Genomic DNA, 114,794 nt, shown 5'->3' with positions numbered 1-114,794 from the left:
TGTCCGTACGCCAACCGTACAAATGGACACTTTCTTTAAGATTTACACCTGATTAAAAAAAATTAAAATGGAGGGAATATATAATGCAATATTATATGCAAAAATTATAAGAAGGATTAAGACATGAATGAGTAAAATTATTTTTTTGTTTTTCCTTTGGTGCGTTATTAGATGTTCGTGTGGTATTTTGTTTTGCACCTTAATAATAATGTCAATGTGATTTTTAAACAGCAGTGTTGGCACCAAAATAGAACTTTAACAAAGGTAATAGCCTAACAAAAAAGGAAAAAAAACTGCATATTTAAGCGTTTACACCCACCTAGAACACATTGTCTGATCTCACAGTTTAAGGATAAATATGTTCAGTTGTTTTGAATGTAATTTCTCAATGGAAATAAAATGAACCTCCTGATTTTGGTGGTTGTTTTTTTTTTTTTTTTTAAATGCTGGTATAGTTGTAAATGCCTACCATGCCCTAACACATGAAAAGTGACAATGTTAGTGGCCATAGCACTGCTGAGCATCCATCACCAAATTATGCAACCAACTCAAACACTATTTGCATACATGCAAATGATCTATCCTCAAAATTGAGCTCTCAATGTGGGGTGCGCTGTTCTCATGAGTTGGCCCAAATCTGATACTAATAAGTCCACATTTCATTAAAGTTTAGTCAGGATCTAATAATTCCTTTCAAGCTAACAGCAAACCACTGAATAATCATGTTGAAATAAGGACTTTTACACGTCAATTCTAATCATCTAGACATCAGGAACATCGACACACAAGCACAGCCAGCAATACAAAATATTCATATGGATGTTACACAGTTTTTCTAAATGGGAATTCCACTCAGGAATCCATGTGAACCTCCTGTTGCCTAAAATAAATTGGCATTTTTCCTCCAATTTCTTTTAATTTATTTTTTTGACACAAACATAACATTATGTCCATTTGCAAGTGTGTATTGGATAAAGTGTGTATGTGATGAAGATGTAAATTGCTTATTGTTAGCAAAATTCCATCACATAAGTTCATGCAAACACACTCCTACTTCTTTACAAGCACTCTGTTATTTATATATATATATATATAATTTGTTGTGATTTTGTTACTCATTATAATGTGCTTAAAATAAAGTATATAAAAGTAAAAAAGCAGGTATACGTACCTGTAAAAACATAGTCCAAGGTGCAGCAGGAAAAAAAAAAGCTTCTCTAAGTTTTAGTGTTGGATTGTGTAAGTTTTTGATAAGGGTCAAACTATGAGTTCTATTAAATTAGCTTTAAAGCTGCTGTTTTTGTGAGGAAGAGAAAAAAGGGAAGAGAAGAGAAGGAACTTAAAATGACTTGTACAATAATTTACTCTGACAGAAAAACCATAGCCCTATTTACATATTTAAATCTGTATTCTAATGTACTATTGGATTATCCCTTTTATAAGCACTTATGTATGTATTTTTTTCATCATTGGTGTGTTATAGTTTTTTTTCTCTCTATTTTGTTACTCTGCGTAGATTCAACTTGTAATTTTAATTTATATGCTATCCTTACTATTCTTCTTTTGATCATTGTACAGTATATGACATCCAAGTGCCTTGTTATCTGTATATATTCTGCACTTTTGTTCCAAAAATGAAAAAAGAAAACAAGACCTGTACATAGGAGAGTAAAGATATTGCAGGTCTAATCTAACAGAGGAGCTTCTGCTGCTCAAATGCATATAAAGTTGAAGCTGGTTTTAGTTAAATTTATTATTTTCTTTAACATCATTAAAAAGTGTGTGTGTGTTGCTTACCACGCTTTAGATCAGTGGTTCCCAAACTTTTTCTGTTGTCAAATTTTCAACAAAATGGGTAAAAAATACTTTAAAAAAAAAAAAAAAAACTTTATTGAAAAAGGTAAAAAAATAAAATAAAATAAATAAATAAATAAATAAAATGTGACTATTCTTCTTTAAAACGCATTGAAATCACGTAAATTGTGCAATCACGTTTTAGAACAGTAAGAACAAAATTCTTTGAGTCAATTTTTCTTGCTCATTGCCATTCTGGTTTTATTATTAATAAACAACAGTTGATTACTTGACTATAAATAGTCAGAATTAAAAGTAAAGCTACCCAAGTTAAAGCTGTATATTCCATGCTGTGCAGCATGACGTCTGTACTCCAGCTTTCCCTTTATTCTTTTTTTTTTTAAAGTGAGCATGTATGTTGGGGAGAATATTCAGTGATTCACAACTCTTTAATTATTCAACAAATTCCATTTCTTACATATTAAAAAATATAGTGTGTGTGGAACTTGAAAAATGATAAAAGAGCATAAAATAATAGTTTGAAATCAAAGCACCTATTGCATAGGCTTTCTGCTGGGTTTTGTATTTGTTCAAATGGAATACAATCTGGATCCCCACAGTGTGCAGCAGGAAGCAGCAGCTGTGTTTCCACTGTAGTCTAATCCTCACACATAAGTAACAATCACACTTATCCCACTGAAGATGGAAAAAGGCGTCGCAGGGAATCAACATCGAATTTCAGCAGCTTTTATGCCTGTCAGGGGAACAATGTTGAATATGTTACAAATACGTTGTGCAGTGCTGTGAATGCTTTATTATACACACAGGAACAAGGTCAGACTCCTTAGCAGTGTGTCAAGAGTTTCCCCTATTTAACTTATAGACATGATTTCAAAAGGCTTAACCTGATCTATGTCACTTTAATCCCTCCATAACCTCTGATGTGAGCTCCTACCTTTTAAGGTTTTTTTTAAAAAATTGGACTTACAGTATTTATGTCGCGTTGCACATCTTTTTCTGCAGGTTTAAAAAACTCCTCTTGAACAAATGTCTGAGTTGTGCGTCTGGGCAGCAGCAGTCGTCTCTCCTCAACTGAAAAACACATCTCTGAAGCCAGTTAGTATTTAGTCAAGGATTAATGTGGGAGGCCTTGATTGCATTTAACAGAACAGGATCCAATTAGCATAATAGCCTCTCTTTCATTCTCTTTGAAGTCCAGAGCACAGAATAACAAATGCATACGAACCACCAGCCAAACGTCAATACATGGAAATGCCACAATCCTCAGTGGAGGGTCTAGGGTGATGAATATTATTATTTTCAAAAAGGAGAAACTTTTTTGTTTTGTTTTTTGCTAAATAAGCAGAACTGAGGGTGCGGTTGGCCTTTTTTTTTTTTTTGCCACCAGGGCCTCAGTAGGGCCCTGAACCTGGAGGAGAGATGGAGGCAGAAAAGGATGTAGCAGCTGAGGGACATGTATCCCCTCTCTCTCTCTCAGGTGTTTTTCAAAGCTCACGAGGATGCAGATGAGAGACGGTAATTACCCTCCAATTAAAAGACAGAGATGTCACTTGGGAAGGGGGACGCAACCACAAAGAATCAATGATCAAATCAGGGGTGTAAGATGATCCATGTATCAGGATAACTAGCGTTTGAAACTCCAGTGTCTGCTAACGGAAATATATTCATTCACTGCATGATTTCCCTTTTGGAATTTGAATCTCAATACATGCATTTCTAGGAGGTTTCTTTCACAATTGCTGTGCAGTCAAAGTTCATGATTTAAAGATATAAAGTCTTTACTTGTGAATCTTGAGTTAATAGTTTTCACCTTCTTGGATGAAAATACTTGGAATTAAAAATGCCCTTTTGAGATGGAAAAATGCTTTGAACTGAAGAAACATTTCAAACTGCCTCTTTTTTTTTTGTATGGAAAGTTCACCTCCTTAGATCATGCCATAGTTTGGTTCTCTTCTCAAATAATAGAATGAAGTCTGATAGGTCAAGACAATCAATGCGAAAAGTTCAAAGAGAATCCACAAGCATGGAGAGTGCACATTTTGTACTTCCTCTTTGTACATGATTTGAATAAAGATATAGATAATAAACAGCATCGTTTAAAAATAAATAAATAGGTTTAAACACTCAGTCCTTTTTCTGGGTGAGAAATCAATGATCTAATGATGATAGATCAGAGAGTTATTTGGGCTGAGCTTGGATTAAACTGTCAAAGTTTATTGGACGGAAACAATTTAAAGTATGTAAAATCCTGTTTAAGTTGAGTTAAATGAGTTTAAAAATGGCTTTTTCGTCATGATTTTGTATTTGATAATGATAATAAATGTCTGGTTAAAGGTGCACAATCCTGCCGCATACGCCAACTTTGTACAAATCCAATACTGAAATTATTAAATTAGTCGTGGTAGATGTTGCCGCTTCTTTAGCACACAATGACCTTAGGATAAGTAGGCATAGTGAATAGTTATTTAAGTTCTCAAGGGCCGCTTAAAAGATTCACGGCTGCTGCCCATGTACACAAATATGTTGTGTTCCCCGGTACATTTTTTTTTTATTATCTTCATAGTCAACATATTCAAATTATGTTTAAAGACAGAAACGCAAAACCTGTTAAACTGCACAAATAATTAGACATGTGACAAACCTAATCTTGTGTTAATATCTTTTATATTCACATTCTTAGAAATTTTCATGGCATAACCTTTCAAAGTCACACAGAAAAAAGGCAACGGTTATTCTTCTTCCAGATGTAAGCAAAAGTCAAATTCATTTGGCAAGCCTAAGACAGACTGGCAGTGCTACAGGTAGAGAGGTGAGAGTTCAAGTGTTGGAAGAATATCATCTAGAAAAATACTATCATTGTGATGCATTTAGTTCGTCTTGATCCTAACACATCGTACCTGATGAGAAAGTAAGCTTCCAACTGAAATCACACAGCAAGAAAAAAAAAAAGCCATATGCTCACATCTTGAAAACACTATACAGTGTAAAATTCAAAGTGCAGTTACGTGTAAAAATATGTTTTTTTTTCTTCCTTTATTGAGATAAACACTAGCTAGAGAGACATCCTCCACAGGTAATGATAAGCACAGCAGCTTTCTTAGCATAGACATTTCCTCAGAAAAAAGTATGTAGCTTTCAGAAGCTAAAAGACACTCCAATGAGTCAATGTTGCATGAGCCTCACAGAAAGAGTTAGATTACTGCAGCTTTTCTATTGCTTTTATAAAAACATGTCCCGTGATTAAAACCAAGTCCTCCAGTGGCTTGCGTTCATTGTGAAGCAGCAGCTCAGTGTCCAGAGATAGCTTGAGCTGTGAAATGAAAAGAGATTAAAACAATGTCAATTTAAGAAGACATATTAATGACAAAATAATTGGAAAATGACCAAAAAATAGGGAGGAACTTTGGGTTTTCATCAGCTCTTTTCCTTCTACAGTCTAAAGTCAAATAATTTAGGCATTCGGATACACAAATGCTCTATAGTCACAAGTCAAACAAAATTAAATAGAGAGAAAATCCATATAATGATTAAAAAAAAAATACTGTATAAATATGTCCTGTACAATTTTGTGCAAGTCAAACAGGTAAAGCATTTTATTTAAAGAGTAGAACAAAGTTGTGCCATGCTGCCTCACATGAAAGGTCAAAGGTTAGTGTCCTATGGGATAGGAGAGTTACTGCTATATGATATGAGGAGAAATTATGAAAACATGTATTATCGATTCAAAGAGAAAAAACAGAGAAAAAAATAAATACAATGAAATAAATAAATATTGACGCAGTAAATCATGAAAACTTTCAAATTCTAAATTGGTTCTGAATTAAAGATTGAGCGACTGAACCTGAGATTATTTAGAAGCAGGGCAACAACACTGAAACTTTGAATTATAGTAAAAGTAGTTTAAACCAAAAAGGGGCATTTTATCAGCAAAGGTACTGCAACACATTAAAAAACAACAGTTTGTTAAGTTTCTACAGTGTTTTCAAGGGTAGATGTGGCACTTAGAATGGAAAAAGTTAATATTTATTGCGGCATTTGCTCAACTTGTGCTAGAAAACTCTTCATTGATATCAGCGCAAAGAATGTAGCAGTTTTTATCCACAAATTTTAAATAACATTTGTTAAAATAAGTAACAGAAAAATAAAAAAAAAAAAACAAAAACAAAACTTCCTGATCACTTTGTGAAATACTGTTATAGAACACAAAGACATGAATAATGTGAGATTAGGCGGTCAGTAAATGCACAGAGCAACATTTTCTCCCAGTACGTCCAGTTGCGGTGGGGGGAGGGACAGTGCGAGTATTGATTATTAATTTCATTAATACACAAGGGCATTGATATATACTGTATATATATACACATTTCGTGAAACATTTCATTCAAAAAACTCAAGTCTAATAATTGATTTATTGTTTCATTATGACTTAAGTCAATTGCTTCATACTTTTTTTTTTTTTTTTAAAGCTGACGGGTGTAAAAACACTGTACTGTAACATAAATCAGTGGATCATCAGTGCGTCAGTTGTTCTCTATTTTTAATTTACTGTGTAATACCAACTTTATTGTTTACAACTTTAAAAATGTTTAAACCATGAGAGAATTATTCATTGTGTTTCGTTCTTTATTTACCCTTTCTGCTTGTAATAAATGACATCACGTCCTTTTCGTCTCAGCATTTGTTTCTATTGGCTGTTTACTTTGCGGGGCGTGTAAATCAGTGAATCTGTGATCTACTATATAGATCACAGATTCACTGTATATCTATATTTGTGGGTGCAATTTCCCTGGTTTAATTCTATGGGACATGTGCATGATGAATTGATAAAGTTTGCACCAATGCTGCGGTTTAGGTAAAATCTCATAAAAGACATTAATTCGAACAAATAAAACTATTTATTTAACATTTCTTAGTGAAGGGATGCTTATCATCCATGGTTAGTAATTAAAATACAAACAGATGTAACTTAGCGAGCAGACTGAGAATAACTTCATCTATAAATTATGTGTGTGGCTCACACTTCCAGAGGAAACATGGTGTATGTGTGTGTGTGTGTGTGACTCGCTACTCCTTCGTGGGCTCGCACACACACACGTGCTTCAGCCACGTACATGCAAGCGCTCAGTGACTCACATCAGGTTGAAATGCGTGAGACTTGAGAGCTTTGCTAGTATATCAGGGCGAGCGCGGCTGCTCCTCCCCCCTTTCCGGTCCAACCCTCTGTCCGGTGTAACCCACATTGATTCCGCAGTGATTTCAAAATAAACGTCTGGTGGGTGCTCTAGTAGCTATTCAAGCTCTTCAGCTATTGGCTCTGGCCGCACACATGACTAGCTCACCACTGTGATTGGCTCCGGTAAGGCAAGGCAAGGCAAGGCAAGGCAAATTTATTTATATAGCGCATTTCATACTCAAGGCAACTCAATGTGCTTTACATGATAAAACATTCAATTGTTTAAAATCAATAAGAACATTTAAAATCATCAGTAAAATCAATAAGAACATTTAAAATCATCAGTAAAATCAATTAAAATCATCAGTAAAATCATCATTACATCAACAACATGACAAAAAATCTCTCTCTCAATCATATGCAGTAGAGAAAAAAAGTGCCTTTAACTTTGATTTAAAAATGTTCACATTGGATGCTGACTTCAGCTCCGCTGGCAGTTTGTTCCACTTCTTTGCAGCATAACAACTAAAAGCAGCATCACCATGTTTACTGTGAACTCTGGGCTCCACTATCTGATCTGTGTCCATGGATCTGAGAGACCTGCTGGGTTCATACCTGACTAACATGTCACTGATGTCACTGATGTATTCAATCACTGCACCGAAGCAGAGCTGTGCAGTGATTGGCTCTGGGTGCACACATGACTCTAGTGGCTCTGCTCCGCGCTTACGGTAGACAATTTTATGAAATTATTCATTAACTGTAGCATTGCAGTACAAACTAATGCAACATCGCACAGCTTTGAACCAAGCTGCAGCTATGTAGCAAGTATGAGCTCTGTCTGTCCCTGAACATCAGAGACATTTGAGGCACAGACATACAGACTTTTATAGAGAAATACCTCCCTGGTCTCAGGTGAGTTTTCTTTTCTGTATTTACACATTATTTTGTGTTTCATAAATATTAAATAGCCTTTATACTACACAAATGCACATGCATTTGCAAATCCAGCTATTTTTCGGAGCAAAAAAAATACGCAATAAATACTAAGATTAACCTTTTTTTATGAATATAATAAAGAATTGTTGTCTCAGCAAAAAAAGTTGGTTACATACGTAGTTTAAAACAAAAAGGTCTCAATTTAATCATGTTTAAAACTTCATCCAGCCATTTTCTTTTACAATCTACCTATAGGCAGATGGTCACATTAATAAACACCTGAAGGTAAAACACTTTTTTTTTTTTCATTTAAAGAGTGATGGATGGAAGGGTTTTTTCCATCTTCCTTCTCCAACTGTAGCTACATTGATATGAGTTGTTTCACTTCTTGCTGCCAGCCTACAGATGGAAAGCTAATTGGTGCTGAGGAATGCAGCTGTGCTGACTGCTGAACTGTCAAGGTGCTAAAATCAGAAGGTGTCTCTTTTGTTAATTATACACAATGCTACAAACAGTCGCGTTTGTTTGAGCTCATTCTTTCCTCATCCACCCATAAATATTTTGGCAGGGCTACAAAATGAAACAAACAAATAATGAAAAAAAAACAATTCACACACAATTATCACAGTGGGATGAGCAGACAGCCTGCAGATGTTTGTTTTGATTATGAAGTGTGCAGAGGCGGGGCTTTCCTAACCTCCACAAGGATACGTTTTTTTTTTTTTTCTCCCCTGTAATCACAGCAGAGCGGTGAGCATGCAGTGTGGAGCAAAGTCTCGTTTCAGAGACTTAGGAAACATGCACTCAGGCCTTACTGTAGGTTCAGGATCAGACAAAAGTGTAGTGAATTCCATTGTTTAGAGGAGAAGGAGGTGCCAGAGATGCAGGAGGAAGAGGAGGAAGAGGAGGAAGAGGAGGCGGTGGAGGCGGCGGTGGGGGAGGAGGGGTGAGAGTGTTAACCTGTGGTGGGACTGAGGAAAGCACAAGAAGAAAAAAGAAGACAGCAGTTTGTCAGTCGACTAACAGCTCAGAAGATTCACCTTTTTTTTTTTTTTTTTTTGCTACACGGAAACATCCGCCTTCTGTCATTTAAACATTTCATTTAGAATCCTGTTGCTGATCTGTGTTATTTATTAATTTGGTTGAGTATTTGTAACATACAACAAGAATGATACAAAGTATCATCTTCCATCTTTTCCCCATTAACGTGAAACAAACCCACAAACATTATGGAAGTTCTTAAATTCTTTCAATCACTTTTCACAATAAATCATGTTTGAAAATTACTATAAAGCTTTCAATATTCTTCTTCTTCTTATTATTATTATGTTATATTATATTTAAAAGATAATGTATCAGTATTTATCTTAAAAACATTATAAAACCCCATATTTTAATGCTTTAATTTGTTAATTTTCCACTCTTTCTCTGAGGTACCCTCTGGAGTGCCACTGCGTACCCACACTGCTCTACTCAACCATAAACAATAAAAAAATATTTAGATTTTTTTTTTTCTTCCATTACTTTTGTTACAAATTAACATACAGTAAATTATTAAAATTGTATGTATATGCACTGTATATGTTTGCATAGTATTCTTGCATAATGAAAAACCAAATGTGAAGTTTAAAATGTTATTTTGTGAAGGAGGGGGAGGCACCTATAAGTTCTTTGAACTTCTGCCTACTCCTTTTGAGCACTTTTCTCCTTTAAATACGTGTTATGTATTGTACATAAAATGTGTTTTTTATGCTGCTCAAATAAACAAACAAACAATGTGAGGCTCACTGTGATCCTTTTTTTTGTCATTTCCATCCTTTGAATTCAAACAGGAATGAAGTTTGAAATACGTGCCACACCAGGTTAAACTGTGGCTCATTAACACTTTTTGAAATTACAAAACTATGAACTCGTCTCAGTATTTTCGACAGGTGATTACAAAAGTAATCCATTCTTACAGAATCCACAATTCCAACAATTCCACCCGCCTCTTTGATATCTTCTGTATGTAATTGTGATTGATATGCCTGCTTTCATGCCAGCTTCACTGAACTCTCTCATGCATAAGAAACACTTCTTTTAATTTAGGATTTTGAAAGTGCTGCAGCGTACCTCAGTGGAACACCAAAGGGAGAGAAAGTCATTGATTCAGCCTCCACTGACAAGATGCCACCAGTTATCTTCCCTGGCATTTCTCTATGCTAGAAATAATGTTATAATTGTTGACTTTGCTTCACTGTGCATATTAAGCTTCCACACGCGCTGACAGCTTGAGTGTTACCGTGTGTGACAGATAGAAGTGTGCTCGGTTATGTGTGTGTGTGTGTGAGCGAGGCAGATAGACTGACAATCTGCTGCAGCGGTGGTGAAAATTAACTTGCCTGTCTGCTGTGGAGTATGAAAGAGATCAGATGTGAGCGCAGTGTCTTTTATGCAGGTTCAGAGCTGCGTTCAAAGCGGCAGCAGCAGTCGTATGGAGATGGAGAGCTGTTTGACTGGGTCATTGATCAGCACACAAAATGCTCTCATCAAGAGATTCCTCCCCTGCTTCAAACATCCTACACGGTTTGCAATTAGAAACAATCCAAGCTCCTATTAAAGAATAATGTTAAGTTATTAGGTGATGACACTGCACCTCAAACCCTCCTAATCAATCTGGAATCTTTGAAAGGCTGCTTCCATCTTCTTTTCAATATGTCGATTTAATGCATTTGATAGCAACCGTCAGCCAGGGTTGGGGTCAAATACATTTGTCAATTACAATTAACTTTTCAATTATTCATGTTTAATTACAATTCATGTTTCTTGGTCGGTATGTAACCTCGGGCAATCTCAATTAGGATTATGATAAACAGCATTTTTTCCAATTACATATAAATTACAACGATTATTTTCCCCCTGAAAGTCAATTACAATGATGTTCTCAATTACTAAAGTACAATTAATCACAATTGTTGAGCCTGAAATAAATAACCTAATAAAAGGGAAGGCAAGGCTAATTTGTTTGTATAGTGCATTTCATACACAAGGCAACTCAATGTACTTTACATGATGAAAAATTGCAACGAAAAATATTCAACAACTTAAAAATCAATAAGAACATTAAAGTCAGCATTAACCTTCCTCTTGTGTTAGCATCTGTTATGATAACTGGTCCTAAATCAGCTGTAAAATACGCTAAAAACTAAAATCTATCAACCAATTTCTTTCCTATTTCATGGTTTGCTTGTTAGGCTTCTCCTAATCAATGAAAATATAGGTTTTAATATTTTTGGTGTGGGCGTCTGAGCCTTTTCTGAGTCAGTGTGGGAAAGCTTGATATGAAACCTATTGTAATAATTGTTAACTACATACTGTATGTGTAGAACTGTAATATGATTCCCCAGTTTTGCGTTAAATTATAATTGACAATTGTTATAGAATCTTAATGCCAATTAGCCAATTCTCTGAACCCAATTCCAATTTAATTATGACTATGACAGCAACACATTTTTTTTTAATTACAATTATAATTATGCCATAATTGTTAATTAATAGATAGTTATTATTTCAGTTGGTATTTTTGATTGAAACAACACAATGGCTCCAAAGAACAGGAAGAGATATGATAATTGTCCAACCTGCGACTAGTTTGCTTTTAAGCGAAGCCTCTGAGGCCAGAGCGAAGGACATTGTGATGATCCTCTCCTGCTCCTGCAGTGCAGAGTCCAGTGCTCCCAGTCCCACATCTGGCTGGTCCACAGAAACAGTTGGTGCAATGTTTTGCACGCTGTAGCAGAAGAAAGATAGATAGAAGATATTAGAGTTAATGCCAGGATCGGACTGTGACAGTCAAAACCTGCAGTTTTGGGATGTTTTCCTACAAGACACCAGTGTTGTGCTAGTTACTGAAATAAAGTAACTAGTTACCATTACTAGTTACTTCATTCACAAAGTAACTCAGTTACTATTTTGATTACTTACACCAAAAAGTAATGCGTTACTGGAAAAAGTAACTTTTGAGTTACTTAGAATTAAAGAATGTATTATTTATTTTGGGTCATTTGTGTCCATACAGCTTCATATCAGTGCTATAATAACATAATAATCCACTGTTGATCAACTGCTATAAAACAACCATAAATGATATGCATATAAAGCACAAAACAGCTGCTCCAAAATTAAAACTGTAATTTTTCAGCCTTAGCGCAGTAATGTAAAGTAAGCTGTGCATATTCCAGGTGCACATTCTGCTGTTGAAAATGCTTATAAAAATAAATGTGGAAAAACTAATTCACAGCATTTTTCTCAGCTACACAATGCTAAACATATCAGGCTAATGAGCTGCTGTTAGCGGTGACTCAGCAGTAGCAACATGCTGCATATTTACCATAACATACCGTGCAATAGGATAACAGTCAGTCCGTTAAAATCCAGCCGCAGCGTTAGCTTAGCTTCGCTGATGCATCTTTTGGAGACAAAAATAATGCGCGTATTTCCACTCTGAGAAGCTCGTCCTGTTCTCGCATTGACTCGCCATGATTGGCGCACGTGATGTAAACAGAAACACGCTGACAATGCTTCTTCTTCTACTGTTTTACCGTGTTTGGCACGGCATCCCGCAAAAATATGTAGCGCCACTGTAAACAGGAAGTACACTGCTGCTAGCAAAGTAACGGACAAACGCACCATATTGTAATGGTAACGGCGTTATTTCTTTAGAAAAACATTGCATTACAGTACTAGTTACTGTCAAAAGTGATGTTGCGGCGGTAACGCGTTACAAGTAACGACACACTCGGGTATCAGGCAACAATCCAGTTTAATATTCGTTTAATATTCGTTCTACAGAGCATCTTCATCTTCTTCTTCATCTTCTACGGCAGAGGTTCCCAACATTTTTCAGTTCGTAACCTCATTTTGATATCACCAATTTCTGTCAACCTCCAGAGACATTTTACAATTATTTGTTTTGTACCACGTTTGTTATAGTGTGTTACAAATACAGAGTAGGCCAGGGTTAGTGCACTAAGTGACAAGACTGCATTTTGTTTGAACTACACTGAAAAAGTTGAAATATAGAATACAGTTGCTTAATAGTGTGTGTGTGATTATGTGTTAATTTGAAAACAACTATAAAAATATAATTTCAATCAGTAATTTCATAATTTTGTTTAACCAATTGCTAGGTGACCCTAAATGGGGTCACGACCCCAAGGTTGAAAAACACTGTTCTAGGGTGTTTGGACTTTGCTTAGCCATCGAGGGAGGCGGGGCAAATCTGAAGATACAACTACACACTAGAAAGCACTCAGAGAGCGCAGACCTCCACCATGCCATAACACTGTCACCTAAATGTTACAAAGATATTGAGGAAAATCAATGTATTTTTAACAGTGGTTTTCTTCCAGATCCAGATTAAACTTGATGGGGTAATAGAGGAACCAACCCAACATTTCTCAGTCAAATTTCAGGAACAATGGTCAATTACAAATCGAGATAGGAATTTTTGAAATTTTGCCAATGAGAATCCAAAATCCAGAAGATTTCATCACAATTCATCCCCTACTTTTTGAGTTAAACTGTTCACAAACAGACATGCAGAGCAAACAAATAAACAAATATTGTTGGTTAATACAAAACCTCCTTGGCAGAGGAAATTAAATTCCTTAGCAGGAATCACAGCATTTGAACAAACAAAGAAAAACAAATTTTTGTGGTAGAGCCACGTTACATAATTTCATGCTGCCATTTTGAACTATGACCAATTTGAGCATTAATACAGAGAAAGAACAACAAAATATATAGTCTGCTTTTGTCTTGTATATTTTTTCTCTTATTTTGTGTTTGTTTTGTGCATTATAGCAGTCATTTCGTATTATTTTGTTCGAGTCATTTTTGTGAATTTTTGTATATTTTGATGTGTGTGTTTTTTTTTACTGCATTCAATTTGTGTTGTCCTTTTGAACAATCGTTTGTAATTTTGTGTATTTTTGCTGTTATTTTGTGCGTTTCTCTGTCATTTTTTGTGCTAACTTCGGGGAGCTGCACAAAATTAGACCGAGGGCCACATGTGGCCCCTGTGGCCCATGTCTGGTGTACTGTATGTGCTTAAGTCAGACTCAGAAGTGAAAAAACCAAAAGCATATCATACTATACTTTCTTTAGGAAGTTGCAGAGCCTTGCAGACTAAACATTGCTATTCTTTAGTCCATCTGCATGTGATTTATAATATTTACAGATACTTAAAGTTTGCCAAAGAAGTTATTAAATAAATGAAAAACCATTAAATAAAAACTGTACAACTAGTTGGAGTATAAGACCTGCCTGTGTAATGTTGAGAAAACATTTAATATATTTCAAGTACCTGGACTTAGCCAAGAGGTTTTTGATGCGCTCCACCTTACGATGACGCTCCTCCACCTCCTGAGGACTGAGCGGCTCCTCGGGCTCTGAATCCACGTATCGCTCTGGTATCAACACCTTCTGAGGCTTGGACAGCTAAAACACAATCACAAATTAAACACGTATGAAGAGCAACCTTTCTCAAAGAGTGGTCTGCGGACCACTGGTGGTACTAAAGAGACCCCTAGTGGTCCGTGGTCAGTTTATTGTGTTTTTAAATAAAAAAGTGTTTCTCAAACTGCTCGCTATCGACTCCAATAAATTCTATGAAAAAATGAATTTGTGTCTTTAATTGGTTAAGTTGTCCTTAGTCTGAAAAAGTTTGAGAAACACTGACGTAGAGCAATCCTTCAGTTTAGCAGAAAACACTCAAACCTTCAAACATATTTGTAGTTTTCTGATTAAGGAAGTACTTTTTACTGAAATAATTCATTATCCATTCTGATTCCGGAAATTACATTGTTTACTAATCAAAGGCCCTTTACGAAAACAAAGTAGGTGATTACAATAATTTGCAGGAAAATCAGTCAAAGCTTAAGTGACCAAAGTGAACAAGTTTTTTATAAAAAAAAGTTTGACTCCACTTTATAGCTACTGATACAGGCTCTGAGTTGAAATGGTTAAAGTGGCTGTCAAAACGATGCAGTCACTATCCGTGGTGCTGAACTCATTTGAATTTGTGTTGTTTTATTATTAGTGACCGTGTAGCCTAATGTTTTTGTTGTTCTCTTGTTTTGTTATACTTCATGTCCGTTTAATGGACATCAAAATGACAGTCGCTCTCCAAGGTGCCGAAGCTTTTAAGCCCCGCTGTTGCGGACATGTGTATGTTGTAAAATTATGTTATCATGAGCTTTATTATTTGGGTTTAAAGGGCCCGGTCATTTGCCCCGCCCCGGCTCTGATTTGTTCCGCTAGTGCCTCAAACATTACGTTTTTGTATTACTTTTATTTAACGTGCACTGGCACTATTATACAATTTCATTTTTGTTTGTTTTGTGTTCACATAATCACACAACCTGTAAAAGATCAGAATTTAGGGTTTAAGCTTTAAGCACAGTTTCAACCTTCTGTGTTTTATTTTCCAAGTCTTTTTATGGACATCAATTGGTTTTTCTGAGGCTTCATCTACAAAGCTTTTTCTGGGCTGGCCTTTTTTTTCCTTCTTTTTATAAGTGAGTTCCAACAAAAACACCCACCTCTTTGTTGAGGTCCACATCATAGTCCAGCGGCTCAAGGTCAACCTCGTGTGATAGCGGGGTCGTAGAGCGGAAGGTCAGCCATTCATCGGAGTGTGAGCGGGGTCTCTCTTTGTGTTCAGGAGGTCTCTCCTCCCCCTGGACACTGCGGACCCCCTGAGCCTCCTCACCCTGAACAGCCCTCTCCAGTAACTGCAGGTCAAACTCTTGCTCCCTCTTTAACTGGAGAAAGGACACAGGACAAACACTTACCATGAAGGACAATACACAGAAGTGGATTTACAGTACAATAGATATATATAGAGAAAAATAAGTAAATACCTTATCATAAGCCTTTGTGTGTTTTTGTTGACTTAATGCTACTGCATAGTTTAAAAACCATATTCTATTGGTTATGTGTGTGTGTGTGTGTGTGTGTGAAAAGAAACACCATGCAGCAATAACAGGATGCATGCTTTTATGAAAGTAAAAGCTTTTTATCACAAAAGCAAACTAGACTAGCGATAAAGAGGACAGCACTCACAAGGACACAAGACCGACCTCATCTCTCAAACTAATGACACCCAACCAGAATTTGTATGTAATTAAATAAAAAGAAGAAGAAAACATGGAAAAATAAGTTCTTCATAAAATAATGTTTATTATTTAGCAGACAAGTTTACTTTAAGTGATGTGAGTAATAACAGAGCGAGCGACTATATTCACTTTTTTATATTAAGTGATGTCGTCTACATTTGTCGTATTCAAATCGAGTATTTCATTTAGAAGGAAAGGCAGATTGTCTTAAACTTAATGCTACACATCAGTCTATCTTTGTTTGAGAGTGAAGCGTTTTCAACATGAGTAGCGCTAGGCTAGGTTTAAAACAGTGATACATTCAAAAGATGCCTTAAATTATAAATGGAAGTAGTGTGCATACTTGTGTTTGAGGTATATTGTGTGTTACACATAAGACAAAAAAGATATTTAATTTGTAACAAATTTTAATCTAAAAAAGCTCTTATTTCATGTGTTTAACTTGCTTTTTGGATCACAAACTTAACAATTTGAATTAACATTTTGAAGTGTTCAGTTTTGAAATCATTTGTAATGTTAAAGGAAGGCAACACAGTATTTATCAAGGCTTGACAACACTCGAAAACCTGCTGAATGCAGGTGTTATTCATTATAAGTGGGTAACAGAGTTGAGCTTTTTGCACAATTGCAGTCCCACATGCACTGCGGTGGACACGCTAGTGTTATAATTTGTTTTTGAGTTGAATGTATCATGCCATCGTTCATTCAAATTGTATAAAACAAGATTTCCGTTCAACATTGCTGCGGCTGGTGAAAATGCTGTGTGGTTAGTAACCTTGTAAAATCTCTTGTAAAGTCTCTGAAATTATTCAAAAATATATAACACCAAAAATATACAAATATTTTTTCAAAGATAATTGCTCAAAAGTACCTGCACTAAAAAATAATGCATTAAAAAAGGCCACAATATCAATTAGTGTTGTGCAGAAGTGAAATGAAACACCTTTAGGGTCTCAGCACTAGAGGAAAGCCATGCAGCAGTAGAAGAGATTAGCACACGGTCGTCACCATGCACTGTGCCTCTAAACTAATAACATACTGATCCAAAGTCGGCTGAGAGCGGGCGTGAGGATGAGGATGAGCTGCGCGATGCCGAAGAATAATGGCGGTCTCCGTGACTCAGGGTGCGTTTGCGCTGCCGTACGAGGGCCTTCTGGTGCCTCTTCATCCTTTCAAGCTGCTCGTCCACGCTCATCTTCCCCCTGGGCTGCTGAAGCTGCTCTCCAGAGTAAAGACGCTCCAAGGCACTTTTTGGTCTCTCCTGGAAAAGAAAGTTGACAGTAAGAGCAGAAAGGGTGCAGGAGGAGGCAGAGTGAGGATCCAAATTGTTTATGTCGAAGCAAAGAAATCAATTAAACAGCTGAGAGATTTACAAGCGTTTTGCAGAGGTGTAAAGACAACTGATATATCATACACATGTACTAGTAAGTCATACATAAAATACTCAAGCACAAGTAAAAATTAGCTCAATTATATAGTACTCAAAAGTAAAATTTACTAGTTACTTTCACCCCCCCACATTTTTGTTTCTTTTTGGTAATAAATCTTGCCACGGTTCCCTTGTATACAGTAAATATCTCATTTATAAACTTAAAAGACAACATTTTTTTATAATTGGAACATTATTTATTTTTCCACAAAGGCATCTGTATAAAATAAAAGGTTTACAATTAATTAAATTTAAAATAATCCAAATTATTAAAAGAAATATTGTGTTTTTACTGTCACATAAATGGTTTAATACAAATGGGGTTTCGTTTCATTAATCAGAATAATGTTATTTTCTACAAATAAGCCTAGTTTCACTTATGGGTAAAGAAATGTTGCATTTTGAGCAGTAAAAAAAAAAAAAAGTTTTTACAATTTTGCATATCGTAGCAAACGTATAAACATCCCTTCCCCATTTGAGTGAGTGCCACTTATTATTCCTGATTGTTTCCATTGTTTTAGACATCATCCAAGTCTCACCCTAACGCCAGCAGCTGATGTTGATCTTCTGAGGGTCACATACGAGGTGATGCTTGAGGACTGATTCACCCTCAAAGACGAGCCAGATATTCCTGATGGGGAAAATAATTAAAACAACATAAAATTAACAAATTGTATACAAGCAACTTGTATAAAGAACTGCTTACGTCCCAGAATATGCTGTAAAGGCTCCATTTAACCTGATAATATAAGCACTAAAAATAAAAAACATTTATGCATATAAATGACTATCTGCATACCTCTGCTGGGTAATGTCTGGTATCCTCCACCGTGATCAGGTGTTCCAACACTGATGTGGATGGAGCCGTCGCCACCGCCTATGAGCTCAGGGTCACTGAGGAACGGCCTCAGCTCCACCTTTGACACACAAAGACACATTCACACTCAAACACTTCAGGAGTCAGAAAACAAAACAAGCTGGCTATAAATATACACCTTAGTGTCCCCATTTGTGTAGTGGCCAACCTCTCTGTCCCTTTTACGCTCGTCCGACTGTCGTTTGAGGCCGCGCACAGAGGTGTGTCGGATGACTGTCGTCTCCCGGGGCAACGGAGGCACAGCAGGAGGATTTTCTTCAGTATTGTAGAGCTGAGGTAGAGGAGGTCTAGGAGGCACATCTTCCTCACTCTGCACACAGGTAAAATAAATAAAATAAAATAACCCAACAACAGAGCAAGAGTTTATTTCCTAAGGCTTTGAACAACAAATCATCAAACATGTCACAAACAGTGCTACTTGCTGACGGTGAAGAGCTGTATTTATCAAAACTGTAGTACTGATGATGATGATGATGATGATGATGATGAGTCCTAAGAGGTAAACTGTGGTACACATTTCTGTAATATTGTCCATCTGGGTGCATATAATGTCTCCTTTATCATTAAAGTTTCTATTGATATATTAGAGTTTATATCCAAAAATGTATAAATTTCACAATATTTTGATGCTTGTGTCTACACTGATGGAATAAAAGTTGTAATAACTATAGAGTAGGGCTGGGCAATATGGACCAAAACTCATATCTCAATATTTTTCCTCAAAACCGCAATATACGATATAAATCTCTATAATTTGAATTAAAATGAAGTCCAACCAGAAAGAAAATTCAGGGTTAAATTTGCTGATACAAAATGCCACAGATCTTGATCTGAGATGTCAGGCTTCTATGTCGTAAAATAAAGACAATTTTGGTCGTAAATGTTCAATGTTAAATATTCACAGGTGGTGAAGTATGCCAAATTTCATGCCTGTAGACAATTTTGCACAATTCTTCCCCTAACAGACCAGACTACTATAAGGGACAGCATGTGTGAGTGAGTTCTGTAATGTGGAGGTTCAGGGGAAGGTCTTGGTTAGGACGCACTCAAAAATCCACCTAAATGTGCTTTTTATGCTGTTCTGAGAAGTAGTGAAAGCAGCAACTCCAAAACGAGTATTTCAATACAAAATAAGCTGTAAAAAATTATATTGATCTAGTTGATATTGTAATTTTCTATATCGTCAAAATAGTCAACTTGATACATCTTCAATCTTGATATATCGCCCAGCCCTACCATAGAGGAAACAAACATAGATAAATGTCTACTAAAGGTGGGACAATAAATCGTGCAACAAGCAATATTAAGATGTATGGTCATGGGTACAAGTGGTATTGCGAGAGGGGGGCAATAAAATAATCAATGATTTACTAAAGATTATTATTTGTTTTCATTTTTTTATTGTTCTATTGAGTTAAGTTTTTTCTTTCCAAAACTATTGTATCATTGTCATCGCGAGCATATTATCGTCTATCTTATCGTGAATTCGGGGAATCGTTGTACCCCTATTGGCCACAAAATCATAAACGGTAGAAAACACAGCTAAGGCAGTGAACCCAAACAAGAATTGACCTGATGTGTGTGTGCGTGGCAGAGGCCTCTCACCCATTTCAACCCAGTGGCGTCAGTTGTAGAGTGCTGTAAAGGCTGCTGACTCGGACTGAAGCTGTGGGTGGGGGTGTGGCTGCTGGGATTGTGCGGCGGCTGCTGGGACAACCTCATTTCCATAGCAGACGGGCTCCCAGACGAAGAAGGCACTGACGACACCGACACTGAAGGCACAAATTTCCTCTCTGGGGAATGAGATGTAAAGACGAATACACACATGCTGTGATGATGGTTCTGTCTCCTCCTTTGGGGAATGTTCAAGGCATTAGCAGAGAGTATTTAACTAAGAGCGTTAATAATAATAAGAGAGGAACATGATAACATGGTTTATGATGCATCACCGAGATCTCAAAGAACAATTTGCTTTGTAGACGTGCAGGCCTGGGGAAGTGCTGTCTCACCGGGGTTGGTAACGGAGGAGATAGTGACTTTGTAGTTGGCTTTGCTGGTGCTAAGGCCTGCAATGACATCTTCGATCCTCCACAACTCCTTTCTTATCTGTGCCTTTTCATGCTACACGCGCGCACACACACACGCACACACACAAACAAACAAGAGCAGAGATTGGCAGTTATCTAGATTAGTGATCCTGAAAATGGAACAATGATCATTCACACTTTAAAGGCTTGGAAAAAATGTATATAATCATTAATATTGATACAGTAGGTCCCAATGTATGGGCACACCCATTATTTTGAAAAACCCATTTGGTCTGGATCAGTGTTCATTTTGTTGACTAAAAATTTTGGTCAAAGTTTTCGTCAATTATATTATTTTAAGTGGCAATAATAACTGGACTATGACTAATAAAACAAAAAAATACATGTGAATGAAAACTAATTCATAAAATATATATATATATATATATATATATATATTTTCATTGACTAATAAAAAGGATGAGGAAATTCAATCAGAACAATTTTAGAAGGTATTCAATAAAAAATACGTTTGTTGCATGGAAGGCGGGGCCAGCCTTAACACCATCCCATACCGGGTTGATACTGTAAATGGTGATTGAAAAAAAAAAAAAAAAAAAACAATGCATAAACTCATGCTTTATATTTTAGTTAACTATATCTGTAAAAATGACTAAAATCTTCATGTCATTTAGTTGACTAAAACTAGACTATAACTGAAATAGACTGACTAAAACTAAATCAAAATTTGTTGCCAAAATAAACACAGATATAACTGAGTCAAATTCCATAAAGATTGGTTATTACAAACCAAGATACACATTTTTGAAATTGTGCCAATGATGAGAAAGAAGGATTTTTCAAACTGATCCAGATCCTCTCCAAAATTTTATGAAATCTCAATGTCAGAATCTGTTCATCTGTGAAGTACTTTTGATGTAATCCTCATTACAGACAAACAAATAAATAAACACGGATAAAAAATATTACCGATACCTCCTTTGGCGGAGATAATAAATGTATGGGCACATCCATTAATTTGAAAAACCCATTTGGTCTGGATCACATATTTAAAAAATATAAAAATTATAAAAAATATATATATATATTTTTCCGACTAACAAAAAGGACGAGGAAATCCAATCAAAATTAAGTTTCTTTTTTAGAAGGTATCCAATAGAAACTACTTTAGTTGCATGGAAGGTGGAGCAAGACTTTACATAAATAACATGAAATAATTTTTTTTTCAAAATGCATAAACTCTTCTGCTTTATATTTTATTCAACTATATCTGTAAAAATGACTCAAATCTTCATGTCATGTAGTTGACTAAAACTAGACTATAACTGAAATAGACTGACTAAAACTAAATCAAAATTTGCTGTCAAAATAAACACAGGTCTGGATGAAAGTTAATGAAACCAACCCAATATAACTGAGTCAAATTCCGTAAAGATTGGTTTTACAAAACCAAGATATGCATTTTTAAAAGTTCCCCAATGATGAGAAATACTGTAAACTGATCTAGAATCAGTTTATTGATCCAGATGCCCTCCAAAACGTAATAATGAAATCTTCCATGACGTATGGTTTGTCTTCAGTTAAAATGTAGTCAAATCTGACAATTTGTGAAGTACTTTTGACAAAATCCTCATAACAAACAAACAAGATAAACAATATCTTACAAACATTTGACAGTGCAAAAGATGAAAAATACAAATAAAAAAGAAGAATAACCAGGTGTAATTTTCTAAACTCTCAGTACAGTGTAAATTCATCTCCACTTATCCTTACATACGAGTGGCTGCTTACGTCAATATACTGAAATTACAAACAGACCTGCAAGAGATCATTGCGGTTCATCTGTCCCTCCAGGGCTGACTTCAGCCAGTCCACGTCTCTCTCCAGTCGGCCGTACTCGTTCCAAGCAATTTCCATCTCCTAAAAGAAAAAAGAAGTCAACGTGGACGAATTTACCATGAGTCAAGAAACAACTGCTTGAACTGAGGACGATACGGATGTGGGCATGTGACAATGTCCAGAGCATCAGAATATAACGCCTTAACGTGTGAGTCGATGGAGTGTGCCAAATAAACTGTGTGACTTCAACCTCGTCATTATTGACTCTTACTGTAGCAACTTGAGATATCTTAGCCCTGATGTGAACCACATCCTCTTGTAGTAATTTCTGCTGATAGGCAATTTTCTCAGCGTGAGCCGGCTGCTCTCTGTACTCCTCCATCTGCTGGTGGGAAACATCCAGCACACACTCCAACTTGTCCTACATAATACCACCAAAGATAGGGTTATAGGCATCACACACACAGGAGGCATTTCCTCAACAGGACACGAAAAACTCCTCGGTCAAAGTTTAGCTACAGCTGTAGATAAAAAGCTAAAAATAGCTATAGCATTGTTTAATTAGAATATAATGTCAGAATGTACACATTTTGTCGTATATGGTGTTTTGGAAAAACATTTCAACAAGTTCAAATTGCATGCACCTGTGGGTGTTCCTGGTCTGCAGTGATACACAGGAAGTGACATTATTTAGCTATGAACACGAGAAAACTACAATATAAAGCAGGTGGTCATAAAACCGTGCCTGATTTTCAGACTTTTCTCTGTCAAATAATATAAATATAATAATAATATTAAAAAAAAAAAGAATGTCAAACCTTGTCGTCTTTCAAAGTACGTATGCTGGCCTCGAGCTCCTGTAAAATCTTGTCTTGTTCACAAAGTCGACTTAATTTGACCTAAAAACAAACAAACAAACAAAACAAAAAAACAACATTATTTTCAATCCAAGTAAACAAAAACATTTTCATTCTATTTCTATGAGATTACTAAAGATTGAAAATGTGTAATTATACAAAAGTAAGACGACGTTATTAGAGTTGTTGCAGACTTTTTAGTACAAGTTTCAATAAATTCCTCTATAACAGTATTTCTCAAATGGGGGTACGTGATGGCACTAAATGGGGTACTTGTGAGAGAGAGTGGAAAATCAACAAATGAAAGCTTTAAAAATGGAAAGTGTCTATTTGTACGGTTGCCGTACAGACAACCCCCGGTGCTATTGGTACGGTTACCGAAGTACACGAACGTAGCGTCATTGGGTTAGGTTATAAACCAATATCGCAACAATTTTTAGAGTTAGGTTAAGGTTTAGTCTTAGTCACGCGACCTAAACTGACCAATGACTGACCAATCACGTGACCTAAACTGGACAAATAGGGGCGCTGTGTACAAAAAGAATGTCGGTTTATTGATACGGCAACCGTACACATAAAAATAATGTTTTATAATGCTTTATTTAAATATGATAAGCATAATAATGATGGAAATGATCTTTCTTAGAACACAAACTGAAAATACAAAGATCAGTCTTGGTCCCACACCAGGCAGGAGATGACCAGAAACTATAAAAACCATATAAATACTAAATCTATTCAGGAGGAACTAAATATGGTTTCACTTATTTACAAAATAAGATTAATTAAAATGTGTGTTCTCACTCATTCATTCCATCATTACGCTCTATAGTTGTCGTCAGACAAAAAGGAGTTACCGACACTTGGATGCAGAAATAAGAGAAAGGGGGTACATGAGCCAAAAAAGTTTGAGAACCACTGCTCTATAATGTTCAACACAAACACATGAGATGAATTGATCTATTACTGCAGTCTTCACTATCTGTCCATGAAAGTCATCTGGGTTTAAAAAAACAACCCCCTGAGGAGCTCTCATCAGCCAAGTCAGAAATATCAAAAGACTCGATACTGTCTCGTTTGGAGGCCAGATTTGGTAATATCCATTATGAGCAATCATAATCAAAAATCTATATTTTCAGACACACTTTTGGAGAAAAATGTGTTTACTGAGACTGACAGATTTGTTTTCCCAGAAATGGGTTATGTGTTTATGAAAACAACATAACATCGCCTCGTTCAGTCTCTCTCTCTCTCTCTCACTGTGTTGTTTTTTTTCCTTCTTCTCTCAGATCTATTTATCATTCTGTTCAATTAATAATTAAGATGTTTTTTATTTAGCTGCCATATATTGTTGTTTTTTAATTGCATGAAATATTCATTGTTCAGACAAATTTACTGGCAATTTGTTATAAATTGTTAAAGTGGAACAATGCTAATGATGAAAAGCCAGGACATCCAGCCTATTTACCTCTATTCAGCAGAAAACAAAGCACGAGAGGAGCCGGCTTAGTCAAATCAAACTGAAAAATTTAACAGCTCGACATCTAAAACTCCCATTGCATGTATTTTTCTCTTTAAATTGCAGAGAGGAAAATAAAAGCTGTGGTCGATACTCTTAGGCCCTCACTGTGCAGTGTGCATGTCCCTACAGTGTTGCAGCGCGCACACACACACGCACACGCTGCTTTCCCTTTGCAGCTTCTGTTTACCCCAGCTAAAGAACACACACATGCACACAGACATAACAGTGAAAGAGACTGCAAAGTCAGAATGAAGTCAGCGACGTCTCTGTAGTGGACTGTCACAAGTCGTGAATGGTGATCTTAAAGAAAAGACAGCGACAGATAAACAGGGTGTCAAACTGCAGATGCAGATTCACTTACATCCGCATCACTTTCTGCAATTTTCACAGGCTTTGATGGTCTTCCTTTTTTCAAACTCTCATGTCCAGTAACCTAAAATTCAAGGCAAGAAAACAGATTTAAATTTATTTACGTCACAATATCATTTAAACCTGATTTATGTATTTCTTTTTTTAATAAATAAAACAATAATTATGCAAACAAGTCCTGTGAGATGTTATAACATTGTTTACATAGAAAGGAAGACACTGCATTGTTGTATTTAGACTAAACTATATTTCCAAAGCAACTTTTTACAATGGTAAGCTTTTTTAGGATTTTTAAAACACTGATGGAAACCAGTTTAAAGAATAATAACAAACACAAATTGCATTATTTTATTTAATCCAATCATTTTTTGTCTTTAAATAGTTATTTTCTCATATAGAATGTGTACAATTTATTTATTTATTTTTTTACATATAGCACATTAAAAGACAACATACCATATTTTTTTTGGAAACAGAAACCAAACCATCTAAAAAAAAAAACATTAAGCCCCAGATTTGAACCTATTTCCTTTTTGCAGAGACAATATTTAATATTTGTATGTTTTTTTTATGTTAAATGTTTGCATTTTGGTCTTTAATTAAAAAGCAGTTTAAGAAAAAAGAGCAAAGAAAAAAATGTTAAAAAATCATTAAAGTTCTTTATCAATGTTGCAATACTGTGATATTCTGAACAATCTATTTTATATAGATCTTTTTTTTTTTTTTTTTTTTTTTTTTAAAGCTGTCTATATATATATATATAAAAAAACTCATGATTTAGGTTCCAACTTTTCAAGTTTAAAAGCCTTATTTTATTAGCCAGAGAAGTTAGCACAATATATTATGTAAACTTCAAAATGAGTCTTTCTTTTGTCTCTTTAGGGATATTTGTGATGCAAAAGCCAATTATGATTATTAGACACATAACTGCACCAAATTTGACAAAGAAAACAGTAAAAGTAAGAACAAAGCAGTTAAGGTAATCATACTGTTAGTAGATTTCTACATGCAACGTCTGACCGGTTCATATGGTCTAACAAGCAACACAAACAAACATTTCAAGCCGACATTCAGTATTATAAAATGCCTGATAGCATGCTGACTGTAGAGGATTGAACCATTATCATTATACGTATCCTATATCATAACATAACCTAACATGGGCTCGTCTATAAACGGTCGCATTTACAGACCTTGGAGTCCCTAATAAGTATTGATTAGGCCAGTGGGGCTGACCTGATAATACTGTATCATGTTTTTCTGCAGTCAGTGCCTTCTCCTCGCCCTGCTTTCTCTTCTCTGTTTCAGGTGTCGTGAAGCTGATGATGGCAGTTCTGATGTTCTATCTCTTTCTGTCCACTAACCCCAACCAGTCACAGCAGATGGCTGCCACCTCTGAACCTGGTTCTGCTGGAGATTTCTTCCCGTTAAAAGGGAGTTTTTTCTTCCCACTGTCGCTAAATGCTTGTTCATGTGGATTTTGCTGGGGGGGTTTTTTTTCCCACATTATTATGAATTTTATATTTTGATAGGACTATGAGATGACCTTTGTTGTAATTTGTGCTATATAAATAAATATTGATTGATTTATTGATATCAAGCGTTGTATCCATATGTATTCATATACCTCTTCAAAAATAAAGACAATATTCAAAACACAACCCAGACGTTTCACTGGCTCAGAGAGATACTGAACAAATCAGTGTGGATTTGAGGCTTTGCACTGTGGCCTGTCAGGTACTTCTTTTATAAAACACTGTACACATTGACACAGTTTTGACTAAGTCTTTCTCAAAGTGTTACAATCTAGAAGAAAAAGAAAACCACCTTAAACTGTAGGAAAACATGATGGATTGAAGTCAGATATCACCTTCTGTTTACAAGCATCCCGTTCTGTATCAGATATATCTATATTTCATCAACTCATGATAGAGAAGCTCAATCAGGGTTGAGCTCAATTAAAATTGTAATTGTAGTGATTATGTAGTTGTAATCATCATTATAGTTGTAATCGTAATTGCAAAAATTCTTGTGCAGTTGTAATTTTAATTGAATTCAGATTTGTAATTGTAATTGGCATAAAACTGGGGAACCATGTTACAGTCTGATGGCTAACACACAAGTAGTTAATTGTTAAAATGCGTTTCATATCAAGTTTTCCTACTACCTGAGTCACACTCATATAGATGGTAAGGGTTAAAAGAGTTAGCATATAATAGAATATATTTAAATATTAGACACAAAGAGTAACAATACTGTAGCCTACTTATGGACTTTAGGACAGAGTTTTTGCTATTGCTAAATTCAATCTCTTGACCCTATTTGAACTTTTACATATGCCATTATAATCATCAGTGCACTAAAATGTAAATGTTAAGATGCTAAAACTATAACAATCTTCACAACAGGCCTTGTAAATGATAAGCATACATGGTACACCAAAATAAGTACTACATAAGATCATTAGTAAAGCGCTTTGTCCACCCACTAATAGGGAACGTATAGTAAAATTGTAATTGAGAAAATTATTGTAATTGACTTTCAAGGTGAAAATAATAATTGTAATCGGAAAAAAATGTAATCGTAATTGAATATGGAAAACTGAAAACGTAATTGTAACAAAAAAATGTAATTACATCCCTACAATACAGTGTAGCTCCTCCCAAAAACATGTGTAACATTAACATAACCATGTTATTCACTCCAACAGTCAATGGTTGTAATGCTATGGCTGAACCATGTGTGTTCAAATATGTTTTTACTGCATTTCACATATTATTGATACAAATCTGTACATTCCCACATAATTGGATCAAAAACAAATAGACAGAAATAAAAAGCATGTTAATCATAGACAGATAACAGAGATTAAAATAGAGAAGAGTGGAAAGGCAGGGGAAAGGGAAACAGGGAGGCAGATGTTGGGAGCAGCAGCAGGAGAATGAGATTTAAACCAGAGAGGGGAGATGAAGATGAAGAAGAGGATGAAAAGGATAAAGTGGCATTTACTTTGTTGGGGCCCACCTTCAGATCTAGATACTCCAGGTCCTTCTTCAGTTGTATGTAAGTATCATCAGCCTTTAAATGAGCAGCGGAGAGATGAATCATTGGAAATGTAGCTACAAAAAATATAATGGGAAACTCTTCAGGCCTTTATTTGCTATCCAAGCTTTGCTGGAAGAACTTTAATTAACTCGGCCCTTTTTGAAGCGTGCGCCCTTCTCGGTGTCTGGAGAAGTATTGCTTTCATTTCTGTTATGCTTTTTTGTCCTCAACCATAACCGAGCAACACGAGTCTTGTGCTTTTTATCAGGAGCAGTACGAGACGGCCTCGAGAATAGTCAGATATTTGAAACTGGGTGGAGTTTTCATTCAATTCAAGTTACAGTTAAAGTTATTGGTTGCACACAAAATGGTGTTTTGTCACAGGATTGTCAATAGAAAATATATCAGAATGAAAACACCCAGGACAAAGGATTGATCTGAGCACGCAGACATGATTATTCATCACTTCATTAAACACACTCATCAAGCAGCATGCATTCATCACTGTCTACAATCAGGCAACACTGCAGCATATATTATAGATGACATTAAAAAAGAGGTTGTGATACAAGCAATGAGGAGGGTTGTTGTGCAGTTCAGACTTCATGCCCAGACAACCAAGCAGCGCCAACAGTGTCAGAGTGACAGGAAGGTAATGTATGGATTGACTGGGAGAAGAGGAAGGCCCACTAAAAAGCTGGCAGGACAGGGGGATGCAGTAGTGTGCTGCGTTAGGGAAGTACGAGGATCCCTGACCTGCATGCCTAGAAGGCCGTAGTGATGCTGGTGCTGCTGCTGCAGGTGAGTGAAAGCACTGCTGGGGCTGTGCACACCGGCTATCTTGGCCTGGTGTCTCCGAAGCTGAATGAGGAGCAGAGTCAGCTCCTCGGGCTATAGCCAAGCCCGGGGGTTCAAGGGCCAGGGGCCAGTGAGAGCAAAAAGAAATTACATTTGAACACCTCTTGGTAGGAAAGCACAGTGGCCAGGGCTGTGGTCAATTACATTTTTGAATTACAATTACATCTTCAATTATCCATGTTCAACTACAACTGAATTACGATATACGGTGACTGATTTTTGTTCCAATTACTGTAAAATTACAAATGTTATTTTCCCCTGAAAGTCAATTACAATTGCATTCTCAATTACTAAAGTTTAATTACAATTAATCAACAATTACTGAGCCTGAAATAAATAACCCCATAAAACTTAACTTTCCACTTGTGGTAGCTTTCTGTTAGCATCTCTTATGATTTTTGTTTTTTGACCCATGTCTTAAATCAGCTGTAAAATACACACACGTACCTTGTCAGGCTTTTTAATCAATTCAAATATTGGTATTAATATTGTTAATGTGGATTTTTTTCTGTCAGTATAACCCCTTGATTTATGTTTTTTTCTTTAAATGGTAAAATAATCCTCTGGAAAACTAACAGGTAGTTGGAAAACTTGATTATAAACATATTTTAATAATTGTTAACTATGTATGTGTAAGTCATAGAACTGTTTGCATTTAATTAAATTGTAAATGACAGTTTCTATAGAATTTTAATGCAAATTACAATTACAAAGTCAATTATCTGAACTCAATTACAATTTATTTACGATTACAATAGCAAAATATTTTTTTAAAATCATGACGACATTCATAATTACGTCATATACGCGATTACAATTATAATTGACCCCAACCTTGGCCACCAGGGTTGGGGTCAATTATAATTGCAATTGCATAATTGATAATTAATTACAATTATGGAGTAATTTTGATTGTAATTTAAAAAATCTGTTGCTGTCGTAATCTTAAATTGTAATTGAGTTAAGATAATTGTCTTCGTAATTGTCGTGGAAATTCTATAAAAATTGCCAGTTATAATTTACCACTAAACCGGGGAACCATGTTACAGTTCTATGTACAGTTCTACACGTATGTAGTTAAAAATTATTAAAATAAGTTTCATATCAAGCTTTACAACATCTTACGATTTAAAATAATATAAATCTAAGGCTATACTGATACAAAAAAGGCTCAGACGCCCACACCTTAAATATTAAAACCTATATTTTCATTGATTAGGAAGCAAGGTTTTTAGTGTATTTCACAGCTGATTTAAGACCTGTTATCATTAGAGATGCTAACAGAAAGCTAACTTTTATTAGGTTATTTATTTCAGGCTCAGTAATTGTGATTAATTGGAATTGAACTTCAATAATTGAGAAACGTAATTGTCTTTCTGAAGGAAAAAAAAATTATTGTAATTTATATAAAATTGGAAAAAAAATGCCGGTCACTGTAATCGTAACTGAATTGTAATTGAACATGGGTAATTGAAAATGTAATTGTAACTGAAACATGTAATTGACTCCAACCCTGACTGGCTGAGAGTGCAAAGTGCCACAGAGGCTACGAAAAAGCTCCTTCCCTTAGCGTCATAATCATAATAACTGCAGAACTTGATGGACAAAGCAGCACTGTGAAGCCTGTCATCATAAGGGGATGAAATACTCACATCATGAACTTATATAGTGTAAATAATCAAATTAATTAAGATCTAATAGCCTCAAACAGGCATCCTATGGACTGATGAAGGAGCTCGGTGCATGTATCAGAAGATCATACCGTTTTTCCGTGCAAACTGGGAGCGCTGACAGTGTGTGTGATGTAGCCCATGGCTGGCACTGACCTTCTCTGTATTTGGGACGTCTGTGGAGAAACACACTTCATTAGCGTCTTATTAGATACTTCAGAAACAAATCAAACAGAATATCTAATTCATTAGATAATCTTCAATAGGGTATTGAAAGGGAGCGATAGATGACTCTTTCACACTGATTCCAAGTTAAACACCGCCTCCGAGTCTAAAAACAAATTTGACAACGTGGCAGATTTATTTTTCCATCCGTCCTTTTCTCCCTTTCATCACTTCAGCACCCTTATTTGAACGAAGGTGCGCCCTGAGTTTTACCCGCTACAGGGCTTGGGAGAAACATTTTTGACGTTTCTGCTTAACACAGAGAATTAGTAAAAACCCAGGCCCACTACAAACCCTTAAAAGGACACAAACAACAAGAGATTTAATTAACTACACATAAATTATACCAAACCTGCTTTCTTAAAATAACATTTGTTTGCTACCAGCAAGAGAAGCACTGTAAGCCATTCCCTCCGAGATTCCCATGCCACATTTTTTTTTTGCTGTATAATAGGTTTTTTATTTAAATGCAAGATCAGAAGAAAGAGACCGCTGCTGATGTTTGAGCTACGGTGGAGATGTTTATTGGGTGCAGAGCAGCCCTGGGCAGACTGGATGAGCTGCTAATAAAACATACTCCTTAATGATATTCCACAGAGGCATACAGACCGCTGTTACTTAAACAGCACTCCACCCAGATAGCACCATCAGCTTCAAAAATGCTGGGTGCACCAAAACTAAGTTCAGGAACAACCAAACATTGCTATTCTGGATTATTATATGGATATATCATAGTCACTGTGGTTACTTTCATTTCAACATGTCTGCATATGAATACTTTTCTTCAGATTTGTTACTTACACTGTTTTGTGTCGTGTCTTGACACTTGGATGAATGCTGGTTTACACAGAGCATTAGCGTAGCTATGAGGGTTAATAACATGAAAGGAGAACGTTTCCTTGCTGAACCACCATACACTGATAGCTGCATTCCATCCCTTATGGTACGTTCACACCAAACGCGTTTCGGACGTCAAAATCTACCTCGCGCTTATCCAGAGAATGGCTTGGTTCTATTTGCGCCTCAGCGCCGTTTCTGGATTCACCCAGAGCTGCGCTCGGACAAGAGTCGCTTTCAGCGCTACTTCCGTCTCTCCCGTGCCCAGTTTGACGACCTTCTGACAGGCATCGGTGCGCGCATTTCCTACCAGGACCCCAACTACAGGTGCTCTATTCCAGCAGAAGAGCCTGTCCATCTGTCTCTGCCTCCGGTTAGTGTTCTTCTCATTATTCTGAATACGTCACGGTTGGGGAAAGCTCCTGATTGGTCGACGCGCCATGATAAGCCCCAAAATCAACAATCCCAACTCCAGCGTCGGCCATGTTGGAGGCGCCAGACGCACGTCAAAAGCGTCAGCCGCACAGGTGACCTCCGATGCTCCCTAGAAGCGCGTTCACCATGATTATTTGTTTATTAGGGGATCCCCATTAGCTAGTGCCATGGCAACCAGCTTGTCTTCCTGGGGTCCAAATAGCAAACATGCAACAGAAACCATTTACAAATACAAAATGTGATTAAAATGGCAAAAAAATTTGATTAAAATGGCATTACTCACTCACAAAATCATACATATTACAATACATTACATTTGCAAAGATAAAACATAGCTAATAATTCAAAGCATCTCACAGTATCAAATGGAGTTTTAGATTATTTTTAAAAGTAAATTTACTGTCAATGCAGCAGAGGCTTGGAGGCAGGTTATTCCAAAGTGACAATGACCTGTAAATAAAAGATCTCTTTAAAGCATTGATTTTTGGGCAAGGTAAAGCAAGCTGCCCATTACTGGAACCTCTAGTGTTGTGTTCATGAACAGCATTACTAAAAACTATTTGTGTATGTATAGAAACCGGAGATTTACTGCTCATGACTGACTTGAACAGCATAAGTGTATTAAAAGACAACCTATTGGCAACAGTAAGCCATGAGAGGCAGGCATGCATATGGATCACATTAGCTCTTAGTGGGCAACCCAGTACTAACCGTGCTGCCCTGTTCTGGACAACCTGGAGCTTCCTGAGTTCACCACTGACAGCAGATGACCACACCGTATAGAGCAATAGTCCAGATGACATAAGACTAAGCTTTGACCTATTTGACATAAAAGGGGACGAGCCACAAAAGAGCAACATTTCCTCGCAATACCAATTGCTCTTCCCATTTTCAAAACAATATAATTAATGTGGTTACACCAAGACAGAGAGCAGTCCACCATTACGCCAAGGAGTTTAGTACTTTCAACTTGTTGAACTACCGAATTGCACAAGTTTAACTCAAGCTTTGGGCTTGTGGATAACCTGCGCCTTGTACCAAGCACCATGCATTTAGTCTTGGAAATGTTGAGAGCAAGTCATGCACAATTTTTAGTATGTATTGTGAATGTACACCTGCCGCTTTTAATGCTTTAGACGCCTTTGGAGTGAACGCGCCATTACTAACTGGCTCACTTCCACTGCTTGTTACGCTAAGAAAATATGGATATTAATAAATATGGATGTATCGATACAACTTTTTCATTTCCAATATTGCAGCCTAGCGTATCGGGCGATACCGATATTGATCCAATATCAGCATGAATCGTACATATATTTATTACTTTTTTTTTCCTTTAATAAAAAAAAAAATTAACTTATTTTGTAGTGTGGAATGTTAGAAAAGGTTTGATCAAGTGATGTTACTCAAACAGAGAACAATAGTCAGCAAAAGTAGGTATGAAAAAAACTGACCCATTTATTATTAACCAATTGGTTACATACATTTTAACCTTTAACATAATATCTGCAGTATTCTACAATTGAATAAAATAAATAAAAAAATAAATTGAGAAAAAATAAATAAAAAAAAAATAAATAAAAATTGGAAATTTGAATCCGATATTCGTATTCAGGCTGATATCGGACCGATATCCGATATCGGATCGGGACACCCTTATTAATAAGTACAAAAAGGGGGGAAAGAATCTACTTTTCACAAGCATGTTTGAAGTGTCCATGGTTCTCGACCGGAAAAAGGTGGAGTGCCTTCTCCGGGTTGGAGATGAGGTTCTGCCCCAGGTGGAGGAGTTCAAGTACCTCGGGGTCTTGTTCACGAGTGAGGGAAGGATGGAGCGAGAGATCGACAGGCGGATTGGTGCGGCGTCTGCAGTGATGCAGAGTCTGCACCAGTCCGTCATTGTGAAAAGGGAGCTGAGCCGAAAAGCAAAGCTCTCGATTTACAGGTCGGTCTACGTTCCAACCCTCACCTATGGTCATGAACTTTGGGTCATGACCGAAAGAACAAGATCACGGGTACAAGCGGCCGAAATGAGTTTCCTCCGTAGGGTGGCTGGGCTCTCTCTTAGAGATAGGGTGAGAAGCTCAGTCATTCGGGAGGGGCTCAAAGTAGAGTCGCTGCTCCTCTGCATCGAGAAGAGCCAGATGAGGTGGCTTGGGCACCTAATTAGGATGCCCCCTGAACGCCTCCCTAGTGCGGCGTTCAGGGCACGTCCCTCCGGAAGGAGGCCCCGGGGAAGACCCAGGACACGCTGGAGAGACTATGTCTCTCGGCTGGCCTGGGAACGTCTCGGGGTCCCCCCGGACGAGCTGGAGGAAGTGGCCGGGGAGAGGGAAGTCTGGGCCTCCCTACTGAGGATGCTGCCCCCGCGACCCGGAAACGGCTAAGCGGGAGAAGATGGATGGATGGATGGATGGATGTTTGAAGTGACGTAAAATAAACAAAACACACAAACTACAAGGAATATACATTATCGTTAAATTCTATGCCATTATTTTCTGTTATTTCAAAGCTTTATAACGGTATATGATACAAACATCCAGCAACATTTTTTTCAACTTCTATAATTCGTTTTTTATCATGTTTATTAAAGATGTGTTACAAATGCAGAATAGCCAGGATTGCATTTCATTTGAACTGGATTTATATTTGAGAACGTTTAAGTGTAGGATACAATTATTTGATATTTATTGCACGTGATGTGTATTTGAAAAAAATAATCATGAAAAACATTTTAAAAATACAGTTTCAATCCGTTTTACTTAAGTTTTTTTCTTCTTCTTTTAACCAATTACTATATATTCCGGGTGACCCCATTTTAATTCCAGGCGACCACACATGGGGTCCCGACCCCAAGGTTGAAAAACTTCGCTTTATAAGAATGCCTTACTTACTTAAATGTGAAATAAGAGCTACAGTTCTACATGTGACATTATATATAATAACTACTATCTCTGTATTCAAATATAAAGACATACAAGAAGATAAAATTAAATAATGTGAACTAATATGTGTATGTGTATATAAGTACAGATGCACCTATAAATTAATTGAAGATGTCACACTCAACTAAAGATTTACTTTGTACTTCATTTAAGATATTGATCCTTTAGTTCAATTGTGCAAAAAATTAGTAATTATTTTTCATTTTTTCACTTTTTGTCCTACCTGAGAAAGACGGGCACAGAAATGGCCTGGGGAGTTGGATCTTGTGCTGTCCCCCTTTGCCATCTCATCCAGGGGCAGGACTGTGCGTCGGTCTAAAGGGGTGTGGGGCCGGCGTGGGGAGAGGGGTTTGAAAGTGGAGGTGACTTCACAGGGTGACGGAGGGACGGAAATGGAGCGCGGCATCTCCACCGTGACTCTGAAAGACGAGGAGTCTGTGAAGTTGGGTCCCGTGTACACTGGTGCAGTGGGGCTGCCGTGACGAAACTGCTGCCGCTGCTGCCACTCGTATAGCTGCCACACCATCCCCTCCTTGGTGGCCATTCGCTCATCAGTGGACATGCGGAAGTGGCTCAGCCTGTCATGGGCGTACTTGTAGTCGCTGGGTATGTTGCAGGTTGCCGGAGGGGGGCTGCTCCCTGATGGGAGACGGGGAGACTTTGGCATTGACTGGTAGGGGACGTCGGTTGTGCTGACTTTGGGCTTTAATGGAGGCGTCCGCCGAGGGAGGTTGTATTCAGCAGCAGCAGGAGCACTGTAACACAACAGCTCACAATTCAACACATTCAGCCACAAGAGGGAGCCATTTTTCCACAGTTGTCATCTTTATGCAGAAAAATCCTGAATTAATCTGACTGAACATTTGACACCAACCTCTTTTGCGGGTCTCCTTTTTGAACTTTGACCCACTGCTCCACTTGAGCCAGAGTATTCTTCCTCTGCACGTGTTTTTCTGTTCCTGCCCGATGAACAAAGCCTCTCTGATAGACCACGTTTCCATTTTGTTCTGGCGGTAGAGTCACTTGGATTACGCTAGGGTGTCCATTCCTGTGCGTGGGACCACTGACGGGTTCTGGAGACAGTCTATCTGTTCTTTCCTGTTGGGCGGACTGGACGGGCTTCCCCTGAATCTCTAATCCATACCTCAGCTCTTCCCCAGGAGCCAGTCGGATACCATTATCCTGAGGTTCTTCCCTCCCTGTCCTGTCTGTCTGGATGATGTGGACGTGGTTGGCCTGTGGGACAGCTTGTTGTTCAGCCTTCTCTACTTTCTCAGGTTCTCTGTAAAAAAAAAATTCAAAAAAAAAATTCAAAACGTTTAACTCAGTGGCTTTTGATATTGCGAATATTTAGCGACCCCGTGATGTTTTTTGTAAAATAATTTTTGAGCATGTTTGTGATAAAGCTGAGATATTTTTTTATTTATACTGTATTTCTTTTAACTAGAACTATATTTGAGGAAGTAAAAGTAATGGATACAGTTGTTTGAGATTGTGTGATGGTTTTACTTGAAAATAATAATGTAAAAAAAATTACAAAATAATTATTTCTATTTTTTATTATTATTTAATTACCGGTAACTAATTATTTATTTTTTCTACTGTATTTTTTTAAACTAGATTTTTATGTGAGGAAGTAAAATTATAGAATACAGTTGTTTGAGATTGTGTGACAGTTGTAATTTAAAAAAGAATCATAACATCAATCTTAAAAAGTAAAACCATTTTAATCAATGACTAAATATAAACCTTGGGGTCACAACCCCAAGGTTGAAAAACACAGGTTTAACTGTTGGTCCCTATCCTTGCTTAGAAAATAATAATGCCTGTTATATTAAAGCTAATGTCATTGCTCCTTGTTCAGAGTCGTGGGGCGTTACATAAAGATATATAACATTATTTTACATTTCTCATTGAATACACTGCACCAAAGGCAAATTATCAAACAGAACAAAAAAGGAAAATAGCATTCACCTTTCAATGCAAACATATGTTTTTCTAAATAATACATTGCTCAAATTGTATTTTACATTTCACATACGTATCCATTTACTGCTTTAATTTCATATGATTTTTAACGCATTGTATTTCACATTAGTAATTTTTGTTTAATAGAAAGAATTAGCTAATGGCTAATTAATGGTTTAGTGCAGAGATTCCCAACCTTTTTTTTTAATTTTAATTTCACTACCGTCTGGTGACCCCAGACATATTTATTTTCTAGAATTAGCCAGAACTAGTGCACAAAGTCTACGATGGAATAGCGCCCAGTCCAGGGTGTACCCCCGCCTAGCGCTCATAGGCACCGGCAGACCCTCGCGACCCTGAAATGGGACAAAGCGGGTCTGAAAACGGATGGATAGTGCACAAAGTGACTAGATGCACCACCTCAGATATTTTCATACGACATTTTATTTGAACTAAATACAGAAAACACTAGTTTAGTGCTTTCTAATGCCAAACTATGAAGAGAAGCAGCACTAACTGGTCTGTAGAGGGAGTTATTGTACAGCTCGTCTGTGCTGTTAAAGCACCAAATACTGTATGCATCAAACTGTCAAGCATATGAAATCTGCACTAAACATTAATACTGTGATATCATTTTAAAATACATTATTACAATTTGCCTGAACTGGTTATCATTGAGTGTAATGTAATAAATTCCAAGGGAAAATAAAACTGTGCATGTAAATGGTGTGAAGCGTGAAGTTCTGCAGCTGTGATGCAGTAGAAACAGTGCTGCATTAACAGAACTGATTTTAAAAGATACCAAAACAGCTTCTTATTTGACGATTCAAAAAGGTGATACCAAATTAGCAAGAGCAAAACAGAAGAGTGTGAGTTCAATCAGAGTTCAACTTAAAAATGAAACCTTGAATAAGATTTCAATAAAAAAGCAGCACTGCAACACGCTTGATGTGCAGGGGGAGAGATTAAATAAAATGCTGTGTTGCGAGACCAACCGCTTTATGGTGTGACTCTGCTGCATCAGTGCAGCCTGGTTCATGGCTCGGATCCAGCCATTCATGTCCTCCTGTGTGTCCGCGCTGAAGAAATATGTCCGCATCCCACAGTGTTCAGCCTGTGAGCCAATCACAGAGTTCTTATTGTAAATGTAGGAGCGCATTCCGGTATGGCTCGCCTATCAGAGAGAAGCAAAAACAAAAAGGAAGAGATGAGAGCCTCCAACTGAAGGTGTGCAGCAGCCTGGGAGGCCGAGAGGGGAACAACTTAGCTACGAGCCAAAAGGAGTTTGCTGCAAAAAAGAGGCACAGATTACAGCGCTGCAGAAAAACAACAGGAACATTTCTGTTGTTTCTGAGGGGATATTTGATAATAAGCACACACACACACACACACACACACAATGAATGTTTTTGAGAAAAGTATTCTTTAAGCACACAAATGTTAGATGATACCTAATGTTAAAGAAGAAGCAGGTGCATGCAGTTATGGGTAATTTAATCACGCACTTCTTCACATTTCCAAACGTCCTCTGTATAACAAACTCATACATATTGTGTCGCCACACTGGCACTAAAATACATTTAATTACTGAAAAATGATTCTTAATTTTTAATGTAGATATTAAAGCATTTTTAAAGACTTGATTCTGCTTACAATCATTATATACCAACATCCTACAGGTGCAGATTCATAAACAGATTAACCTTAAATGAACTACAGTACATTACTAATAATAACGTAAAGTGTACTTCTTTCATTTAAAACCAAATTGTATAGAAGGATAGCTTTGTAATGTTAAGTAATTGCTTATAATAGCAAAAATAGATATTTTCATACTATTTAACCTTTACAAAAGTCTGTCTTTTTTAGAGCTTTTCACTTATGGAACAAATTTCTTACAGGCCTGAAAGACATGTCAACGCATATTTAAAAATGCTTTAAAATCTTTTTTTTTTTTAACCAATCTTAATGTATATATCATGTATTTTTTTTTATGTATTTGTTGGTGTAGTGAAAATGTGTCTTTATGTAATGTTTCTGTATATATTTAACTGTCTTTCATTTTTTCTGTTCTTACATGTCCTTGAATCTTGATTTTTTTTTTTTTTAACAGACCCTAGGAAGATTACAACCACCACAATGGAAGATAATGGGGATCCAATGAACAAATAAATAAACCTGTGCACTTGATTGCTGCTGGAAACCAGCTACCAATCTTTGCGACCTTTCGGTATCAAGATATGACAACCATCCAAGGTCAACAATCACTGACATCCGACAGGTACATACACCATAAAAGAAAGGGAGTAGGACCAGCTTTAAAAAAAAATGTAGACGTGGAATCGCAGCAAAAGTTAATACCTACCTAAAGAACAGGTGACACATTAAACATGACAACTCACATTCAATGGAATACAGTAAAATGGGTGAAGAATAAATGGAACGGATGCAGACATCATGTCAAAGGATTTGGTTCAAAAAGGACAAATACCAGAGCGCTGGACACGTCGCCAGGAAGAAAAAGCAACAGAGTAACTGTCGTTAGCCTTTTTCAGAATTAGTCAGGCCGAATTTGTGCGCTGTTTATCTCCCATTCTTATGAAAAACACATTCACTTTCTGTGCCAATTCTGTTCCATATGTACCATTTTTACTCTTACTCTCTTATCTTATGCAATTATATCTTAAAAAGTCACATCAAATACATCTGTTTGCACTTCCAGCTCTGGCATTGTCCCTTTATGACTTGCTTTAGTGATGTTTGTTCATGGCAGATCTCAAATGCACAATTCTTGCAATGTGCCAAATGCGGGACATCAAACAAAATGAGTTGGAGGATGGAGCTCCGCTGATGAGGCTAAACTGAAATCAAATACCTATTCATGCACGACTGGAAGCTTGTGAGATTCAGGACCGCCGCCCCGCAGAGAACAGTACTCACTCCGCCCGTGCAAACACATCAGGTCACAATTGGAGGCAATTGACCAACAGGGAATGAGAGAAACACAGTGAGATGAACAAACAAAAAGAAAAATAAGAAACTGAAAACGACAGGATGTTTAGCTGATCAGTGCTGACCCAAAAAAACAACAAAAAACACAGACTTTAGCTGTGCTTTTTTTGGGTAGATATTACAGAAGCAAAAATGTGAAAAGGCAGCAACAAAGTGAGTGTATTACCAGTAGGCAAAAACACTTTAGTCAAAAGACACGCGTTATCAAGCACAAAGCATGACAGTACAACTTTACTGCTGTGCCTTATTCCCTATTCTCCTGCTATGAATGAATTCTCTCATCCTTTGTACATTCAATGCTGCATAAGTGATGCGGTACATAAGCCTATTAAACACTACATTAGACCACAATGCAGGTGACACATGGAAAGGGTCAGGAGTTCTTTACAAAACATAAAGACACGTCCACACATCCGGTAGTTTATAGTAAAACTTAATTATGAGTTTGAAAAAGTGGTAGTTTATAGTTTAACTAAATTGAAACTGTTCACATTTGTAGGGGTGATCAATCAGCTCAATTTCCCAATTCGATTTGATTCTGATTATTAAAATCTCAACTTTTATATATATAATTATTGATGTTATATTCAAATACAGGGTGGTGATTTTCGAAAACTAGCATGATTTTGAAAGTAGCATCCTCCGAGTGCTCTGCTTTAATCCGCCCCATCCCCTCTGTGCTCCCTCTAAAGCCACGCCCCTCACTCACATGCACAAGCGCAGGTTCTCCAAAAGCGGATTTCAGCTCATCGCTTGTATTGTGTAGAAACTACGTCGTCTCATGTCTCATTAACGGTAAGCAAACACTAAACTTTATCATTATACACTGTATGTTAAAAAGTACTCCCCAAACCAACTTTTTTCTGCTGAATATATGTGTATTTGGGTATTAAGTAGTGATATTGATTGATCCTAGTGCCACTCTTTACATTTTAGTAAAAGTATTTAAATTTTGTGCATTTAGCTGTAAAATGTCCGGTATGCTGAACGGTAAGCTCTTGAATCCCCTGCGTCATCACTTCAACGAGCAGGGAGACGTGACTGGTTAATGAAAAACAAACCGTCTTTTTCATTGGTCAAAGTTTTTACAGGATTTACAGGTGCTACAGGTGACAGATTTTCTTCGTTCTTTTTTCAGATCACATAAGATCTTCATTTATGTCAGGACAAAAAGACAATTTCAACCAAAAACTTAAAAAGTGTATCTGGAAGAAATGACCTACCCTACTCCATCAGTTTGCTGCTGAATTATTTGACTTCTCTTTTAAGTAAAACTTCACAGCACCTCCAATAATGTATAGTGTAATTGAAATATCCAAATTCCGACTAGCCTGGTTTGAAAAATGTAAATAATCAATCTTTGGAAAGGTTAGAATGGTTACAGTAATAATATCATGGTTAATCAATTATTTTATTACACTCTTTATTGGTTAACAACCATCTGAACTCCAATTAAAAAGATACATACAGTATAGCCTACTCAAAGGGTAGACAACATGTAAACAAAGAGGGGGCTGGCTCACATTGGATAAATATATATATATATAACTCAAATATGCAAAATAAAAATCGTTTTTATCTACAAATTCGATTACATTTTTTGCCCAGCACTAGTTTGTGGTAAATTTCACCACAAAAACAGCCTAAAGAAGAAACTGAGAACATTTTCCTATTATTTATTTCAAAACAATTGATAAATGTTTCAGAGTACCCCTTGCAATGTGCAATGTGACCTAGGACATCTCATTGCCAAACCCTTTTCATCTGAGCTGCTGTCATGCTCTGTGAACAGTAAGTAACTTCCAAAGCACCCTAGATACCCATGATGAATTAATGCATGGTGGCCCAGGGAAGGCTAAGGGGGGGGGGGTGATCCCTTAAATGCAGGGTGGTACAGCAGAACCCAGGGTCGTTACATCTAACCATACATCCCCGACAGGCAGAGGGAGGAAGGCGATGAATGTGTCGAATGAATAATTAATGCTCTGAGCTGCAAAATCATCATACAAATTCTATTGTATGGGAGGCAATCTATAAACCATAGGAGATTCATTGAGCACAGCTTGACGCATTCATATTCAATCTGGCTCCCTCAGATTCTTTTACACACACACACACAATCCCAGAAGAAAAAAAATCCTCTGAGTACAAAAAGAGGCAGAGAGGATTGCAGCCAGATGCCCTGAAGCTGCAGTGGTGCATCACACATTTAGGGACTATTGTTCTTTGCCACAGAATCTGTTCCCACAAAAAGACGAGTTCGGTAATGGGAATAGAAACACAGCAAATCCATTTGCTCTCCTCTGGCACAATGCACAAAAAGAGAGGGTAAAAAATCTAAATATTCAGAGAAAGTGTCTATGCTACAAATGTTTAAATTAAACCCAACTTCAAGGAGAGGAAAAAAACCCCTCTGTGGTGCATAGGGAAACATTTGCAAACTTGTAACAGATGAAGAGAATCAGAGCTTGTTTCTCCTGAGCTCATTTGACTTGTGACCAGAATACATAATAAGCTGCAATGAAACCAGGCACTGTAAAATCCCCCATGGTTGGAATGGAAAAGGTCAGATTTAAAGGTCATACAAGTGTTCATATTTTTAATTATGAAGAATTAAAATAGCAAACAGGACTTTATCTAATAAAAAATAAGATATGGGGTCTACATATTTATTTTGAAAGCGCTTCTGTTTAGATTTTCTTTCTGCATTGCATCACTGCATGAAAAAGTGACCAAAAACATTTTTTTTTTTGCTAATAATAAACAATCTCCTTGTTGTCAGAGGATAGTATATTTTTCAAGTGTGGAATGTCTGAAATATTTTTTGTGACCCACATACATTTCACTTTTGGTTTGTGCCCAAGCTCCTGCATATGAAAATCAATATGGAATCCAAAAGCGGTAAGTGCACCACCAGCATTTTTTTAGCAACAGAAACAACAATATAGACAGGGAGCAAGTGTAATGTAGTAATAATTAATAATAGACTTCTAATAAAAAAAACAAACTTATATGACAAATACCCCAAAGCACATATCTAATCATTGTTACTTCAGTCCTACCTTGAATGCATATTTCCGGTTAATATGGTCTTCAGCCTCCACTGGTGCAATAACATAGCTGGGCAGGGGGATGCTGCCAAGTACCGTTTCCTCCCGACTATCTGTGATGTGAGACACACACACACACACACACACACACACACACACACACACAGACACACAGACACATCAAGTCTTGTTACAATATGCGTCGCTGACACCTTTTACTATGGTTTATAAACAGCATGACACGCTTGTGAGGCATAACTCTTGTCTTGAAGAGCTCCAGTAGTAGCATGTGTGGGCTTCTCTATTATTTATACAGTGATTATTGGAGGTACGTACTGTGGCAATATAAGCAGAGAAGGCTCCCAATAATCAAAAACAGAGGGATAATGTGAATAAAATGGTACTGAGAGCTATCATTTATGTAGTTACAGTAGTTATTAGTCAAAATGACAACTGCTCATAGCGAGAAAAACAAAAAAGTCATCAGAAGCCTAATTATTACTAACTAGTGAGTGTTCAATGATTTCAGACTAGACAGGAATAGTTGAGGACATTCACAACATGGAAAAGTTGTGACCTTTCCTCGCTGTCTCTGGCCCAAAAACTGTTGATTTTCCAAAAATTGCGGTTGAAAAACTAACCATGTTTTTATGTTTTATATTTAACTCTGGACTGTGTTACATACTTACTCTGGGTATGACCTTTTCAACTCAATGATACTATTAAAAAAATAATCTAGTGTGTCGTAAATCAGTTTCTCAAATGGGGGTACGTGATGGCACTACAAGGAGTACTTGAGAATGAGAGTGGAAAATGAACAAAGTGTTTGTCTTGGTCCCACCACAGGTGTGAGATTCCATTCAGCAGCCACTAAATCATTGCTTTTCAACCTTGGGGTCGAGACCCCATGTGGTGTCACTTGAAATTTCTTTAAATTGATTTTAGATTTGTTTGTTTTTCTCTCTCTTTTTTTGATATAAAACAACACAAGTTGTATTTCTATACTTTCACTTTGTTAAATAAAATATAAATCTAGTTCAACTAAAATGCAGTTTAAAAAATAAATTAATAAATAAATAACTTTCTTGATATCAAAATGGGGTCACGATCCAAAAAAGGTTGCGCGCCACTGCACTAAATACTGTTTGTTTCCACTTATTTACAAAATGAAATTCTTTAAGCTGTGTGTTATCATGCACACACTCATTCCATTAATATGCTCTATAGTTGTTGTTAATTAGATTTCTAAGCAAAATGTTGTAGTCAGACAAAGGGGGTACATGGATTCAGAAATAAGAGAAGGGGTACTTGAGCCAATACAATTTGAGAATCACTGTAATAGATCGCGTGGATGTGGATGTGTGTGTGTGTGTGTGTGTATATATATATATATACACACACACATACACACATATTTCTTCCTGAGAATTTCACTAATTATCGACCTATATCAATATTACCACAATTATCAAAAATTCTGGAAAAACTGTTCATGAACAGACTCGACAAATTTATAGAAGACAATAATATACTACATGAAGGACAATATGGATTTAGAAAAGGACGTTCAACAGCAATGGCTATAATTGACATCACGGAGAATATAAGAGAAGCATTAGAAAAAAAATTATTTGTATTCGGAATTTTTCTGGACCTAAAAAAAGCCTTTGACACAATTAATCACGATATTCTTGAACAAAAACTTCAAAATTACGGAATAAAGTACAACGCCTTAAAATGGATTAAAGGCTATATGACAAATAGGAAACAATATGTTGACTTTGCATTTTTACACACATACAGATCTCAAGTCAACTCTTCATTGAACGCTACAGCCCGAGGAAATACGGAAGAAAAAGACTGTGAGGAGGAGTAACAACAGGAACAATGACTGCAGACGAGAACACATCACAAAAAAAAAAAAGGGACAAAAAAAAAAAAAAAAAAAAAAAAAAAAAAAGGGAAGAAACGAGGTTGGATGTAAAATTATCTGTGTTCAAATTAGGGGACGGATCTGGATGCTTTTTTCCGTCGCCCTTTCCGGCATGAAAAAGGACAAAAAAAAGGACAAAAAAAAAACAAAAAAACAATGATGTGATTTTGCTCTGAATGTCAAATGAATTTCTGTGAATGCGACCATGTCGGAAATGAACTGAATAAATAAAAAATAAAAAAAAATAAATATATCTGACCAAGCCCGCACTGTTGCAATACCACTCATACCACACATCTCGTAATGTTTTAATATTACAATATTTTGTCACAATATACCACCTTTAACTATGAACAGTGTTAGACATTACAATATGTTCCAGATAAACTTCTCTGATATCCTTTTTATTGTTGTTGTGTCTGTATTATACATTGTTGTCCTTTCTTATACCTTGGAAATCAATGAAGAACAAAGCCTAATTATTTCATGGTGAACTGTTGACCAATGACCACGTACCAGTTTTATTAACTCACCTTTGTAGTAAAACAAGCAGTAGTCTGACAAAACAAACCACTTCCGCTTCCACAGTCGCATTCCTGAGCTGTCCTGAAGGAGAACAAGCAAAAACCAACACCACGGCACTTGTTATGTTTTTACATGGACATGTTTGATTCACACTTTGATTCATCAAAAAGGCTAGTTTTCTGATGGTGACCAGGTCGTGCAAATAGAACCTGATGTGTCCCATACAAGCAATAGATTACAGGTACGTTTGTGTATTATTCCACAGTTCTAGTGAATGATGGAAAGGGATTTTAGAGAAATCCATTTTTATGTTGCTTGTTACTTGAAATGAAACTGCACTGTGTCTCAAAATAACCACAATAAAAACCACTTACAGAAAATAATAATCGTCACACACACACACACACACCCTTTAGTGAAGGACGGTCATCTGTCATAATATGACTGATGTGTTGACTTCTAAACCCCTGCTCCCATCTGATCAATCAGCCTTTCGTGTCCCTTTTCTCACCTGTTTATAGAGCCAGCCTCTCACCACCACTGGGACATTCAGGTTTCTTTTAATAGCGTGATCCCTCTTCCCAAAACTATGAACTTTTCCCGTACCTCTGCAACTCTGCAAGAAGCAAAGAAACACAAAAAATAAAGTGTACGGCTCTGCTGAAGAAATGTAAGACACACAAAGAAAGCAACAAAATATATGGAATGCCAAATCATATCATCGCCATCGTTGTGTTGAAATAAAAGGATGAAAGATCTTTACCAAAGGATTTTTTTTAACTATTTTCCATGAAAAGAAGAGGCAACACCAACTGGTTACTCATTTAAAGGCGTATATTTGATTAGAAATGTGTTTGGACAGTGACGCTCCTTTCTCATGTGCGTGAATAGCTGTCATTTGTGGAGCAAACAACAGCAAGTATAACAAAGACAGAAGTCTGTACAAAAGAAAACATGCTGCATATACAGACCCTTTCCAAAAAACTAGAATATCATGGAAAAGTTGTTTAATTTCCATAACTCCATTCAAAAAGTTCAACTTTCATAGATTATAGATTCAGGGCCCACAATTTAAATGATTTTCAATATTTATTAATATATATTTTGGGCTTCCAGCTCATAAAACCCATGAAAACAGGAATTAAAAAAATAGAATACTGTGAAGAAATCACCATTTAATTCTTTTCTGATGAAAGTAAAGTGTGCCTTTCATTCGGGAATCAAGGTCCAGGGTTTGGAGGAAGACGGGAGAGGAACAGAACGGGACATTGCACCCCAAATCATGACTGCTTGTGGATATTTCACACTGGACCTCGAGCAGCTTGAGTTCTGTTCCTCACCCATCTTCCTCCAAACCCTTGGATCTTGATTCCCGAATGAAAGGCACACTTTACTTTCATCGGAAAACAGGACCTTGGACCACTGGCCAACAGTTCAGTCCAGTATTTTAGTTTTATGAGCTGGAAGCCCAAATTATGGAAAAATAAACAAATAAAAACTTGAAATTGTTTAAAATGTGGGCCCTGAATCTGTAATCTATAAAAATTTAACTTTTTGAATGAAATTATGGAAATTAAACAACTTTTCCATGATATTCTAATTTTTTGGAAAGGGTCTGTACAATATGCACTGACAAAATATTGTCTTAGATATTAAACAACTTTAACAATTTGTTATTTCCAAACTATGCAATTGTAAAACCTTGAGGTCTAACAAAAGTGTGTGCCTTTACTACAGTTACAATGCAATTTGTTCATAATCTGACATGCACAGACAACAAGTGAACTGCTTGGTAACAGTAATGTAAAGTGCTCTACAGCTTATGTTTAGTCATCATTCAGAGATGCTGTGGCCAGTGTTGGCATAAACATCTCATTGGTATTGCATTTTGGTTTGCATTCAATAACTGTGATAAATTTCATATTTGTTGAAAACACATGCCCAAAAAGTATGAGTGGGAACAGTTATTACTAGCTTTAAAGGACAAATGACTGAAAACCGATGAGTTGGGAAGGATGTTTTTGGTTTTTTATGAGGTTGGAGAAGAAAAAAATAACCACAGCATAGAATAATATTTATTTAGAAAAACTAAGTAAAAACACATGAGTTTGATGGTGGGACATTACGAGCCTCCACAGATAGTGAGTTAACCAACCCTGCTTACCTGTTCATTGTAGTGTCAATACAGCTAAAGATGCTGCTCACCTTGGACCCTGAGGTGCCGACCACCGCTGCTGAGGTCACAGCCTTGGTGGACTCTGTGACCATGGACTCTGGACCATGAGATCTCTGATTGGCGGCTGACTTGGACATTCGGGACTCTATCCTGTAGTGACAGAAGATCAGGGTCACATGCAGGGTGAGCAGCAGATGCTGATGTTCCTTCTCCGCTTCTCTGACACAGAGCAGCCTTGCGCTGAGCTGTCACAAATAAAGGATGTGACTATTTCCTGACACCCACACAAGGCCTTTAACAGCAAACAGTGGATGTGTTAACAGTAACAATACTGCACTCACCCTGGGGCACACATCCAACACTCACTAGACCTACTGACACTCCCCCATCGCACACTTTCACTACACACACTGATACAAAATGAATTGAATTGGGTGGGGGCAGAGGTGAACTGGGACAAAAAGTCAGCCCTGGCGTTTTCTATACAGACCAGCCCACTACATTATTAAGTCAGTGATGATCAACATGTGGCTTTTTATGTCTTACTTTTAATAATCATTCCCCCAGAAAACCTTAAATAGGGGGAACTTTTAACCCCTTTTTACCTATTTTTGGACATTTTGCAGCTTCCTTTGTCCCATTTTTGCCCCTTTTCAAGTCTTCTTTTTGCCAATAAATATCCCTTTTTTTCCTATTTTTTGTCCATTTTGCAAGTTTATTTTGACACTTTTACCAAATTGTTGTCCTTTCTTGAATTCATTTGGCCACTTTTCATCTAAATCAGCTAACTTTTGCCGAATAAATCCTACTTTTTTCATTTTTCCCTCTACATTTTACCTGTTTTTGTTCCACATTTTGGCCTTCTTTGGGCATGTTGACCAGCTTGTGTTTTTTCAATAAAATCTAAAAAGAAAGTACCAACTTTCTGCATTTATTTGTTGTTATAGGCATATACCTCAGTTAATTTGCACTAAAGTCATGTTGCACTCAAGTCAAAGTTGGTTTAAAAGCCACAAGCAGATTGTATATTGTTTTTTTATTTTAAGTTGTTGGCACATGGCATGTTAAAGCCTATGTTTTCAGTGTAAAATATGCCAATGAAATATATTTCATACATAATGTTCTCCTGAAGGTGTACACATTTACAGATTAGTTGTTTAAGTCATATATATATATATATATATATATATATATATATAAAAAAATCACAATAATTGCCGTATACGTAAATATCGGGATATATTGTATCGTAATCTATATATTGGGATACGAACCGTATCGCCAGATGCCAAGCAATACACACCCCTAATATATATACAGTACATATTCATATATATTTAGACAAAAGCTAAACAGCCTCTGTTGAACTTACAGGATCTTTCTTTAACATGCAGAATATATACTAGTAACTAATAAAGTGAAGCTCTTGTCTATGAGAGTTAATCTACAATAGGAAACACGGGCCACATATTGTTCCACAGAAAGGTTAAACTCTGCTCTCGAGCTGCTGCTCTATTTTCCTTTTTCCGTGCTGCTCTACATTCCATCTGTTGAAACCTAGATAAGGTATGTCAGTCACGACACTAAAAAATACCAGTGAACCAAAGAAATGGGGGCAACATTGGAAAAAACGTTGCAGGATCTGCAGCCACAAGCTGGACCACAGCCAGCATTTGTAAGAAGAGTTACTGTCATATCAAGGGGACTCTCCTGTTTTATGTGTAGCTTTCAAACTGTTTACCTACAACGTCATTGAAACAGTTGCCCAGGAGATTTGTTGTGGCATGTGAAGCAGCAGGACAATACTTCACATTGAAGAGCAACGGGTTGGAAAGTCACAGAGCTCCATGATGAGCTATGGTGGGAATGACGGCATGTATGATGTCCTTAAAGCCCTTTAAACAGGCGGTGTGCATGAGAAGAGTTAATGAATTGATCATAGTGTGATAATCTATAGCTGAGCCAAAGGCTTTAGGCCAGTGAAGCGCAGGCTAATCAAAGTCTCTGTGAGGAAACGCCTCCTCAAGCTTTTTCATTCCTGCTCAATAACACGCAGATCTCCAGAGGTAAAAAGTTGAGTTTCCTCTTAGTCCAAATATTTAGAGATTTCTATTCAGTGTTAAAATAAAAAGGACTTTGATAAAACATTATTTTAGTGACGTTTTGATCCTCACCACTGGAATAAAATGGATTTATCCAACAGCCACATTAGATCTGTCCAATATTATTAAGATTTATGTTGTAATTAATTAATATTACCAGAAGATATATGGCATACTGTTAAGATATATGTTATGAATGTGTATTGTTTAGGTTGATCTATTCTGTAAGTCAGTGTTTCTCAAATGGAGGTACAGTGGGGTACCTGAGAGAGAGAGAGAAAATTGAAAATTATCAAACAAAAAGATTAAAACTATATCTATTTTTATGTTTAAAATAATAATCTTAATTTATTAAATTATCTTGATTAGGACAAGATAAAATGATAAAAACTATAGAAATAAAATCATTCAGGAGGCACTAAATACTGTTTCATTGTATTTATTTACAATCAAATAATTTTAAATGTGTGTTATCACTCATTCATTCCATCATTATGCTCAATAGGTGGTTTTTCATAGAATTATTAGCAAAATGTTGGATTAAAAAATAAGAGCAATGGGGTACTTGGGCCAAAAAGGTTTAAGAACCACTGCTGTAAGTAATGAGTAGAAAGTGAAGAACAAAAGTGTAAAATAATAATAAATAATATTAATAATAAAATGTTTTGTCGATACGTGTCTTTCAAACACTGTTCATACAATTGTGTCATTTAATTTAAATGTTCTACTGCACTACTTATCAATGCTCTACTGCACTATTTTCCTTTTATTATTATTATATTTTATTATTATCTTTCTTTTCTATTATTTTCCTTCTTTTATCTTATTTTTTTATTTTTATTTTGTATCTATTTAATTATTTTTTATACTATTATTATTATTATTATTATTATTATTATTATTATTATTATTATTATTATCATCATCTTGTTATTTGCACATTCTAGTCTAACTACTGTTTATATTTATACTTATGTTTATACTTATTATCATCTTTTCTAGCTGATTGTTTATTGTTGAAAAATTTTTGTTTTCACTATTGGAGAGAGCACAGTTGACCGAGTCAAATTCCTCGTGTGTACAACATACACTTGGCGAATAAAGATGATTCTGATTCTGATTCTGATTTAATTAATAAAACATCCAGCATATTAAAAAATGTATAATGTCTATTTTCATTAGGGGACATGAAGGGCAGTTAAAGGGTGCCCCAAAGTATTCTGATTATGATGAAAGAGCTGAAGGCTTGGTAAAAGGAAGCACAAATCAGCAGAATATGATTCAAATGTTTCACTCAGTTACAACTTATCATGTAAGATGGATGTAGCCATCATGTTTGGTTTTCTTTACTCAGGTCAAGCAGATACTCTCACTGCACACAACACTCAACCAGGCTTATTAAACTCTATTCATCCATGTTAAGCTAAATTGACTTTTATGTGCTTTAAACTTCATAAAAGTGCTATTAGGGCTTCATAAGCATGCCCAAAGTGTGTTTTTCTTTGATTCCCTCAATAGTTAGTGATTTTCTCCTTTCTTACTGCAGGGTGAGTCCAAACACCTCGCTCCAATTCGATGACTCGTTCCCACTTTGATGACGAATTTGAAGCGGCACTGAGCTGGAGAAGCCACGCCTCCAAGAAGCACTCTGTCGAGATTGACATGTAAACAGACACGCCCACAAAGGTGAGCATTTCAGCGTCCTTCGCGCAGTGCTATGTATGTATTTTCTATAGTCTATGTATGTACCGGTGAACGCCCCGCCCCCACGCTCTGTCTCGTGTTTATAAAGCAGCATGAGCTCGGCTACGGAGTTGGTGGGAGGAGGGTGGGCCGTCCTCTGGCTCTACGTCACCGTGCGGGAAGGAGGAAGTCAGTGTCCCGTCTATAGACACGCCCACTCATGAATATGCATAAGTAGGCCGCAAATCAGCCTGTTTGTGTAGAGTTGCTCAGAAAGTGACTTTTCAGAGGCTAAAATTCAAACAGGTGAGTTTGGGAAAATAAACCTCAAATACTATGTTTTTGGGGTTCTTAGAACAAATGGAGAAAAATAGCATGACATGGGACCTTTAACCAATGGGTTACATACATTTCAACCTTAAACAAAAGGAAAATATTCTACAATTGAATGAAATAAATAAAAAATGAATTGTAAAAATTAAAAAAAAAAAAAATTCGGAAATTTGAATGCGATATCCGATATTCGTTTTCAGGCTGATATCGGACCGACATCAGATATCGGATCGGGACACCCCTACTATTCATTCATCCAGCTGCTCCAACTGTTGAAGCTTGAATCATCCCCACCTTTTTCTGAGTGAAATATCTATGACTAGTCATAGATATTTCTGATATGTGAGAAGAAACCAGAGAACCAAGAGTAAAACCCAGACAGGTGAAGGTTGAACAAACAAACTCCCCACAGAAAGACGGGGGCTTGTGTAAAACTAATGCCATTCTTTCAGTGATGAGCTTAAAGCGATTACAACTCTAATCCTGATACGGTTGAAAATTGGCCAATGAAGCAACCGTACCTTTAAACCCCAATGATGCCGTACAAATCCATGGCTCACCAGCATTTAAACAGGGATTTTGGAGATTTTCTAGAAATGAATGACAGCGAAGGATGCACACAGTCTCAATGCTGAGGTCACATGCTTGCAACTCAAAAATGATTCTGCCATTAGTGGAATCTTAGCTATGCATTCTCATCTTTCAGCGACCAGCTTAAATATGACCAAACATCTGCTGCTTTACATTTTCCTTGAAACATGCTGTATGGCTTTAATGGCTTTTGTAGGATGAGATTTATAAGCCCACATAAATAGACAATAAACTTAGCTAACATGACATGACAGAGCTCTAAATACAAGCTGGCAGCACACGCAAACAAGTCTGAGTGAGGTAGGAATGACATTCCTCAGAAGCCGTAAATAAAAACACATTCTTCAGACAGATGTATTCATCCAGATGTGATATACAGGGTTGGGGTCAATTACAATTACATCTTCACATATCCATGTTCAATTACAATTAAATTATGATTACGGTGACCAGCATTTTTTCTAATTACAATTAAAATTATAATTATTTTTCCACTGAAAGTCAATCACAATTATATTCTCAATTACTAAAGTTCAAATTAAATTTATCTCAATTACTGAGGTTTATTAAATAACCCTATAAAACGTAACCTTGTGTTAGCTTTCTGTTAGCACCTCTTATGATAACCGGTCGGTTTTAAATCAGCTATAAAATACACAAAAACATTTGTTTCTCATCTCTTGGTTACCTTGTTAGGCTTCCTTATCCATGAAAATACTGGTATTAATGTTTTTGGTGTGTGCATCTGAGCCTTTTTACTGTTACTATAACCCTAGATTTGTATTATTTTTCAAATGATAAAATTGTAGTGGGAAAACTTGATATGAAAGATATTTTAATAATTATTAACTACGTAAAGTATGTGTAAGCCATAGGACTGTAACATGGTTCACCAGTTTTGCGTTTCATGAAATTACAATTATAAAAGCTTTGTTCAATTACAATTATAATTACAATAAATTATCAATTACGCGATCACAATTATAATTGACCCCACCCAATCCTGGTGATATACAGTATTTGAACATGGTCAAACATGCATGCGGTGATCATAATTGAGGATTAAACCAAACCAATGAGCTTATTCAAATGTACTTCTATGCATTATCATGGTGCGATAGTAATGAACACATTCAGTTTGATTTAAAAAAAAAAAAAGAAACATGGATACGGCTCATCCTTTCCTGCTCTGACAGCAGCTGATTTTCCTGATGAAGTGTTCATTACAAGTCAATGGTCTTTACTGCTCGTCAGTACACAGGACACACTTCTCTACGCACTGCATGCTCACCTCCAGAGCTGCTTTCAAGGAAACTTTTGTTCACCTCTCAGCAAACTTAAGCACTGTATCCTAAATCTATTTGTGTTACTTGAACATAAAAAAATAAAAAGATTCTCACCTGTCATTAAGTGTGTACTCTATATTATCAGGAGATATCTGCCCAGTCACAGGATGTCGGAAGGATGTCGTCCTCTGATTGTGGCTACAGCACAAAGGGAGAGACAACACAAAGCAGAGAAAATTAAACCAGTGGCATGTTGTGCTTTATCTGATCAACTCTTGCCACATCTCTGTGATGATACACTTATTACAAACCTACATTAAGTCTACTGAACACAGCTACAACTCGTTATTTTGTGCGTGGCTCAGCACTCTGCCGATGCCAGCTCACCAGGCTTTATTGATTTGAATTAAAAGAGGCCATTCATAGGAATAAAAACATAATGGCACAAAACAACGCAAGATACAGTCAAAAAGCTAGTGTTAAAACTAGGGGTGTCCCGATCTGATATTGATATCGGATATTGGTCCGATATCAGCCAGAAAACGAATATCGGATTTTATCGGACTGCATCTAAAATCTTCGATATAATATACAATAGTATATCGCTATATCGCGGTTCACCTTTTTTTTACAGTGCAATTTTGGATGCATTCCTTTTTTACAGCGTATGAACGTGCATTGTGTTCTGCGTCCTGATTGGCTAATGCTGTGTTCACCCACCAGCGACACATCCAACTCGGTGAGTTTCAATACCTGCTGAAGCAAAACATAAACCACCAGTGAAAAAAGCCGGTGTGATTAGCGGCAAATGCTATGCTAGCTCAGTGCTACAGAGAGAACTTTTACCTGCTACTACCACCTCCTCGCTGATTCTCCTCTATGCCTAATCCTTCCTAGTCTGGTCCCGGTTATAAAGGCTCTGTCATACAGCTCCAGGTGGTCACACAGCTTCTACTCCATGGTTGAATGGGTGAACAGACCGGGGTCCGTGTTGACGGCCTGACGTCATCGTCAACAAAGACTGATTGCGTTCGGCATCAATGTCTGATCGCTAGTGTGACTCTGAAGTGCTGTATGTTTGAAAACAGGTTTATGCTTTAAAATCTATGAAGGTTTGAACTTTGAGAGCGTTTAAACAAGAGAGGAATGTTAATTCCTGCCTGAGAAAAGTGTGTGAAGTGTGTGGTGAGGAGTTTTACAACCTTAAAACATGTATAATAATTGCAAAAAATAAATCTGACTACTTCGCAGATTTCGCCTATTGCGCGTTTTTTTTTTTAACGTAACCCCCGCGATAAACAAGGGACTACTGTATATTGTTTTTTTGGATTTCTTTTTTCAATATCTTCTATTTTATTTATTTTTTATTTCTTTTATTCAATCATAGAATAATCTTATTCTAAAAGGTTAATTACAGCATATGTAATCCAACTGCAGTTTGTAATAAATGGGTCTGTTTTAAAAAAAAAAAAAAATCAAGCATTTTCTAACATTCCACTCGACAAAATAAGTAGTAAAAGTATGTATGATTCGTGCTGATATTGTATTGTATCAATATTGGCCATTACGCAAGGCTGCAATATTGGTATTGAATCGGAAGTGAAAAAGTTGTATCGGGATTCGGGACATCCCTAGTTAAAACAACAGAAAACTATAGAGAACTACAGTTTAACCACATTAAAGAGACTCAAACCTATTTAACAATCATTAAAAGGCTTTGCCTCAGTCACTCACTGTATTTAGTCATTATTATTTATTGATCTGTGAGAGTTTTCTGCTATTTAAATTGCAGCGCACCAATTTCACACAGCAGTAGGTGTGTTGCACAGATATTTAATACGTATAAAACCACATCAGACAGCTCTTCCATTATGATAACAACTCCCAACAATTAAACCATTTTAACCATTTTGATTATTATTATTTAGGTTATCAAAATGCATCGACAGTGAAGACGAAGCCTCAGCATATAGAAATGTATCAAGAAAAATGTGGTACCTACATGAGAAATCAGTTATACTGTGCACCGAGGGTGGGAACTAAAGGTTAGGCCTGCAAAAAAAACTGTACATAAAGTAATGCTGCAGAGACAAAATGCTGCACATTCTGCTTTTCTATGAACACACAGGCACAAATATAGAAATGATGACGTAAAACATGTTATAGCTCTATATCAACCAGTAAGGGGTGAATCAGGACAGCTGCTAGTTTTAATTACTATGATACAACAGAAAGACTCAAATACCAAGCAGCGTCCCACTGCGTTATCTTGCAGCAGAAGGGATGGGTGAGGGGGTGGGGGGCACACACACACACACACACACAACTGAGCAGGGAGGAAAGATTTATTGGCTGAAACTTCAGCAAAGTTCAGAGGGAATGACGCAATTCTGTACATACAAAAATATTGGCAATAAGTACATGGAACACTGACAACACACACACGCACACGCACACGCACACACACACACACACACACACACACACACACACACACACACACACACACACACACACACACACACACACACACACTTGATAATTTGCTGAGCTGCGCTTGGTGCATTCAGCACTGCACCAGAGTCCCCAGTTAATAATGAATCTGCATTCTTTGAGGCTTTTGTTTTAGCCGCATTACTTCTGAACTATTTGTCATGGAATCTTGCAGCATCCTCACTTGGCGCAGAAACCCGACTGCGGCACTGAGTTTGCACAGAACCCTCTACAATTAGGCTCGTGACAAAACATTTTGGGGTAAGGGGTTCATTCATTTGCAAGGGTAAATACAGCCGCTACAAAACTGCTATCTCTAGAGGTGGTTCCTGACTTCTTTGTCTTGTGTACCCCCTCATTATTCACATGAGGATCCCATTGTTTTTTGTTTTTGTTGCGTTGTTTTCATTTCCTTCTTAGGCTGCAATGAACCAAGTGCCTCGTGAAACATTAACTTAGGATTTTATGTTATTTGGATTTGTATGCCTTTAAAGATGGGGAAAATGTAGTTTTCGATAAGGTGGAAAAGTGATTGGGTCAATTTTTACCTTTGTATGAGAAAGTCCTTGAAATTACTGTAAATTTGTCTCATATTTTGGGGAAATCTAATTATAAGTATGACTGATTGAGAATGACTGTAGAATTACAGTGAGTAGGATAGAGCAGGGTCTATGGGACAGGGTAGTCTCCATGGTACAGGGCGCCTATTACCACCTAACTAGTAGATTCTATAGAAATTGAGCTGAATGGTAGGCCTTTTGTTTTTTGAAACAACACTCAGTTTATCTTGACAAAAAACCACACTAACTTGAAGTGTGAGGTCATGATTCCATGCTGGCGTGCCACACCAACTTTTAGCAGAAAAAACAAGAGGCTTGTGGTAATCCCTATCCATGAGAGCTAAGCCTTGGCAGTAGGGGAACCAGGGGTAGAACTCAGTGAGCTGAACACCTCTGTCTTTTCTTTCTTTCTCGTGCCAAACACCAACACAAAAGCACAGTTCTACAACTAACGTCTACGCTACTTTAAAGCAGGAAACACACCACCTCCTTACAGGCCTAAATGCTACATATATTAACACAAATTATAGACGAATAAAGGTTTCAAAAAAACTTTCACATGATTTGTTGAGCTGGAGAGCATGGAAATACTTTCTGCATTATCCCAAGAAAGTGAACAATGCATAGATTGTTATTTATGGTCAAGCAGAGAGCTAGTTGGATGTGTGGTGGAACTTTTTCTCTCTCTTGTTTGGGCCCACACCTATTCTGGGACAGATAAATGACCTCTTTCCCATTAGAACAATTCTTCTGCTGCTGCAAATCAGGCCCTCCTACTTCCATGTTTGTAGGAACGCTTAGTCAACGTTTTCTCAAAGCTGAACTAAGACATTAAACTGAACTTTTAGGAAAGAGCTTCATGGTTATTGTAAAAACCTTAAGAATGTATCTTTAGTCCAAAACTTTGGTAACTTTGCTTTGGAACAAAGCATTATAATGGTGGGCTGATATATTTTTTCTTCTTTTAAGTGACCGTTATTGTCATGATTCAAGAAGTTGCTCTTTCAAGTTGAAAGTCACTTGAAAGTAATGTAAGCAAAACAGATCTAAAGGCGGCCTCTGTTTGGTTATTCTTTGATAGTGTTTGAAGTGCAGTAAAGATGGATTGCTATGTTGTACCGTGTGTTATCGTCACACCTAAATGTTTCAAGTCCTCAAACATATAGTTACGCCAACAAAAAGTAATTCAGCGTTGAATAATGTGAAAGGGGAGAAGAAAAATGTATCAACACGCTAACGTTGTCATCAGGTGTCAAACAGCCACATGCAGAGTCTCACAGACTTTTAAAAACAAAACTTTTCACACATGTCCTCTGTTAGTGAAGCCAGAACAAAGTTGAGTGTCAAAAATAAAGAATGGGCTACAAAAACATTTTTAGCGTGAGGAAAAGATAACCTCCTGGACTTTTATGGGCCCCTCCGAGGCAATGTTGGTGTCCTTCTGAGTGAACAGTAAAGCTGACCCGTGACGTATGCGAAGAAGGAATTCAAGATAATCTCTGGGAATGCAGAAGGAGGGAGAAGGTGATGCCAACACACTGTATACATATATATATATATATATATGGTCAACCGTTTTCTGGCTGATATCAAACCGATATCCGATATTAATATCGGATCGGGACACCCCTAGAATAAATTATCCATGATACTTACAAGAACTTACTATACAATTATCTAAATCTAACAGATTCATTACATCACAACAGTTTGACCCATCTCACTATTAAATACAAATTAAAACAATTTAATCTTAAGTCTAAAGAAACACATGGCAAGATCAAAATTGTATGTGTTTCCTTGAATTAAAAAAAAATACAAGATACAATTTTCAATTGTATCTTGAGTCCAGGATTCTGTGTGGTCAGTGTATGTTTTGGTCATTGGATATTAAAAATCAAAAACTGAGCAGGAAGGCGTCCAAGATCACATCCACATCATCTTCTAAAAGCAGTAAAACAATCCTGAGCCCACCAATCTGGACCCCCTCCACGCCCTGGCTGCACCTAGAAATTCTCTCCATAAAAATTCTGAACTAAATAAGGGTCAAGAAAGGATACACAAAACTTAAAAAAGCATTGAAAAATGTTTTTTTTTTTTTTTTGTTTCTGTCTTCAAACATTACATTTCTTGTTTTAAGAAACAGAAAATTCAAATCAACAGTTTTTTTTAAAGTTTTGTTTATACATTCTCAACCATGATAGAGAAAAAGCCTTGAATTTTTTAATTTGAATTATTGAATCTCAAAATGAAAATCCAAAAAACCACTAGTTTTTTGTGTCATTTAATACACTTTTCTGAATGGAAAATTCAAAGACGCAAACAGTCACTGACCCTGTGTGTTTGGGTGTTTCCTTTACGTTACTGTGTCCCGTAACACTGTGTTTTTCCCTTCTACTCTGTCCCAGGTCTTCTAACATTAATTACAGCTCTGTTTATCAGGCAGCGCTACATGAGTGTCCTTGTTGGAATGTTAAGTTCATGTCCCTCATGTGAAAAGTGTTTATAGTTCGACTTTACGACTGAACAATGTGCATTTACTTTATAGATGGTCGTCCCTTCAATTATGTTGTTGTCGAGGTAATCTTACATACATACTTTAAATTGGTAATAAACGTTACCTGAAATGCTTGATGGAAATACAATTGCCAAAAAAAGTTTCATAACATCCTCATAATATTTGCTAACAAGAAAAAAAAAAAAAAAAGTAATGAAATAACATTCCATTTAAAATTGTTTTGTGTCAGGGTTATGACTTTACTCTAAGTATTTCACGATTACACTGATCTTTTCTGCAATACAAAACAAATGCAGGGCCACCATTGTTTCAACAATAAACATAAATAAGCCCTAAAACAGAATTAAAATACTATGACGGAAGCAGTGTCAATTTTGAGAGTCTTTTTTGTGGTCTTTTGACTAAAATGCAACATCAGGACTATTTCAGTCATAGGTTTAGTAAACTAAATTATATTAAGATACTGGTAAACTAGATCTTTTACAGATACAGTTCATAGTTCATAGAAGAATTTTCTAAAGCTTCAAATCCCATGTATCAATAAAATACGTTTTGTTTGGACACTTTCGTAAAAATGAAGCTTAATTCCGATTGGATTTCATCCCATGTGAACATTGTAGTTACTTTTGGTTTTATCACTTGACGAACACAACATATTTTGATAAAGTTTTTGGTCTATATTAAGTCATAATCTGGTTATTGTGACTTTTAAAAATATAGTCGACGAAAAGTATGATGAAAACTTTTTGACAACAAAATGAACACTGGGCAGAAGCTAATTAAAATAAACACTACACGTAGTGCTGACCTTTGACAGCATGTGCAGACAAATTGGAGAAAATAAAACTAAAAATTAAAAAAAAAACAGACAATGTGTTCCAAAGTGGTTTTAAAATGTGTAATGACAGTCACCTCATCATAGGAAAGTCAGCATGTGACAAGTTATAACATCATGGAAGCAGGCACATCAGTGACCTCTAAAAACACTGTGTATCATTCTGGTGCTGAGAGGCAAAGATAATAACTGTAGTTTATTTACAGTAGATAAACAGAAGGAGCCATTAGGGAGTGAAGCATTCAGCAGCAGAATTTCTACGATGTGTTGACTGACCTTTATCCAAATTGACAGACGAGCAAAGCAGCAACCTTGTTGAGCACTATTTCTCTAACATTTGCTGAAGATTATCTGGATGGACTCCTCAGATCATTGTGTGATTAAGAGTGGACATGTGGGAAAACAACTCTACAATGACTGACCAGATTGAACTCGTCAATGCACTGATTCACGGTTTTCATCATCATTTTATCTGTTGACACGAAGAGTGTGACATTATCTCATTTTTTTTATTTAAGATTTATTTTATTATTTTCAAAACCTTTTCTGCTTTTTAATTAAAATTGTAATTTTTCCCTTAGTCTTTGTTTCTTTTCTTGTTATGTCAGATTATCGTAGATTGATTTCTGACAAATATACCAATAATCGCAGAAATAATCGTTATCGTGAGTTTTCTATCGTGTATCGTATCGTGAGGTACCCAGAGGTTCCCACCCCTAATTGACACTTCAGCCTCTGCTAGCTTGTTTGACAAAACTGGAGATTTCTATCACCCTTTACAATCTATGTCTATACGTAATACCAATATTGAGCAAAAATAGGTAAACCCAAGCAAAGAGCGTAGAACAACCAATCCCTGAACTCATTTGGTAAAATGGATGGTCAGAATTGGAAACCAATTGCAATTATTTTTCAGCAAAAGCAGCACTGACGTAGCACATTTTAATACACCCACAAAAGTCAATGCTGTTCAAAAAAACACGAGTAAGGCAAAACTTAATTGTTTCACAGTGGCTGCAAGAAAATGCCTTTGATGATTCAGTAATAAAAAAAAAAAGATGGATACGAGTAAACAGCAGCAGCATTCCAACTAACCTTGCAAAAGAGTCATTGCGTTGAATGAAATGATGTTTATGTCTATGGTCCAAAAATCACAGTGCTTGGCCAAAAATAAATGTTGCTCATCAGTTACATCTCATTTCACAATCACCCCAGTGAAAAGCGTTTCATGAAAAGCCACATCCTCTTTGTAGACATCCTCCAGTCTAAAAGCAGAAAAAAACTGCAGTTTGTTGCATGTCTTCTTGTATTGCAATGATGTTTGTTGCAAAAAATGTGAAATATATTATGTTAAATAAGATGGAGAGTCACAGGATCATTGATTTCTTACCATCTCCTTTTGGTCAATAGAAAATTTTTTATAAGGGATACTGGCAAAAATTCATCAGATAAATTGAAGTTTCATCAACTCAACCATGACATCAACATAGCTATCCAGGGCACTCATCTTAGAAATCAGCAGTGAAGGGGAAATAATGTGTCAAAGTCCAGGTCTCCAGCAGCTTCAGGTCGATATCTAATACCTGAGATGGATAGGAGGACCTTACTCAATTAATAACAAACTAAAGAAATGATCGCACTTCATTTAGGCTAACAAGACCAGAATCTAAGGCCATGTTCACACCTTTCCCCAGAAAGTCTGGTTTGTTTGCACGGATGTCAGAGAAGTGAATTCTACTCTGGTGAGAAAATCAATTCTGGTGCAGTTGCTAAAGAATTCAGAGCTCTGAAGGAGAGCTGAAAGATAGACAGGAGCGCTACAGTAGCAGCAATTGTAAAGTCAGAAAAAACATAAAACAATAAAAACATATCACATGTAGACGCGAAGCAGTGGGCCAGGCATGTGCCGATGTTTAAAGAATCACCGGAATAACCAGGTTTTAGTAGGATGCACTGAAGATAGGGATGTAAGGATTAATCGTAAGGCAGTTAAAAATCGATTCATAGGTATCACGGTTCATATATCGATTTTCTAAAAATTGAATCGCAGTACTTTTTTTAAACAGCAGAGCTATATATTTATCCTTCTCTTGTCCAAATGCTGAGGCGTCGGGCGGAATATGCTACTACTTTCTTTCTGGCCGCCTTCTACTCTTAAACATGTTCATAAATTATTCCTTACCCCTTTAGCGCCGAAAAAATATCTGTAATATTACGTGAATATCTGTAAAAGGCACATTTTTCTATAAGCTCTGTCTGCTAGCATAGCATCTCATCTTCACTGCACAGAATAGCTGCATCCCAACCGACCACTGGGTTACCAGTGCCCTCTGCTGGTTCAAACAATTATCTGACGTAAATACAGTGCAGACTGGTTTTTTTTTTTTTTTTTTTTTAAAGTCCAATTGTTAAGGCACAAAATACATTTTCAGTTGCACTTTTAAAAAGAAAAATAACTATTATGGAGTTTTGCATTGTTTACTATAGAACCAGAATTTAAATTAAAAGGCTTCTTCTTCATTTGTATTATTCCTTTATTTATTTCATTCAAGATTTATTTTGAGTTAAATTGCATTGTTTTGAATAGTTTATCAAGGGATTCTTTTGACAAAGAAAAAATAAAAGGAAAATAGTACAGTATTTCTCTAAAGGAATATTTTTTCAATCATTTATCTACAGTCCTATTTTGTAAAATAAATGGTGAGAGAATCGTATCGTATCGTGAATCGAATTGTATCGGGAGTTGAGTGAATCGTTACATCCCTATCTGAAGACATCATGGCTTTAACAACAGCAGGGAGAGGGAGGTCTTTGCAAATCCAGGGACACGCCCCCCAAAATGGAATGCTCTGAAATAGCTGTTTTATACAAGGTCTTACACCTCCCCTGTTTCTTGATTCATGTTATTTTTTGACCAAACCCCAGCACAGATATGTCATTTAGACCACCAACTATTTTAAAAGGTGACAAATGGGTATAATATGTCCCCTTTAACATCTTAAACTAATTATACAGCCTATGTCAGACTTTCAGCCATGTTTATCTATTCTTTGTCCTTGGCATAAACGCCATAATAAAAGATGCAACGAAAAAAAGAAAATCTTTCAGGAGAGTGATGAAAACTTTTTGAAATCAAGATTACATTTACATAAATCCACTTTAGCAAAGTGATTCAGTCAGCAAAATGCAAAAAACTCTCCCATTAAATCCACAGTAGATCTAACATTCAACAAGAATTAAATTGGATGGAAACTAATCAAATCTTGTTCCTGATCAGTGGAAATGAGCGAAGTCAATATCACAGGTTTTCAGCTACACACACACACACACACACACTACACAGTGTGCAGTTTCAAGCTTTATCAGCAAAGATATATGCACCGTTCTTAGATAAAGCTACAAAACACACTTACGACAAAAAAAAAACATCACAGATATTCTCCAGCAGTCTGAGAGTGACTGTAAATCAGTGAGGAATGAAGATAAGCAACACTTCCAAAAAGGAGGAGTTTGACCAGTGTGTGTTTCAGCTTTCATGGTCAGTGTCAGCATACCCAGGCACAAAGAGAAAACGTGATGTCAGCAGGATATCACCTGTCTATTGATAAATCATTGTACAATGCAGACTCTAGCAAACATTTCCCATGTATTCAATCACAGTGTCAAACCTATAAGAAAAAACTGTTTAGAATTATGAAACTTCTACATTAGTAGTGAAAACATTGTGACTATCAGGAATTAATGACTATCAATTCACAAACAGACACAAAAACCATAAACACGGGGCGCTGCCCTTGTGGCGACCCACAGTTCTCCCGCACCTGCCCTCCCATGTCATACGTCTTTTCATGTTTCTTGGACGGGATGAAACTGGAATGAAATTTTGTTGCTCTGTGACATGTGCAATGTCAAATAAAGATTGATTGATTGTGTGCAATAAATAGACAATGACGAGTCCATCCTTCTTTATTGATAATCTATTACTTCTAACTGCCTCGTTCATGCACGTGGTAATTACATTTTACCCAAGCTTACTCAGATTATAAGACATTGTCGCTATGTACAAGTTAAATTGCAGTCTCCCTTGCTTGCAGTTTCTTAGTCATATTTTCTTTTTTTTTTACATTATGTGTATTATCAATGTTATCAAAGAAGTCTTTCAAAGCAAATACTTTTTGTGGGTTGTGTGATATTTGAGGAATAGATAAATTGCTATTCAAATTAATGCTGGTCAAGTCGGACATGAAAAATGATGTGTCATTTCCATACTGTCATTTGTCAACACCGTTAAAGTAGAAGGTTATGATAAGCAGAATTCAAAGTAATGTCTCAGGGTAGGACACTCAAAGGAATTAGGTAGAGGGGGTCAAAACCAGTAAATTAACTCAATGTAGTGCTTTTATCATCAGTTTTTCCCCAAAGTACTGGTACACTTCAACACATGGACAGGTATAACCTTGGAATCAAACCACAGACTACCCCATAAACCACGGCCACTTCTGCAGTGTAAACTCTGAATGATAAAAAATCTGGATTCAGATCAAACAACAGCACCAATGATGACAAATCACTTCATAAAAAAAAAAAAAAAAAAGCATGGAGGTACAGTAACTACTCTTTCACTTTTAGAAATTCCTTTTCATTGATGTGAGCTTAACCAAATCCTTCTTTAACCCCTTTAGGGATCTTTACCCATCTATTGAAGGCTTACCAAGCAAAATGATCAATGCGCTCTCAGCAGAATAAAAATGACTTAAATCAAAGAGTTTACACCAGATAAAAGTCGGACAGAGGCCACAGTGTTAAGACCTCAACTCTGTGTCCTCACTTTACCTGTATGAAGACATAGTATCATCTGTGTAAACTATTCACTGAAAAAGGCAATACCAATACAACTAGTAGTACAATTGGTGAGAAAATATGCTATGTTAGAAATGTGTGGAGTTTGCATGTTCTCCCTAAGCAAGTGTGGGTTTCCTTTGGATATTTCTGCCTCTCAGGTTTTTTTTTTTTAAAAAGTGTTTTTTGGACTAATATGACATTGGAACAATTGTGTGACTTTGTGTATATTGCTCTGTAATAGCCGGAGATAGACTGGTGTCCTGTCTAGGGTGCATCTTCCACTAAAGGATCAGCTCTAATATCTTTTGAACAGAAGCATGTACAAAAGATGAATAAATGAATGATTTCTTGATTTTTTAAGCCCTTACTGCTTTGCCTTAAAAACATCGGCAGTGATACAAGAGACCATTTGCAATCCTAATATCAATCAAGTGTAGGAAAACATCAATTTTTAGACTAACATGTTTATTATCTTGATTATAAGAGTTTATATGCAATACTGGATCAATAGCAGCACCTTGACATTTTCATTTGTGTACTTTTATGTTTGTATGATGTTGTTTTACGTGCTTTGGTTTATTGAATAATTATTGTGTCATAATATAATATAAGACATAGGTATATAGTTCCCTTCTATATGAGATCCAATGTGTTCTCATAAATGTTTAGCAGAACAAAATGAAACAACTCTTCATGTTTATAACAACCCACAGTGTCTTCCTTTAGTCTTACAAGCAATCTTGTGACATCATCGTGTACATCTGGGAGGTAAACACTTCAATCAAACCATTCTTAATGGACAAGTTTATGATCACATTGAGAATCTAAATAAACATGCAGATGTATCATATATTTGATAAGTTTGTCCATCCTCAAATGAAAAATGAAAAAGGAGATGTTCAGGAACAAAAGACAAGTCGAGAGCGTGCCTGTATATCATTCATAGTCCTTGCCGCATTTGTCATTGATATTCACATCAAGAACACTGTCAGGACAGTCACGATATCTATATCTCCTACGTTAAAATGATTTTGCATAGGTAATAACCATCGTTCCAACCAAGTGTGTGCGCAGTGCACACCCATGAGAAGTACCTACTTGTGTCAACAGTGATGCTAAACAGATGCCATACGTAGGTTTTAATGAATTATGCAGCAGGCAGATGACTGTGTTGTCTAAAAATTGTAATAATTATTCTCACTTTCCATTATAATGCAAAAAATAAAAATGCCAACAGCACGAGAGAAAGTGCAAATTAATGAACAAAGCTTATTTCTGTGGGTAGAAGCAGGTCTTTAATTGTTCTGACCATTGTCTAGCATTAAAAGCAGAATTAAGACGGCACACAATCTTTATTCAGATCAGTCAGTTTTTAAATAGACTTGTTTTAAAAGTATGTAAACACAAATGTGTCTTACCTGCAGATTCTTAGCGGAGGCGACATGCAGCACTCGCAATAATCATGGACCAGGCTCACTCGGAGCATTATTATCTACCTGCACAAGGAAGTTTGCTATGCTAAATGGTGAACCTGCAAGTTCCATTTGGCCAAAATCAGACAACCTATCACACACGCACAGGCTGTGAGCACAGGAAACACAAATTGCATATGTTCATGTTCAGATTATCTGTCTGATCTCTAAACCCCATAATCCCATGCAACATCCAGAAAGAATCAAACTAAAAAAAAAAAAAAAATCTGTAAGAGGAGAGCAAAGCAGGACACACCAATCACAGCCTTTTCCCCTTTTCAGATACACAAATTAAAGTGTGACGAAGAACTCAATGTATGTGAGTCTTTAATAGTTTGAATGACAGTTCTTATATAGCCAATCACAAGCAAGGCTGTAGCAAATTTGGTTGTAAGAGCTACGTCTGCAGAACGTCTTTAGTTTCTCTTTAGTAATCAGGTGTGGAGCGGGCCTTGTGGATATGTCTGTGTGCGGAAATGATAAACCGTAAGTTTATTGGTGAGAAAACAAGAGCACACCCACCTCAAGTTAGGTCTATACTGCTTCAATTTAATCTGTATAATTTGTGTTTTCAGTCTTTTTAAGCAAACATAAAAAAACAATATTGCAGCCACTACACAAAAATCTATATAAAGGTACAAGTCGATAATAATGTGCACCTTGAGTAAAGTTGAAGAAAGAAACAACATGTTATAATATTGTGATATAAGATGTAGGTTATAACAGAGAAGGAGAAAAGGGGTATTTTGTTATAATACGTTTTAGGTGGATTAATGTTACATTATATTCCTACAGTAGCTATAAGTTTGTCAGTGTCAGCATTTCGTGCTTTTCATAGCTCAAATGGCTAAACAGTGCTATTTCCTGGTACGGCTGAGAAGCTGCACAGTCTCACTCCGCTGTAAGGCAGGAGGAGGCCACGCCCTCTCCCAAAAGCACATTGTTGCTCTGCCTCTGTTCTTATAGCGTGTTTTTATGCGTTTGCGCATGCGCAGTCAGTTCCCCAAGATGACAACCATTTACGTAAAAATGCAGCTCTCTACGCTGCCTTTGGACGTAACCATGCTATGCTTGATGCTATACGTACGTTCAGAGTACATTAGTGAATTGATACAGCGTGGCCGCTGCTGCTACGTTCTCTAGCTAGTGGGCGGGATAACACTACAGACAGGATGACAGCTCTAGAGACGATAGAGAAACTCTCTTTTGAGGAAAAACGACAGCTTTTAAAAGATGGGAAACCAACACCTGAGTTACCAGACCTTCAGCAAAGGTAAGGTCAGAACATTGTTGGTACTTTCCACAGTGAATGGTACAAAAGGAAGGATTGTCTTTGTGGATGCGCCTCACTGAGGCTGTTCTGAGGTGACGTTGTTGTCATTTTCTCCGTGTTTCTGTGTTTCCAACACAAACAACGGATGCACTGCCGTGTCATGAGATATATCTTGTTGGGAGAGTATGGAGGCTTTATTAAATAATTGTTTATGTTTCTTTAATGGTTTTTTTACGATGTTGAGATTGTTTAACACTTGCCAGCAGAAACATATGGAATTGTCATTGGTGGTCTCGATTTGCAACGCTCTACCTACCCAACCCTAGTGCTCACGTCACGTCACTGAATGGAACCCATTGCCTTTGTCCATGAGCTGAGGGGCAAATAAGATAAGTAGGGCAGAGATCCTCAAACCATCAGTTTGAGATAACCCTCATGATGTGAAACACGTAGACCTAAATCCCTTACACAATCATTCAAAGACCTTATATATCATCACACTGCTCACCACCACCACCCTCACGCCAATGTCCTGCAGTAAACATGCACAAAGGAAAGCTCAAAGGGGGAACATGCCAAACGTGTACACAAAAAACAACTACTTTTGTCGTTAGCTAATTGGTCTTTGTTTTAGTGTAGTTGCTGTCTTACCAAATAATTTTTTTTTTCTCAACACATTTCTGACTCATGATGACTTTTAAAGAACCATTGCACATCTTCTCCTTTCAGGAGACTCACACAGAGCTGTCTCTCTGAGTCGGGAGCTACCTGCTTGGCTCCAGGCTCAGAGGGACTTCTTTTCCTGCAGTTCTCATAACAAGACAGCGCATAGACAGAGCGCAAAGTCAAAGCAGCAACCCAACACACTCCCACCGGGAATTAGGCTATAAAGTGACGCACAGGGCCACTCCGTGACTGCTCTGTCAGAGCCAATGAAAATTCACAAGCCCAAAAACACTCATGGAGGCTTCATCGGTTCCGAACATAACAGCAACAAGGCAAAGGGATGAATACGTTATTATGTAATTATCATGTTTTCTTATGCTGTGCAATGGATTAGATGTCTCAATGCTGTACACAGAACAGTGAAAACACACAGCACAAAAAGTCATGTTAACCACATTGCATAATGAGATATATATATAAGATTAGACTATTAAAAGAAAACATTTGATCAAATCAAAGCTTCCTTTTGTGTGTCTCCCTTGGCTGGTAACGCAAGCAGACTATAAAATGATCTTTTTGGCAGCAAAATTAAAAAATGATTGATTGAATAAACTTGTTAAGGTTCCACTTTCCTGTCAGAAGGTAAATGAAGTTAAAGGCTATTTTTAGCTCTCTGTATCCTGTCTATGGGGAGCGCTCACACAGTCAGTGCGCTTATTAAGTCAGCCATCAGTAGAAAAAGATAGGACACATCTGGTGCACAAGTAGCCACCAGGATCGAAACCTTACCAGAACAATCCCATCCCTGGAATTTCAATCCCACTCAGAAGCTGACCTAAATCCCGCTGTAGGGAATTTAGGAGGTCGTGGTCTTTAATACTCAAAGAACGCACTCCCTTTTAAAATACTTTAGCCCTCTGTTTGCAATCATTTCTATTCTGTGTAAATGTGCAGCATGTTGATGTCTATGGAGAGGTCACTTTCTTTCTTTGGTACTCTCTCCCTTCCAGCCATGAGTATTCTGAACAATGCACTTATTTAAGGCGTGACACTTTTCAGACTGAAATGATCCGGCCATTCAGAGACATGACCTCTACATCAAGCCAGCATACAAATGAAGTGAAGTGGCTTTGGCCACATTTTGCCCTCTGGCTGAGCAGAGAACAGGGCTGGATGGAAGTGACCTGTGCTCAGCATAACTGGACTGATTAGAAACACTATGCATTCAATCAGATCCTCCACACAGTGAGAAAAACTCAAAACAAGTCAAAGTTAACCATTGCATAAGCTAATAAATCAAATTACTTAAGTAGACTCACAAGGAATGTATTTTGTGTTTTGAATGTTACTGCACATCCTGTAGTGAGGCAGAACAAATGGTTAATTCTGTGATTTGCTGATCTTTGGTAAAACGTTGTGATCTGGCATCCACCACCAACCGCCTCAGGCTGGGAGCACAGCAGGAGGACTGACCGATGAGAAAATATGCAAGAATGATTAATTGACTAAGCTTTTTCTGTGCTGCTGATGTTTACACCTCCACAGAATGATGATGAAGTTCGTTTTGCAAGGATTACATAAATACTTGGTGCATGTGTTTACATGCATGGTTCTTTTTAGGTATAATGCATTTAAACACGTCTGTCTGATAAAGAACCTAATTTAAAATGGATTATGTCACTATTAGACTTCAGTATTTCAAATTTTTAACTACAGAAAAATAAAAGCACATCCAGGATTTTCTAACAATATAAAGCATACACAATTTTGATATTGGAATTTTAATCCCATCATTTCATAACATACCATTTTAGGGAAAGGTTTTACAGAAGCATAAAAAATTACACACGTCGGCAAATATTATCAAAGTATATAAATGTTTAGAAAAAGTACAGTAAAAAAACTACTCATCTGATATGTAATCAATAACTAAAAATATTTGAGCAGCAGGCCTCGGTTGCAAAGAATTTTAACCAATAACATTTTTTTTCAGGCTCACTTGGAAATGCTGGTCTGCATCAAACCTCAAAGAGAATCTAACCTATTAAGACACCCCACATTAACCACAGATATAATAATCAGCATAAGTGATCTCAGTTTTGCTGACATCAACACACAATCAGTGACCTGTGATCATGAGGGACTGCAGTGAGCCTCACTCCCTCCCTCGATTTTTTACATTCCTATATAAACTGCTCCATTAGTGCACACTAGTGCCTGCACAGTCCGATGACAAGCAAATTCATTGTTCAGCAACACAGCCATCTACTTCCTTTTTTAAAAGAAATCAAAACAGCCAGATACACGTTTCTCAATGACGATACATTTTCATGCATATACACTCACAAAACTCTCAATGGCATGCAAATCAAGTGATTTTCCTTTTGCAGCTGAACTGTAAGAGACACGTCGGCTTTTAAATGGTTGGCCGGGATACACACCTGTGATTTATCCTCTTGTAAGGGGCTTGTGAGGTTGATTGTCCCGGCTGGCCCAACATGATATCTGCAGTTCTGTGCTGAGCTATGCTGAGCAGAGCTGTGCTGTCCTGGGCTCCTCTCATTGGTGTCTGAGTGAGTGTGTGTGTGTGTGTGTCTCTCAGCTGGTAGTGCTGCTGTTAATGACGTCCTCTGCTGAGCACAGTGGCGTCAATTGATACAAAACAACCCATTTCCTACCTCTCCTGTGTTGGTCCTGCTTAGATGGATCTTAACATATCAGAATTCCTGAAAACGTCCCGACGATAAAAGCAGAAGACGTGGTTATTTTTGGAGCAAGTCTACTATATAAATCCAGAGGTCCCAAAGCACTGAGTAAAAATCACAGGTACAAAGAATTAGCCATAACAAAAATAGTCATAATCTGCTCTCCTCCCTCTCCTGTTTCCCAGCAGAACTCTGCAGACAGAGCACTTCTCTAAGCTGTGTTTCTGCTGCCAATACACAGCAAAGAAAATGAGAGTAAAGAAGCCTGCAGGAAAACGTAAAAAAGCTTAAAAGTTTTAAAATGGCATATAAAAAAAAAGAAGGAAGAAAGTTTCACAATAAGGACTGCATTCCACAATTATTTTTCAGTTACCATAACTACAAATGTTGTCAAAAATGAAACATTTAAGTAACGTATTCATCCAAATAATTAAATCCATTTAGAGCATTAAAGTTAGTGTTTCAATGTTTCATCATGTAGAACCATTTTCAAATGTAAACAGCTCCTCCTATGTTTTAGCTCCATACTGCACTGTAGCACAAATAGCCAAGAGCCTTACAGGATGCCTGCACTGCTGTAACAACAGCCGGATCAGATGAGGAGGAGTGTGTGTGTGTGTGTGTGTGTGTGTGTGTGTGTGTGTGTGTGTGTGTGTGTGTGTGTGTGTGTGTGTGTGTGTGTGTGTGTGTGTGTGTGTGTGTGTGTGTGTGTGTGTGTGTGTGTGTGTGTGTGTGTGTTTGACATCAGACAACATGAGAAATGGAAATGAACACTGGGCTGTGACCCAACAGCTGAAAAGACAGATGACTCTGCCAGGCAACAAATGTCCGCCTGATCAGCTAATGGGGAGAGGTGGGGTTTAGGGGAGCAATACATTTTCAGTGCCAGCAAAGGTCTCTACAGGTATATGTTACTGTACCTGCAGTACACCTGCATACAGAGTAACAATGTCTTCAGCACTGGAGTTTTTGAACAACTAATCAGGTCCGATCAAAGTAGTTTGATTGCATACAAAATACATGAACAAAAATAAGAGAGATGCATGTTAAAGTTACTTTATTAATTCCAACTGTCAACCAAAAAAACAAATAAGGTCTAAAATCTAATCAATTGAGAAATGTTGCCATTCAACGTGAAAAGGGGAATCTATAACTAAACAATGACACACATTGTGCTCTGATAAAAACTAAAAACAAAATGATCACCAACTTGTGTTAAACAGAAGAAAGAAATAATGCTACCCTAATATGTGATTCTCCTTCAAAATAAAAGCATATTATTTTTGTCACACCATTTCTCCCAACTGACTGAACACCAGTTTAGATCCCATTTACCAGATGTAAAGTGATGTTGTACATTATCCATTGTTGTTGTTTTTATGTCTACACAATTAATTAGGATAGATTTTCTATTAATGTTGTTGCACTCAGGTTAACGACATGACAACTTGATAAATATTACCTTTTAAAAACAACATCATAATAGAAAATCATAAACACTTAAACTATTGGTTATTGTAATAGACCATTGCTCTGGTATAAAAGTGAGTTCTTGACAATTGTAATTTCTCTTCCTGCATCAACTTTTTAATCCATCGACCTGTGCATTGTCTTTGGTAGTTTTTCAAAGGGAGAATGTGCCTGACATATGGGAGTAAATATATGACAAACCCAGTGATGTGCCGTGACCACTAGGGTTAGGTAGGCACGTGGCAAATCGAGACCACCAATGACAATTCCATGTTTCTGCTGGCAAGTGTTAATTCAATTCAAATAAACTTTATTTGTATAAAGCAATTTACAACAAAGTCATCTCAATGCGCTTATCAAAATATAAAATTCATAATAAGAAAAAAAAAACCCAACAAGATGACTTGTGACAAAATGTCCCGAGTTTAGTGGGGAGAAAAAAAGGCAGAACTGTTCTGATCCTGAGGATAACCAGTAAGAAATGTTCCAGCCTGTTTTCTTCATGTATGAAACCCAAGCCTCTTCGTGTGTGTGTGTGTGTGTGTGTGTGTGTGTGTGTGTGTGTGTTAGGAGGGTTTGTGATCAAAAAAGTAGAAATAAAGATAAACAAGTTTCAACGGGAGTAGAAAGATTTAAAACATTTTTATTCCTACGTCTTTCTTCAATTTCACAAATTCTGCAATTCAAATTAACTGATATACATGCAACAGCCAATACAAGCTGAATAAAGGATACAGAACAGTCCATCCCTGGGTAAAACCATGAAATAGGTCACAAGACCAGGCACACTCACATACAAACAAACAATTAAAATGAATAGTGTCATTGGTTCCAACTCTTATCATTTCCTGGTTCAAAGACAGCAACTCTACTTATGTTAACAAATGATATAGAACAAGCAGGAGACAATCTTTAAATCAGCCAGTGTAAACGCTATGACCATGCTAAATGCTTGATCAACTTTTTAATCCGTCGACCTGTGCAGTGTCTTTGGTAATTTTTCAAAGGGAGAATTATGTCTACAGGCCAGACAACTGGGAGTAAATATATGACAAACCACATGATAACCAAATATCTAAACACAAGGGATATAAATCCATATGCATATAATGTAAATAAGATCACACAGCTCCCTTCTTTGACAATTGTCCTAGTACGTCTCTGATCTGACTATAAAATATTAACTCTTTATATGTTGCTATATTGCTACTTACCACATTGGGATCAGATGTGGCAAAATGTCCCGAGTTTAGTGGGGAAAAAAAGGCAGAACTGTTCTGATCCTGAGGATAACCAGTAAGAAATGTTCCGGTCTGTTTTCTTCATGTATGAAATCCAAGCCTGTTAGTGTTTGTGTGTGTTAGGAGGGTGTGTGCTCAAAAAAGAACACACAGAGGAGTGTCGGATGGGAGTATAACTGCTGTTTCAGCCCTCTCTCTCTCTCTCTTCCTCTCCTTTTCTCTTGATCACGCAGTAATTCTGCCAGCACTTACACATTGTAGCCCTCCCTACGCTCTTTGGGGAAACAATAAAGTGATAACGCTTCATTGTTCAGAGCCTACAGAGGGGGAAAAAGGCAGAAAATGGAAAAGGACCCAACCTGTAAAGAAACTTTCCAGACCTGATTCTTTCTTGTAATCATTGATGAATAATCCTCATTACACAGTGTTGTCCGCCAAAGTGCTGACCTAGGACTCCTATGAAACCAGAGCCTTCCTTCCCAACCCCAGTCGTTTTTATCAGATCCCATCCCAGTCAGCTGAAGAAAGACGAGTTGTGGATGAAGAGCAGTGGTGAATGGCTGCAGCAGTGCTCGTTCAATACCCATAGACAGACATATAGATAAGAGCCAGGGGGTAAATGAGGATGGTGTATGTCGATCCATACAGTGGACAGCCAAGTCAACATTTCCACCTCACTTTATACCACAAACTTGTACTGCTGTCATCCTGATTGAAAACTCCTATAAAAGGAAATCTAAACTCTTACCTAAAGTAATATTTTTCTTCTGTTTTTCAGTTTTGTTGACTTATAAATCACAAAACAATGAAACCACAGAAAAGCTTTTGGAAATGCATCACAGATCACGAGTTAACTGATATCAGAAACATTATGTACTAAAATGTACTTACACAAGCTGATAAACTGAGAGGGAGTGAACGCACCATAAAACAGTGAGTAAATGAATGTAGAATAAGAAGAGACCACGTCGCCAGTGATAAAATAGATCATTTTCAGCACTCCATGAACAAGTGCTACTTTAAATTCACTGCAATCTGCATTTCAGAGTAATCGGGTGTGTTACTCGGAACGTTTTTTTTTTCTTATTTTCACATTATTTATCTACCACTATTAATCTCTTTTCATAGCTACAATAATCAATGGGCCTGTACTATGAAGCTGGACTTCCTCTTATTTCACTAACTTCCGAGATTCATAGCGTGTGCCCTGTACAATGACATTGGTTTACGTCTTGCCGAGGTGAATTACCATTGTAATTTAGGCCAAACGGTTAACCTGGTCGGAACCAGAATGAGTGATAACTTAATTGGGAGAAACTTAGGGTTCAATGTTTTGCCCAAGGACACTTTGACACAGACAGTTATAGCCCTGGGATCAAACCACCAACCTCTTGATCAGAAGATGACCCCTCATCTACCTGAGCCACGGTCAAACCATGGTTGAAGTGTTTTTCAGTCGTTGGACAATAGGCTCTCAGGAATTCAGAGGACGTCAAATAGAGAGCAGGATTATTGCTGCAAATCTCACTGTGTGCCATTCATTATGAGCAGATGAATTTGCTGTAATCTCTTCGGCTTCTTTGAAAAAAGTGCTGTGACTGCAGCAAACTGGCCTGCAGTCTCTACATCCCAAGGTTTTCCTTTAGCCAACTTTCAGACAATTTGCTATTAAAACCACAACCTAGCTGTGAAGCAACATAATTACCCGTCACAACCTTTAAAGGGGAGTATCATGTAAAAATCACTGTTTCAAGCTTTATGTCATGTTAGTGTGTCATTCCGTCCTGAAAAACATACCTCCAGTATTGCTCAGATTGATTCACATATTTGAGTAATCTTTAAATCTCCTCCATTTTCCTGCTGTTTTGCCCCCTTTAAACAGGTCATTGTACTATTTTCCTATTATTCAGCCATTCATTTATTTTAACACTGACTCTTTGTAGTAGTGTGTTTTTGGAAGTGTGCTAATAATGAAAGAAGTGGGATTTAGCAGGTGTAAATGTCTGACAACACAAATGCATATTTAAGATATTATAAAGTTGAGTAACTTAATTTTAATATTGTGTGTAGTTACGCATTTACATTACTCACTGAGCAAAAAGTGAGACCATTGGCTCTATTTTTTGGTAAAGACATTACTATTACAAAACAAACTGGAGCAATTGCTTAATGGGTACCTCTTGAAAATTTTAACAGCAAGCTGCAAATTGAATGAATGAATTAATAAATAGTATATTTCAAACAATAAACTTTTTTTTTTTTTTAAAGTAGAAGTAAAGAACAAACATAAGTTTTTTTAAATTACTTTTACGTCTTTCTTCAATTTCGCAAATTGCGCAATTCTAATTAACTGATATACATGCGACAGCCTATACAAGCTGAATAAAGGATAAAGAACAGTCCATCACTGGGTAAAACTATGAAATAGGTCACAAGACCAGGCACACTCACATACAAACAAACAATTAAAATGGCTAGTGTCATTGGTTCCTACTCTTATGATTTCCTGAATCAAATATAGCAAATCTACTTATGTTAACAAATGATACAGAACAAGCAGGAGACAATCTTTAAATCAGCCAGTGTAAACACTATGACCATGCTAAATGCTTGATATATGTGTGTTGCCTAAATCGTAACAAAACAAATTCACATAAGCTATGGTTGATTAGTGCTAATTTTCAGAATCATGGTGGAAATAACTAAAGTAAAAAGTTTTAACAACATTTACCAGATTCTTATCTCTCCGACTTCTCACACACCCTAATTTACACTGCAGTATTATTGAACATCATTTTTCCAATTCCTGCATTCTGCTGGTTGGTGTAAACACGTGCTGTACAGTGAGGGTTTTCTTCTTTTGTACAACATCCATCTTCCACTATTAATCACTTTTCTTTTTGTCTGTGTGGTGAGACAAACACACTGCAGTATCCCCTTCTCTTTGCACTAGTTCTATATCCAGTTCAGCCATTTGACAGAATGCAGCAGAAAAATGGCATCTGTATTCAATAGGAAGGGTGTGCAGACTCTGCCCAGAACAGAGGTATACGGTACTTGACATAACCTTTAAAAACATTATTAATCCATGTTCTACAATTTTAATTTACATCACGTTATACTGTAGAGCCTTACCATGTTGCTACCATAACACGGAAATTGCAACTTTTCCAAAAAGATATACATTTTAGAGCCTAACCGGCTAATTTGTGCGGCCAGTTAATCGGGCTGATTTGAGCCATCACAGATTAATCAGCCTCTAATATGTAACTCATTGATTAACTTTTTTGCTGCATTGAAATTCTGCAGCTCTGTGCTTTCTGCCTTATAAGCTGCCACTTTTGAATCAGCAGTAATCATCACCAAAGTGCAGCACTGGGGAAAGTGTACTAGTTCATTGTTTACTAGAGGTATCCCGATCCGATATTGATCGGATATCGGTCCGATACCAGCCAGAAAACGAATATCGAATTTTATCGGACCACTGCTAAAACCACCGATATAAGCTATCCGATAAAATGTTCTGCTCCGGCACTTCTATCCATAGGTGACTGTGGTTCACACTCACAAAGTAACCGACTGTTGCTGACTATTGTTCTCTGTTTGAGTAACATCACTTGATCAAGCCATTTCTAACAATCCACACTACAAAATAAGTAATAAAAGTATGTATGATTTGTGCTTATATCGAATCGGATCAATATCGGTATCGGCCGATACGCAAAGCTGCAATATTGGTATCATATCGGAAGTGAAAAAGTTGCATCGGGACATCCCTATTGTTTACAGTTACGTTTTGCCTTTTTTTTGATTTATCCATGTTTACTGTTCCATGTTTTTTTTTTTTTTTTTTAATCGTATTGTAAGCCTTTTATCTATCAGTAGCTTTACAGTCCTTATGTTGACAGTGTTACTAATTAAAGTTCCTTATTTAATCCATGTAGCTTCCATACAGCCTGAAGAATGTGCTGGAAAGTGCGACGAACATCAAAGTTTATCGAAAAGAAAAAGAGAGCGATTGAAAGAGTGGGATCATTACACAGTGAGACCAATACATAGGCCGGCCAATATTATCGGCCAATTTTTGCGTTTTTTACGCGTATCGGCATTGGCCGATGTGGGCTGCTGCGTTTGCCGATCCGCATTATTTTACAGAAAGCAGCAATATTTTTTACCTGTTTTTAATATTTGTTAAATATTTTCTATTTGTTGTCATTCTACCTCACCTTTGTTAATTTCAGTAAATGTTCCTTTTTCAAAAATTGAGATTGAAACCATTTGTTCTCATCATTGTGTAATTTTTATTATGTAAATTGAGGGAGCAAAAGTAGTATCGGCTCAAGAAAATCGGCAGTCCATATTGGTCATCGTTTAAGGCTGATGGGAAAAAAAATCAGTATCGGCCCTAAAAAATCCATATCGGCCTACACATTGAACAAAAAGATAGCACTAACATTTCATAGCAGTATGGCTGAATCTAGTTAGAGCTGCAGAGTTATTAATGGGCAACGACAGGTCAGGTTCATTGTGTATTGGGATGATGAAGTATTAAAACTGCAAAACTGTATTTTTCTTATTTGAGTAATCACTTTTAAATAATGGATCGATTATGAAAAGAATTGTGTAATGCAGCCCTACTCTACTGATTTTGCTTGAGCTACCTATTCTGGACTGCATGTGGTTCATGGTAGATAATGTAACCTCTATAACCCCGAGGAACAAAGCTCGGTACTAATTCAAAGATGGTTAACTATTGCAAATCCAAGTTTCCAGTCCCTTCTGCAGCACAAAGATCTATTATACCAGGTGCTTAATCTGCTCTTTGTTTTCACCGTCTTAAATCAGTCCAGTGCTTTTACCCTTTGATTGTGCACAAACTCGGACAGTCCTGTACGGTATGTGTCTTTGTCCTGTCACAAGTTTCGCCATAAATCAATGTCGACTTGATGTTCACATCACATTCTTTGAAAAAAACCTCTTGACGTCAAGCAAAGGGTTCAGACCTCCACACAAGCAAAAGGAGGAAGATAAATGCACCATCATAATGGCCTGCAAGGATGTCAACATAAAACAAGGGAGTAGTAATGGGGCAATGGGTGTCATAAATCACTCACAAAGCACAACGGATCTGCCTCCTCTCAAACAAAACCATTTGCAGCATCTATGTATACACCAACATACGTCCTCGTGTCAATGTCAGAAATTCTTCAGTTTCTGTAACTTAGGTGTTCTACATTCCCATCTTCTCAGGATTAATGAGTCATACCTCAAGGAAAGATTATATATATATATATATATACATATACATACTGTGTTTGAAATAAGTGAAGTGTTATGTATTGCATGTATTCATTATTGTGTAGATGCATTTTAAACAGATAAATCAAGTTCTTCTATTGCTTCAATCTAACAGTGGGTCTTTTCTAGTAAACCGGGGGTTCCAAAGTATCTTGCATACAATTGCGTTGTAAAAAGGATTTAGTCCTGACTTTCTCGTACATTTAAGCCCTTTAAACCCATACGTCAATTTACTTCACACACTAAGCAATTACATGAAAGAGCAAAGCCAGCTGGGAATCCAAAGGAGAGATAAAAAACTAAAGTTTTTTGTTTTTGAGATTTGCTTAGAATGTTGGTCATTGATCCACCCTTAAAAAAGTCTAACTCAAACAGTTTTTTCCTGCACTGTGTCACAGGCTAACATGATGTGTGCAGGTATTATTAAGTGCACATACTTACACAAAGCACAGCACCCATGGGGAGGGCAAGACTCTCATGTAAATTAATGGATCCCACAAAGAACAGATCTGTCATGATCAATGGTGGTCTGATGAAACCCTGGTGGGGTCTTTTTTATAGTTGGGTTTTTATTTTGTTTCTGTTCATGCTTTAGACTGGGTTAGTATTTTTTCAGTTATATGTTCTATTGGTTTCTTGCTCTTAGTGTTGCCTTTGTCTGTTGGTATGGACTCCTGTCTGTGTCTTGTCAGTATGTGTGAGAGAGATTGAATAGCCCCTCCCATTTCTACACAGATGAGTCTCATTCTCTCTGATTAGCGCCCTCACTGTGCAATTTTTGGCCCATTTTGAGGAGATTTTTCACTCGTGCGTCTATTTTTGGGGTCAGGTCAGGACTGAGGTAAATTGCGCGTTGTGCATCGTGTAGTATACATGGGGTCACAAGAACCAACTAACACCTCACGACCAGCTCCCGATCAGCAATTGTATAGTCGCAAGAAAATCTTGTCGTCCCTCGTGAGGGTATCACACTGTTGAAGCAGTGCCACGGACCGACTTACCTCAAACTCTCACACTGCACAGGCGCTTACACTGTAGGACCGCTGTAGAATTGACAGACCGTACTTCCCACGTCTTCCCAGCCAATTCTGGGTCCCTACACGTGGTCGCCTATTCTTTTTTAAGCTTTTCTGCAGAGAATGGCACAAATTACCAAGGCAGAGTGTTTCTTTTTGCTTAGCATCGCAAGTGTCTGTCCACTTCCGGGTTCTCCTTCTTCTGTTTTAAGGGAAAAGCTTCAGGGTTATTCTTCTAATTGTTAAGTAGCATTTCTGGATACAAGACTCCGACGTGTAATGTATTGATGTACAGTGTGAGAAATCAGGTCACATCATTGTGTCGGCCCGTATAGAGGGTTTTCACGGCGCGTCATACACCGCGTCATGAACCCGGAATTCGCCATTTTGGAGGTAAGCAGTCGGTTTACGAACAACACACAAACGAGCAAATCCCGAATTTTGAGAGGAAAAGGTGAACTATTGCCATGTTTTGGCTGTACTCATCGGTCAGAACGCTACTTCGTAGGCCGCTGGAGTAGCGGAGCCTCGTACCAGCGGTGTCCACTACTTAGTAGCAGAGCCTCGCACCAGCGGTGTACACCAGAGGAGGAGACGTAAGCGGTGTGATCAGAAGCAAGACCGGGGATGCCGAGCGGGGCGAGCAACCAAGCTAAAAGCTAATCCTCAGAGAATGCCACTTCCTTCCATCCTGCGTTCTAATGTTTGCTCCCTGGAGAACAGACTGGACTACCTGAAGCTGGATTTAAATGCAAGACGGGAGATGAGGGCGGCGGTGTTTTCATATACACCAATAACAACTGGTGCAACAATGGTGAGCTCGTCTCATGTCACTGCTCTCCTGATGTAGAACGACTGACTATAAAATGCAGACATTGTTTTTCCCTGATCTGTTATAACTTTTGGCAGTCAATAAAACTCCACGTTTTTCACGTTCTGGTTAGTACAGCCAAAAACACGGCAATAGTTCACCAATTCCTCTCAAAATTCGGGATTTGCTTATTTGTGTGCTGTTTGTAAACCGGCTGCTTACCTCCAAAATGGCGACTTCCGGGTTGATGACGCGCCGTGAAAACCCTGTATAGTGTGAGAACATGAATCCTGAGATGCGAACATTTGGACTCTGCAATTGAGTCGCACAATTTCAGCTTAAGCTGAGCACAATGACTGAGAAAAAAAAAAAAAAAAAAAAAAACGCAGTGTATGCCCGCCTTTAGTTGGCGCATTGTCACCGTTCCCCTGTTTGTGTGTTGCACCATCTCCCACCCCTCCAGGTTCGGGTTTGTGTCTTTAATTTATGTTTCTTTATACTTTGCTGTTGTGAGTTATTAATAATTATTGACTGGTTTTATGAGTGCTACTCCTGCCTTCTGCCTCATTCCTACTCTGCATTGGGGAGCTCCACCACCACACCACCCTGTGACAATATCAATGTAAGTTACTGTTGTGATAAAAATATTAAAAAGCAATATCCCTGTCTCGGTCTGTAATGTAAAAATGTTTAAATCTTGACAGAGTGCAGAATGAAATAAAAATCAGTTTTCATATCTTGATTTTAGATATACTCACGAGCACTGGTATACAATACATCTGCACTATATTTAACAAGACAGGCTTCACCTGGATAGAAGGTCTTTTGCATGCATCTATTCTTCTACAGCCATATTTTGTTTTATGTTAAACAAGTTATCAAGGGTAAATCTGATTTGAAAGGATAACATAAAGGAAGTTGATCTTATTTAGCAATATTTTCCTTCCTTAGTGATGAAATATGGATTTGATGTTTTAGCAAAAAAGAAGATGAAAAAAAAAAAAAAACTTATTTCAGGCAACTGAGAGCCAGTGGGAATATTACTCTTCCTATTTGCCTCTGTTAAAAACTGTTTCTCATAACTTCCATAGCATCTCATGGTTAATTAACTCCTGCTGTCCAAATGAAAAGTCTGTTATATGAAAGAGGCAGCACAACATAAAGAATATCAAAGAGAAAATAACATGGCTTAATATTCCAGAGTCCCTCTGGAACTCTTGAATTGCACATTACTGGGCTCAGCAATTTAAAGTGATGAGGTGGAGAGGAAAAGTAACCTTAAATTAATCTTATAATGAGAGTACACTTCTAACTACTGACTGGTTAGTCACCAGTTAAAGCCTTTTAACCAAAGTAAAAAGTTAACTTGTCTCAATCTACTCTGGTCCAATGTATACAAAAGACTAACACACAAAACCCCATTTATTTCTCGTAAAACTCAAGGGTTTCAATCAGAGGATTACATTCTATTTGGGTCACATCCTTGGAGAATTTCCAGAATTATGACATCTAGCTGTGGCGGCATGTGACTTCAGCTCATACCTCATCCATTAGATTCACATCAGTTTTTACAGTTCACATAGGTTTCCCCGGTTTTACCTGCTGATTGGTCAGTGTGTCATAAATTAAAAAAACTCTATGTGCAGACCTTTAATCTAATTGTAAGATGGAGTAACAACATTTTCCCCTAACATCAGTAACCTCTAATCAGATGGTTAAGATGTGCAGGACACACAGGCTGACCTACAGCGAAGTGTAAATAAATATGAGCTTTGGCATGGCCACATTCTCAGAACAATACAGCCTTTGTACTTCAGTTGACACTCAATTCCAGCACGATTACATAACTAAATGCTTCAGCTATGGACACGGCAGGGAAATGCGAAATGTTCCCCAAATTCCCCAAAATTTAAGATTAAAATGTGACACCCAGCCTTGATTATTTAAGCCAACAGTCGACTGTCTATATGTGGTCAATCAAAAAATAGGAATCAGAAAAAAAAAAAAAAAAAAAAAAAAATCAGCTAATGAAACAGACTCAGGTGTATTAAACAAATATTTGTTTTGACCTCAAATAGATCAGTTCATCTATTTGCATCTTCAAAACTGTCAATTTGCCCATAGTACACAGCCCAAAAAAACTGTAACAACTCAATGTAACTCCAAGTCAATCACACATCTGGGAAATCAACCTGTCCAGTTAAGAAGCAACACTGTTTGTGAATCAATTTCAATGGCTCTTGTGCAAATGAAACAGACAACAGGTGAAAAAGAGAAGCAATTAGCAAGACAACCTCAAAGTCACACACAACACAGAGAGGATTCTGTGTTCGGACCAAAAATCCTGGGAAGTCCAGCAGTTTTTTTAATACTGCTCCTGTTTTCATGCAGTCTGGTTATTTCAGCTCATAAAAAGACTGCTCAATTAAGTTTTGTTTGTCTGTGTTATGCTCCAAGTAGTATCCAAATAAACTGGTGACAATTGACTGCGTTGATGACGCAAGGCAAACAATAGATGTTGGAAAATGTATGATTAGAGACTTTTACTAAAATATTTACACAGCTTTTGAGAGGGCAGTAACAACATTTCTGTTTTAAGACCTAGCGCTACCAACAGCAGACGTCAACACAAGGATGTTGATCGTAAGAAACAAGGGGCACCCAGTTGATACATAACACCAACTCTGGTTCCTTTAATCAGATACAGTATGTCCAAGTGTTTGTCATAGTCTCCACATTTTATTTTGATTTATTCATATATTCATAATGTTTCAATTCACCATTACACCAGTCATGTGACTATGCATTATACCTATTGACCATTAAGCTATTCTATATCTCAATAAAAGTATTGTATTAGTTTATAAACACACTACACGCCTCGCCCCAGACTACCTATCAGAGATGGTTTTAGTTTATGAACCCTGCCGGACCCTCAGATCCTCTGGTACTACTCTTTTAGCTGTTCCAAAGCGCAAAAATAAAAAAAAGGTTTAGAGACTCCTCCTTCAGTTTTTATGCTCCAAGATGGTGGAACAGCCTGCCAGGGGATTTGAGAGGAGCAGAAAGTATCAGCAGCTAAAAACCTATTTATTCAGTCAGGCTTTTATGTAGTGCTTTATGATTTTTTTTAATTTTCAGGGTTCTTAATGTAGTTGATGTTTTATATTTTTAAAATTGTCCCCTTCTTTGCTTTTTAATTATTTTATTAAATTACTTCTGTGTGCATTAGTTACAGGTGTCCCGATCCGATAATGATATCGGTCCGATATCAGCCGGAAAATGAATATCAAATTTTTATCGGACTGCATCTAAAATCTCCGAAATATATTATATTTATTTCATTGTAGAATACTGTAGATATTGTGTTGAAGGCTGAAATTTATGAAACCAATTGGTTAATAACAAATGGGTCAGTTTTTCTCATACCTACTGTTGCTGACTATTGTTCTCTGTTTGAGTAACATCACATTTCACACTACAAAATAAGTAATAAAAGTATGTATGATTCGTGCTGATATCGCATCGATTCGGTATCGGCCAATACTCAAGGATGCAATACCGGTATCGTATTGAAAGTGAAAAAGTTGTATCGGGAAATCCCTAGGATTAGTCTCTAAAACTTTTTAACATTTGTCATATCACATAAAGGACAATTCTGTGAAGCACTTTGAACTACAATTTAATTTGTAAGAAAGATGTTATATGAATAAAGTTTGATTGATTGAATAACAAGAATCCGTCCAGTATTGTCATACACCACCGCAAGGTCAGTCCGGGACCATCCAGGATCAGGCCTGACCGGGACAGAGTTTTTATCCGAGTGAAAAAACGCGTCCAGAAATCCTTCCTGGTCCGCTCTGTGTGCGACGTGCTCCCTGACCTCATCGTTTGACAGATTTTACTCACTTTTGAATTTTACCAGCCTTCTCCACTAGAGGTAGCATGAGGCCAATCGCTGTGTCTGTCAGCACAGTGTAGATACTGGGATGCAGGCCAGTACACCAGGAGATGTGGAGGGGGACAGAGGGGGTCAACAACCCAGCAGCAGGACCGCTATCTGCTCCCTGGAGTCACTTTAAATCTCAATTTTAATTTAAAAACAACTCGTTGTGCAACACTAAATTTAAACATCTTAAAAGAAAAAAGCCTTGCTGTTGACATAGTCAAAGGGCACATGGAAAGATGTGAAGTGGTGATAGAAAAAAGGTTGAATTCCTTCTCTTTTCTTGTCTACTGTGTAACTTCAAAAATTAGTCCAAGATAACAAAAGGAACAAGTCGGAGGAAAACAGGATCCCTTCATGGAGCCAAATGGGCGGCTCACAGTCGACCGATTTCACAGCCCTGACATTTAGGCCTCTATATATCACACAAGTTCACAACCTTTTTGTTCTCGCCTCCAACAGGAACAAAAAAAAGTAAATGAATGAGGTAAAAGACAAAGACTGCTTTGATTCTGATAACAATATACTGTATGTTTGGAGAAACACATTTCTGAGCTGTTTTTCCATTGCCTTTAAAAAGAACACTTCAATGCAGGGATTCTGTCCTTTTTAAAGTTTGTGTTTCACAGCATAATCTAAATGTAGAACTTTTTTGCTGCACATGCTGATCCATGTCCCCAAGTGCACATTGGTTTTCATTCGTTTTGGCACACAAACTAAATCTATAACACGGGCGTAGAGTCTGCATTGTCTATAATGATGAAGAACCACAACAAAACTACAGCTATGAGGGTGTAAAACTCTCCACACGCCCTCTGACTAGAACAAAGAGGGTAAAACCAAGAATGAAAGAAAAACACTTTAACATGAGTACCTAAACTTTTGCCAAGGCCCTTTGACCTCAAACAAGCTACAAGGGGAGGAGTCATTGTCCACAATGTACCAGATCCAATGCAGATGTCTCTACTTGTCTTGGCTTTTCAATTTGCCTCTTTTAACCACTGCAATTGGCTGACTTACACTCAAAATCGAATAAAGAATGCAGACCAAAAAATAAAATAAAGTAAATATGGTGCATGGGATTGTGGTGAAATCCTGACAAGGTATAAACTTCACAGCTGCATAGATGACTCGAGATTCTGTCTTATCTGCTTCAATAATGCATTCATGCCATACATCTCTGTCACCACATGGTCACACCCCTCTCCTTCAACCTTTACAGTCTCTCTCTCTCTCTCTCTCTCATTCACACCAAGGCTGTGCACCTATCTAATGGAGAGAGTAGAGGTCCTGCATGGTGGATGTGAGGAGAATTTTAATAGCCTTCTTCCTGTCCTGCTATGCTCCACCACTTTCTATGCACAATGCGGGGCAGAGATAACAGGTTTAATTGGTGTGTGGTGGTGTTTCTCAAGTCATCAGTCAATGCATATTCTCCTATAAACCGTTTAGAATGCAGTATTCTATCCAGTTTGATGAGTGCAGTCAATCAACAGCGTGCAGAGGAGGATATATATACATGTGGGGGTACAAGAACTAAACAACACAGCCTGGGTGGGATGCTTTGCTTTCTCTCTACTTCATACATAACCACCACCACCACTACTACTGTGCACTGGGCAAGGACACTCACTTGATGAAGTAACTGGCTCCTTCTTCCGAGAAGCCCTCTTCCCATCCCCTTGGCAGGTCTGCAACACAAACAAAAAGCTTCGTATGTACACACACATTGCGGCTGAAGCTAACAAACGTCCCCGCGTTGCCTTCAGAACTGGTACCTGAACGTATCATGTGTCCAGAGTTCACTGGTTCACCTGAGCGCGGATGGAGCCAAGTTGTGCAGTGAGTTTTATCACTGCAAGAAGAAGAAGAAGAAGAGGAGAAAAAAAAACACCTGTTACAGATCGATAAGAAAGCACAGCGGGAAATGAAAAGGGAAAAGGGCGCACAGCATGATGAAAAACGCCTCGTAATGCATACACTGGAAGCCGCTCACTTGATAAAGAAGACGCGGCCATCTCTGCAAACTCCGTAGGACCAGTGTTCAGGTAGGGTGTCCCGTCCCAGACGCGCCGCCATGATCTCTGGTCTCCGGCTCGGCTCGTCCCCCCTCTCCCTCTCCCCACTCTCCGCGGCAGACTTTCTCCAAAGAGCCCACATAATACCACCACTAGGGCTGCTGTTTTTAAAGGGGAAGAGCAACAGTCCCCCCCCCCCCCCCCTCCTCCCCCAACGACCCTGCACATGCCATGGATGGATATCCCAGCAGCACCAGTGACATATTGCACCTACAATGGCTTTAAACCACAACTGAAACTAAATATGACTACTATTACTGACAACAGCAAATTTAAAAGATCTTACAGAGGAGTTTGCATGTTCTCCCCATGCTGCATGGGTTTCCTCCTGGTACTCCGGTGTCACGTAGAGTACTGAGAGTATAACCCTAATCCTAACATAATCCAATAAACAAATAAAGCACGTGTCCATTCACTTTGAAAAGAAAATTTAATAAAAAAAATTTTAGCAAAAATTTTTCCGGTAGTGCGCATGTGCATATATGCACATATACAATCTCAGTACGACGCAAACTCAGTACGACACCGGCTTCCTCCCACAATCCAAAAACATGACTGTTAGGTTGATTGGAGTCTCTAAATTGTCCATAGGAGTGAATGAGAGTGGGTGGTTGTCTGTGCATGTTGCCCTATGATGGACTGCCGCCCTGTCCAGGGTGTACCCCCAGGCACCGGCAGACCCCTGCGACCCTGAAATAGGACAAAGTGGGTCTGAAAAGGGATAAATCTTACAGATTGTTTTAAAAAATATTTGCATTTAGTGCTGGAGATATTAAATCTGGTCATCTCAGTGATTGTTTGAACCAAAGAGGCTTGATTTCTGCCCACATCCAATGTTGTTGGTTTTCCTTTTTACCTCCACAAAGATTTTAACTGGTGGTTATGTTTGCTTCTTTGTTAACAGGATTATGTTAAAATTACTTAAAGACTAACTAAACCCTAGAACCACATTATTTTCAGTCAAACAAATATGGAGTTTAATATTAATTCTTGTCCAACTATTTTAGTCAGTGTTTCAATTTGGAGTTTTTTTGCAAAAAGGTACAAATGACTGCCCTCTATGGGTTGAAATCCAGTAATTACAATACATTTCTGTGATTGGCTGAGAATGGTGGTTTTTGTGGCTTCTTACCTCATAACCCAGCACTGATGGCCCCACCCCTCTTATGAAAACTAGCAAACTAGAATTGTGAATTAAGAGGTAGAGTGAGTATTGAGTTGATAGTTAGCATAGCATAGATTGTTCTTTATAGTATAGACTGGGCATGTTCGGAGCTCCGCCCATAATCAAGGCATTTTTTATTTATTTTTTTAATTATTTTGAATGACGCACGTGAGCCAAAACCTTTGGGTTTAGTTACTCTTTAATTAATTTTGACAATTTTAACCAAAGTCCATAGAAGATTCCATTAAATTCTGCAGGGAATTTGTATCAAGATCTTGAAACTGAATCAGTTTAAAGAATCAAAAAAATCCCCATCTGTCATCATTGGCAAAATTAAAATCAAAATCATATCTTGGGTTGTATGGAAATAGACAAATCTTTATGAAGTTTGACTCATGTGTCAGATTGATTCTTCAATTATCCTATATTGTGATTTTTTGAAAAAATAGAGGTGACCCAGGACCATACTAATGGACTTACTGTATCGTTATTAGGAGGGATATAAATTTCTTCCAAGCCTTTAAAGTGTGAATGGTCATCACACCATGATCAGGATCACTGAGCCAGATAACTTCTAATATCTGACAAAAAAGATATCTGGCACTTGGCAGAGGTTTGCACTTTCTGCATGGCTTTAGTTTTGAAGATACAGTATATTTATAGCCTACTGTTAGTACCTTCTATGATATATTAAAGTAATGTCTACAAAAACCTGAAGTCCTCTGTGATGGAAAAAGTTATATCAGCTTCATAGATTGCACAGATAGGATAATATACTGACGTGGCGTTGTAATAGTAATACTTGAAAAATTAGGTTTATATATAATTGTGTCCCAGTACATAAGCATAAAATTCAATAAATACTGTAAGTCGGCCACTTCACAACACTGATACTAAATCGGCAGTGTGTGTGAAATTAAAGAACCTATTTTGAATTGGGAAAAAAGTTTTCACACTGTTTCTCATCTGTTTGCCTGTTGCCACAGAAAGCCATTTGCTTTCATGCCATCCTATCATTTATAATCATTAATACACACACACCAACCATCTCTCCTCCACTTATCAAAACACATATCCCCCACCCACCCACCCAAACTGCTTCCCTGATGTTTCATCATTTGTCAACTTAAAATCTCAGCATCTTTATTTCTGCACCTCTAGGTCTGCCTTTGGTAGCATCACCGTCTCCAAACATACATCATTGTTTCGGTCACTTTACAACTGTTTCAGTGTAGGTGCCATTCTTCTTCTTCATATCATAATTGACAGTTCACTCTGTCCTGCCTGCAGGCTTTTCTTTATCACTTTTTTTTTGCACTGTTTGCTTTTGTAGACAAAATATTTATAAATGTGGTATTATACAGTATATCCTTTCAGATTATTTTTATATTATCTAATAAAATCCACCGTTCATTTTTGAAACAAAATCCTCCCGAGCTGATTGTTTTCAATAGTTTGGCTTTATTTTTCTGATGATGAAATGTAACAGCATGGATGATTTACCCAAGTATAAAAAAAAAAATCCCTTATGAAGAAGAAAAGTGATTTAAAAGCAAAACAAACAGGATTTAGTTTTTCAGGCTCCCATTTACTGCAGTCATGCCTAGAGGACAGTAAGACTTCCTGACTGTTACATTACAATAATGCTTACACTGCATCAACACTGACAGACCTGCCCAATTTACCTCTGCTGCCTATAAATTTCTCCTGGTTTATATCAGGACAGTCAATGTTCAAAGTCACAGTACGATGTGGGAGCAGTCTTTATTTAGCCAAACATTGACCATTAAAAAAAACAGCCATATTTCCCTTTAATGTGCCTTATGTCTTACATAAATATAGCATTACCATGATCCTTCCTGTACAGGGAGTATTTAGGTGATGTCATTAAACATTAATAATCAGACATGCAGGCGTCACTTACATCCAAAGTATACTGTATGTTATTGTGCTTTTGGAGTTTAAATTTAAGGACATCATCTTTAATCTTTACTGCTGACTTAATCTGTTGGCAGAGAGTATGTTGTAAATAAATATTGTTCTATAAATCTAATTCGTCTAAGGTATTCAAACTTGATTAGTGCCAACCTCCTGCAGTTTTAATTGCTTTATAGAGATACATTGTTTATTTGGATTATGAATTATTTGTTATGCCAATAAACAGTGTGAGACCATCGTAAAATGTTTACTGCTTAAAACTAAAACTTAAATTAGGAGATATGTATTATTTCATTCATTAATTTGAGATGTTTTTAGTACCGTGGAAAGAAGTAAGTATAGGTTCAGGGAGAAAATGCAAACTTAAATTAGGAGATATGTATTATTTCATTCATTAATTTGAGATTCGTGATTAGGTGATGCAAGAACCAAAAATGCAATACTAATTTTAACTCAATAGAAATATAATACAGATTAGTGTTTGATCATGTCATGATTATTTATTAAATAAAAAATTAAATGTGTTTTTTCTCTTTGCATCTATTGTTAAAAAAAAAAAAAAAAAAAGCCACCCACTCTAAGTTCTGCATTGATGCTGAGCAGTCAGTGCAGCTGTGCAGTGTGTGGTCTGCAGCTCCTGCAGCTAAATCCTGCCTCATGGCTGCCAGAGGCTCACAATGCAGCAAGGTGACTCAATGTTATCGTCTCCTCCTCAGAGAGCCTCCACCTGCTCAACCACTGCTTGTCAAAGATGCTGAGTGGAAAAAAGAAAAGAAAAAAGAAATAGAGACATAGATCCAAGTCTTTAACCACACATTTATCCTAATCAATGTGCCCATAGGATATCAATAGCTTTGTTTTGTTGAAATACCCTTTTATATATAGATATTGTATCTTTCTTTAAATCAGATGAGCTGTGTATACAGTGGCTGTAGCCAGGTGTTTTACTGCCTAAATTATTAACACAACAGAAAGAGTCTTTTTTTATACTGTGGAGCACATTTAATCATCATATAGCTGTTGATTAAAGAGAAGTGCTGATCCAGTGATTATCTCAGACAATGATTAATTGCTTCTAAACCCATTAAAGTATCACATTGACATCTTCAGGGCAGGGTTTTTTTAGTGAATCACGTGCTCATTTATCGACATAAATTCCAAATTTATAGCCTCACTTATCCCGCCAGGTCCCATAATATGTAATTTCACGTGATGCTTTTGTTTTCATAGTATATTATCGATGAAAGAAACTGAAATGCAGCTCAGATTGAAGTCATGTCAGGGGCACAGGTTTGATGAGTGTACTGACAGGAATCTGGCCATCTGTGAGTCCAGCTGCTGGTTTCCTTGTAAGATCTCCCAGTGAGGGTAACAAGCAGGATTGAGGTGAGAGCTGGGCTCAGTGCCATTAATCACAGGCTGCTGGTTCCTCACCTGAGGAAAAGATTAAATTAAGCCTGAAATAATATTCAATATGTTTGAAATAATTCACCTGATGAAAAAGTTTATGAAGTGCACCGACAAACCGACTAGGTTACCATCAGTATAATTAGATTGAACTCTAAATTTAAAGAGCCGTTCAGTTTGCACTTGCACTTAAAATTCTTAAATGATATGGGACCAGAATAATCACACAGTCATGCAGATGCTTTTTTGGTTGGACTTTAGTCTTTATATTTTGTGTTCTGCACTATTTTGATTATTAACAAATAACCACATCCAGAGCCGGCCCTACCACTAAGCAGATTAAGTGGCTGCTTAGGGCCCCGCGGCCACCAGGAGGGCCCCACAGGAACGATGGCTGTCCCTCACACTTCTTTAACCTGTTATTTACAGCAAACTGCTACCTACTTGTTAACGCTCCCCATCCTTCAAAAACACTGCCAACGTCACTATGATGCTGAATAAGCATCAATCATACTTGAGGTCCTCCATGGCACAAGAAAGGCTTAGTGGACTGGCAGTCATCAGTGTCAATTAGGGATGTCCCGATACAACGTTTTCATTTCAGATACCGATATTGCGGCTTTGCGTATTGGCCGATATCGATCCAATATCAGCACAAATCATACATACTTTTTTTTACTTATTTGTAGTGTGAAATGTTAGAAAAGGTTTGATCAATTGATGGTACTCAAACTGAATAGTCAACAACAGTGGGGATGAGAAAAACTGACCCATTTATTATTAACCAATTGGTTACATACATGTCAACCTTCAACATATCTACAATTGAGTAAATATAATATATATAATAGAGATTTTAGATGCAGTCCGATAAAATCCGATATTCGTTTTTCTGGCTGATATCGGACCGATATCCGATATCAATATCGGATCGGGACACCCCCTATTATCAACCAGGAGGTTGGAAGGTTTCCTATGATGACAAAAGATTTTACTTCTCAAAAAACAAGAAAAACAAATATATAATCAATAACAAGAAGAAGTGGTTGGAGACAGTAAGCTGTAATGTTTTTCTTTTAAGTTCTAAACAATATTTTAATTAACGTTCATTTGGATGTTTAGACTTTTTCAACATTTCTTTTGAGGCGGCTTTTTTATATAAACAATTACATTTACTACTTTATAAATACTAATATTTATTTTGTTGCAATGACTTTTGTTTTTTCTAATTATATTTGTATTCATGCTTAACTGTACTTGTTTGTTTTTGTTTCAAAGATGCTGGAAGTGTATTAAAAGGAAATTCTTATGCATATAAATTATTATTGCTTATTGAAAATGATCATTTAGGAATAGTATGGCACCAGTCTGAACTGCGGAGACATTGATACAGCTGTTTGTTGTAAATAGTGGTGCGTTTCTTTATTCTTTTTTTAAAAGTTTGGACTAAGAGTCGGCAATAAAAGATTGATGACGATAGAGGGAAAACTAGAATTAATTTGGTCTATGATAGAATACAGTATCTGCTTTTGTGTTCCTTACCTGTCCATAATTAACAGTGTGGGGCCCCCAAAAGGAATCCCGCTTAGGGCTCCAAGATGTCTAGGGCCAGCCCTGACCACATTAACACAAATATACAAAGACTGATCAAAACACAATGCACAACAATGACAAGAACTAAACTAAAACCAAAATGGTCATAAGGATTTATAGTTGAAACATACTTTTAAAATGAACGATAGCACTTTTTTTGGCTCAGTACCCTGTAACTGCTCCCAAAGTTTTCTTGTTTGACAGATAAAACATCCACATACCTGTGCAAACATTCAGGAGTGGTTAGATGTCTTTTAGTCCATTACTATTTCTTATACCACTGTCTCTTTTCAGCGTGTCCATGGCACAGAAAACTCTTCTTCTCCCAATCAACACACCTGCATGTGCTAATCATTACATAACCACCTGGGGTCAGTAGCACAACAATCAAATCAAAAATAGTGGATTTTACAACTTTTAAATGACCAATATTACAAAGAAAAGAAATATACTTCCTGCGACAGCCACATACTCCCTATCTCTTATTTCTGAATCCAAGTAGTCAGTTTGTCTGACTACATTTTGCTCAGAAATCTGTGGAGAAAAAAACTAATATAGAGCATAATTATGGAATGAATGAGTGATAACACACATTTAAATAATTTAATTTTGTAAATAAGTGGAAAGAAACAGTATTTAGTGCCTTCTGAATAGAATAATTCCTAAAGTTTTTTTTTTGTTTTTTTGTTTTAATCATTTCCTGTCCAACGCTTTTATTTTTAGTTCATGTTCTAATCAAGATAATTTCCATCAGCATTATTATGATTATCATTTTCACCTAAAAATAAACAACATAAAATCGCTTATTTTTAATGCTTTTATTTGTTAATTCTCCACACATTAATAATTCTCCACACACTAATTCTTTGTCTGATTACATGTAATTCAGCTTCTCTTTAAGTTTACATAAGCATTTGTTTATAAATTACAAGTACATAAATGTAAATCTAAAGCCAGTAGGCCCCGCCCACCTGCTCCTGTCGTCGAGCCGCCACGTACGATCTGATGCAGTCAAACTTGCTAGTGCATTTGATTGGACGCTGAACTGTCCACTAACGTATCACGACAGCACACTCAACCTACCATGCTGACTAGCTTTACGGCACATTTCCAGTTTAGAGAGCAAGGTCCAGGCTGCTCTAGGATTGAATTTAAAGTAAGTATTACAGACTACACGTCTTTGTTGTCCGTATATGAGGTTATTTCTTATTATGTTTGCCGTCACTGACTGACTGAGCTCTGCTGCTCAGGTGACAAACATTATGTGAATGTCTGGCATTAAGGTATTTATTAGCCAATCTGTCACTTGCAATGCTAATGCTATTTCCACCAACACTACTCTCCTGTGTAGTATGAGCCTGTTGCCTTTAATGTTTGGAGCCGAGAGCAGTTTGTGCTTAGTTAACGAGTTATATTTATTCCAGACATTGTTTAAAGAAGCCTTCAGTTATAAACAGTGAATAAACAGGATGAACAACACACTGCACAGCTGCTAGTATTGCAGCATTGATGTATTTGTCCTCATTTCCAGATGTGCTGTAACCGGGCCTTTCATACTTGCTGGTTTCTGCTGCTGTTGCTGGTCCAGCTGCTGTGTGTGGAAGCAGTTCCCATATCCATCGACAAAACTAAGGTCAAGGAGCCAGAGAAAAAGCCAGAAGAGCCTCCAGCCAGTGTAGTGAGTTTTATCATTATCTGTTTGGATTTAAAAGTCAATAAAGTCTCTGATTTCACTTTTTATCCTCTTTCTTTGGAAATTGTGTTCTTTAGAAGTAAATAATACTGTTATCTGTGCATATGTTGGTTATATGTTCTGCACATGTCTGTGAGTTCATATAGTTCGTTGTGTAGATTATCATCAATCAGTTTTATTTAGTCAAATATTATGGTTAATACAGCTTTACAGTAATTGTTCAAGAACAATGCTGCATAATGCACAGATTTAATAAAGGCCGTGGTTATTCATATGGAAATGTATCAATAGACTTAGTCTATTCATAGCGCCCCTCATTGGCCAGTTTACGTCACGTGATAGGTGCACCACATGACTTAACGTTCTGTCAGTTTTATTTTAGCTCTTATCTATTTTTAGCTATCCTGCTAACCCTTTTATTTTAGCCCTAACCCCTCATCTAACCCTAACCCAGGAAAATACCCTCAAATGTTTATTTTTAAAGCTGGAACTTGCCGTGTTAAATATGTTTAAATGAAAACATATATAAGACAAATGTGGGATTCGAACCCACGACAGCGGAAAGAAGAATTCTTGAGTCAGGTGCTGCACTCAGCCATCCTGACGCGGTGACCCATAGTCCCTGGGGCTATTGATATGTTTCCATATCAACAGACACTTCCTTTAATATATAGTTTAGTTAGTAAGTATTTTAAATAGAGGTTTTCTTTGTGTGTGTTTGCAGGACACAGGACTGCACTATGATCGCTACCTCAGAGAGGTGATAGATTTTCTTGAGAAAGATCAACATTTCAGAGAAAAGCTACACAATACAGACATGGAAGACATAAAGGTCAGTGGCTTTTACTGGCTTGTTCTTTTGAAAATGACAGTATATTTCACTCGTCTCTGTGCATCCTCCCAACCACTGATAAACATTGTATTATAATTTGTTACATCCAGAAATCTCACCTATCATTTGGATAAATTGTATATTTGATGCGCAAATATTTCTACATATAAAAACACATTTATTTGTGAAAGCAAGATTAACTGATACAATTTCATCATTATTTTCTTTCCTATAAAGAGAAATTGTTTCTCTTTAACATTGTTTATTTTATTATTTTTTTAATCACAGCAAGGTAAGCTGGCCAAAGAACTGGACTTTGTCAGCCATCATGTCAGAACAAAATTAGATGAGATAAAAAGACAGGAGGTGAATCGACTCCGGACGCTGATCAAGGCTAAGCATGACCTTGAAGGAGGAAATGGTGCGTTTATACTTAAATTAGAAACATGTTTCAACATAAATTAGCTGCTTTTACTTAAACTAATTCCTGTAAGTGCTGTGTTAGGCTCTGTAAGGCTGTAAATGACTTATTATTTTTTTAGATATTGCTGTTGACCACCAAGCCCTGCTGAAACAGTTTGAGTATTTAAACCACATGAACCCACACACGTTTGAAGTAGAAGATCTAGATCGTCTTATCAAATCGGTGAATCTCCTTTCTATTTAAGCTGACATTTACACATTTCATAATCTATCTAATTTACATTGCTTTTGCTTTCAAATTAGAATTGTTGGAATTTTAGTTTTACCTACTTTTCAAGGCTTCCGATGTGTTTTCATCTGAGTGCAGGCCACAAATGATTTGGAGAACTATGATAAAGACAGACATGAGGAGTTCAAGAAATATGAAATGATGAAAGAGCACGACAGACAGGAACACCTGAAAACACTGGATGAGGACGAAAGGAAGAAGGAGGTGGACCACTATGAGGAAATGAAAAAGAAGCACGCCGACCACCCAAAAGTCAATCACCCGGTAGGTGCTGCAGGTGCACAGACGGCAGAAAAAGTCAGTTGTTAAAGGGGACATAATATGAAAAATCCTCTTTTGCAGTCTTTTTGAACACAAATGAGGTAACTTGAGTGTCCACACGGCACACAAAATGTGAAATAAATTCATCCAGTCATGTGTTTGTGGTCTGTGTAAGTCTTACAACACGGAGAACAGTGCTTCAAAATTCTCTACATTTATGACATCACAAGTCAAATAGGGAAAGAAATTTACCCTCCCCTTTGCTGGTAACTCCACCCACTGACTCCACCCCCAACCTGATGAAAACTTTCGAGAAAGTCTGCCATTGGAGTGATGGCTACTGGTAAAACTAAAAACAGAACTTGCCTGCTGCCGGTGCCGCGCCTCCACAGTGAACATACACTGCAGTGTAAGCATTATTTGTTCATGCGGAGGGGTACTCCGCTCTTGTGGTTTCCAGCTCATCTTGTGGTTCGGTGTCGCACCAGGGAGCAGACACATTTTTAGTACCTGTTATATCGCCTCTTATCGCTGATCTGACGTGTTTGTGACACAGTGCGACGCAGCAGTTGGACAAAACAAATGATTATCACCTTAAATGCACTATTCTTGTAGTTAGAAGAGGAGAAGAAAGTGACTTAGCAGCTTAACACTCCGGTGAGAGTTTAACTGACTGCTGCTGCTGAGATGAACACGGACCCTGAAGCACTGAGACAGACTCACAATAACAATAGCCACGTGTTTTACTGTAATGTGCTGTTTTTTGGCTGAAAATAATCAGTGTGTGTGGATAGCACAATAAAATCAATTTGGTGATCACTGATTTCCCTTGAAAAGAGCGAGGCATGAAAGTCATAGACATGCTCACTCATGAATATGCATAAGCAGGCCCCTAAACTGCCCAGAAAGTGACTTGTCAGAGGCTAAAACTCTGGAAAACAGGCGAGTTTGTGAAAATAAACCTCAAATACTATGTTTTTGGGGTTCTTGGAACAAATGGAGATGGGTGAAAAATAGCATGACATGGGACCTTTAAAGCAAACAAACATTTTTCATGTTTGTGTTGATATGTTGTATATTTGCGTTGCGCCTTATCTCACCCCTCTCACTTATGACACTGCAGTGTACAAGGAAGAAAGCACTTTTTTTCCCCCTTTTTTATCACTGATCCTAAGTTCTTTATAGACTTGTGTGTGTGTGTGTGAACCTCAGATGTGCATCTGCCATGCTATTTTGAACTTCAGTATGCAATAGTGTAAACTCAATTTGAGTAAACCCAATAAAAGAAAAGTGTTGCTTTTTCTTGCATAGTTGACCAAAATAATCTAAAGTTTAGGAATGAGAATATCAACTTATTTACTTACTAATTACTTCCTGTAAGGTACAGCATGTTCAACAAGAATTTAAATAATTGTTGGCAATGGTGTTGTTTTGTTTAAATACACCTTGACTTCTTTATATTCCAGGGTAGTCAAAATCAACTAAAGGAGGTGTGGGAGGAAGCGGATGGTTTAGATCCAGAAGATTTTGACCCTAAGACCTTCTTTAACCTGCATGGTTAGACCTTAACAAAGCACCTACAGAAACACACAAACATGATATATTCATTCATCCAGTTCAAAAGCATTATATATTTGCTGATCTGTGCATTTTATTTTCATTTCTCATGTAGACACCAACGGAGATGGTTTCTTTGATGAGCAGGAACTGGAAGCTTTGTTCACCAAAGAGGTGCAGTGATGGGTTTAAAAAGCGTCCTTATTGAAATGAAATGCCTTTGTACTAACACTTGACTTTTGGGATTCCAGCTAGAAAAAATCTACGACCCCACCAATGAAGAGGATGACATGGTTGAAATGGAAGAGGAACGTCTACGAATGAGAGAGCATGTTATGAACGAGGTATGGACCTGGACACGGTGCTTATAATAAGGCTTGTAATCTGAAAATGTGAGAGTATTTGCACATTTTTTCACCATTCAAGCAATCGCCAGCTTTTTTTCTCTCAATCCGTATCCATTATTTTTGATTAACTTGTTTTCCCAAATAAAACATGAATGTGAAACAAATGCAAGCTGTATGTTTCCTCCACAGGTGGACTCCAACAAAGACCGACTGGTCTCTTTAAATGAATTCCTGGTTGCTACGAAGAAAAAAGAGTTCCTGGAGCCCGACAGTTGGGAGGTGAGAAGTGGTGTGACTCCAGTTCATAGATGTCAAGTCGGACACTTTATGGCTGAAAATTCTCATGGTTTTTTTTTTTTCTTCTGCTATTTGCGTTCCTCAGACTCTGGAGCAGAACCAGGCCTACACAGATGACGAGATGAGGGAATTTGAAGAGCATCTAGCTCTGCAAGAGCAGGACCTCAACCAGAAAGCTTATGACCTCCATAAACAGAGGGAAGAGCTGGAGAGACAACAGGACCAGCTCAACGCACAGAAGATTGAACTACAACAGGTATGTAGATACATTATTGCTACAGCATCAGAATTAGAATTACAATTTGACATGTCATGTTTTTACAGGCAGTGGAGCACATGGAAAAGATTAAGTCCCAGAAGGTAGAGCCTCCTCCAGAAGTCCATGGTGAGTTTTAAATTTCGTTATGTTTTTTTTTTTTTTTTTTTTTTTTTTAGAAATTGAGCACTTTAAATATAAATTCCACCCTCTGTTGCAGTCAATGGAGATGAAATCCCAGTAGAACACCACACTGACAATCAGTTACATTTTGAAAAAGAGGCTCAGCTGCAAGCTCATCAACCTGCTGCACAAGACGCACAGCAGGAACATCATGGACATCTGAATGACGACTTGGCTCAGGGTGTCTCTCAGACACACCAGGATGTTGCACAGGGCCATCACACAGTGCCCTAACAATGCTGATCTAAAACAATGGTGCATCAGACTGTTGCAGCGCCTCCTCTCCACCCTGTGTGCAGGGCAGCCGTCCTATCCAACACCTCTTCAACCAGCACAACCCAGCGTTAGGTTTAAACTTTAGAGTTCACTGAAGATGAATGAAGGCTGCACAAGATTAAATCATTTTAGATATGCTCATTTGTTTTAGCAGACATTTTGAGCTATATTGAGATTAAAATCTGAAAATCAACCCTTAAAACCTGTTAAAACCAAAAGTCTTCAATCTGATTATTAATGCTTGATAATGACTTCTCAAATGTCTTTTTATAGGTCATTTTACTTGCTGTTACTGTTTGTTGTACAGTAATTTAAAACAATATAAAAGCCAGCTGCTGACTCCTGTGCTGCTCTAAAGGTGGACGAAGTTTTTTGTTTAGCTTTGTGAGTTTTCTATTAAGAAAAAATGGCATGGAATTTGAGGTGCAATTTGTGTATTTTGGATTTCAGGAGGTGATCATGACTGGAATTGATTTACTTTGTCAGTCAATGGCGTGTTCCAGCCATGATTATGGTCATGGAAAGAAAATGTAGAAATATTTCTCATTTGCAACTGTAATTTAGTGTCATTAAATTTTGGTTCCCAGGTTACAATCCTAACAAACACCTCCTTGTGGTGGTGTTTGTTGAGCAATTTAATTGGACTTTCAGGATATCTGTTACACTTGCAGAACATATGTGAACCTGTAGTTTTAGTTTGAATCAACATTTTCAGGTTCTATTATATTTTTGTTAAACAAATAATACACTTTGGCTGTATGTGTTTAATCTCTGAATTTAATTTAAGAAAGACAATTTGGACGCAGGTTTTATAATTTTAAAGTTTACATTGAGCAGCTATTCAAAAATAAGGCAAAAAGAAACTTAAAAATGTGATTAATACCTCAAATTCACCAGTAAATGCTTTAATTTGGTTCTTTCAATTATTCAAATATGTTAACGAATAAAACTCTGAATTAAGTTTTAGTCAAGAAGAATTGGGCAACATCACAATACACAGCAATGCTTACACCAGTATTATTTGGGGCTCATGATGTAATGCTTGGCGGGTAATACAAACCTGGGTTACCCTTGTCTGCCTTACGAAAATGAAAAGCTTTTGAGTAGTTTGCTTTGCAGTGAATTGTTTTTTTTTTTTTGTTTTGCATCCCATGAACTCTTTGAAAGGAACTCAGTTTGTTTTTGCACATTGTATAAAGATGGTTTTTCTAATTGTTTGCTGCTAAATGCAGGAGACATTTTGCAATATCACCCACCTTCACTCAATAAAATGATTTCAAACTGTGGCTCTAATAGATGTAATTTTGTTTATGGCAATCAGACATGCTTTTAGACGTTAAATATAAATGGGAGTCATTTTCAATATGAACAGCTACTGTATCTGGTAAATAGTATGCAGAAATGCATAGGTTTAAAATGGCTTATGCGTAAGGGTTCAAGCATCATTCATTGAATTTTCAGTGCTGAGTGCTAAAACACGTGTCCAACTCAAGGCCCCGGGGCCAAATCCGGTACTTAGGAGAGGAAAATTAACAAATGAAAGCATTCAAATATGGGATTTTATAATTAATTTTTTTAGTTAAAAATGACAATCACATTGAATATTACCAGCATCAAAAACATGCAAAATAAGAGAAAAATATACTGAATAATAAAAAACAAAACAAATTACCCACTCAGAGAAAAATACTCAAGTTCACTACAAAATACACGCAAGTAACATACAAAATGGCTTAACAACCAAACGACACCAAAAACATACACTGAGATGAATCATTTAAATAACACACAAAAATGACTAATAAAAACAAACACAAAATGATGACAAATTATCTTGATTAGTACATTAACTTAAAACACAAGGATCAGTTTTACACCAGGTGGGAGATGACTATAAATGATATTAAAAAAACTATAGAAATAAATCTATTCAGGAGACACTAAATACTGTTTCATTCCACCTATTTACAAAATGATGTTCTTTAAAATGTGTTATTACTTATTCATTCCATCATTATGCTCTATAGTTGATTTTAACAGAATTTTGAGCAAAATGTAGTAGTCAGACATAAGGGGGGCTACTTGCACTCCTCCTGCTGCTAACCCAACATCAGCCTGAGAAATCATTCACTCAGCCATAGCCCGGTTACAGACTCAGCACCCGAGTGCATTCATCACTATCTCAGGTGACTTTAATCACGTTAATCTCAATTAAGCAATTTCCCCCTGGGATTAATAAAGGAATTCTAATTCTGAAGTAAGAGAAGGGGGTACTTGAGCCAAAAAAGTGATAAACACTGGTGCGAATCACCAACTAATTCAGTTGTAGATATCTCAGTAACACCAAATACACAAATTCAGTTAAACTGCTAAATTGTTTGGCTGTCATTTTGAACTTCTAATTGTTGTAAGTACTCTCAATTTTTTAAAAATCCTCTAATTTTGCTTAATTATTCCGCAAAATTTCCCCAAATTAGATTAAAAAAAATTGGTCACAAAATCAAGAAAATTTAAAATCATACAGGGACTGATCACTTGGATATTGTCGGTGGCTTACATACTTGAAGTACAAACTAGGGCACAAGAATGATAATCTGTGGCCCATTTGAGATTAAACTGGTCTGTATTTGGCCCCTGAATAAAAATGAGTTATACAGCCCTGTGCTAGAGGCTTTACGAAGATGACTGGACAAGGCTGATGCTAAACTGGTACCAGACCAGTTGCATCCAATGACACCCAAATAATGCATTTATCAGAAAACAGGACCAACAACAGGTAGTAGGACAGAACTTTATTGAAACAGTCTGAACCAATAACATCAGTGTACAAAGTGTTAATGATGCTAGAGGTGACAGCAAGGATAAAAAAAATACTTGATATTAGAGGGTTAAAAAAAAAAAAAAAGTGGCTACAGCACAGGGCAAAACAAATCAGTCATGTAATCAGATGGAAAGTGGCAGGGTATTTTTTGCATTTATTTTGTACAAAAAATAAATTAATGAAATCTTTCAAGTTTACAGGAATATCTATTTGTTGTTTTACATCGCAGACCTAATGACAATGCTATATGTGTTGAAATTTTGTTCAAAAACTTTTGAGAGAATCTTTGATTGACCAGAAGGCTGGGAGTTAAAAAAAAATAAAATAAAGACTACCAATGAGAAACAAAACGTTGATATAAAAGTGAGCTGGGGCAAACATTCAAGAATCCTGAATGTAATGTTCCACATGGTGCATGATGGTCCTTTTGATCTTTTATGATCGCATTGTTTGAGAATTACCTCGAGACAAACCTCGAGGCCCTTGGGCCGCTCCTCGTTTGTAGCCTTGCTGATACCCGTCCTAAAAAACATACAAAATGATTTCACTGAAAGGCCGTCCATACTTGTGATGCACTGCAGAGAAGCACTAACTCACCCGCTGGTAGGTACTGGTGGAGAAGTCCCGGGATGTGTTAAACTGGGTTTGGCCATAACCACTGCTGGGAGCCCCAGAGAAAGGAGGCCTGTATCCTTCATAACCCCCTGGTTCAACAAACCCACAGTTAAACAAGTACTGAGGTCACATTATTAATGGACCTGTGCTATAATTATTTAGTCTGTACCTCTAAATCCATTAGAAGAGCCCCGATATCCATTCATCATACCGCGTGTGCTCCTGGGTCCACCTCTGGGAACAGCCCTGCTATTATAGAAAGCCTGACCAGACTGACCGAATGCTGCCCCTGTGGAGGGATCTTCATGGACAGCTGCTGATGGCATGGCCTGGTCCTGTGACTGGTAACCCCCGACAACTGTACCATCAAAGGAATTAAAGAATTCATCACAAAAACATTCAACAAAATGCACCAAAACTAAATTGTATCTTTTTCCGCTGATCTGTGCATTTGCAATGTTCCCTCACCTGACTGTAACCTTTCCTGTGGTAATTCAGGCGGTTTCACAGGATTCTCTGGCGTGTTGCTGAAGCCCTGACCAAAACCACTAGGAAACTGGCTGGGCTGGTTTAATGGGTCAGCCTGGCCATCAGTAGCAGCAGGTACAGGTGCATTCATGTTAAATACCTGGAAAAGGAAAAGACGTTTTTTTTTTCTGTTCTCCTTAAAAAAACTATTATGATCAACATTTCCATCGATGGTTTGTACAACTTGATACATGTGTAGTCTGTGTAGTCACGCATCAATATACAAAACATATAGAGCTTAAAATAAGTGATTTAGTCATCATTAACCTTCTCAAATTGTTATGTTTACTTTGGTCAACAACTCCCTTTTACACAAACAGAAAATAGAGACTACATTTGAAACTGATTATCTATAAATATCTGAAAGTTTGACTAATCAGAGGAAAGTTCTGCCTAATAAGCAGAACAAACCATAACAATTGACGTCCACCACATAACAGGCACTTTCCACTTCATAAAAATGAGTCCAACTCCTAATAATACGTATCAGAGGTAATTATGTATTTACAATTAGAACAGGATGTGCCTTTAATTGTGGCAGGTGACAAAGTATAGATACATTCCTTGGTATATTTATTCTGTTCATCTGTTGGCTTTTATGGGCTGCAACTACACTGTCAATTAAAAAAAACCTCGATTTTCATTCCAAACTTCTAGTTGAGCTTCCACTCGACTTACTTGTGAGGATTCTTGTGGTCCGGACACCGTGGTCGTTTGTGGAAGTCTGGATTCTGTGTGGACTGAGAGAGATTTTCAAATCTAATTTTATTGATGTTATATATTGAACAAAAAAATGAGAGAAGCTGCAACCAGAAACACACATTGGGATAATGTAACTGGCACCTACTTAAAGGGCCACCCATGGGCTGCAGGTCAACAGACCCAGGCTTCATAGGCTGGGCAGACACTATAGCTGGGTCCAGCACCTGGCCATCAAACTCCAACACCGAGTCCTAGAACACACGACGATTAGTTGGGTCATGAACTACATTTAGGGACAAGATAATACAAGAAAAGTCAAAACTAGGTCAAGACTCAATATGGAGCGCAACAGTTGTCATATTGACAGAAGTGGGGAGCACAGGGCCGTTCACCTGCATGAAGTTGTAAGTCCCTTGCATCTGGGCCATGAGGTCCTGCACCGCCTGCTTCCGAACCACAGGGTCAGTGGCAGGAGGAGGAGGAGAGACTCTGCTCACGGATATGCTTGGTTCTGGTGCCAGCTGGGCCGGAGGCTGGTGCTGAAGGGAATTTACCAGCTATACAGTACGGTAACAGATGATGTTAATGTTTAAAAACAGGCATGGTTATTAATGGCTGTAGTGCAGCATTAATGCAAACCTGAGGCTCCACAGTCCACTCCTCCACTTGGTCTTTGTCTGTACTGTACGCAGTACTTTCTGGAACAAACTGTCTGTTTACAAACTATAGCACAAAACAAAATATGTTACTGAACGATGCACATGACGTATATCAACAAGTGCACAACACTGTAAAATCCCACCTCTGTGGATTCAACTTGAATTGGCTCTGGGTATTTTTCACTCAGCAATTCATCTGGTGAATGAAATAAAAACAATAAAATGTGAGAATTTTTTGTTATCATTTCATAGTTTGATAAAAAGCAGTGATTTTAGTCACCAGGCGCTGACGGCTGCTCCTCAGGTTTGGACTCAGTCACCACAGGCTGATCTTCCTGTTCCTCTTCTTTTTCACATGTTCCGTTTTGATGAGTATGCGCTCGGTCAAAGTAGCCACTCATCAGCACCTTGTCCAGAGTCTCCTTCAGTGATTTGTCTAGAAAAGAAGTGAACAGAAGTAATTCAAACATGAAGTCAGAAAAAAACATCTTCAGTGGGAAGACAATTCTCTCCCTGCGTGAGAGACTAACATCGTAAAGTAAGTCAATGAGTGCATGAAAAATATAACTGACTTCTGCTCTCGTTTAGGCAAACTGATTAAAAACTATTACTGGCACACTTGAAACCATTTTTCTTACATTGATATAGTCTGTGTTGTGTATGACTTTCCTGCCAGAAATCCCTTATATCACATGTCAAACTCAAGGCCAAATTTGGCTCTTTAAAGCTCCCAATTTGGCCCGCAAGATAAAGTAAAAATGACAGCAAAAACATGACTTAATGGGCAAATCACCAACTTATTCAGTAGTAGAAATCACATGATGGAAGTCATTTTTAATGTGAAATCGTTGCAAGTACTGTAGATACAATCTTCCTAAAAATTTTCTCTAAAATTTTCCCAAATTAAATAAAAATTGTTCACAAAATCAAAGAAATTTAAGTGAAGATCCTGCAAGGACTGATATCCATCACCTATTGCTTGTATAACTAGGGCACATGAATGATAAAATTACTTATTTTACCACCTATAGTCTGTGGGACACTTGAGATTAAACTGGTCCGTATTTAGCCCCTGAACCAAAATGAGTTTGGCACCCCTGCCTTACATGTGGTCCCTGCTACTGCCTTGTCCCGGCCCTCGAGCAGCTCCCACAAGTGTATTGAAGCCTCCTCATATTGTCCAGTCAACCTGCAGATTACACAACATGGTTAATCTGCCGTCTCATAATGAACATTACTGTGCGTTTTGTGGAGCAGCACATAACAAAAAAACTATTGAGATGTGAGGCCCCTTTATACCTAATATCATAGTTTCTCTCAGGTCCGGCCAATTTATAGAATTCATCCAGGGACGTGAGGTCGGTATCAGAGAGCAACGATGAGCCTGAGGCATCAGGCTGTTTCAGGTCCTGCCTCACGCTGTCGTCCCCTAACTGGTCCAGTAAATACTGGAGCTCCAAGACGGTCTTTAGCCGCTGCTGTTCTATCTCCTCTCGCTGCAGCTGCTCCCGCCTTGCAGACTTTTTCACAGCTTTTTGAACCTTGGATATAAGCAAGCAATGTGTTGATGCACTTCATTTGATATTCGAGAGAACATAAAACATAACCTTTGCCCTACTCAGGTATATCAGATTGAAATAATGGCAAGAACAACAAAAACACCAGTTAATAACATTTGCTCTTATCCAAATCCAGTAATTTCATGTAGTCCTCACCTCTTGACCCAAAGCCACGAAGCTCTTTTGCAATTCCCGAGCAAACTCCAGATTATTGCCGACCTCTTGATATTTAGTCAAAGCATCCTTCAAAGCCATTATGAAAATAAGACCAGCATTATGGACTCATTACAAAAACACAAGAAGAAAAAAGGCTTTTCCATTGGCATTAGCATAATACTGGTAACAATTAACAAACTGTGTGTCACTGAACTTACCAGCTGATCCTGATTCAGCCTTTCACCTTTATCCTTCTTTGCCTGATAGTCGTCCAGTTTAGACTGAAGACAGATATAAAAACCAAAATAGTCCAAATAAAACAACGCAAAGTGCTTTTCTCATTTATGAATTAACTGGATTTTCATAGCACTTGGTGTTAAAGTCGTCATGAACTATCGGATTACACAAAATAAAACCACATAAATACAATGTTATTTGTAGATAACTAAAGATTAAAGATACCTTTTTCTTCTCCATATTGCGGACTTTCTTTTCGACCACACCAAGAATTTGCTTCATGAGTTCTGACTGACTTCCATTGCCCAGGTCTGGGATAGCGGACTGGACAGCACTGTTGCCAACTGTTGCTGAAGGCATCTGAAGAGAGAACAAAGTCTCCACATTAAAATGTAATCATTTAACATGTCAGCCTCAAAGTAAAGGAATAAAACATGCAACCTAAGGCCCTAACAGGCAGACAATTGGGAAAAGCCTCTTTAGTGAACAAAGCACTAAATCCTTTTTCACGTGAAGCTCATAATTCCTGTTCTTTGGGTAAATGGGACATCAGTGATTCTTGATGAGCCCAAGTCTTTAAAAAAATGTTTATCCTCAGTTAACTGCAAGTTTAAAAACATCAGACAATTTTTTGTTGGTTTAAAAAAAAAGCTGGGATAACAGTTAGTTAGGACATGGGCAACTGGTGGCGTGCTACATGCGGAGGACTCATTCTGTGTTCACATAGGACACGCACAAATTGACTCCAAAGAAATTACAAAATACCCACAAAAACACACAGAAATACACAAAAGATTTTTTTTTTTTTTTTTAAATCTACAAAATGACAATAAAATCTAATAAAAATGACTCCAAAAAAATCCAAAATGATGCAACACTAAACTACAGAAAAAGTACACAGATTAAAAAAAAAAAAAAAAACTACACAAAATCACATAACAGAAAAAACTAAATGACTCTAAAGACACAAAGAAGCAGCAAAAACAAACAAAATGAATCCAAAAAAACACACACAACCCATTTTTTCCTTCCTGTATTAATGCACAGAATGATCATTATTCTAAATGCTGACATTAATATTGATCATGTGGCCCCCTCAGATCAGACAATCACATTTTTGTGGCCCCAGCTGTGATAAGATAACATATGCCTATCTCTGAGTTAGATCATTTAATTAATAGAATGGAGGTTAAATGAAATGCCTAATACTGACAATGTATATTTGTTCAAGGAAATTCTAACTTCTGCAAACTGCCATGACCAATATAGGAATGTTGAAATGTAAAACAGAAGAGGATTCAATGACAAAACAAAAAGATGATATATAAATGAGATGGTGATTTAACACAAACAGACTGAGATACTATGAAAAATGGATATGATGGTTTGTTGATCCCGCAAACACCCATTATCATGTTGTAGTAGTGGAGCTTTAATGAATCTATAATCTATGTTTGAATTCACAATACAAAACATGGGTTTTGATCCCATATTATCAACATGACTCTGTAAAAGATGCAAAAACAAACAAACAAAAACACGGTCGTGGCCAGCTTGTGTTCAACTCGACAAAAAAAAAAAAAAAAAAACTTAAAGTTGTATCTTCAAAAACTTAGAGTCGTATCAATGCTGTGCTGCAGTAATACATCAACAAGAAGTTCACACAACATTTAACGCAGGCCTTCTATGAAAGAACAGTTTCGAAACGTTAGCTCCCTTTAAGAAACCCGTGTTACAAATCTATTGGTGTTCCAGCTGATTGATGCGCCAATGACCGACTAGGTCAGCGTTTACTGTGGTCCCCACGACACCGATACAGACGATATGTCGGTGGTCTCAGAACAACCACTGTCTCCATGTGTTAACCAACAGTTTAACACATTTGGTAAAAAGGTCACAGAACTATCTGTAATGAGTAAGCTAAGACAGCTACCATATACCCACTCATGTAAATACTTTTACATTAATTTATCAGATTCATTACAGCTACAACATTTATTTTTTTAGATTTTGAAACGAATGAATAATCGCGAGTTACAAACCAGAAAACAGTAATGTTAATCTTAATGGTAAAGTTTCAATATCAAGGGAAACTAGTCACCAGTAAGAAGGTAAACCAGCACATTCATTACACCAGCTAATGAACCTGACTGACACCAAACACAAATGATAATGGTAACGTTTGGTTCGAAGCTTTATATTCACACTTGTTCAAACATTCGTTTAGGAGCTAATGTTAGCTTTGGTGGACGAAATCCATTTAGTAAGAGAAACCTGGTCCTAATCTCCAGGTCCCATTGTTAGCTGTTAGCGTGTCCGCTGTGCGGCTGATGTCCTCAATTCACCGCGATGACACCAGAAACAAACCCGTTAATATATGAAGACACGCCATTTATAGTGAGTATGGGTTAAAATCCGTTTATCGACGATGTTTACAGTCAACAGTGAAAAACAAAGAGCAGGGGTCGGAGCGCCGTTACAAGTCGGTGTAGTGCTGTATCTAAAATAAATATTTGTTAAAACAAAACCCTCCTCAGACCTTTATACTCTTTGTCTTCAAAGAGATTTTCTGGGTGAAGTGTAACGCTCACTGTGCAGCGCAGAATTCAGTCCGTTTCTGAGGCTTTCTTGAAGGATGCTCGGCTCACACCGGCTAACAGGCAGCTAGCAGCTAAAAGGACCCCTAGGCTGACTTCAGCACTGCCTGACTGCAATACGAACAAAAAAGGGTAAACAAAATGTGTCCATCAGGAAAAATAAAATAAAAAATAAATTAAAACATATGAATTTCAAAATGTAAAATCTGTCTTCGTATCAAAATACCATTATACAAAATACGATCACTCACAAGAAAGAAAATACAATAAGATATTAAAAAAAAATCTGTCATCTGACAAAAACGTGTAGGAAAAATGGATTTGAAAACTACATTCCTACATAACTGTAAATTTCATGAATCCATTTTTAAATTTTCTTTTGTGAAAGTTGTCTGAAATGATCAGAAAGTGTGAAAATTATTTCACATAACAGAGATCATAATACTGGAATGAAAATATATAAAAAGTGAGAACAGAAATACACGAAATATTAAAAACATCCAAAATGACACAACCCTAAACTACAGGAAAAAGTACACAGATTAACTCCAAAAAAACAATAGAAAATGACAACCAAAATACCAGGAAAACAAACAAAATGACAAAAATAAATTTGGTTTGGAATTAAATTACCAAATGGCGAAAACTAATGCCTCAGCATATTGTTTTTAAAGAAGAAGAAACATAATTTATCACCAACATAATGGTTTCAACATTTTTCTCACATGTAAAAAAAAAAAAAAAAAAAAAAAAAAAAAAAAAACTGTGTGCACACTCCATAATTTGACAAAATTGCATGAAAGTTACCTCATATACCAGAGAGGTTAGTTGTCAAATAAGATAAAATGATGAAGACAGATAAATATGAAATAAATGACTACATAAAAAAGTGAATACAAAAAAGGTTACACAGTATCAATGTAACACAAAGCAGCATAACAAATTCTAAAATCAATGAATTACCATCACTGGTATACAAGTTTATACAATTCTAGTAATTGATGAAGTGACTGCAGGTGTAGCTACAGGTGAAAAGTTGAGAAAACCACATGAGATGATTATTTTTCAAAAGGCTAAACCAAATGTGAAATTCTTCCAGTAGTTGCAAATAACTAACAGAAGGTGGTGCTGTGTTCCAAATAACAGTAACATAATTAAAAATCACACTCCAAACCAAGATGCTATTTTAAATGATTAAATGATTTTCAATCCTTTTATGTTTTTTTTTTTTTTTGTTTTGTTTTGTTTAGATCTTGCTAAAATTTTACAGAAATCTAATCAATAAACGGTATATTTTTAGCTGCTGAAAGTTTAGATCTTGATAAACAAAGTGATATAGTTCCTTCTGATTTAGGAAAAAGTGTGATTCAATTGTGATGGGATGCTCATAGATTAAAAGATCAGTGAATAGATTTTTTTTTGTAATTCATTATATATATATATATATATATATATATATATATATATATATATATATATATATATATATATATATATATACACATTTTTTTTTTTTCTTTTTAAGTACAAATACAAACAAAAAGAACCAATGGGCTAAACAATATGCTTACTATAAAACAACAGATTGCACTATTGAAAAATATCAAGTTTTTTCATGAATTAAATATGTCTAGAGGCATTTCTGCCATGAAGAAGAGATAAAGAAATGAAAAAAAGCTCTTTCCTCATTCTTTCAGTGGGTAAAGTTAGGCTTAAAGAAAAAACATGTATGGATAAAGTATTTACCTAACAAAACAATATTATTCACACCAAAATCAATCATATTTTCATTAACAAACAATTAAAATTTCACATGGGATACAGTGAACATATTAAGTTGAATCCCTTTAGACAGAATCCGATTCTGAACATCACTCCAAAAACTTTGTCACACAAAAATAAAGATGATTAAAGTTGATCCTCAGTCCCGACTTCACAAAATACACATTAACTAACATCCAAATTAAATCTATGTCTCAATATTACTTTTGTATGTTAAACGTCATTAATGATCTTAAACTGAAAAGTGAACTTCTATTCTCTTCATTCCTGAGACATCTTCATATCTCACCGTATGCTACCTATTCTTCAGGGATCTGAATGCATACATCTCGTCTATATCTATATTTTAGAATCACGTTAATGATGATAATCAACGTTAAAGCCCTTTGTGTCTGGCTGTCTGCCTGATAGGGACAGTCTATATGCAGTGAGGTCAGGTGGGGCCCCAATGATCCTCGGCTCCTCTCTCTGATGTGGGCAGTTGAGTAATAGCCTTATATCCTTCAGTGCTTCTCTTCTGCAGCACATCTGACTGGATTAAGTACGTGCAGAGGATTTATTGACTGAAAAACCACAAGAGCCTTACAAATACTTTGGCCCCACATTACTTGTAGCGTAGTCCAGACAAGCACACAAACTCATCCGCAACCCCCCCCCCCAAAAAAAGCTAACTCTCACTTTCAATGTGTCTTCAGCTTTTAGTCTGTGAAAGATTATTTAATTTATCTTTGCAACCATAGCATCACCAGCGTTAATTCTATCATTATAATAGGTTTGTAGACACATTTAGGTCAAGTCAAAATTTAGGACAATTCAGACTTGGTAAGAGAGCAGTTTTTTTTTTTTTTTTTTTATTGCCAGCCTCCTTTTACTTCAGTGGTCAACATTAATAATTCATGACCTACATGTGTTACACAGAGATAGCATGCATCTGGGGTAATAGCGACAATTATCATTATTACAGGCAGAAAGTTTTAGTCGCAATTTGAGTTTCAAGAGACTGTGGTTTGATTTTGGAGAATGGTTCAAAGGTGGATTTGATTACATCTCAGAGTGAAAAGTGAAGAATGAGAAATTCCGTTCGGTGAGATGTTCAACACAAATCTACAGTAAATATACAACAGTGTTTTCATAGATGACATGGGTGTTATTAAAAACAACAGGAATGATTTATGACACCAAGAACTACAGTGTTTTGTTTTTTTTTGTTATTTTTAATCAAGTTTGAGCGTAACGTTACGTTTAAAATTGTCACTGAATTGGTGATCCGCAGTGTGAAACAGACACATGGTGCTTTAGTGTTTAGCAGCACTAGTTTTAACAGAAGCAAAATCACCCTGCGTTTGAGATTCAGTGTGAGGTTGGGGAGTGGAGTTTGCATGTTCTCCAGGCATTTGTTGTCTTTTTCCTGGAGTAACTGTTAACATCACTTCAATTTAGGTTGATAAAAGTATGAAGCATGTTTAAACCAACACTCGTTGAAATGTACAACTGTAACGTCTACTGCAGAAATCACTACACTACACAATACAAACAATATAATTTAGCAGCAGTCTTTAGATAAACATTAGCTAAAGACTGCAATTATAAAGTGGCTCCCGATGACCTCTTGATATCTTGCTATCCTCATAATGCATTGGATGTTATTTTCATCTCTTTTGTATTGCCAAACTTAAAAAAAAATCTGCCATGAGGACTTCAGTATCAGTAATGACGTGCGTGTTATTTATGATTAAAGGCAATTCAACTTTTACCTTCTCCAGTCAAATTCAACTATGATTTATTCTTGAAATACACATCTTTAGCAGTTTTAGAGACATGTCAGCATTTTGAAATAATTTAATGTGGATAGTCGGTTTGCAAATTAGTCACCTAATTATTATTATTATTAATACTATTAATTTTTTTAAAATAATATACATTTATTTTTAACCTTAAATTGCAGAGGGGAATGGATTTTGTTGCTGCTTAAACAATAAAGCCAAGAAAGGCAAAGAAACAAAAAACCAGTTTAGTTTAATACTTTTTTCATTTGAGGTCACTATTGAATATTTTGTTGCATCTGAACTGGATGAGATTTTTTAAAACATCTTAAATGGGTTTTTTGGGGCCACGTAATTCCTCTTTCTGCAATACAGTAGTCACACACCACCGTATACTCCATCCAAAAGGTAAGGGTGAAACACAGGATGGAGAAAGGAAGGTGCAAAAACAACAACACGTAACTTTGATTTTATCTTTTTTTTTTTTTTTAGATGGTGTGACTAGTGTTTGCAAACCTCAGCATTCGGTCAACACTTCTCTGTGACAGGAATAAATCTCACTAACTGATGTTATCTGACAGCATGAAACCGGAGCAGACTTGGCACCTCTGGCCTCCTACAGAGCTCACACAGAGGGCATCATTGGATGAGGGTAAAGCACTAATAGTCCTTTCATACTAACCATGCAAACTGCTATGATGTGACCATGTGCTAGTACAGGGCTGAGTGTAAAAGGGCCCTTGTTTAGTTGTAATAACTGAAAAATGGGACTGAGTCTGACCGACGCAGAAAGTGCAGAACTACTGCTGATCCACGCAAACTAGGAAAAAGACAGTTGTCAAATTCAAAGAACTTCAGATTTAGTTACATCCCAACCAAAAAACATGAAAGACAATAACACGTCACATGGGGGACAGGTACAGGAGTACTGGGGAGTAGCCACAAGAGCAGCGCCAGTTTGGCAAAAACCAAACTGGGCCCTTGTAGAGAGGGGTGGTTTGAGATCATGAACAAAACTCTTCAGCAAACACTGTGACAAAAACCAACAAAAACAATATTCCAATTAAATACGACAGCACATTAGCACAGGGGATATGTCTTTAAGATGGGTAGGTCATGGACCACTATTACAATATGTTCACATATGTTTATTTACTATTGCAGAAAGTAGACCAATGCGTATGGTTTGAATGTAGACCAGACAAAAAGAAATATTGTACAAAGCTCCAACAGCACATTTTGATTCCGTTAGAAATAAATAAGAAAAAAACAAGGAAAAAATAAGTGAGTTTGAGACAACAAGACACATTAGGTTAATGACCATATCTCAAAAGGGCCTTATTTGGAGCCATACCCCTCTTATGGTAGAACAAAATGCAACTCTTTTCAAAGTATGACATAAGAAGTGAGAAAATGATTTTTGTGGTCTCCGGAATTGGTGGCAGGGGGTGTTTTTGAGAGCATTTTAGTGATATACCCTGAGGAAGATTTTAGAAACAAGTCATTGTCAAATAAATAATTCATGTCATATTTGGTACCAAAATGTCGACAATGCTGAGACGCATCTTCAACAAAACAATTTCGGTCCCTTCTAAATCTATTTTGGCCACCAGATGACAAAAGAGGACAAAATCACAGTCAAAAATACTCTACGTAGTTCTTCAATGCAAGTCCTCTTTGTGCAACTTGGATCTATTTCCCATTTTTTGATAAAAAAACAAAAACAAAAAAACACAGGCTACACCTACACATACTCAGCTTTCCGAATGCACATTAAACTCATACAGATGAGCTTAAATTTTACATTTACAAATGTTTTGAATGCCCTTATACTGCTTCAGTTGTTGTATAAACCATTGTTTTCCCAGAAGGGGATTCACAAAAATCAAGCGTATGAATTAATTACAACAGATCACAGATTAAACCATTTTTT

General features: G+C 37.1%; 3 protein-coding genes across 13 annotated transcripts; 1 reads left to right on the top strand and 2 right to left on the bottom strand.

Annotated features, from left to right (window-relative positions):
• Nucleotides 1–4,542: 4,542 nt before the first annotated feature.
• On the bottom strand, nt 4,543–86,948 carry plekha7b (pleckstrin homology domain containing, family A member 7b). 10 transcript variants are annotated; one of them, XM_028434197.1, is made up of 29 exons: nt 86,844–86,948; nt 86,626–86,702; nt 86,481–86,538; nt 53,816–53,899; nt 47,736–47,856; nt 46,042–46,146; nt 45,539–45,611; nt 43,085–43,185; nt 38,006–38,184; nt 35,917–36,324; nt 35,266–35,797; nt 30,693–30,776; nt 28,829–28,963; nt 28,037–28,105; nt 25,020–25,091; nt 23,098–23,178; nt 22,551–22,700; nt 22,259–22,360; nt 20,402–20,513; nt 19,998–20,185; nt 18,541–18,702; nt 18,315–18,432; nt 18,055–18,146; nt 17,126–17,347; nt 15,511–15,732; nt 14,274–14,407; nt 11,548–11,696; nt 8,743–8,898; nt 4,543–5,125 (listed from the first exon to the last, which is right to left on the bottom strand). In XM_028434197.1, exons 1-28 carry the CDS (start codon nt 86,924–86,926, stop codon nt 8,756–8,758), a joined length of 4,056 nt encoding a protein of 1,351 aa, XP_028289998.1. In that variant the 5' UTR covers nt 86,927–86,948; the 3' UTR covers nt 4,543–5,125; nt 8,743–8,755. The 10 variants fall into 10 exon arrangements, with proteins under 10 accessions (XP_028289998.1, XP_028289979.1, XP_028290026.1 ...); XM_028434178.1 differs by having other exon boundaries at nt 18,511–18,702; nt 86,844–86,926; XM_028434225.1 differs by lacking the exon at nt 8,743–8,898 and having other exon boundaries at nt 18,511–18,702.
• Nucleotides 86,949–94,061: 7,113 nt separating this feature from the next.
• nucb2a (nucleobindin 2a) lies at nt 94,062–100,735 on the top strand. Its single transcript, XM_028434275.1, has 13 exons — nt 94,062–94,184; nt 94,560–94,706; nt 95,446–95,553; nt 95,842–95,974; nt 96,096–96,199; nt 96,344–96,529; nt 97,993–98,083; nt 98,199–98,257; nt 98,335–98,427; nt 98,620–98,709; nt 98,813–98,983; nt 99,052–99,112; nt 99,204–100,735. Exons 1-13 carry the CDS (start codon nt 94,113–94,115, stop codon nt 99,398–99,400), a joined length of 1,512 nt encoding a protein of 503 aa, XP_028290076.1. The 5' UTR covers nt 94,062–94,112; the 3' UTR covers nt 99,401–100,735.
• Nucleotides 100,736–102,217: 1,482 nt separating this feature from the next.
• caprin1a (cell cycle associated protein 1a) lies at nt 102,218–109,412 on the bottom strand. 2 transcript variants are annotated; one of them, XM_028443248.1, is made up of 16 exons: nt 109,311–109,412; nt 106,945–107,079; nt 106,701–106,763; nt 106,483–106,569; nt 106,067–106,308; nt 105,874–105,956; nt 105,048–105,203; nt 104,911–104,963; nt 104,748–104,831; nt 104,501–104,665; nt 104,254–104,359; nt 104,085–104,146; nt 103,347–103,506; nt 103,048–103,236; nt 102,861–102,967; nt 102,218–102,785 (listed from the first exon to the last, which is right to left on the bottom strand). In XM_028443248.1, exons 2-16 carry the CDS (start codon nt 107,077–107,079, stop codon nt 102,699–102,701), a joined length of 1,779 nt encoding a protein of 592 aa, XP_028299049.1. In that variant the 5' UTR covers nt 109,311–109,412; the 3' UTR covers nt 102,218–102,698. The 2 variants fall into 2 exon arrangements, with proteins under 2 accessions (XP_028299049.1, XP_028299048.1); XM_028443247.1 differs by having other exon boundaries at nt 109,259–109,392.
• Between the last annotated feature and the right edge of the window lie 5,382 nt (nt 109,413–114,794).

The sequence above is a fragment of the Gouania willdenowi genome, chromosome 3, assembly GCF_900634775.1.
Source record: "Gouania willdenowi chromosome 3, fGouWil2.1, whole genome shotgun sequence".
In the NCBI taxonomy this organism is placed as follows: Eukaryota; Metazoa; Chordata; class Actinopteri; order Blenniiformes; family Gobiesocidae; genus Gouania; species Gouania willdenowi.
This window is presented reverse-complemented; position numbering and strand designations above follow the sequence as displayed.

Excerpts from the sequence above, each read along its gene's own strand:
- plekha7b (XM_028434178.1), bottom strand. The coding sequence starts at position 86,926 with ATGGCGGCGCGTCTGGGACGGGACACCCTACCTGAACACTGGTCCTAC. Across the intron at positions 43,186-45,538 it reads CTGCTTGTTTTACTACAAAG|ATAGTCGGGAGGAAACGGTA; the intron begins GTGAGTTAATAA and ends CTCACATCACAG. Across the intron at positions 30,777-35,265 it reads TCTGTGCCCGTCTTTCTCAG|ACGTCCCAAATACAGAGAAG; the intron begins GTAGGACAAAAA and ends GTTTCTCCACAG.
- nucb2a (XM_028434275.1), top strand. The coding sequence starts at position 94,113 with ATGCTGACTAGCTTTACGGCACATTTCCAGTTTAGAGAGCAAGGTCCA. Across the intron at positions 98,258-98,334 it reads AAGCTTTGTTCACCAAAGAG|CTAGAAAAAATCTACGACCC; the intron begins GTGCAGTGATGG and ends TTGGGATTCCAG. Across the intron at positions 98,984-99,051 it reads AGAAGATTGAACTACAACAG|GCAGTGGAGCACATGGAAAA; the intron begins GTATGTAGATAC and ends ATGTTTTTACAG.
- caprin1a (XM_028443248.1), bottom strand. The coding sequence starts at position 107,079 with ATGCCTTCAGCAACAGTTGGCAACAGTGCTGTCCAGTCCGCTATCCCA. Across the intron at positions 104,360-104,500 it reads GGACTTACAACTTCATGCAG|GACTCGGTGTTGGAGTTTGA; the intron begins GTGAACGGCCCT and ends CGTGTGTTCTAG. Across the intron at positions 102,968-103,047 it reads CTCTTCTAATGGATTTAGAG|GGGGTTATGAAGGATACAGG; the intron begins GTACAGACTAAA and ends TTGTTGAACCAG.